The 129592-nt window shown below is 44.5% G+C and overlaps 6 protein-coding genes and 1 long non-coding RNA gene across 21 annotated transcripts; 1 reads left to right on the forward strand and 6 right to left on the reverse strand.

Annotated features, from left to right (window-relative positions):
- Positions 1 to 16090: 16090 nt before the first annotated feature.
- On the forward strand, positions 16091 to 33107 carry TMEM14A (transmembrane protein 14A). 14 transcript variants are annotated; one of them, XM_069562843.1, is made up of 7 exons: positions 22058 to 22103; positions 22476 to 22576; positions 25863 to 25947; positions 27280 to 27364; positions 29577 to 29678; positions 30939 to 31026; positions 32510 to 33107. In XM_069562843.1, the coding sequence occupies exons 4-7, from the start codon at positions 27295 to 27297 to the stop codon at positions 32547 to 32549; spliced, it is 300 nt and encodes a 99-aa protein (XP_069418944.1). In that variant the 5' UTR covers positions 22058 to 22103; positions 22476 to 22576; positions 25863 to 25947; positions 27280 to 27294; the 3' UTR covers positions 32550 to 33107. The 14 variants fall into 14 exon arrangements, with proteins under 14 accessions (XP_069418942.1, XP_069418940.1, XP_069418932.1 ...); XM_069562840.1 differs by having other exon boundaries at positions 22088 to 22215; XM_069562842.1 differs by having other exon boundaries at positions 22094 to 22211.
- LOC138425228 (uncharacterized) lies at positions 16907 to 23212 on the reverse strand. The gene is made up of 3 exons (XR_011251131.1): positions 22957 to 23212; positions 20858 to 20926; positions 16907 to 17503 (listed from the first exon to the last, which is right to left on the reverse strand). It is a non-coding gene; the product is annotated as an uncharacterized lncRNA (long non-coding RNA).
- An 8455-nt stretch (positions 33108 to 41562) lies between the features above and the next one.
- Positions 41563 to 55525, reverse strand: LOC138425229 (glutathione S-transferase A2). The gene is made up of 7 exons (XM_069562846.1): positions 55134 to 55525; positions 49508 to 49622; positions 47221 to 47272; positions 46086 to 46218; positions 43562 to 43703; positions 42476 to 42607; positions 41563 to 41934 (listed from the first exon to the last, which is right to left on the reverse strand). Exons 2-7 carry the CDS (start codon positions 49592 to 49594, stop codon positions 41809 to 41811), a joined length of 672 nt encoding a protein of 223 aa, XP_069418947.1. The 5' UTR covers positions 49595 to 49622; positions 55134 to 55525; the 3' UTR covers positions 41563 to 41808.
- A 1838-nt stretch (positions 55526 to 57363) lies between these two features.
- Positions 57364 to 59147, reverse strand: LOC138425230 (heterogeneous nuclear ribonucleoprotein A1). Its single transcript, XM_069562848.1, has one exon. The coding sequence runs from the start codon at positions 59063 to 59065 to the stop codon at positions 58103 to 58105; it is 963 nt and encodes a 320-aa protein (XP_069418949.1). The 5' UTR covers positions 59066 to 59147; the 3' UTR covers positions 57364 to 58102.
- Positions 59148 to 68781: 9634 nt separating this feature from the next.
- Positions 68782 to 79138, reverse strand: LOC138425231 (glutathione S-transferase A1-like). Of its 2 annotated transcripts, XM_069562850.1 has the most exons (6): positions 79040 to 79138; positions 74086 to 74137; positions 73168 to 73300; positions 71394 to 71535; positions 70004 to 70135; positions 68782 to 68938 (listed from the first exon to the last, which is right to left on the reverse strand). In XM_069562850.1, the coding sequence occupies exons 1-6, from the start codon at positions 79124 to 79126 to the stop codon at positions 68816 to 68818; spliced, it is 669 nt and encodes a 222-aa protein (XP_069418951.1). In that variant the 5' UTR covers positions 79127 to 79138; the 3' UTR covers positions 68782 to 68815. The 2 variants fall into 2 exon arrangements, with proteins under 2 accessions (XP_069418951.1, XP_069418950.1); XM_069562849.1 differs by lacking the exons at positions 68782 to 68938; positions 79040 to 79138 and having other exon boundaries at positions 69411 to 70135; positions 74033 to 74224.
- A 10004-nt stretch (positions 79139 to 89142) lies between these two features.
- LOC138425232 (glutathione S-transferase A1) lies at positions 89143 to 104167 on the reverse strand. The gene is made up of 7 exons (XM_069562851.1): positions 103803 to 104167; positions 97024 to 97136; positions 94530 to 94581; positions 93628 to 93760; positions 91535 to 91676; positions 90179 to 90310; positions 89143 to 89356 (listed from the first exon to the last, which is right to left on the reverse strand). Exons 2-7 carry the CDS (start codon positions 97108 to 97110, stop codon positions 89234 to 89236), a joined length of 669 nt encoding a protein of 222 aa, XP_069418952.1. The 5' UTR covers positions 97111 to 97136; positions 103803 to 104167; the 3' UTR covers positions 89143 to 89233.
- Positions 104168 to 106204: 2037 nt separating this feature from the next.
- LOC138425487 (glutathione S-transferase A1-like) lies at positions 106205 to 128474 on the reverse strand. Its single transcript, XM_069563435.1, has 7 exons — positions 128220 to 128474; positions 121445 to 121558; positions 114520 to 114571; positions 113562 to 113694; positions 110680 to 110821; positions 108136 to 108267; positions 106205 to 107517 (listed from the first exon to the last, which is right to left on the reverse strand). Exons 2-7 carry the CDS (start codon positions 121529 to 121531, stop codon positions 107395 to 107397), a joined length of 669 nt encoding a protein of 222 aa, XP_069419536.1. The 5' UTR covers positions 121532 to 121558; positions 128220 to 128474; the 3' UTR covers positions 106205 to 107394.
- Between the last annotated feature and the right edge of the window lie 1118 nt (positions 128475 to 129592).

Genomic DNA, 129592 nt, shown 5'->3' on the forward strand with positions numbered 1-129592 from the left:
CATGTTGGACTCACCAGCTAAATTCTATTGCTGGCAATGGTCAGATCAGCCTAGGATTAAAGAGACAGAAATACAAGAGCCTGCTATTCAAGTACTTGGGGGTTTCTAGCATTTGGACTGTAAATAGATCCAATAATTTATATGCAGACAGATGAATGGGCAACAGAGCTCTGTAGAGCTCTTTAGCTTGTTTGGGTAGTAACTAGGCTGTAAACACATGCAACTAAAGAAAGTCCTTTGTCAATTTGTATTTTTCTTTTAATATTAGAACAAGTAACACAGTTTAAGAAAGTTCATTGAAATCTGTGCAGTCCAAATCGTTTCTAGGGACACAGCAACTTCAGTTTTTGAAATACTTGTCTGATTTAAATAGTCAACAAGAAAAATTATTTTTCATAAACAGGCTAGAACTGTTCTGTATACCTCACACTCCCAGGAAGAGAAGAGAGAGAACTGACTGATGGTCATCAGAAATTTGTTCTTTGGAAACATGAGTATTTCTGTGTTGTTCATAAATAAATAACTGATTTGTACACTCGGTCATTCATCCACTCACTTTGTTCATTCACTGGACGTCAGGTAAGTCCCTTCTCGTGCTAGGCCTAGGTGAGTAAAATGAAATTAGATAGATTCCAGTTCTATGTAAGATGGGGTAGGTAGCCGTGTGTCTCCCACTGAATGCAGCTGTAAAACCTGGACAGAATATATGGAGCAAGTATTCACCATGAAAAGTAAACAGTATTAGGTTGACTAGAGAAAAGACCCAATTTTGAACTACCACTGAATGGGTGGTGAACCTGACACTTTTTTTCCCACTGATATGCCCTGGCCTGGTCTCAAGGCAGCCTCAGACCTGGAGGGGAGCCTTGGCAAGGATGCGAAAGGAAGGCTCCAGAAGACGCCATATAAATTCTGACATGAGGAATGGCAAAGGGTTTCCTGACATTCAGAGAGAACAGAGAAAATCCCCCACTTTTCTTTTTCCTTCCTTTGCTTTTCCTTAATCTCTCACATGATCCAGCCTGCAACAGCCCACAGGCGCCTAAAAACTCTGAGGGAAAGGAATCCTCCTCTCTGGGAGAAGTGGCCCAAGCGAATAGCACATTACTTTTTTTTTCTGTCTTCTGGTCCTTACAATGATGGATCTGATTCTGTTTTTGAAGTTCGAACGCTCATAGCTCTCACGCCTCACCATACCCTCTTCCCTTTCTGCCCCACATCTGGGCGAAACTGCTAGAAAGCTCAGATACGCCTTTGTAACTAGCAGGCAATTCACACTATGGAGCTCCAGCTCCCAAGAACTCACCCCAGCATCAAACCCCAGCATCACAAACACCAAGCCAGTCTCCTCACCTGGTTCTTAAGCCATTTTCAGGCCAGACTGAGAGCTCTCCCTGCTCTCTCCAGAATGTATTAGCCCTTTTCATGCCTCCTAGTTGCATCTAGCTGCATGTGTGGTATCATTTATCTTAATATCCAAAACAAAAAAATTGGCGGTGGGGTTCTCACTTGCCCTGAGTGACCCTAACAGCTCCAGACATGGGTGCAGTTATGGGAGACACACAGCAGACGAGGGTCAAAAAGGGATGCTCCAGGGAATCAGAGAGCGCCAGGGAGATCTCAGAAGATCTCAGAGAGGAGGCAGATGAAGCGCTGCTCAAGTTAAGACTGGACTTACTCTCTAGCTGTGTATGTGTGAATCTGACCCTGAAGAGTCAGTGAGGGACTGAGAAACCTACCAGGGGTGAGATCACCGCCCATGGTCAGATTGGCCACTAGGTGGCGCACACAGTGAATCAGAAGAGCGCGGCAAAGGCTTTGAAAACAGAACCAATACTGAAAACATCATCTACAGCAAGTCAGACCTTGCAGACTGAAATCAGCTAAGTTGATTGCCTGCTAAAACAGAAAGGGTAACATTTTACAGGATTCAAACAAGGCTCAGAGTCTTATAATATCATTTCCAAATGTCCAGGATACCATTATTCAAATTATTCAGCATATCAAGAACCAGGAAAATCTTAACTCAAAAAATATACACAATTGTCAAACTTCATAAACTGTATACAAAAAGTCAGATTTGCTGTATGTCAAAAAAATTTAATTATTACAATGTAAAAAATTTTAATAATGTCATTTGTCTACAAGAAGCTCACAATCTAGGGTTGGAAATAGAATAAAAAATGGATAATAACATAACCTTTACCACCTATGATTTTTTTTTTTTGTTTCTGTTCAGTCACTAAGTCGTGTCTGACTCTTTGCAACCCCATGAATTGCAGCACGCTGGGCTTCCCTGTTCTTCACTATTTTGCTCAAATTCATGTCCATTGAGTTGGTGCTGCCATCCAACCATCTCATTCTCTGTCACCCCGTTCTTCTCCTGCCCTCAATCTTTCCCAACATCAGGGTCTTTTCCAATGAGTCGGCTCTTCACATCAGGTGGCCACAGTATTGGTGCTTCAGCTTCAGCACCAGTCCTTCCAGTGAATATTCAGGGTTGATGTCAGGACAGATAATGTGGATGCACAGGACACCTAACTCAATCTGGAGGGAAGTGCATTCGGAGATTAGGATCACCTTCCTAGAAGCACAGATGCTTAAGTCTTAAAGAATAAGTAGGCCCCCCCCCCAAAAAAAAGAATAAGTAGGCAAAGAGAAGGTAGGTAAAGAAGCAGAAGGTATTCACACCTAAGTAAGGGGCTTCAGGAGCAAAGATATAAGGTCTAGTGGGATGAGGCGCTATAAAAGTTTTGTTTTGTTGAGGTTCTAGCTGCCAAGTGGGATGCCCAGAATCCAGCCATGGAAGTCTTTACCATATACTGCACTTAACCTGATAAATCATCATATCTAGAATCTGATCTTAATTCTGTCAACGTTAACACAATGATCATAATGAAATCATGGCATCCCTCTGCATCTTAGCTTTTTGTGGGAAAACACTATAGGTGTGTGACTGATATCGGTGTGGTCCTCTGTTTCCCAGCTTCTTTTGCAATTGGGTTGGCTGCAGGATCCATTCTGCTTGAAGGATCTGAGCGGAAGTGATTCATGAAATACTCAGGCCTTGGATGTCTAAAGTAGCCAGGTGCCTTTCCTGAATTCTCTTCCCCTTTCCCATGGACTTTTCAGGCCATGTGTTGAGGGGACATGAAACAAGATAGAAGGAACCTGTGTCACTCAATCATCACTTGGAGGAGAATGCCTGATCAGAAACATCCATAAAGGAGTTTACACAAGGGACCAATCAACTTTTCTTCTGTTAAGCCACTGAGATTTCATAGTTTATTAATGCATTATAGTCTAGCCTATCTGACTGATACAGTTTCTCCATTTCTTTATCAAGAGCAAGACAGCCACCCCCTACAGTCTTTTCCAGCTCCATAAATCCAACTTAATCTAGACAAGGCTCTCCTCCAGTTATCTGGCTTCTTCCTGGTGCTCTGCCTAAATTTCTTGGGATCAGTCCTACCTATACTCTTGCTTTCCAGGATAATTCTGCATCTTCCCTTGGAGAAAGGAGATGTTGCCAGAGACACCAGGACTGCATAGGCTCTCAGAGTTCACCTCGTTTACCTTTCTACTGCATGACTCATCTCGTCAACACCCCTGCTATGTGGTGGTCCAGGGCCTGCTTGAAAATCTCTAGTAACTGGAAACTCATGACCCTGACTATACAAAAGCTCTTCCTCCCTAAACATTCTAAATAAGAAACACAATGCCTATAATTTATAATCCCCATGGACTGTGCTTAAATCCCCCTATTTTATTTTTCAAATATTCCATTCAAATGAATGAGTTATAATTCCGTTTGGGACATCTGAGCCTTTTCCTGTCCTCTTCTCATCATGACAACACTTCTTTTTTTCTTTATACAAAGAACTATTTATTTGGTGAGGTTGTATGGCCTGTGTGTGACAGTCCAGAAATGATTCTTATATCCATCAACTCCCTTATCCCCATGGGTAAAGAGCTTTCTTTGAAAGAAGCTTGTCCATAATGTCAAGGACAAGATCTGATAAGCAATAGTTGTCTTGCAGTTCACATCCTTGGAAATTTCAAGTTTCTCTATATGTCCTGGGGTTTCTCTGAAACCACAAACATCCTTTAAAAGTCAACACACCTAAACGACAAAGAGAAGGGAAATATCTTCATCTAGATGGAAAGTTTTTAACATGAAAGCTTTTTGCAGTGAGGGACTCAGCATTCTTTGATGCAATGTGTTTAGTGGATAATGCTAAACAGTCCTTGAGTAACATCAAGCTTAATCCATGAAAAAATATTAAACTGGACTGCATCAAAATTAAACTTTTGCTCTGTATGGAAAAACTCTATCAGAAGTATGAAAAGACAAATTCCACATGGGAGAAAACATTTGCAAACCACAAATGTGACAAAGGACTAGTATCCAGAATATATAGAGAACTCTCAAACTCAAAAGTAAAAAAATGTCATTCAACTAGAAAATGGGCAGAGACATGAATAGACATTTCTTCACCAAATGGTGGCAAATAAGCACATGAAGTTCAGTTCAGTTGCTCAGTTGTGTCTGACTCTTTGTGACCCCACGGACTGCAACACACCAGGCCTCCTTGTCCATTACCAACTCCTGGAGTTTACTCAACCTTATGTCCATCAAGTTAGTGATGGCATCCAACCATCTCATCCTCTGTCGTCCCCTTCTCCTCCTGCCTTCAATCTTTCCCAGCATCAGGGTCTTTTCCAGTGAGTCAGCTCTGCACATCAGGTGGCCAAAGTATTGGAGTTTTAGCTTCAGCATCAGTCCTTTCAATGAATATTCAGGACTGATTTCCTTTAGGATGGACTGGTTGGATCTCCTGGCAGTCCAAGGGACTCTCGAGAGTCTTCTCCAACACCACAGTTCAAAAGCATCAATTCTTTGGCGCTCAGCTTTCTTTATAGTCCAACTCTCACATCCATTCATGAATACTGGAAAAACCATAGCCTTGATAGATGGACCTTTGTTGGCAAAGTAATGTCTCTGCTTTTTAATATGCTGTCTAGGTTGGTCATAACTTTTCTTCCAAGGAGAAAGCATCTTTTAATTTCATGGCTGCAGTCACCATCTGCAGCGATTTTGGAGCTCCAAAAAATAAAGGCTGCACTTTTTCCACTGTTTCTCTATTTATTTGGAAACACCTGGAGTAACAGGCAAATTTGGCCTTGGAGTACAGAATGAAGCAGGGCAAAGGCTAATAGAATTTTGCCAAGAGAATGCACTGGTCATAACAAACACCCTCTTCCAACAACACAAGAGAAGACTCTACACATGGACATCACCAGATGGTCAACACCGAAATCAGATTGATTATATTCTTTGCAGCCAAAGATGGAGAAGCTGTATACAGTTAGCAAAAACAAGACCAGGAGCTGACTGTGGCTCAGATCATGAACTCTTTATTGCCAAACTCAGACTTAAATCAAAGAAAGTAGGGAAAACCACTAGACCATTCAGGTATGAGCTAAATCAAATCCCTAATGATTATACAGTGGAAGTGAGAAATGGATTTATGGGACTAGATCTGATAGAGTGCCTGATGAACTATGGATGGAGGTTCATGACATTGTACAGGAGACAGGGAGCAAGACCATCCCCAAGAAAAAGAAATGCAAAAAAGCAAAATGGTTGAGGAGGCCTTACAAATAGCTGTGAAAAGAAGAGAAGCGAACGGGAGAAAAGGGAAGCACGTGAAAGGCAAAATAAAAGGTGTTTACTTAGCCATTAGGAAAATGCAAGTTAAAACCACAATGTGCTATCAATACACTAAAACAGAAGAGACTGACAACACCAAATGCTGGTGAGGATGCAGAGAAACTGAATCACTCACACATTGCTGTGTGTGATTTTTTGCATTTTTACGAATGCAAAAACAGTACAGCCCCTCTGGAAAATAGTTCCGCATTTTCTTTCAAAACTAAACATGCACTAACCATACAACTCAACAGTTCTACTGCTGGACATTTATCCCAGAGAAATGACAATGTATGTTTACACAAAAATACGTACATCAATGTTTATAGGAGTTTATTCCTAATAGTCAAAATCTGGTAACACTCCAGATGGTAAAACAAATTGTGGTACAAACTAAATATTGACACCTGCAACAGCCTGGATGAATCTCCAGAGAATTATGCTGCATGAAAAAAGCTAGTTCTCAAAGATTACACATTGCATGATTACACTTACATTGTTAAGATGACCAATTATTGAAATGGACAATAGATTAGTGGTTGCCAAGAGGTTAAGGATGGGGTTGGATGTCAGGCATGAGTGAAACTGCAGCTTGCCCTCCGTCTCCTATTGCTGATGACCCTTCAGCTCTACCATCTTCCACCTCCCCTTCTTCCGCCAGTCAGTAACTCTTCTTGCCTGTTCACTTGATGCCAGTCCCTGTGTGCCTCCTGTACTTTTCAAGGTGCTGTACTGTGAGATTAAAATTCTTTTACTTTAAAAAGCCAAAAAAAAAAAAAAAAAAAAGGATGGGGCTGGAGTGGGCAGGGAGGTAGGTGTGGTTATAAAAGCCCAACAAGAGGGAAGGATCTTGGTGATGATGGAAATGTTCCAGATCTTGCATATATCAACGTCAATAATGTGGCTGTGATATTGTATTACCATTTTTGAAGGTGTTACCATGCAGGGGTAGACAGTATACGGAATCTCTCTGTATTAGTTCTTACAATCATCTGTAAACCTATATATAAAAAGATTAACAAAACCACTCCCCATGCCTGGGTTGCAGTCCATACCTGGTAAATTACAATACTGAGAGATGGGAGCCAGGCATCAGTAGTTTTTAAAGCTGGCCAGGTGATTCCAGTGGGCAGCAAATTTGGGGACCACTGAATTGAGCATTTCAGAAGCCTCTAAGGAGATAATCTAAGAAGAATGAGAAAAAACAAACAGTTTTCTTAAAGTTCTGTTAGAGGCATCTTTGCAAAAGGGAATGGTGGAAGCATCCTATTACATTTTGGGCACAGCCCCAGACAATTTGAGGGAGAAGCCCTGACTGTTTCTTATTCATCTCGTAGGCTCCTAGCACTGAGTTTTCCCTAACTGAAAACTCCAGCCTCCACACCAGCATTATTAACCACTTTACTAATTGTATTAACTGACAAAAAAAATTTCATAAATAGTTCAGTTTCTTCCTATCCATCTTTATCCCAATGATCTTTATTAAATCCAGCCTGAGAAGTGAGTTATATAAATGCTGATAGAAGTTCCAGGGCCTCTCCAGGTGTGTGGTTGTTTTAAAATTAACTATCCATCCACACCTGGTTGGAATTTCAGAAACTAATATTCACTTCCCTTTTTTCCATGACATTTATTAGAGATGCTGCTTAAACTTGCTCTAATAATTGGTATGAAGTATAAGACGAAAGGAGAGGAAGAGGCTGAAACTTTCCTTTCTGTACGTTTGAACCCAATTTCACCTTTACAGTGAGTCCTACTACACTGATGAGTGGATTTTCAGAATGTTTCTCCATTGCATGTTTCCAAATGTTATCATGCCCTCTTTTTCGACCGAAGTCTTCTCTTGGGACTTTTTCTTTTAAATTAAAAACACTGTTTAAAATGCATGATCAGAGCAACATTAAAGTAATGAGAAAAGGCAGCCTTATCGGATAAGATAATCTGCTTTTCCTCAGATGCCGTTTTTATTGCATTAAGGGTTGCTTGCTCAGAGATCTGAAGAAGAAACACAAATTAACTCTGTACATCAAGTCCTCTTTCTCACATCTGTTTGATTTTTACACTACTAGTACAGAATTGGCTCCATGGAGACCCACAGAATAGGAAAAATGAGCTATCTTTAATATTTGTTTTTTTTATTCCAAGAAATCTTTAGGGAAAGATGAAGTTAGACAGAGATGCTAGTGAATGAATGTAAATCCATTTTACCATTCTTTTACTGCTAAGCAGGACAGGTCAGGAGTCATCTCCTCTGAAACAGAGGCACTTGTGGATTTAAGCATACACAGATGCAAAGCATTCAACTCCAGTTAAGAACAACCAATGGAAACAAAGCAATGCGCAAGGTTACCTCTCACCCCATAATGGAAATTTCCCTTCAGCAACACCTGGAGGCTGCAGTCAAGACGATTTAAATAAAAGACTCAGAGGCAGGAAACCCATCAGCCCAGCTCTTTATGAACACTGCTTGTTGCTGCACCAATTTACTCTGCCTCTAATTCACTATTCTCTACTCCCAACCTCCTTTGGGTCTCACCAGGCATGGAGCCCTTCCCATCCAGCCCCCCTGCAAGGGCCTTTGCTCAGGCCATTCCTGCTGCCTGCAATGAGGACCCCCCTGACTCCTTGCTGCTGGCTCCCTCTCAGACTTCAGGTTTCAATTATAATATCCTTTCCCACTCCCCTCACTCCAGAGTCAGCCTCTAACTCTGAATCCTATTCTCAGACTCCTATTCCAGGGCTTGACATCTGTTGCGGGGCATCCCACAGGTCTGCAAGCCTTGTAGTTGTCCAGCCTCGAGACCAAAGAAACAGCCTGGAGACAGCGACAGAGACAGGGGTGGATTATTGGACAAGGGAATCCTACAAAGGGTCCTGGAGCGACAACTCAACACAACCAGTGGACAGGACACGGCAACAGCCTTTGCTACTCAGGGGAGGAGGAGGCTACCATTTACAGGGAGAATTGATGTCTGTTGCCAGGGACTAATTAAGCCCTATAATTAAGAGGACTGAGTATTTATGTGAGTGAAGTGGGGGCTGGTGGAGCAGGGGATGTACAAAGAGCAAGAGAACAGCCATCCGAAATGGCCTGACCATATAACATCTAACAGATAATTATTTGTGAAATTAATAAATGTTTTCTCTGAAAACTTAATAAATGCTTCCTCCAGCTAGAAGAGTAGATACCCTAACATTCCTTAGGACAATTTCAGTGACTAATAAAAACTGACTACGTTTTTCTTTTGGCCTCACCGTGTGGCTTGTGGGATCTTAGTTCGCCGACCAGAGATAGAACCCCTGACCCTTGCTTTGGGAGCACAGAGTCTTAACCACTGAACCTCCAGGAAAGTCCTGACTACAGTTTTGATTAAACATGCACAAGCATATGGTATCTAAATACAGAGACTACAGTGATCAGCTCAAGCCATTCGGGATCTGAGACTACTTTCTGATGATGATATGTAGGCTACTCATTTAAGCATTCAGTGATCTGCGAGCCAGACCTGGCCACTCTTGTTTCACAGCTGTTTTCCTCCTCCACTCACTTCCATGCATCTATTCTCTGTCCCAGTCACCCATCAGAGACATCTCTACTGCCTTATGTGTCATAAGGACCACTGAAAGTAGATTTTAAAGTCTTGGAGAGCAAGGACCACTCTTTTAATAGTAATAGCAAACACTATTGAGTATTTCCTCTGTACCAGTCAAAATGTTATGTGCTTTCCTGTATTAATAAAATATGCAGTGGAGCCATGATCGGAGCCCACGCATGACGACTGCAGAGCCGGTATACACACTCTTCTTTAACCTGGATCGACACTTCTCAGCTGTCAGCATGAGCTCTGGCAAGCTGCCTCAGTTTCCTCTTCTGTAGAATGGGGATGACTCCGTATCTATCTTAGACGGTTACTGAGAGGATTAAATGCTTAGAAGGTGGCCGACCCACTAGACTCATTAAATGTTAGTTGTTATCATTATTGTTTACAATTATTCCAGGAAACCTCTCAGTCCTGGTCTTAGCACGGAAAGTCCCCTGTTCTAGGCAAAAGTTCAAAATGAGGCTAGAAGGCAGGCGTAGGTAAAAGAGTCAGAGGTACCTTGCTCATTCTCCACCGCCTGCCTCTTTCAGAGCCCACCTTAAAATTTCCCCTTATATCCTGGAACTGACCCTTCCCCTCCCCACAATATTTCAAGAACCTGTACTCCTTAGTCTACAGGTCGTAGTGCAGAAAGCATTACTTTTTTTGTACATTCTTTTACACAGACCACCGATCTGTTTTTCTGAGCAAATTGTTTGGTGTCAGACCGTTCGTCAGTCTGTCAAAGTTTAAAAAGTCCCGGCTACCTGAGCGAAACGACTCGCATCTAGTGCCCCCTGCATGCTTTCGTAGGTAAGGCACCCAAACAAGAAACTCGACTCATTGACCGTGAACTTGCGCTTCAGTTCAGTTCAGTCGCTCAGTCGCGTCCGACTCTTTGCGACCCCATGAATCGCAGCACGCCAGGCCTCCCTGTCCATCACCAATTCCCGGAGTTCACTCAAACTCATGTCCATTGAGTCAGTGATGGCATCCAGCCATCTCATCCTCTGTCGTCCCCTTCTCCTCCTGCCCCCAATCCCTCCCAGCATCAGGGTCTTTTCCAGTGAGTCAACTCTTCGCATGAGGTGGCCAAAGTACTGGATCTTCAGCTTTAGCATCATTCCTTCCAAAGAAATCCCAGGGCTGATCTCCTTCAGAATGGACTGGTTGGATCTCCTTGCGGTCCAAGGGATTCTCAAGAGTCTTCTCCAACACCACAGTTCAAAAGCATCAATACTTTGGCGCTCAGCCTTCTTCACAGTCCAACTCTCACATCCATACATGACCACAGGAAAAACCATAGCCTTGACTAGACGGACCTTAGTCGGCAAAGTAATGTCTCTGCTTTTGAATATGCTATCTAGGTTGGTCATCAAGTTCTAAATAGAAATCGGTAAAAAATATAAATCCTAAAACTTCTATAATAAATAAATAGAAATAAAATAGAAATAAATAAAATAGAAATCCTAAATAAATAAATAGAAATCCTAAATAAATAAAATAGAAATCCTAAAATTGAAGTTAAGATTCCCGTTTTATCTTTTCTAGAATTCAATGCCCTGAAATTCATCTGTTTACTTTGTCTATGCAAAAAAAAAAAAAAAAAAGAGTCTGGCTTAATTGTACTTTTCTCTTTTACCTTTGCTTTCCTTGAATTCGACTGTAGCTGTTTTGACTTGGGGATTTATTTGTACTGGTTTTTGTCTTACTCTTGGCTCGCTTTCACTTCCGTGAAGCCTGAGGCTAACGCCCGGTTGAGGCGTCGGCTGGCAGAGGCGACCCCCGCCGGCTTCACCGGCCTCGGGAACCCTCCGACGCGCTCTGAGAACCTTCGGACCCGCCGCGAGAACCCTCTGACGCGTATTGACCACTCAGATTTCTCAGATTCCGAACTTCCCCGGATTTATAGAGGCGCCGTTGGAGCCAATGGGACGCCAGCGCACGACTGAGTGTCGGATGAGCTCGACCAATGACCATGCGAGTTGGGCGATATGGGCCCGCCCACCTCGGCCGTATAAGCGGTCTGCTGGTCGCTCACGACCAAAGGAGATGGTCCCGACTATGGTCTGGCCTGTGACCGGTGCCCACGAGCGGGCTCCGCGGCGTCCTCGCCGGGGAGGGTACAGCTGGATCTGCCATGGGGGTCAGAAGCAGGTCAGGGCGAGCAGCCTGTGGAGACGATGCGCCCAGCCGAGAACAGGCACGGGGCCTCCAGAGAACCTTCCAAGAGCGAGCAGGTTGCGGGTAGGGGCTGGGAAACTCGAGAGTCCCTGGGTGGCCTTGGGCATCGTCCCCATGCCGCCTGGCCTAGAGGGTAGGAGGCCGGGAGTGAAGTGTGCACTCGGACTGGGGCTGAGCCAAGTCCCGCCGTGCCCCAGCCAAGACCTCCATCCCCCCGCACGTTCTCCCCTCCAGCTGGGAACGGACTCACCTTGTGACCGCAGTCTCTGCCCCAGGAAGCCCATGTTTCCTGATAGCGACATCTGAGCACAGAGGAAGACAGGGATAGACGGTAGCACTTTGATAAGAGGGTGTCTTCCAGTTGTGACCGCCGGCCCGGCCAGGTTGCCCTTTCTTTCCCCTCCCAGCCTGGAGGGGCTGCGATCTTGAGTTTTGTTAGGGCCTCGGTGGAGTTGAGATCTCAGTAAGGAGGTGGTGTAGCTGTCTTTCCAGAATGAAATCTTTCATCCTCAGGGTGAGTGAGAATGGACTTTTGCTGCGGATTGTGGCTTTATTTGTAATCCTTCCAGTGAAAACTTTGGGAGATCCAGCCTTTCCTTAGCTCGTGGATTTCTAGTAAGACATTCAAAGCTCATGACTTCCTTATAAGACTTCTTGTGGCCATGTGTCTCACCCGACCTTTTCAGAAAATTGTTCATTGGTGACATAAACTTGGACACCCAGCCTGTGTATTAACTGTCATGTTTTGTATCAGGAGAATGCTAGTTTTAACTTTTTTTTTTTTTTAATAACACTGAGTATTGTGACCATGTTTTCTAAGAGGTCAGATAACGAAAATGAGAACGATTATACTACCAACGCAAAAAAGGCTAAACAACTGTTATGTTAACTTCCCTGGTGGCTCAGACGGTAAAGCGCCTGCCTATAATGCAGGAGCTGCTGCTGCTAAGTCGCTTCAGTCATGTCCGACTCTGTGCCACCCCATAGACGGCAGCCCACCAGGCTCCCCCGTCCCTGGAATTCTCCAGGCAAGAACACTGGAGTGGGTTGCCATTTCCTTCTCCAAGGCATGAAAGTGAAAGTGAAGTTGCTCAGTCATGTCGGACTCTTAGCAACCGCATGGACTGTAGCCCACCAGGCTCCTCCATCCATGGGATTTTCCGGGCAAGAGTACTGGAGTGGGGTATCAGTCGAGAAGATCTCCTGGAGAAGGAATTGGCAACCCACTCCAGTATTCTTGCCTGGAAAATCCCGTGGAGAAGCCTGGTAGGCTACAGTCCATGGGGTTGCTAAGAGTCAGACACAACTGAGCAAATAGACTTTCACTCTTACGTTAACAGCAAATGGAAGGACACGTACAGTTGGATCGAAAGGGGTGGATGGTGGTAAATAATCCACACAGAGCATCCTGTACAGTGTGTGAGAAAGACTTTGGGATTGGGCGTAGTGGAGAAGGGGATATGAAAGCACATTTGGAGATTGAATCTGGCAAGTTCAGAATGGGAGAGGTGAGTGCTTCCAAACAAACCAAAAAGTGTTGTCTTTTGGGAAAATGAAATCAGCCTTCACTTAAAAGTATCAACAGCAGCTGCTGAATTAGGGTGGGTGTCCTACCTGAACAGACATGCCTTGTCCTTTGGGTGTGCTTTGATTACTTTATGAAACTGAGTACAGTCACTTTTCCTGATTCAGGGGCAGTGACCAAAATATCCTGTGGTTATGTGATGAATTTACAGATGTCAGCAGCTGGGCTGTCACAACAAGCCTGTGGAAACAGTGGGTGGACGTTTTTGAAGAAATGAATTCCTACAAATCTAAAAACTTGTCGTTGCTAATAAGTAAAATTCCAAGTATTCCATGTTCAAACATTTGTGTTGAGTGGATATTTAGCTTAATGTCATCACATTGGACTGAGCCTCAGTGTCATGTGAGTGTGAGAACAGAGCTGCAGGTCAGAGAGAATTTGACTCTTGATCGTGTTTATCCAGTTTTACCACTGCATCAAAGAGAAGGATATCCTGAAGGCTGCAAGAAACTCAGAAAACTATTATTGGAAAAGATGACAGAAAGAATGAAAGTATTCTACCGTATCTTGGGACAGAAAGAAATATGTCATCTTTTAAATATGGGAAATACCTGTTTAATCTTATTCATATTTTCCTTTTAAAGTTTTACTTTATGTCTCTTATTTATATATTTGTATTAAAAATATCCACAGTGTGTCTACTTTAGAGATAAATGATACACATGTATTGAGATGCTTGTTCAAATTTTGTTTTACTGATGAGCAGAGAGAGGCCTAAATGATCTGGAAGAAGAAAAGAATCAAGGACCTGACACAGGCTTTGTCATTTGTTTAAAAATCAACAAGTCCCTTATGATGTTGGTTTCTATGAATCAGTCTCCCAAAGCCAGGATGCCCCTGGAAGAAAGGATACAAACTGAGTTTCTGCACATTTGAAAATGAGGACCAGGCTCAGGATCACAGGGCACTGACTGATGTGCAGAGGTCCTTGGAGGTCCTGCCTGAGCAGCCCATCTGCAAGTCAGTCGGGCTCTCAGCCTTGCCCTTCTTTCTTTCACATCCACCAAATACAACTTAGGAAACCCTGCATTACTGGGGACTGGGAGTTCTGCAAATCCAAAGGGGCCTGAGGATAGATATCAGGAATTGGAGAATCTGGATGGGAAAAGGAAGTTTCTGTGTCCACCAACCTCTAACTGAAACTTAACATTTGTTTCCATTAGGAAAATAGGCAGCAAACCAAGAAGTACTGGTACCTGTGACTGTGTCATCCCCAGGAATCACAGATATTCACATGTTACAGATACCTCAAAGTATTGTTATATGCACCACTACTTGGAAGTTACAGTAATTATTATACCCACTCCTAGATCCCGTGATTTAATAATGAAGCACATCTTTAGCACAGATTTAAATATTTCCTACTTTAATAACTTTCCTTCTCTGGATAACTTTATTTCAATAAAACTGGCTTCCCTGGCAATCCTGTGTATTTTATCTTGTACGTTTCTCCAGGAGTAGTGGCGCATTGGAAGTTAAGACTCCGCTGTGGATAATGAGCAGACAGCTTTACAAAAAAGGTAGAGGTGAATAGATTTTGCGGCACCCTCACCTTGGGCTCTAACTTTCCCATTAGATGGATTAGGTGGCAGTTGGTGGCATGTAAGCTAAGAGGACAGTGGCCCCTTTACCTAAGAACCTTCCTGTTCCTACATGTTGTTCATGTTGGTCTTTTTTTAGATGAAAATACTTTGAGTAGGAATATCCTGCTTTCAGCCTCTTAAGAGCACAGTGACAGGGCTGGAAGGGATCTCAGCATCATAAATCCAGGCTCTGGGGTTCAGGGGTAACTTATTTACTTGAGGAGGGGGATCATATTAGTGAAAGATATTGAGGCATCCCAAGATAGTTTTTGGTTTTATTTTGGATAGAGAAAGTGTCCTGGAAGTCTTGGGAGAGAGAAAAAGGGAAGGAGGGAGGAAGGAAAAGAGAGACACACACGTGGGCATGCACAAGCAAGGGAGAACACACGTACATGGGTGCCAGCATGCACTGGGCTAAGGATGGCATAGAAGGGGATGAGAAGAGCTGGAAGGACTCGGCACCGAACTCCAGGATACCACTTTCTCCATCCACCTTCCAGCACCTGCCATCAACACTCCTATGAATCTCCCAGAATCCTGTTAACTCCCCCGGCCCACCTTAGACTTCTCAGAAGTTAGATGCAGTCACACTGCTTCCTTGAAACACTTTTAAACACAAGGAGTAGATTCAGCAAACAAATTTCAAAGGTTTAATTTATATTCTTAGTTTCTTTTTTTTTTTAATTAAAAAATTCTATTATTTCCAACCCCACGGCACCCTAGAGCTGCTTGATGAACCCTAGATGACGCTTTCCTGGTGGCTTAGATGGTCAAGAATCTGCCTGCAATGCAGGTGACCTGGGTTCGATCCCTGGGTTGGGAAGATCCCCTGGAGACGGGAATGGCGACCCACTCCAGTATTCTAGCCTGGAGAATTCCATGGACAGAGGCGCCTGGCGGGCTACAGTCCATGGGGACATGGCAGAGTGATAGCCTAGATGACCGCCGTCTTCAAATCTGAAAAGCTATTATATAAGGAAGAGGGTTGGAGCTACTGGCAGTGGCCTGGAAGGCAAAACTGGAGTGAGATGAGAAGTTGTAGCCTGGAGGCAGGATTCACAGGTTTATCCCTGGGATTAGACACGATTTAGTGCCTTTCAGTTCTGGCAGTCTGTACCTGGTCCCTTCAGGTACTTAAGCCCGGCAAATCCTGGGTTTTACCAGGATGCTGGTCTCCGCACCACATCTAGATAACGTCGTAGATGGTAGGATGTAATGAAGGGTGCTTGGGCTTTGAAACCAAACTCGCGCTCTAACCTTTGCATCCCACTTAGGAGTTGAGTCTGTGGAAAACTCCTTCGCCTCTCCGAACCTTAGCTCCCTCCGCTGAAAATGGGGTCTATCTGCTGGAGAGGCCCACAAACGCTCCTTAAGTGAAGGAACCTCTACGCTGGTTAAAAATCTTTTGCCAGCTGGAATCCCCGTTACACCCAGATTCACGCCCAGTCTCGCTCAGTCCGGCAGGGGGCAGCAGACTCCAGTCCCAGGATCAGGGCCAGGACCGAAAGCCGTGCCGCCGGAGCGAGTGGCCGGGTCCCGAGCGAGTGACCGGGTCCCGGGCGAGTGACCAGGTGTGGCCGCCGCCTGAGATGCTACAGCGCCGGCACTGCAGGTGGTACAGCCAAGTAACAACCTCCGCTGCACCGGGAGGGCACCGACCCGGTAGGATCGAGCTGCGGAAGAGGGAATGCTGCGCATGCGCTTGCGGGGGCGGGGCCCGGTGCTTCCCGGAACCAGCAGCCCCGCCCACTGCTGAGAGGTGAGCTCTCGGAGTGGGAAGGCGCTGGCGGCAAGGTTAGCTTCTTGGTTCCAGGTACGAAGTTTTCCCGTAGATGGCTCCCACCTTTTTTTTTCAGCCGCGGGGAGAGCTTGGGGCTGCAGGTGAGCTGTACATCTGGCTGTACCTCGAGATCTTTCTGCCCGTAATGTTCATGCAAAAATGCAGAAATTGGCAGATAACGATGCCGAGAAACTTGGGAAGATTTTGCAGGGGATGGAGTCTCTTCTTCCGGGGATCGCTTCTCTCCTTTTTCTGGGAAGTCCCCGAATTTCTTCCTTCCGAGGTCCTGAATCTCCTACCTGTCCTCCCTCCTTTCTCGGAGCTAGGGAGAGATGGAGAAAGAGGTGGGGCCCTTGGATCATCGCAGAAATGCTTGGTAAGGTTTCAAACCTTCCCAGCACCACCCAGACTTCACTCGAAAATGTCTTTCAAGCCCCAAGAGTTCAAAGGTGTTAGGTAAAAGACGACCAGGACACCAAAAGAGTGTAACAGGCTTTAATGGCGAAGCGCTCCCGGGCGGGGTTCCCGGACCGAACCGGGCAGGTCGAGGAAGTCCGCGCGCCCCGACCGTGTTAGAACTTTGTTTATATATGCACGTTGCGAGGGATGGCCGGTGGGGCGGCTTTAGCCTGCGAAGTGTGCTGTTATTGGTCCCCGGGATCCGTTAGGGCGTAGGGACTTCCCCCCGCCGGCGGGGGAGAGGAGGGGCGGCTCATCATGGCAACCCGGGAAGTGTGCTGTCATTGGTCCCCGGGATCTGGGAGGATCCTTCCGTTAGGGACCTTCTCGCTGGTGGGTGGGAGGGAGAGGAGGGGTGGCCCATCATGGCCCCGGGGGTCGACCTTACATTCTGACCCTTTTGATAGGATAAGGGGCGCCGTTATCGTTTCTGGCTACTTCCTGCTGAACTGGGGCGTCGTTGGGGCTGAGGGTCGTGGCTGGATCCCGGTGACCTTTAGGGGGCCTCAGGGTCTCTGGACTGGAGTTTGGAGTATGCGGCCACCATCAACATCTGTCCAGTAGCCATCTGGGTCAGGTCCCTGACCCTCCGGAGGATGATCTGAGAAACACAAGGTCCTATCAACAGGATGAGGAGCAAGGCTGTGAGGGGTCTGAGAAGTGGGAGAAGCCATTTTGCCCAAGGTGACTTCCACCATCCGGAAAAGTCGGAACCGCCCAACTTGGCCTAAGTCTGATGCTTTCTCTCAGCTCTCGGACCTTGTTCTGAACTATCCCCGAGGCATTAATGAAAAGAAAACAACAGTCTTCCCCTAGGAACTGGCAGGTCCCCCCTTTTCAGCCCTTAGCAGGTCTAGGGCCCTTCGATTTTGGAGAGCCACTGCTGCCAGAGAGGTTATCTGGGTCTGTAATGCCATCAGGGAGTCTGCCACCTTGTCCAGGTCTCGATTGAGGTCTGTGGACTGCTTACAGCAAAAGTGCGTGGCTGATCCCAATCCTCCTGCCCCCAGTCCTAAGGCTGCGAATAAACCTCCTCCGAGGAGCAGGGGAGCTGCAGCTAATGCCCTCCCTTGGCGGTGGGTTGGTCGGATCTAGTCTTCCACCACCTGTGGTGTCAGAATGATCAGATAGGGCATAAGGAAGACCGGGGTGCAAGGCTGAGTCCAGTTGGGCGGGTTTGGGGATAGGGGGCCTCGTCTTGAGCCATCACAGGCCACTGTGGTTAATGAGGTGTCGTTGGCCAGAATGCAAGAGGCATTGGCTGGTAGATACAGTACCTCAGTGGTCAAGGGCCCCATTGGCCAGGTTACTTTTGTGGCATTTCGAGTGAGATTTTAGGCCTCTACCCATTTGCTGGGAATCGGTTGGGCAAGGAACGGTCGGGGTCTCAAGGGAGGACAGAGCCAACATGAGAGGTTTGGTGAGGTTTCAGTCAGGGTCTGATAGGTGTCATTGATGCTGGTGAAAATTTGAGATGAAGAATCCAGGGGTTTGAGCGCCTGATGAACCTGGTCTAGGAGTTGTTGGGCTCATGGTGTGGACCAGAGGCTTCAGTTGCCAACTTTATGAGGTCCTGTTGGACCTTATGTTGGGTTTGTTTTCGCCTCTGAACTTGGGCCCCCTTCCCGTCTGTCATTCCATAGTGAGTTAGCATGGTAAAACAGAGATCTTTGCCTCCAGCTTTATGGCAGTTAGAGGCTGAATTGATTTGGCTGTCCCAGGGCTCTTGGCCATCCAATACCATTTACCTCCATGAGAGCATGGCTGGGCAGGTGGAGCATAACAGTCTGGGTGGACATAAGTGTAGGCTGTGAACCCAGTTTTTTGTGGTCTCGTTTGGTGTAGCCCCGGGGGCAGGGCGTAGGTTGTCCCATCCATGTTATCATGGCCAGGAGGAATAGTGACAAGAGCATGTTTAGCTATGATATTAGGAGGAGAGTGATAAAGGAGAAAAAATCAATTTGAGCTTTTGTGAAAAGGAGGAAGGTCTCCTGTAAGTGCAGATCAGAAATTGCCTGGGTGAAAGAGTCATGGTCAATAATTGGGGTAGCCAGCCAGAGGTCTTGTAGTAGGGTCAAGATAAAGTCCTCAAGGCAGGCTAGAGACACATGGCCAGGTCAGGCCATTCTAAAGGAATAGCACCCCAGGAGTAGTGAACAGATGATAAGGTAAGTAAGGGCCAGTGAAAGTCGGAGAGTGGGCGGCCAGTCCTGGGGGGAGCTGTGACAGCCAGTCCAATGGCGAAGAGTATAGCCAAAGTTGTGATTGGCAACAGCCACAGCGGATGAAGCCAGTCAAGCATTGGATGGGGCGTGTCACTCACTGGCAGGAGGCAGGGGTGTCTTAGTAAAGGTGAATTGCTGGAGCCAAGAGTTGCTAAGGTCTGACAGGAATTTGGAAACCAGGAGGTCGGCCAGGTGGTGTGGTGAGAATATAGTTAGGGGTTGATCTAGAATTAGTTTTTGTTTTTTTTTGCATTTGCGTATAGAGAAGCTGCTGCCGCCAGGGCGCGTAGGCAGGGGAACCATCCCCGGGCGGTGGGGTCTAACTATTTGGAGATAAATGCCACTGGCAGCATTTCAGGGCCTGCAGGCTGTATGAGGGCTCCAAAGGTTATGACCCCTTTTTCATCAGTATACAGGTGATAGGGGAGATTGGGATTGGGCAGAAGAGCGGGGAAGAGGACAGCAAAGCTGAGCAGAGGTTGTAGAAAGCCTTTTTGACCTCTGTTTCTGAAGAGAGCGGTCGAATGGGGGTGTCTTTTGCGGCTGTGTAGAGGGGTTTAGCCAGTGAAGCATAGTTGGGGACCCAGTGCCAGAAGAATCCTGTTAACCCCAAAAAGGACAAGATTTGTTCTCCAGTGGAAGGGGGCAGAGGTCTCAGAGAAGGCTGAGTCTGTCAGTAGTTAGAGCCTTGGTTGTCGGGGTAATCTTTAGACCTAGGTAAGTCACAGAGGTCTGGGTGAGTTGGGCCTTTTGTTGAGATGCTTGGTATCTTTTAGAGTTAAGGAAGTTAAGGAGAATAGTGGTATGTGTCTGAGAGAGAGCTTGTGAGGGGCTGCAGAGCAGAAGGTCATCCACATACTGTAAGAGGACACTAGGGGCCAGAGGGCATGTAGCCAGATCCCAGGCCAGAGCCTGGCCAAAAAATGGGGGCTGTCTCTAAACCCATGGGGGAGGACTGTCCATGTTAGCTGGGAGGACTGTCGGGTTTCTGGGTCGGTCCATGTGAAAGCAAAGAGGAATTGGCAGTCTGGGTGTGAGGGAATAGTGAAAAAGGCATCTTTGAGGTCTATGACAGTAAAGTGTGTCGTACTGCTAGGGATGTTAGAAAGTAAGGTATAGGGATTGGGGACAATCGGATGAGCAGGGATTATGGCCTCGTTTATCAGTCGAAGGTCCTGGACCAGTCAGTAGCCACCAGCAACTTTCCGTACTGGGAGAATGGGAGTATTGCAGGGCGAGGCCGTGGGGACCAGCAGGCCGTGGCCTAAGAGACGGTCTATGATTGGCTTCAGACCGCATAGGTGAGTCTGAGAGATGGGGAATTGAGGGCGGCTTGGGAAGTGGGAAGGATCACGTAGTGTGATCAGGATGGGGGTGTGATGGGTTGCTACCAGAGGGATTTCAGTGTCCCAGGTGGTAGGGTCGACAATTGGAGCCTCAGGGGAGCAGAGGAGAAGTAGGGGCAAGGTGAGAGATTGGGAAAGTGAGAGAGGTAGGTGAATGGTGGCCCTAAGCTTAGCTAAAATGTCTCGCCCCAGCAGGGGAGTGGGGCATGAAGGGATTATCAGAAAAGAGTGTGCGAACAGGAAGTGGTCAAGCTGACAGGACTGTGGCCCAGTCTACAAGGGTCGTGAAAATGTGCCATCTATACCCACCACCGAGACCTGGGAAGGATGCAAGGTGTCCCCGAAGGAGGGAAGGACCGAGTAAGCAGCCCCCGTATCCATCAAGAAATTGATAGACTTACCCGCCGCTTGAAGCATTACCCTGGGCTCGGCTTGGGTCATGGGGGTCCCCGAGTCTGGGCACCGTCAATCTTCACCAAAGGAGAGAAGTTCCAAGGTGAGGTGCGGGGAGGAAATGTCCTTTTGGAAGCTCAGACCTTGGCCCGGTATGGCTGGGGCCTGAGTCGCCCAGGAACAATCATTCGCCCGGTGTCCCGGCTATTTGTAGCGAGGGCAGGGCTTTGTCGGGAGCCAGGGGTTTGGGCATTGGCGGGCCCAGTGGCCCTCATGATTGCATTTGAAGCAGGCTCCTGGCGGTGGCTTCTGGGAACCCACCTTCTGTCCCGTGGCCGGCCGCAAGGCTGCTACCAGTGCCTGGGTGTGTCTCTCAAGGAGGTTAGCCTGGAGTTCGGCCTTTTGTTTAAGCCTTGCCTTGCAGCTGGCTTCGGTGGCTTCTTCCTGGGCCATTTTTACCAGGTCTCGGAGCGGGGTCTGAGGCCCATCCTCAACCTTGGAGAGTTTTTTTCTGATGTCTGAAGCTGATTGGGATATAAAATGGTTGGCTAGGGTAGTAACCCCCGCCGGAGAATCTGGGGCAATCCGGGTATAGGTGGTGAGAGCCTCTGTCAGCCTGTTAAGAAAGGCTGCTGGGTTTTCATCGGGCCCTGGGTCACTTCATCTAGTTTAAGTAGGCTTACTACCTTAAGGGAGGTGGTCTCCATTCCCTCCAGTAGGCATTCTATCATGTATTGAATGATGGCCTTCCCTCTTTGTCCCTCTTGATAGTCCCAGTCTGGGTCTACGTCTGGAATAGCAGCTGCTCCGGGTGGCCGGGCTGGGTCTGCTGGGTTGGCTACATGTCTCCGGTCTGCTACCGCTCTTGCTGCGGCCCAAATGGCCTTTCTTTTCTCTGGGGTAGTAGTGGACCCCTGGATGACAAACACGTCTTGCCAGGTGAGGGCGTAAGACCGAGAGAGCTGTGTGAAGTTTTTGATGTAGTTAGAGGGGTTGGCCGAGTAGGAGCCTAGCCGTTGTTAAATATGGGCAAGATGTTGGAGTAAAAAGGGCACGTGGACATGGGTGAGACCCTCTGGGCCGGCCACCTGGGGGAAAGGAAGCAGGGGAGCTGGTGGCAGATGGGGAGCAGTCTGGGACCTTGTGTGTGAGCTGACTGGTGAGTCAGAAAGGGGGGGGGGCATGGAGGAAGGGGCGGATATTAAGGTGGAGCCAGGGGAGTGGCGAGAGGCGTAGTCACAGGAGAGCTGGGCTGTGAGGACAGTCGGGGGGAGGAGGCGATGAGGGGGAAGGGGTGGATGGAGAGACAGAGTCAGGGGAGCTGTGGGAGGCATAGTCACAGGAGAGCTGGATATGGAGGGAGTGGGTGAGGGCGATAGAGGGGAGGTTGGTGTGGGGGAGGTCGGTGAAGCCGGGCATGAAGGGAGGGGTGGATATAGAGGTGGCTTTGTCACAGGAGGGCTGGGCTGTGAGGGTGGTGGAGGAGGGGAGGACACGGGAGAAGTTGGCAAGGGCGATAGGAGAATTTCAGAAGGGGAACAGTGGGTATATAGGGTGGGACGGGAGTGCAACAGCCAGAAAGCCCGTACGTAGGTTACCTCAGACCATTTTCCTGTCTTCTGGCAGTAATTATCTAAGTCACGGAGGATGTTTAAATCGAAAGTTCTGGTTGGCGGCCATTGTGAGCCGTTATCTAAAGAATATTGGGGCCATGCCTCAGAACAAAGGTAGGTTAAGCGTTGGGAACGAATTTCTCCGGAGATGTGTAGAGTTCTGAGGTTGGCAAGTAAACATTCTAGTGGTGTAGACCAGGGCCGGTCAGGCTTGGAGGGAGCTGCCCCCCTGGCGACTGTAAATCAAAGGTCCTGGACCAGTCGTTAACAGGGCTGGGAGTGGTCTGGTCAGGTGTCCCCGAACAGGCCGTCAACCCAGCGAGGAGAAGGCCACTCAGCCAAGATGGATGTCTCCAAATTGACAGGCGCCCAGGAAGCAAGCCTGGCTTGCGGAGGAGGGGTCCAGACGTGGCCTCGATTTACCGGAACCGGGACACCCTAGGCATAATTGCCATGGAAGCAAAAACCCCCAGAGCCCGACCGATGGAACTTACCCTGTATCCTGCCAGACGGTTGAATGGTCCCGGAGGGGTGACGGGGTGACCTGGTCCAGTGCAGGCCAGACCCGAGGGGGCTGCAAATCCCACTCGTCGCGGGATGGGCCCTCATCTCGGGCCCCACGTTGGGCGCCAAATGTTAGGTAAAAGACGACCAGGACACGAAAAGAGTATCTAACAGGCTTTAATGGGGAAGCGCTCCCGGGTGGGGTTCCCGGACCGGAACGGGGCAGGTCCAGGAAGTCCGTGCGCCCAGACCGTGTTAGAAGTTTGTTTATATATGAAAGTTGCGACGGATGGCCAGTGGGGCGGCTTTAGCCGACGAAGTGTGCTGTTATTTGTCCCCCGAGATCTGGGAGGCTCCCTCCGTTAGCGGGTAGGGACTTCCCCCCGCCGGCGGGGTAGAGGAGGGGCGGCTCATCATGGCAACCGGGGAAGTGTGCTGTCATTGATCCCCAGGATCTGGGAGGATCCTTCCATTAGGGACCTTCTCGCCGGTGGGAGGGAGAGGAGGGGTGGCCCTTCATGGCCCCCGGGGTCCGACCTTATAAAAGGTAGGTAATTATTGATACTCAGCATATGGAAATGCTTTTTATGTAATAGCTTAGGGAAATCTCTTAGTGGGTTCTCCAAATTTCGGAGGGCTAGGGACAAGGCAGGGCCCTGTCACCTAGTTTTGTGCGCTGTGCAGTAAGTCGTTTTGCTGCATTGCACCCAAGATGCTTTCTGGCCTTTCCAAGGGCTGGGCATTGCATTTGCGATGGGAGCACGTGATGCAACGCGCACACCATCTTCATTCCCGTCCCCGCCTTGTTAACGCAGCCTCTGGCTTTCCTCTGTGATTCTGAGCAAATCAAACGGTCCTGCATGGGAAAAGGAGCGACAAGGCGAATTGCCTTTTGTTGGGATTTTCGCTGTAAACCCTTACAACAGTTGAGAATAGATTTCTTTTGCCTCCTTAGAACGACACTCGGCTCCCTAAGGCTATGAAGGGCTTTTTCCTGGCAATAGAGCTATACTGAGGGTAGGTCGGTTTCAGAGTATCTTAAGGCAGAAGTTATTCCTGAGTTTAGTCCTCAAGGACCTTGACTGGTGCAGAGGAGAGAGCTCAAGGGAAGTGACTCTACATCAGGGCCCCAAGAGAGGATCAGAGGAAAAACTGGGGGGCTCAGAGGAGGGAAAGGAACCAGCCTTCCACAGCAGGTGATTGACTTAAGGAAAAAATTAGGGTCCTAAGTTACCACCTGATGATGAGTAATCTCTCTCATAACTTCACCTCTGTATGTAAGGATGTTTCCTGACTGTGTGTTGGTCATCTTAGACTGAATATGTTGCTTCCCTGTCTCAGGAAACAGCATCAAGGCTCTCCTCCCCACTAGTGGTCCAAGCCAGAGACTCATCCCGTCCCTGTTCCCCCCACCCCCACTCCCCCACTCCGGGCTTGTTGACTCAACCCCCTGACCTGTTCACCTCACTCCACTCTTATTTCTCCAGGCCAGACCACCATCATCTCTTGCTTGGCTTACTGCATCAGCCTCCCAGCCCATCTTTACCAGACTCCCTTTACAGGGCTTCCAGGAGTAGTCTGGCCCTTACACAGCAGCGCCCGCTCTTTTCACACCCCTTGCACCTCTCTCCATTTTAAAACCATGCCATGCTGTCTCACGCCACTAGGGTTTGGTAGGTGTCTCCCTTCTGCCTAGCACACACCCTTCCTTGCCAGACTGCTCCCTTGCTTTACCGCCTCAAGGCCCCAGCTGGGTCCCTGCTTCCTCACAGAATGAAGCTTAGGCTGCCAGCCTGGGAGGGTGGAGCTCCTGGTTATAGGGCCTGTGCCTCTCCTCTGAGGGCTCCCTCAGGCAGCTGCGGCCTTCCCGGTGCTGCGCTGAAAGTCTTGGAAGACCAGGGCCGTGTCCATCAGTGGGGCTTTCCATCTCTTCCTGCTTCCTGCACATAGAAGACACCCAAGAGATAGTCGTTGATGTAATTGAGTATACATGCAAGTTATATCGGTAATATTATGGTTTGAGTCTATGAATGCCTGCATCATAAATCACCCTGCCTCAGTTGATTTCTCATTGTGCTGATGTAGTATTGCCCTTGTTCACATCAAGCTTAAAAATGGGTGTAAGAGCGAAAGGGAGGAATCATCATTTGAGCAGCTAATATTTGTTGGGTGTTCAGTGTGTGCCAGGCATGGGTTCTGAGTGCCTTACAGCATTAACTCATTTCATCACCACAGCAACTCTGTGAGGTAGGTATTTTTATTATCCCTGCTTTACAGATGGAGAAACTGAGATACAGAGAGATTAAGGAAGGTGCCTAACATTATACATTGGTGAAGCCAAGCATACACTGTGGAATGTGATGGGCTCCTTGAGAAAGACAGGAAGTAGGACTGGATGTGAGGTGCTCACAGGGCTGAGGGTGATAGGTCTCCAGGTGGAAGCCAGTGCAGGGTGGGCTAAGCTACGAAGCCAAGAAGTGCTTAACCCAGAATTCAGAACTTTCAGGAACTTCAGTCTCACTTGCACGTTCACTCTTTTGGCACCTAACTTAGTTTTTGGAAGTACTGCTGATTAGGAATGAAACTTCTCTGAGTCTGCTATCTTGGTTCTGCTGTGTGACCTCGGGGCTGCTGCTTGCCTTTTCTGTTCTTTAGTCACCTCATCTGCAAAGTGGGTAATGATAGTACTTACCTCCTAGGGTTGTGGTGATAATTAAATGAGCTGGTACATATAAGGCCTTGCAGTGGTGCCTGGCACGTGGTAACTGCTCAGGAACGACATCCTCATTATGATTTAACCGTGGTTTTGGAACACAGGTCCTTCTTCTATATTCAGCCCCACTGGACCACTTCTTGGGCGTCAACAACCATCCTGTTTTAATTCTTCATCCCACAGACATTGAGAATCTTCCATCGTTGCCTCCTTTTCAGCGCCATCCCCTCCTGTGCCTTGGGCTCCCAACCCCAGACCCTTCCTCACAGTAAGTGCTAGCTTACTCTACTTTTCCATTCTTCTGGGCGAGTTTGTTACCAGTTGCTACAGAGAATTAAAGACCAGGTTAACCTAAATGGCAAACAGTGAGAAAATTGTGAAAATACAAAAAATTCTCATATACCATTCCTGGTGTATACAAAGATAATTAATTTTCCCAGGGAGAAAATAGAGATGTAAAAAGTGTGCAGTCACCGCCAGGAATCTTAGAATTTAAAAAAAAAAAAAAACACCCAACAAACTAGAGCTTATCTCATCTATTCGCCTCATTTTGGGGGAGTTGGCCTTTTAGGGATGGGGCATGGTCCAGGGTCCAGCAGCCACTAGTGACCAGAGGCCATGTGTCCAGCCTGTAGCCAGCACTCTCCTACGTCTTGGAGAATTCCAGGCAGGATTTCCGTGGAGTTTCTTCGAACTTTTCACCCGTGGGTGTTTCAGCTGCTTCTGTGAGGCCTGCAGGATCTCACGGTCACTCAGTTAACTTCCTGCCAGGGCTGCATTGCGTTGCATCCTTCAGTGGTTTCCCGTGGACCAAGCGTGGGTGTCTCTGCCACCACAGGAGAGCTGTCTCACAACAAAGCAAAGAGCACGTTGAAAGGGAATCAGTCAACAAGCACACGTCCTTGTTACCCCTTTCCTGTTCTTAGATGTGAAGAGGAGCGGGTACAAAAAGAAAAGAATTACAAGATAGGGTTAAGGTCAAGGAAGTTAGAAGAGCAGACGCTCCAGACCAGGTGGACTGTGCAGGTGGGAGTGGTTAAGGAGGTTAGGGGTGTGGCTGAGAAGGGGCGTGGTTAAGGAGACTGGGGGTGTGGTTGAGAAGGGGCGTGGTTAAGGAGGTTAGGGGTGTGGCTGAGAAGGGACAAAGTTAAGGAAGTTAGGGGTGTGGCTGAGAAAGAAAGTAGGTTCAGAGGGAGATGGTTCCTAGAGAATGTAGGTCCGGGAGAAGCGGGCAAGTTCCAGGCACGGGAATGCAAAGTGAACATGGCAGGGTGACTGCCCCCCTAGGAGACCAGGCTAACCAGAGCATAAGTCTTGCTGGGGAGGTGGAAAGGCGTCCCCAACTGAGAGGACAGCAAGTCTTGGCAGACGGGAAAGGAAAATCAGCCTCAGGTGTCTCCCTGAGTGATCTTGAGAGTGATGAGGGTTGGGGGGGACGGCGGCTGAGTGCCCTTGGGAGAGGGGGAAAATCTAGCTGCGCTTTTCTTAGTGAACAGAAATTAATTTATATAATTCTGTGGAATGCACATCATTTTTATATACATTTGCTCCCCCAGACTCTTTTTATCTTGTAAAATATGTCCCTTCCCCCTTGCTTTAGACTTGAACCTTGCCAATGGACCTGATTGGTTTTGGTTATGCAGCCCTGGTGACATTCGGAAGCATTTTGGGATATAAGCGGAGAGGTGAGGCCAAACCAGATTTTTCATCAAAAGGACCTGGTGGGAGGTTGTGCTGCGATCATCTGAGGAGTCTATAAATAGGACATGAAGTCCTCAGGTGGCTGAGGACCAGCATGTGGTGGGAGGATTCCGGGAAGTAGGGGGGTTCCCTGCAGCTGGGTGAACAGAGCCTGGGTGTCTGGGTCCCCTTCATCTGTTAATATCAGTTGCATAATTAATTGACTTAACCTCCTCAGGGCTACTCACTTATTATCAGATGAGTTTGTTTTTTTGTTACATACTCATAGTGTCAGAAGGGCTTCCCTTGTGGCTCAGGCTGGTAAAGAATCTGCCTGTAATGTGGGAGACCTGGGTTTGATCCCTGGGTTGAGAAGATATCCTGGAGAAGGGAACAGCTACCACTCCACTTTTGTGGCCTGGAGAATTCTATGGACATATAGTCCATGGGGTCGCGAAAGTGTCAAAATGAATTATGTTGATGTTGTGTGTTGCAACAGAAAATTTGTTCAGTACTTAGATATAATATCTGAAGTGGTCTCTTCATCTCTGTCCCAAGATGGAGAAAACACGAAGTTGATAAAAGACTTTCATGGAGAAAAAATGAAAGGCCAAGTTTTCTATTTTAGTTTGTTTTAAGGTAAATGCATTTATATAGTCACAGTGCCCCACAATTCACTTTCTTATTTTTTTAGAAATTCATAAAATGAAGTTATATTTTGAAGACTGTTTTATTAGTGACATTGGAGGACTTGAATTTCAGGTCTATATGGTTTTGAAAGTTACTTCTTTTAGTGATTTTTTGCTGCTGCTGGTGCTGCTAAGTCGCTTCAGTCATGTCTGACTCTGTGCGACCCTATAGATGGCAGCCCACCAGGCTCCCCCGTCCCTGGGATTCTCCAGGCAAGAATACTGGAGTGGGATGCCATTTCCTTCTCCAGTGCATGAAAGTGAAAGTGAAGTTGCTCAGTCGTGTCCTACTCCTAGCGACCTCATGGACTGCAGCCCACCAGGCCCCTCTGTCCATGGGATTTTCCAGACAAGAGTACTGAAGTGGGTTGCTAGTGACGTGATTTTTTCTCTGAGGTGTAGGAAAAAGAGAGAGCGTGCGTGCGTGCGTGTGTGCGTGTGTGTGTGTGTGTTGGTGTTGCTGGAGGGTGTGGCAGGAGAGGGTTACTTTAGTTATAAGACAGCTGCTTCCACTTGTTGCCTGAAGAATTAAGCTGGAACCTAGTGCACGTGGCTTCGGTTTCTGGATGGGTGTGTGTGTGTGTGTGTGTGTGTGTGCATTGCTGTAATGGTTCTTAACCCTGCTGCAATCTGAATTTTCTGTAGATGTTTTAAAAAACAGAGATGCCTTGTAACTGAATCACTTTGCTGTACATCAGTAACTAACACAACACTGAATCAATTATACTTCAATAAAAATAAATGATACATTTAAATCCCTCTCCTCAAAAAAAAAAACCTCAGAGGTGCCTTGACCCTAGAGATTCCAATCTGATAGATTCTAAATAGAGTGAGTGCCTTGAAGTGGGGACTATGTGTGTTGGTCACAGTATCACTGATGTGTACCCTCTTGCTCCCTACCCTGGGCAGAGGAAGTCCTCTCTGTCTGTCCGGGTGCCCGGGGCAACGCTGGGCGGGTACTGGCTGGGGAAGGGGATGGGTTGGCAGCTGGTTAGCTGAATCAGTGACCAAGTTTTTCCTGTTACTCATTGTGGTCCTGATCCACCCCTGAATCCTGATGTATTGAGGCTGGAAGCTTTGTTAATTACTCAGGACAGAACCACTGCTTGGTTTGCATAGGACCCCCTCTACCTCCATGAGTTGAAAACATCATTTATCTTATTTTTATCATCACAACCTGAGAGTGAAATAATAGAGGCAAAGAGAATAGGGGGAATAAAAGAGGGGCATAAAGAAGTTAGATAATTGTCTAAGATCATGCAGTTGCATTGGAAGTACTACTCCAAGGCAGGCTTTAACTCCACACCCATCCCTCCCATTGCTGTGTACTTGGGGTTCTGCATGAAACAGTCATTTCTTAGAAACTGTCCATGGATAGCTGATACATGATTTGGCCTTGTCCAGTTACAGTGCCCAAGAAGAAACACATTTTTTTCCACTTGTTGCATATATCACACATTAAGTGATAAAGGCATGTCTTCATTTGTGGATTTTCTATCTGAACCCTTACTTTTTTTTTCCCCTCCAGGTGGTGTTCTGTCTCTGATTGCTGGTCTTTTCATTGGATTTTTCGCTGCCTATGGAGCTTACCGTGTCTCCAATGACAAGCGAGATGTAAAGCTGTCACTGTGTAAGGCGTTTTTTCCCTGGTTATGCAGAATCAAAGCTTGGGGGTAGCTTTTTAATACCCAGCCCAGGTGTCCTAGAAAATACTGGTGAGTTGGCAGGTGGCAAAATGCTTGTATGGAGATCCCCCGATCAAAAGTAATGATGTTGCTGCCAGGCCTCAGAAGAATATTTCTGTAAAGTTTGTTACTAGGAAGAGAAAATAAAATTAGAAAAAATAAAATTAGAAAAAATGAGGAATTATGTCTGAATTTTCTGCTAACCCTTCTAAATGCATGTTAGCATAGTTTTTTATTACTGTGAAAATATCTAAAAAGAGACCGTCTTGGATTGTTTTATTGAATTTACAAACTGCTTTTAGATCCCACTTTGCCTTAAGATTGAACCTAGGAAAGCAAGGCTGGGGCTTCCCTGACTGTCCAACGATTAAGACTTTGCCTTCTAATGCAGGGAGTGTAGGTCTGAACTTGTGGTCAGGGCACTAGATCCCACATGCTGCAACTAAGACCTGGCACAGCCAAGTAAATAAATATTTAAAAAAATGATACACATATATTGGGCATTTTATTCATATGCACTTAAACAGTTAATATATCTTATTGCCAGTCATGTTGATTTGTGTATCAGCAAGTGATTTTGCCTTTAAAGTTGTTCTTAAATTGTGATATCAATGGCCTGGTCTCTTACATAATCTCTTATCATAGTGGTTCAGCTCCTAAAAAGCTGGTATGGTGCTTCTGTATTTGTATTATTATTAGACTGTTGTTATATATTTTGTCTCCAAGCTTTCATTTTTTTGAAAATGGAATGCTACAAAATAAAGCCAGCCTTTTCCTGCTATTATTTTATTAATCAGTCTTACTTTAAAGATTCACTTTAGAAACTGATTCTTTTCCTTCCATTTATTGGATGTCTCCTGTGAGTCTAGGCATACTGCCTAGTATTCCTGAGGAAACTTGGAAAAGATACAGTCCTGGCCTTCCCAGGAGTGTTCTATAAATAGAAATTTAACTTAGAAAAACACTTTTTCTTTTCAAGATATTTCAGTAATGGATTTTAACATGCTTATTTACTCATAAACCTTTTTGGTTAGCTAATTTATAAAGTATTTTGACAGAACACTTTATCTTTTCAAGAACATAGCAACTCAGTACCAACACATAATCATTGTTATATTAAAAAGCTGAAATCAAATCCATCTGTTTCACAAGCAAGCACTGATAACATGTTTGAGGCCCTGGTTCATGCACTGGTCTGTTTTTAGTTACAGCTTTCTTCCTGACCACCATGATGGGGGTGAGATTTAAGAGGTCCAAGAAAATCATGCCAGCTGGACTGGTTGCAGGTTTAAGGTAAGAAAAACCTATTTTGATCTATTCTTTCCTCTGCTGTCATTTTGAAGTGCTGAATTTTGGGCAAAAGTCAGTTTTAACTTGAAAGGTCAAAGTAATTTTATTACAGTTAGCATGACTATAAAACCTTAAAACATCATCCATTCAATCAATTGCTGACATTTATGTGCCTGGGAATGTTTTTTATCAAATATACTTAGTGTTGCTATAGTATCTGATCACATGTACACAATTACACCTTTTTCAGAATAAAGAATTAAAATCCGCCTCATTTTTTCTCATGATTTACCTGTCTGAGGCAGTAAGTGTATTCATTTAAATCTGATATCTCTCTTAGAGAGTTTGGCAGTAACAGTCTCTCACAGTTATTTTGAGTTTTTAAGGGAGAAAACTTAATATTTTTAAAAAAGATAAATAGGGAGCTTCACATTTCTCTTAATCTCAGTAATTCTTTCCATGAGATTAAGCACATTCCCAAGTAAAAATTTGTGCATAACATTTTAAATTCTTCTTGGAAGCTGCCTTTATATATTGAAAGCTGTCAATGTGTTCATTTTCTTTGATGTAGGTTTTCACTTTTGGCAATTTATGCTAAAAAAATAATGAGATATATACAAAGACTTATGTCTATTACAACTCTGTGTCTAGTTGAAGATATGATGAGCTGAAAAATTAGAAGCAGCTTGAAAATTCACCAGTAAAGAAATGGTTCAATAATTGTTTTTCCACTTAGTGGATTATTGAGCAAGCATTGCATCTCATGTTTTCAAAAACCATTTAGTGATTGTTTGAAAATATTAATGACGAAATAGGAGATAAAAACAGAATAAACATCCAAATATAGTGTGATCTCAATTTTTTGAAAGTTTGTGTATAGAAAAACAAGATAGGAAGGAAATACTTCAAATACTTCATGTTAGTAATGGAATGAGAAATTTTCTGCTTTCTACTTTTCAATAGAATTTTCTAGCGTGACTGGATATAATGTTTATGATTTGGGAACAAAAGTGTGATTATACAGGCCTGATTTCTAATGAGAGTCCTGTTCTAATGATGATACTTGGTAGTGGAAAGTCAAAGTAGGGTTTATAGGTTAAAAAGACACAACTTCAAGCTTGGAAAGTAGCTGAGATTGTAATAATAACACAAAATTTCCCCTTGATGAGTTTTTCAAGCTCCTTGCCTTTACTATCTATTGAAAATTTTGTTTCCTAACCTTTCTCTTATGAAAGTTCAGCCCAGATTTTCAGAACATTAAGTTCTGATTTTTCTCCTTCACTTAGTGAACATTTTTTAAGTGGCCAGTTCAGTCACATCTGGGAAGTTCAAGTACAGGGATCCTGAGAGCATCTCTGGCCCAGGGAGTAGCAGCAGAGCCGAACCCTGGAAGCCAGGGTCCAGTACCACACAGGTTAAGTGGGCACGTGAGCCTTCTCTCACCTCCTGAGTCACCTCCCCTTGCCTGTCTTTTGTTTTAATCCAGCCTGTTGATGATCCTGAGACTTCAGTTACTGCTGCTTTGAGAATCCAGAGAAAATGAAAACTGAATCTGAGTCTTTCTGCTCTAACGGCCAGAAGCCTACTGTTTGTACCGAAAAGATAAATTTCAGTATGGAATGTTCAATGTGGTCTTATTTTATGTTGGAAACTACCCAAGAAACACTGTCGCCTCTAATATGCACACTAGTTTGAAGGATTTTTTTTTTTTTTAATAAATAGTTTAACTGTGTTCTAATTGTTAGATTCTGATTTCATTAAAGATATTTTAATGAAATTGTGATGTACATCATAAATTGTGATGTACTCTTTGATTTTCTATGTCATGTTTTATAGATGGTGGTTCCAAATACTCATGTCTGGAGTAAGTTTAAACTGTAAACTATAACTTATCAGATGATGGAATGCCCTAAGTGGGCTTCATAGAATGCTCTTGTATCTATTTGTCATTTGTGTTATATTTGATTTTTTCCCCATTTTAATTGTATTTCTGCCAGTGGTTTTTTTCCTTTAATAAACTTCATCTCCAGCACACTCTGTACAAATAGAATGTATTCAGTATTCAAATAAAAGACCTGTTTTAAGCCTGTTTCTCTCATTTTAAAGTCTTCTCTAATTTTAAAGTCTTCTCTATATCGTCATCATCTTTAATAGTATTTTTTAAGGATTCTATTCTATTCCCTTTATAATAGCAGAAAATAAAAGTTTAAATGTTTACAATTTGGAATAATAAAAAATATTAAGAAAATATACTGATACATGGCTCCCTGGTTGTCATTCCTTAATATTTTATGTTAAATAGTGTTAAACCACTGAGGGCATCAGATCACCCTCATTCTATACCGTGAAGATCAACTACAATTAATTAACTACCATTCTCAAAACCAACAGCAAGAAACATCTCTATTTCCAGGGAATCCTGCCATTTTCAGAAGACAAGACAGATGCAAAGATGAAAAAAAAATCTGTCTTCCCCTTATTCACTTACAAAATATTTTCAATATTATTGCATGTTATAGAAACTCATTGTAGACAAATCAGAAAATATGGATAAGCTAAAAACATTTGTCCTGCTTACCGGCCTTTTTTCTCAGATTGAGCAGGTGTTTAATAGATGTGCGTTTTCCCTGTGGCTATGTCTTAATGAGTAGAAACACGGCATTCGCAAGGTAGAAATTGGGCGCTTAATTACGTTTAAAAAGAATCCTGTGTGAGAGTGGAGTGTGTGTAAGGGCGTCTCTTCTTTTTTCCCCTCTTCTCTTTGTTTTCACAAAATAAGTTCTCTTTCACACTACTATATATAAGATAGGTAACCAACAAATACTTACTGTATAGCACAGGGGACTATATTCAGTATTTTGTAATAACCTGTGATGGAAAATAATCTAAAAAAAGATGATAACTGAATAACTTTGCTGTATACCTGAAACTAACACAACATTGTAAATTAACTGTATTTTAGTAAGTTTTTTAAGAAAAACAACCCCAAATAAGTTATCTCTGGGTCTGCTCATGATGCCCAGTATTAAGGTTTTCTCTCCACCTCCTCTTCTTCTGTGTCCCCAAACTTTCTCATTTCAGACAGTTGGTGGTGGGGATCCCCCTCTTTCTCTCTCACATATTTTCACCAGCAAAAGAAAAAAAAGGGCGGGGGGGGTGGGGAGGAGCTGACATAATCACCTTGGTGCTCTTCTACAAGCCTTTGTTTGATTCTTGGGAAGCCCAGAGACAGTAAGTGATTTTCCTAAAGTCCCTAAGCTAAAGGGTGGGAAGGACCAGAGCTGGGATCTCTTCTCTCCAAGCCCACCACCTTCTGGATACTCATGTCTTAGCAAATGTTTAATTTGTATTTAACTACTTTTGATAGGAAGAAGCCATGTTCCAAAATTAATAACAAATACAAGAATACAGATAGGGGTAACCAAAATAAACCAAAGCTTCTCCCAAAGCATTTTCCCCTAAATTTAAAGATTACTTGTGACTTTTATGAAGTGTGACTTGCAGGAAAAAAAAAAAAAAGCATATGTCCCTGATTTCAATTTCTCCTAAAATTTCTCATGTCAGGAACTGCAGGCTAATTTTTTGCTGTCTGGTTTGGCAAGCCTCCAGAAGGTCCCAGAGTGGAGCCCAGTCTAAAATTCCAATGGGGCCATTCTTGTTACCTTGTTAGGTCTTGCGGGCAGCTGGGGAAGAGGGGAGAGGGCAGCTTGAACCCCGTCAGGCCCAGGGGTGCAGTCTGGGTGGGGCCATGAAACATCCTGGGATGCATCGGAAGTCCAAATAGATACCGTCAAAAGAGTTTTCTGGTATATTAAGATTGTCTTTCTCCAGATTACACAGAAAAGTTTTCCCAGCAGAACTTTGTTTTAAAAAAATGATGTGTTTTTCTCAATTTTTCAATGTGCTTACAGGCTTACTATGTGAGGGCTTACTATCTGCAGGGGCTCCAAAGATAAAGTGCAGCTGTTCTGGCAAAGTTGTATATGCTAGAGCATGATGATTCAACTTCTGAAAATTTGCTATGACTCACATCGTAAGGGAAATTTGGGCACAGAAGGTGAATATTGACTAGGAACTTTCTTCTAATCCTGGCCGGCTCAGATGGTGCCAGCACTGAAAATAAAAACCATGAGGAAATCAGAAGACCCAGGAAGAGCATCACATAGCTCAGATTTGGCCCTTCCCCGATTTGAAAAAATTAGATCATTCGAAGAAGAAATGACAAGTTAAATGCTATTTTTTATATTAAGCAGTATTTTTTTTACTGTTCCTTAACATTAGGAAACAGTTGCCTGTTTCTTAACATTCTTGAGACACAGTTAAACACAGTACTTGGCTGATAAGAATGAGAAAAGCATTGTGTCCCTCTTTTCCTTCCCTCCCTCCCTTCCTTCCTTTGTTAAAATCACTGTTTGCACCACCTTGGATAAGCTCAGTATCAACAACCAGTTACCACAGACTTTGGACACTTATTTAAAAACACTGAGTCATTCATTCACAGCTCAACATTTAAAGAATCAGTGATAAAAAGTGCTTTTTGTTTGGATATCATATAAAGAGTTTTGTACAACTGCTCCCTAAGTAAGTTCTTAATGACCCCCTGAGATCAAAGTCATTTTCTTATGCTGTTATTTATTTATTTCTTTTTGTCGCATTGCAGCATGTGGGATCTTAGTTCCCAACAGAGATTGAACCCATGTCCTCTCCACTGGAAGCACAAAAGCGTGGAATCTCAACCACTGGATTGCCAGGGAATTCTCGGCCCCCATCCTTTGAATACATTTACAATTCATTTATTTTACAAGTTTTACAAATTATGCCAGCATACTTATCCATGAAACTCCAGAAAGCTAACGAGTCTAGTTGAGTTGGCAAATCCACACTCTGACCGGTTTTCAGTTTTCTCTTCATCCTTTCTTTTGGTGCAGAAGCAGATGAGTTTTTTCTTCTTCAGTTCAAGCTATGCTTTCAAATAGCTACAGTGTGAAATTATACCTCCCAAAATACTGTATCATCTGGCAAAAGCTTATGGAAGAAAGCCAGACATTGGATTCTCACTTCATTTAGAATAAGATCCAAATTCCTTGACAGGACTGAAGGAGCGTGTCATCTGCCATCTGTCGCCCCTTCTCATTCTACAAGTGGCTCAGATGGTAAAGAATCTCCCTGCAATGCAAGATACCCGGGTTCAGTCCCTGGGTCGGGAAGACCCTCTGGAGAAGGGTATGGCTAAACTCACTCCAGTATTCTTGCCTGGGGAATTCAATGGATAAAGGAGTCTGGCGGGCTACAGCCCACAGGGTCGCAAAGAGGTGGACATGACAGAGCAACTAACTCTCTTTCTCATGCCGGAAGCCACCCACTACCCTCCAGGCATGCCTCCTTTGGCTTGGGGTGCCAGACACTGCTTTCCACTCCAGGGCTTTGAAAATTCTGGTGTGTCCATCTGGAACTATCTTGCCCAACTCCTTGCATGTCTGCTTCTTTCTTACATTGTGTCTCAGTTTAAATGTCACTTCCCCAGAGAGGCCTTCCCTCATCACCCACCTAAAGTAGAGCTCTCCGGCCTTCCCTGGTGGTCCAGTGGCTGAGATGCCACGTTCCCAGGGTAGGGGGTCTGGGCTCGATTCCTGGTCAGGGAACTAGATCCCACACGCCACAACTAAGACCCAGCACAGCCAAATAAAATAAATACATAATAACAACAAAAAAATAAAAGTAGAGCTCTCATTGGGCAAAGGGTACAAACTTTCAGTTATAGGATAAAGAAGTTCTGAGGATCTGATGTATAATGGTGACCCTAGTTGGTAACATGTGTGTAAGTTGCTCAGTTGTGTCTGACTCTCTGCAGCCCCATGGACTGTAGCCCGCCAGGTTTCTCTGTCCATGAAATTCTCCAGGCAAGAATGCTGGAGTGGGTTGCCATTTTCTTCTCCATGGTAACATTATATTGTATTTTTTTAAAAGTAAATATGTAAGGTGATGAAGGATGTGTTAATTTGATGGGGGCAACCATTTCATGATGTATATCAAACATTTAAAAAATATTGTACAATTTTATTTGTCAATTATACTTTGTTAGAGCAGGAAAAGATAAAGCAGAACTCTGCCCTCTCGTCCCCCTGCAACTCGTCTCTGGGACAGACCCTGTTTGATTTGCTTCACATCCCTATCATGCCGCTCCTGGGTCTCATCCAGGTTGCCCTGCCACACACGGCATTTCTGCCCAACGTCAGACACTGGAACCTTTTCAGAGCCTTAGTCACAAGCCTGAGCTCCAGATGGGGGAGGGCTGTCACTGATAACGTGTTATTTATTTTGTGAAAATTCTGACCTTTTGAAATGAAGCAGGATTGGGTGGGATGAGTGTGACAGCATGTTGGCAAGGAAGGCGTGTGAATCACAAAACTAAGATGAGCGGTATGGACAACATGAACGCTAGAGTGATGGAGGGCGGGGGTCTGGCAGAAGGTTACTGATAGAAGAGGAGACGGGGCTTGGATTTGCAGTAAAGAAATCAGAGGATAGATATCAGGCAAGACTTTTGAACTATTAGAACTAATATGGTGATTAGTTCATTCAGTAAGAAACCTAAGCTCAAGACTTTGGAGAGACATCAAGTCAATGCAAAGACTACTTGAGTTTTGGAAGTGACAGCAGAGAGGGAAGGAAATACCAAAGGGAAAACCAGCCAGGGATGAAAGAGGACTTTTTGGATTTGTTTTGGAGTGCTTGTTGTTGTTGTTGGTTTTGAGGGGCGGAGATATAGATGGCTAAGGGGAGCAGGACAGGAGACCAAAGCCTGACTGTAATTAGACGACAACTTCCCAGAAGAGAGAGGCAGCCTGCGGGGGGGAGAGAGGAATTGTCCAGAATGACCATCACAGGATAGGTTTGTGGGGTTTTACTTGCCTCCTTTAGTCTTAGCATCATATTTGGGGGGTTAATTGCCTTATAATAAATTGCACATAATTTAAGTGTACAGTTGGATACGTGCGTGTGTTAGTCACTCAGTCGAGTCCGACTCTTTGTGACTCATGGACTGTAGCCTGCCAGGCTCTTCTGTCTATGAAATTCTCCAGGCAAGAATACTGCAGTGTGTTGCCATTCCCTTCTCCCAGGCGTCTTCCTGACCCAGGGATCCAACCCTGGTCTCCTGCCTTGCAGGCAGATTCTGTACCATCTGAGCTACCAGGGAAGTCCAAGTGTTGACAGGTATATACCCATGAAAGAATCATAGTCAGTATGGTGAACATTGTATGTCCTAGGCCCTTGGACTCGCTTCCCCCTGCTCCTCCCCTACTATGTGTTACTTTCCTGTCAAGATAGACTAGTTTGCATTTTCCAGAATTGTATATAAATAGAATCATACAAGTGTTGGGTTTTTTTTGGTGTAGTTTCTTCCACTCAGTGTATCATTTTGAAATCCGACCATGTTGTTGTGTGTATTCATTCTTGTTTATTGCAAAGTAGTTGCGTTAGCTTTCTGTGGCCGTTGTAACAGATGACCACACACTGGGTGGCTTTAAACAACAGAAATTTATTCCCTCTGGAGGCCTGAAATCAAGGTGGGGGCAAGGCTGGTTCCTTTTGGAAGCTCTGAGGAAGAATCCGTTCCATGACGCTCTTCTAGCTCCTGTTGCTGCCAGTAGTTCTTGGGGTTCTCGGCTTGTGGAAGGATCACTCTGATCTGTATCACAGAAACGGAGGATGGAAAAGGACATGGAATAGACGGACTGATGGAAGAAGGTGAAGAGATGAGGGCATGAGAAAATTGTCAAGGGGAAAAGAGGAGAACGCTCCAACTTAGCCTTCCATCAGCAGTTTTAGTTTCTCTTGGGAGCAGTTTATGTGGATTCACGACTGTTTAAAATTTTTATTTATTTATTTTAATTGGAGGATAATTACAATATTGTGATGGTTTTTGCTGTACATCAACATGAATCGGCCACAGGTATACATGTGTTCCCCCCCTCATCCTGAACCCCCCTCCCACCTCCCTCCCCACCCTACCCTTCTGGGTTGTCCCAGAGCACAGGCTTCAGAAAAAGCAATTTTTCTGTTCCAGCAAGCAGATTGCTCTCACCTGAAGAGGCCCCACCTACTCTAAGCAGTGAGTTCGGCGGATGCCATGGCCGAACACTAGGTGGCGCACTTGCACTCCCTGGGGTCTGGCATCCTAGGGCTTTAGGAAGCTCTGTGGCTGTGACACCCGCTTCTGCTGTTCTTGGGTGACTTCCCACAATTAGAAATAAAACTGAGCCTAACCCTCCCTTTCTGTCCTAGATCTCAGACAGAGATCTTTCCTAGATCTCTATGATTCCACTCATCTGCCTTTTGCGGCGCAAACCTTCTCAAAAGGGCTGTCAGTGGCTGCCATCTCTATATCAAACTTCCGATGAGAACCTGCCCCCACACCCCACACCCCACCGTCAGACGTCTGTCTCAGCACCCCGCTGCCGTCTTCAGTTTCCAGCTGTGTGATGCCACACTTCCCTGCCTCACAGATGCCTCCTCCTCAGACTCCTTGGCTGGCCCTGCCACTTCGAGGCCGTCTCCTCAATCTATCACTGTCCTTGGAACCATTACTTGTGATGCCAGATCATAGGTATTGCTGTTTCCGTCTTGGTCTCTGGACTGCTTACTCTGGGCGAAGTTAGGGGATCCATCATGAGGACACTCAAGCAGCCCCATGAAGAGGTGGACAAGGAGGTATTTTCCAGCAGCTGTGATAGTGAACCATGTTGGCAGTGGAGCCCCCATCCCCAGTCAAGCTTTCAGATGAGTGCAGACCCTGCTGAGGGCTTGACTACAGCCTCCTGGGAGATCCCAATCCAGAACAACCCAACTAAGTTGCTCCCAGATCCCTGACCCTCATAAACTGTCTCGGGTAATAACTGGTCAGCTGGACTTCACTAAACTTTGGGGTGATTTGTCATGTAGCAGGAGATAATAGATACACTCATGCCTACCTCTCTGACCTCATCTTTCATAGTTTCTCACCATGCCTCCCACCATGCTTGCCTGCCTGCTGTGCCTGAAGTCCACCAAAGTTGTTCCTGACCAAGGCCCTGGTCCCTCTTGTTCAGATCCTGTTACCCTGGGTCTTCTCATACTGGCTTTTTCTGGTCAGTAAGGTCTTAGTCTCCTCTGACCACTCCTTTAGAGTTAACTATTGCCCCATCACCATCCACATTGCTCTTTTATTTTCCTTATATAATAGCATTCATTGTTAAGCATAATTAACTTTTAAATTTGATTTATTATTCATTATCTGAGCAGGAAAATGCTCTTATGTATCATCACATCTTCTGTGCCTTGAAAAATGAAAGAAACAAAATAGGTGCTCAGTAAACATTCACTAAATAAAACAATGAATAAAAGCTTTTAAATATGGTTTATTGGAACCATAATCCTTAAGAAGATTTTATCAATTTCTGAGTCAAAGTCTAAATTTTTTTAAATGAGGTATGTTTGTCTGGCCTGTTGCCTTAGAATGTTGCAACTATGTTGAAAGCTTCAAAGGACAACATATTCAAACATAGCTGTAGAGTGCAGAGGGGAGATGAACAAAGATTGTGGGGATCACAGTCAACACGGATTAACCTTGTGCTGACACACGGCTGCCATGTCCAAGCAGCTCTGGTTGGAAGAATGTTTCTGATACGGATTTGTTCTTCCAGAAGATTTTGGAAAATTGACAAGTTGCTATATACAATGGGCTTCCCTGATGGCTCAGATGGTAAAGAACCTCCTGCAATGCAGAAGATCAGGGTTTGATCACCTGGTCGGTAAGATCCCCTGGAGAAGGAAATGGCAACTCACTCCAGTATTCTTGCCTGGAGAATCCCATGGACAGAGCCTGGTGGGCTACAGTCCATGTGGTTGCAAAGAGTTGGACACGACTGAGCTATAACACAACACTATATATAATAGCTCACACCTTGATCCAATCCCCCCAGGACATTCAGAGTAATATCTACTTACATTTATATAAATATAAATATGTATTAAAATATATATTTAAAATATGTTTGTAAATACATACGTATGTAGCGTATCTCCATGAAAATGCTGGATGATGTAGGGATCAAAGACCAAATGCAAATAACTTTGTAATAGATCTCTATGTGTTTATGTCACAAATTACCCAGGAATGATACTCAACAGGCATGATTTTGGATTAGAATTGCCCATTTCATTGTTTCTCTTACTAATGTAACCTCCTTGGTTACAGGGACTATATCTGGTTTGCTTATCCTTAGTTATCATGCTCCTGGAATACTGAATGTTCCCTATTAAATATAAAATAAAGATTCCATAACTGAATAGGAAAAGGGGTTGAAAATGTGAAGGAATGAGATTGTCTGAAAAAAAGAGAAAAGTTTTAGGTTATGGGTCAGAAGAGCAGCAAAGTGCAAAAAGAAAAGATTATTTTTGTGACACCAAGCACGTCAGATGAATATTTCTGCTTAACTTGCTTTGACAGTGATAGCTGGTATTTGCATAACTTTTTTGAACAGATCAAACAGTCCATGGTACTTTTTCTCCCTTTATTTACGTTTAGGTCTGAAACACATTCTAGGAGGAGATCATGATTTTATACGTGATCAAAACAAAATAGATTGTTTTGCAAATAAATCTGCATTCTAATGAAATCATCAACTATACTTTGAAAAAGTTTATTAGTTCCACAATAGCCAAGATCTACATTTAGGTAAAGCACTTCATTGTTGGAGAACTTCAGAAGAGTGATCCTGCATGTCATGGGCAGCCCTGCCTGCTTTATTTAATCCTGAAAATCCTCTTTGCTTCTTCCAAATTTTTCTCATCCATGGGAGGCTTCCTCTGGCTGCCAGGCTGCAGAAACTTCTTCACGGCCGGGAGATTGCTGACTCTGGCTTTCAGGCCCTGCAACACACAAGAGCACAGCTCAGAGTGCCGCTAAAGACCACCCCGTCACTGACACAAGCCTGGGACCCCAAGACCCTCCTAGACAAGGGCCAGCCAAGGCCCCTCCATCAGCACCAGGAGGAGGCTGGACACAGACGCCCACTAAGACAGGAAGATGACAGTCCAATAGCGTTTTCCCCAGAGATGTCTTAGTGTAAGACTCCGTTCAACTTCCTGAACTTCCTGATTGTCAGTCCTGTGGGTTCACCCTCGAGTGCGGTATGAGGAAAAGAAATGTGTCAGATAGCAAGACAGGAAAATGAAAATATACGGAAATTGGGCTGGAAGTGAAGACAGAAAATATGGATGGTAATCCGTGAGGCAAGTCAGAACCAATCTGCTCTCGGAGGGGGAGAGAGACCAGCATGTGAGAGAAGGAACAGGAGCTGAGGGGAGGAAACGACTCAGCGCGGACCCTAGCATCCCAGTCCCAGGGTCCAGAGAGCAAAAGCCAAGGTGGGGGGTGTGGCTGGCCCCCCAGGGCCGTGGGAGAGCTCACCTTCAGCAGAGGGAAGTTGGCCAAAAGGCTAGGGTCCAGCTCTTCCACATAGTAGAGAAGTTCAACCAGGTGGATGTCAGCCTTGCTCAGCTTGTTGCCCACAAGATAGTCTTGTCCGTGGCTCTTCAGCACCTGGCGAATGGAGGGGTCAGATCAGGGACGCAGGTCCTGGCAGGCTGGACCCCTGCTCCTCCCCTGCCCCTCACCCAGCCCCACTTCCATCTCTGTCCCTCGCTAGGCGGGTGGGAACCTCAGACCTTCTGCTCCCTCTGACACATAAGCAACAAATTAATACTTGTGAAGTTAATGAAAGAATGATTTAAATTGTATAAAGATGACAGTGTTGGTTTAAGCTTTTGTTTTACATATAAGCCTCCTGTATCTTACATTTTTTTTTCAGTTTGTGATTTCTGTTTAGCATGATTTAAGGTAGTCTAATCATGAAATGTTCTTTTACATTTCAAGAGAAACATTACTACTGAGATGTATACTAGGTGTAATGATGGAACATTAATTTCTTGGTTTTGTATGACTTTCTTTAAGAGTCTGAGAGCCATGTCCCCAAAATTTGTAGATTATTTTCTCCTGAATAACTTTTCCTCTATCTTTTCGTCTCTACCCCACCACCCCCATATCTCATCCACCCCCAAAAGACTATTGCATTCTGCTGACAGGCAGCTGGTCTCATGTCTCCCTACACATGGTATCAAAGTACTTTCTGATGTATTGCTGACATCATGCTTCTCTTGGATCAAGGCCCCTGCACCGTGTTCTGAGGATCTATCTTCTCCAGGCTCCGGTGTGGCTCTCAGAGCTTCTGAAGCCCAAGTTCTAAGTATGTGAAATTCCATTGAATAGAGAATTCCAGATTGGCTCTGAGTAAACAGAAATTTGGCTGAAATATTATAATTTGGGTAAAACTGGTGCAATCTCCCTCATAGTTGACTTCTATAAAGTGCCCTGAGAATCAGACTACTACATTAGTATTCAGGCTCACAGAGGTGAAGGTCAATACCCTATCAATGCCAAGCACTTTTTCCTTTGTCCTTTGATCTCAGTGCCAAAAATACTGAACAGTCCACTCACTTTTTCAAATGCAGGGAGATAACGGTTTGTTGTACTCTGTTTGATCTGAGCTATTTTGGCATCTTTTTGATCAGGTGGGCACAGTGGCAAAAGCAGGATCATTTCACCCAAATCTGCCACACCCTCTGAGTACATATCAATCCTGAAAAGACAAAATGACCAAATTGTCAGATAGCTCCTGCCTTAGGTTTTACAGTTTAGAAAGGCTAAGAGTGGGACATCAAGAAATGGCAAAGTAATTCACCTCCATTGCGTGCATTTTTCTATGCCAGTCATACCGTTATGATTTTTTAAATTAATTTTAACATTTCATTCCAGAACAAATCATCTAGATAGATATATATGTCTAATATTTTTGTTATACACATGGCCAAATATAAGAAGAACATATCAGTGACCCATCCAGAGTCACAAGAATGAGAGAAAAAGGTGGAAGCAAGGCAGGTAACCACGAGACCACACCTGGGTTTGCCATCTCTGCTGTGGTGTGGCCTGTCCACTGTTAGTGTGACACATCAGTACCACCTCGGTCGTATCGAGAGAGAATCCTGGCACCGCCACCCCTGTCACATCCGTTTCCCTTTCTTGTCCTGTTATAACACGAGGCTCATCTGACTGCCCAATACCAGCGCTTCTTCCGGCTACACTGCCCAATACCAGCGCTTCTTCCGGCTACATTGCCCAATACCAGCACTTCTTCCAGCTACACTGCCCAATAACAGCGCTTCTTCCGGTTACTTCCCGTAGAATATGGTTCCACAGTGCTCTCCATACGCTGCCGCTGGACTCAGGCTTGTTTGCGTTTCTCAAGACTCTACCCAGAATATCCCCTGCAACACTGCATTTCTTCTTTCTGTGCCCACAGTGCATAGTCCAGGTAATTTTGTTGTTTTTCTGCCAAAGATGACTTCCCACAAGAGTCCTTAACTAAAAAGCTTTGTTGAAATATAATTCGCATACCAGAATGTCACCCTTTTCACGTGTAAAACTGTGCAAGTGGTACAGTCTCAGGATTCTGTACCATCATCATTCTCTAATTCTAAAATATTAATGTTTTCATCACTCCCAAAGGAGATGCTGAGTTGTGTTTGTTTTTTTTTTTTTTCAGGCGTTCAACATTCCTTCCTTTCTCCAGCTTTGGCAGTCGCTAAACTGCTTTTGGTTTTATGACCAGGAATGTCCTGAATGTGCCAGACAAACAGAATCCTACAATATGCCTTGTTTGGGTCTGGTTTCTTTCTGTAAGAGCATGTTTTCAAGTTCCATCCATGTTGTAGCATGGATCAGGACTTCATTTCTTTTCATGGTCACATATGTTCCATTGTATGGATGTGCCTGCCTGTGTTCATCCATTCACCAGTTAACGGACATTTGTGCTGTTTTTGCTCTTTGAACGTTATGAACAACAGCACTATGAACTTTTGTGTGCAAGTTTTAGTGTGGTTGTATTTTTAGTTCTCGAGTATACTCCTAGTAGAGGATTGCTGAGTTGTATGGTAACTCTATGTATAGTTTTTTGAGTAACTGCCACATTTCATGATTCAATCATATAGTCCCATCACAACACAGAGGAGCCCCCCCCTGCAAAATATGGCTGCAATGAATAAGTCAGGCTGCTACATGTGAAGAGTTAGTTGCTCAGTTGTGCCTGACTTTGCAACCCCATGGACTGTAGCCCACCAGGCTTCTCTGTCCACGGGATTTTCCAGGCAAGGATACTGGAGTGGGCTGCCATTTCCTTCTCCAGGGGATCTTCCTGACCCAGGGATCGAACCCAGGTCTCCTGCACTGCAGGCATTCTTTACTGACAGAGCTATGAGGGAAGCCCCTGGCTGCTATTGACATATTCAAATGTTCCAGACAACATTTGGGCTCAATATCTGCTAACCTTTGTCAAGCGACCAGTTCATATAAAAGACTGATAAATCAGGTTCCTGGTCATCATTCTCATAATTTCTGGAACTTAAAAATCAGCTCCTCTAGAGCCTTCCCTTCTAAGGCTTTATCCTCTAGACACTCAGATGCTTTGTCCCTTGTCCCTAACTGCTGGGGGGTGTTAAGCTCAAAAGGGCCTGAGCTTCTTCTTCTTCCATCCGTGTTTGGAGACCTCCGTCATCGTTCTATATCCATGGTCCATATCTTACATAAATATGTTAAAATGAATTTATTTAATTTATTTATATGACTGTGCTGGGTCTTAGTTGTGGCATGTGGGAACTTCAAGTTGCAGCCTGTGGAATCCAGCTTCCTGACCAGGGATCGAACCTGAGTCCCCAGCATTGGGAATGCAGAGTCTTAGCCACTGGACCACCAGGAAAGTCCTACCTAAATTCCTGGCTCCACTCCAAGTTTACTCTTCCCTCACCCTCACAGGTCTCTAGTACTGGACCTCAGTTACACCATGAAGGTCTATACTGCTGTTGGTCATGATCTCTGCGAGCACATCCTGCTCACTCAGGGAAGCCCCTAAATTGTTCCTATTAATCACAGATGAAAGAACAGAAAGAAAAAAAAAATACCATACAGGGCTCTCTCCTTCATGTCTTTCCCGTAGAGGTTGTATTTGGTGGCAACGTAGTTGAGAATGGCTCTGGTCTGCACCAGCTTTATCCCATCAATTTCAACCATTGGCACTTGCTGGAACATCAAACTCCCATCTTTGGAAAGAAAAAAAGAAGTAGAGTGAGATGTTGGAGGAACCATGCTGTTTAATTAAATTGAAATTTTTTATGAATCAAACTTTTTGTTGAAATGGCTGAAGACATAAAAGGAAACAAAATTTTTACTTGGTAGAATATCAGTAGGAACAGCATTTTGCTTTTAGCTTCCTGTAGTCCTTCTTATCAATTTGTCTCTTACTTTTCAATCTGTCATTTCACTTTTAATTTCCCATCCAGATCATGGGATGTGTCTTTATTTTATGTATTTGACTTGCCTTCATGGATTTTTTAGGAACAATATAGGAGAGGTTCTACTAGCCAGTTGCCAAGTCAAATGAGATATTTCTAAAGTAAGCCTCCTGCGGTTGATGGCATTAAGGACAGTTCTAAGAGAAACTCCTACATACGGTGTTTTGTAATGCTCACCAAATCCCACCCCCAGACAGTGCCCGGGGCAGCTATCTTTTTCCAGCTCCATTGCTGCTGGTCCTTGTGCTTTATCTCCCTCCTCACATGCTCACCTGGACTTCCAACTATTTCAACACCAGCTGGTTATTTGAGTCGGCAATATTGCTACAATATGACCTTTTCAAATCCATTAATGAAAAGGACTCATGGCAATGGCTGGGCCTCTTTCTCTTCTCTTCTCTTCTCTTCTCTCGGATGCATGTGTGTTTCCTGACTTTGGGTGGCAGGGCTGTGTGGCATCCTGAACTGGTGTGGTCACTCACGGTTCAGAAAGGCAGAGAGAGCACAGAGAGGGCATTCATGGGGCACCGGGGCTGACTCCTTTAGCAAATACTCGCGTTCCAGCCCTTCTAAGTCCTGGGTGAGCTGCAAGACCTCCTTGAGGAGCCCCAACCCTTACCTTTAACCATGTTTCTCCCACTCCCCTGATGCACACCCACCATGCACACACATGGCATTGCTAGTGATCTAACCTCAACCGAAGACTTCCACTAGATACTCCTATCAGAGGAATTTAGTTCTTGGTCGTACCATTTTTTAACTTATCCAGGTCTTCTGGTTGTTCTATAAATTTCTCTTCAAACTGAAAAACAGAAACAGCCAATGAGTCTTTGTTATTTCATTCCATAGCGTTCATCGCTGAACGCGCCAATGAGTCTTTGTTATTTCATTCCATAGCGTTCATCGCTGAACGCGCCAATGAGTCTTTGTTATTTCATTCCATAGCGTTCATCGCTGAACGCGCCAATGAGTCTTTGTTATTTCATTCCATAGCGTTCATTGCTGAACTTGAATGTCCCCTGTCTGGTGCTATGTAGAAGATAAGATTTCCAAGTTTGACAGTGGACAATGATTATGGCTTCTTGGAAATTCAGATTAGAGCCACCAAGATAAAAGTGTGGCTTGTGGCACATAACTGCTTATTCTGCAGGTTCGGGTCCCCTCCACACTGTCTCTATCTCTGTCAATCGTTAGACATGATTTGGGAGGAGGATGTCACTGGAGAGAACGGATAGCAAGTTCTAGTTATGGAGTTTTAATATCTCTGGAAAGCCTTTCTCTTCCTATAAGGTCAGGACAGGGTATTGCGTGTCCCCCAGCATGGAGTATCCATGGGGTCAGTGACCCCCAAGATGTCACCAGGGGCCTCTGCTGTATATTACCTCCTTCCATTCAAGTTTATATTTTAAAAGGGGTCTTGATGGTGAGGGACTTCCCTTGTGGCTCAGACAGTAAAGAATCCACCTGCAATGCAGGAGACCTGGGTTCAATCCCTGGGTCGGGAAAAGCCTCTGGAGAAGGGATTGGCAACCCACCCCAGTATTCTTGCCTGGAGAATTCCATGGACAGAGGAGCCTGGCGGGCTACAGTCCATGCGATTGCAAAGAGTCGGATATGACTGAGTGACTTTCATGTGTAGATTCTTGATGGTGAAGAGTTTGGGAACAGGGAGTTTCTAACTTGCTAAACAGTTTACTGTGGATCTGCATGAACTCACAGGGTCAGTCTGTGCAGTCTGCATCTCCCCCCGTCAGGCTGGGCTGGACAAGAGGAGGCCTGGCTGCTCTCAGTGTCTCAGCGCCTCCTGTGCTGAACTCATCCCACCCAGGAACTCTGAACACATCCTTGAACCCCAGGGCTGGACCGCAGGGAAAACTGTTGGTTGTTGATTATTAGAAATTAAACAAACTGGAATGGCACCGTTTGAATTTTTTGTGTGTACTTGTTTCTTCACATACTTGAGAATGGATCAAGCATGAAGCAATCAAGTGTTATCTGAGGCTTAGGTAAACATGCTGTTAGGAAGCTAAGGGAGTACACTAGAGCTTCCCTTTGCAGAACCCCACCTCACCTGCAGCCCTCCTTTACTGCTCTCCTCTAAGGGACCGAATCTCCAGAGTGTGTCCCCGACTCCCTCCCCGGGGAACCCTCACAGAGTTGCTGGGTCCCTCTGACCTGGGCTGAGAAGTGTTTTTCTCAGTGACACCTCTAGAGGGCAGCACTCAACAGAGTCCCACAGAAACCTACAAATTTGCTGCTGGGAATATGGCATTGTAACTCTAAAATGTTTGGGTGTCCTTCTAGGTGCTCCCACCCCCTTTTAATCACCCACACACTGTCTGCATCCTCACTAGGGTGTAAGCTGCCCAGGGGCAGGGATTGTATCTGTCTCATTTGTCCCTGTATCCATTCAGTTCAGTTCAGTTGCTCGGTTGGGTCCGACTCTGCAACCCCATTGACTGCAGCACACTAGGCCTCCCTGCATCGCCAGGTCCCGGAGTTTACTCAAACTCATGTCCATTGAGTCGGTATCCATTAACCAGCTTCATTGTATGTCATCTATATGCTTATCCCCCGCCCCCTTGTAAGAATTTGAAACAAATCCCAGATATCCATATTTTCATTTAAATACTTCAGTGCGTATTTCCAAAATATAAAAATATAAAAACTATTAAAAGTAACACGGTACATTACAATACCTAACACATTAACAATAGTTACTGAATATATCTATTGATATTTAATGTTCACATTTCAAATTGTTGTATAACTGTCATATATAATATTTTACAATTTTAAAAATCAAATTCCAACTTAGGACCACACGATGTGATTAGTTTCTTAAATTTATTCTAATTGTTTATTCTGTTTGAGAGGAAGAAAATTTAATAATCCATAAGAACAAATCTGTTTATCTCTTAATAGCTGACAAATTTTCTTTAATGAAAAACAACAGGTCATTTAGAAAGTCTCCTAGCTTACGTGAGAAAAATTGTTTGATACTGTCAATTTATGTCCGACTGGAGATGAAACCTACCTCCACTCCGGCTGCAGCCAGGAGCCACCGAATGCACTCCATTCTGCCACGTCCATTGAAGTAGTGTAGCTTGGGCTTCCCCGCCATGATAGCAGTCCCCTGCTTTCTCTAAACACTGATGAATGAATGAATGAATAAGTGAATGAATGAACAAAGATAAAACCTCAGAAGCCAAATGCATTTTATGATATATGGCTGAACAGCACCAACAGTGCTGAGGAAGTGTCGACCTCCTTCATGGCAGAGTTGGAAGAGTCCCTGGAATGTCTTCCTTGGTCCATATTCTCACTCCTTTAAACCAATCATGGAAAATTGTACCAAGCCATTCTCCAGTCTCCACGGGGTAAAATCTGATTGTCTTGGCAGGCTAAGAAGTAAGTCTGTGGTAAGGATGATGGGTGGGTATTAGAGAGGGAAAGGACTAGAGAACTAGTATATATGTATTTTTAATTAATGCATTTATTTGACTGTAACAGGTCTTCTCTGTACCAGGCAGGATCTTCTTTTCAGTTGCACCATGTGGGATCTTTAGCTGTGGCAAGGAAACTCCTTAGTTGTGGCATGTGGAATCTAGTTCTGTGACCGGGATTGAACCTAGTCATTGGAGAGCATGAAGTCTTAGCCACTGGATCACTAGGGAAGTCCTGAGCACTAGTATTTACTGAAAACCTCCTAATGGTCCTGCTCCAATGTTAACCCCTTTGGATGTTTAATCCTCACAACAATCCCGTGAAATAGTGTTTGTGGTTTTTTTAGTTAATAAAACCAAAGCTCAGAGCTTAAGTGACGTGTTCACAATCATAATCCAGTTAGTGATGGGTGTGGATATCCACACCTAGGATTAAAATGAGGACAAGGCGGGAACCTACACAGATGCAGGCCCTGGGACCCTGGGAGGGAGGGGCCTTGGAGCCAGAGGGCTTCAAAGAGAGTGAGGAGGAGGAGGTGGAGACAGAGGCCACAGTTCAAGCTCCTTGGCTGTTACACAGCATTAGTTCAAAAGCTGAAATTAGGACTCAGATTTGCTTAATGGTTGCTCAACAATCTTAATTCTTTCTACAGGCTTGGGATGCTAAGTCCGTCCTTTTTCTTGCAATTTTAGATTCTACCTCTCTGCGTACATCTTCTATCTAGAACAAGGGGTGTTGCTGCATGAACTTTACAGTCTGGGATGGATCTGACATTTGTTCAATGTTTGTCACGCAGTGGGCATTGTCACAAGTTTATCTTCATTTAACCCTCCCCAAATCACCTGCTGTGACGTTTGTCATTGCTCTCACTTTGCAGTTGAGAATATTGAACTTTCTAGGGTAACTTGCCCAAAGTAGGTGGCAGACTTGGGATTCAAAGCTACTTCTATATGAACCCAAAGCTTGGTTTCATTTTTCCATATTAGTGTTTTTCCAAATGTGTATGACAATCCTTCAGTGGACTATGAAATCCACCAATTTTTAAAGTAGAAGAAAATACGAAATATCAAAGTCCCTTCTGTGTTCAAGAGGTAACCATCATTCCATGAAATTTTAGTTTTGCTGCGTGTATGGGTAAAGGAAAGCACATGTGCACAGTTATCTGGTCATTGCAATGGTAAGAGATACTTTGGTTGGGTCCACTCAATGAAGTTTAAAAGCCCTTAGTCTACAGCAGCCTGCCTGAAGAGTGGACACAGCAGGGGACCAGAGAATCAAACTCAAAGGCTCTGGACAGAACTGGTTCTGTTATGACTGTGAATGGAAACATACAGGACTCATTAAAAGCAGGAGTCCCAAAGCCAGGATGTATGGACAAACAGCTGCATTTTCTATGCAAATCCCAATGTTTAGAAAGCACTAAGATTCTCTTGCAAAATTTTGTTGTTATGGAGCTTGGGACAAAAATATACTTCTCTTTACCTAATAATCATCTCCTGAAAATATACACGACTGGAATTTTAGATGCCAAATGTTTTCAATATCCACATTTTTGATGTGAGATGAACGGTCTAACCTTTGGAAAATCAAGGATCTCTTGGAAACCTATTTATCCCATCTGTCTGGAAGTTGAGATTGTGTATATTGTACTTTTCTTATCATGGGGAACAGAGGAGCTGTGATTCAGCAGAATTCTGAGAAGGTGTCGCTGTGAGGTGGAAGTCACAGATCACCCTCACACTAAGCTCCTTCTCACACTAAGCTCCCTTATCCAATAACCAAGGATCAGGTTACAAAGGGAAATGAATTTTAAAATTACATAATATTTATCGTATCTTTCTTATAATATCTTTCTTCATCTTTTGACGGCTGGGGCAAATGTGATATAAACCTCCTGGTCCCCAGAAAATGAGAACTAGAGAGATTCAGTGACTTGCCATCCGTCACACACATGTGTTCCCAACTCACACTCAATATCTAGCAAGTGCGTCCACCTCTAGGACAACTCCAGGAAATAGCTTCTAGTAGCCTATTATCAGGAGGAGGAAACTTGAATTCAAAGAGCTGAAGCTACTTTCCTAGCTCACTCGTTTTGTGAACACTAGGGTCCTTTGAAGGCATCTTCTGACTTCTGATCTGGGCTCCCACCCCAACCAGGTAACACTTAGGCCCTCTCTCTGTTGATCTCTGAGACCCTCAATATTAGTTTGTTACCCATTCAGAATCAGTTAGTCAATTAACAATTAAATGGGAGAGAGGGAAACATTAAATTCATGAGTTCCTTTTCTGTTAGCTAATTCCTAGGGGCTTGATATGAGCAAGCACAAGCTGGAATCAGGATTGCCGGGAGAATTATCAATAACCTCAGATATGCAGATGACACCACGCTTATGGCAGAAAGTGAAAAACTAAAGAGCCTCGATGAAAGTGAAAGAGGAGAGTGAAAAAGTTGGCTTAAAACTCAACATTCAGAAAAATAAGATCATGGCATCTGGCCCCATCACTTCAGGGCAAACAGACGGAAAAACAATGGAAACAGTGAGAGACCTTTTTCAGGGGGGCTCCAAAATCACTGCAGATGGTGACTGCAGCCATGAAATTAAAAGATGCTTGCTCCTTGGAAGAAAAGCTATGACCAACCTAGACAGCATATTAAAAAGCAGAAACATTACTTTGCCAACAAAGGTCCGTCAAAGCTATGGTTTTTCCAGTAATCATGTATGGATGTGAGAGTTGGATCATATTTAAAGTTGAGTGCCGAAGAATTGATGCTTTTGAACGGTGGTGTTGGAGAAGACTCTTGATATTCATTTGGACAAATAGAAGGTCAAACCAGTCAATCCTAAAGGAAATCAGTCCTGAATATTCACTAGAAGGACTGATGTTGAAGCTGAAACTCCAATATTTTGGCCACCAGATATGAAGAACTGACTCATTGGAAAAGACCCTGATGCTGGGAAAGATTGAAGGCAGGAGAAGGGGACGACAGAGAATGAGATGGTTGGATGGCATCACTGACTGGATGGACATGAATTTGAGCAAACTCCAGGAGTTGGTGACGGACAAGGAAGTCTGGCGTGCTGCAGTCCATGGGGTCACAAAGAGTCGGACATGACTGAGCGACTGAACTGAACTGAACTGATATGAGGAAAAATGCATAAAAACATACCTTACTTTAACTGAAACCCTAAAAACTTACTACGAGTAAATTGAGCACTAGTATAACTATATTTGACCTTCACAAGGAGGTAGGCTTATATTCCCTGAAAGGAATGTGTGTGTGTGTGTGTGTGCTTAGCTGCTCAGTCGTGTCCGACTCTTTGTGACCCCATGGACTGCAGCCTACCAGGCCCCTCTGAGCATGCAATTCTCCAGGTAAGAAAACTAGAGTGGGTTGCCATTCCCTCCTCCAGGGGATCTTCCCAATCCAGGGATCAAATCCATGTATCTTGCATTTCCTGCATTGGCAGATGGATTCTTTACCACTGCGCCACCTGTGAAACCCAAAAGGAGTGTATCCTGGGATAATCCAGTGTGAACTAAAGGAGTTGTATCTGGGAGCTGGTGGGGAGCAGGGCCCTGATGACAGCGTTTCTTAGCAGAAAGAAGGAAGGCTTAGAGGCAAAGCCTAACTGCTTTCCTTATGAGGTACATACACTCAGGGGGGTTGTTTAATCTCTTTACCTCAGCATTCTCTTTTAAAATATAGTTATATCTACTAGTGAAGGCTGATGAGAAAATTTAAGTATGAAAAATTCATAATAGGGACCAGGAAATTTCCCTCCTGCTCCCAGTTCCTGGGAGATGGGCGAGTCTCCGAGCACACTGGGCAACGTGTGTTTATTTACCTCTTGACTCAAAGGTCTTGTAGGCATAAGAATTTATACATATTTAGTTTTTTTTTAACTAAGTTATGCTGGTTCTCTTTTTATTTGGTTTGTGTGAAATATTAGTGATGATCACTGATTAGTTACCCTGGATTGCATGAAGTTTTTGGCAAAGATTCAGGGAGATACATCTCAGCGTATTTCCCTCTGGCAGCCCCAAGATTGTAGCTGGCCCCTGGTTGAAGCATGCACCCCCGCCTTGCCTTGCCCCTCAGGCCTGGCCCTGCCCCGCTCACTCCCTGTTCTGGACTCCCTGGAATTTTTCCTGCCCCATCCCTCACCCCCTTTGCCACAGCAGGAGCTCAGGGTCTCACTCTCAACACCTGATGGAAAAAGATCCCTACTCTTCAACCTCTGGTTCCTTACCTGAATATGCAGACCCTTCACTGATCTTTTTTCAACACCTTATTTCTGGTTGATGTGTACCCGTATTTCCTCCTCTTAACAAGTTTCCTTCAAACCTTCTAAGGCCTTTGTTTTTCCCCCAATATTATTACTCACAAATAGTGCATTAACACCTGCATTCCTATTCGAACGACTGGTGCCTTCTGAAAGTGAAAGTGTTAGTCGCTCAGTTGTGTCCGACTTTTTGCGACCCCATGGACAGAGGAGCCTGGCAGGCTACAGTCTACAGGATTCTCCAGACAAGAATACTGGAGTGGGTTGCCATTTCCTTCTCCAGGGTATCTTCCCAACCCAGGGAATGAACCCAGGTCTCCTGTATTGCAAGCAGATTCTTTACCATCTGAACCACTGGAGAAGCTCTGTACCTTCTAGCCACGTGAATGTCTGTGCTTTTTAAAAGCTAGTTTCTGCTCCCATATTATTTAATTTTCCATCCAGACAGCTTTTGGAGGTTTGCCAAGAGTTGTTGAAACCCAGAGAGAGAGGGGGACTTGCCAGCTGGCTAATTACAGCACAGAGCTTCTGTTGACATTCAGACTTATTCCTATAATAATATATCTTAATTTTTAGTCTTCACAGCCCACATAGTTTTACAACGTCACAGTTTGCACCTGTTGTGTGTTGACTCCGTCTATGGAGAAACTTGCTTCAGCAAAAACATCTACTCTCTCGTTCACACTAGTCATATTCTCCGACTGTCTAAAATGCTATCATTCTTTTTTCTCTTCACATCATGAATTTTTCTCAGATCTAAGTTCTCGCGCTTAATGTTTTACGTTCTTTATTTTTACATTTCTGTAAAGCTGTATCCAACAAAAGTAGACTAAACAACTTAAAATGTCCCTTAAACCACGATGTGAGTACAAAACAGAGTTTTTCTTGTGCCAAGGGCACACTATACTGACATATAAAATCAGTACTTACCTTAGGACTGTCTGTCTCCCACTTGGCTCAGCCCCTTAATGCCAGCTCCACACGTGTTTATAAGCTGCTGTTACAGTCGACTAACTCCGCCTCTTTCAAGAGGGCAAGAGCTCAGTTAGGGAAAAGGCTCTCCTACCGTGTTCAGAGCTGCAGATTCCATGCTAGATTTAAAAAAAAAAAATGATGAGTCATTCCCTTATCATGATGCAACTAGTTAATATGTTCCTTTCAGGGTTGGCAATTAAAGATTAAACACAAAATTTCAAGTTGTTGGACCCACTCTGCCAGAGGGTGAAGTTTTGAAGGATGACTTTTTCTTCAGCTTTTTTAACCATGAGAAACAAATTGAGATATAGTTAATTACAATGTTGTATTGGTTTCAGGTGTACAGCAAAGTGATTTAATTTTATGTGTATATATAGCCTTTTCCAGATTCTTTCTGCTTATCAGTTATTGCAAAATACTGAGTATACTTCCCTGTGCCAATACACCCTTGTCGCTTTCTCTTTTACATACAGTAGTGTGTATACGTTACTCCCTAATTCCTAGTTTATCTCTCCCCCACCTTTCCCCTTTGGTAACCATAAGTTTGTTTTTTAGGTCTGTGGATCTATTTCTGTTTTGTAAATAAGTTCAATTTTTTTTTTTTGCATTTCACATGTAAGAGATATCATATGATATGGTATTTGTCTGACTTACTTCACTTAATATGATAATATCTAGGGACATCCATGTTGCTGCAAATGGCATCATTCCATTCTTTTTTTATGGCTGAATATTATTCCATTATATATCTACCCGTCTTCTTTATCCATTCATCTGAAGATGGATATTTAGGTTTCTTCCTTGTCTTGGCTACTGTAAATAGTGCTGACATGAACATGGCACATACCTTTTTGAATTCGAGTTTTCTCTGGCTATATGCCCAGAGGTGGGATTGCAAGATCATATGGTAAGTCTATTTTTAGTTTTTTTAAGGAACCTCCCTACTGTTCTCTATAATGGTTGCACCAATTGACATTCCCACCAACAGTGTAAAAGACTTACTTATTTTCCACATCCTCTCCAGTCTTTATTTTTTACAAACTTTTTAATGATGGCCATTCTGACTGGAGTGAGGTGATGCCTCACTGGAGTTCTGATTTGAATTTCCCTAACAGCTAGTGATTTTGAGCATCTTTTCATGTACCTTTTGGCCATCCGTTTGTTGAATTATGCTTCTTTGAAAAAACTTAATGTAAGGTTTTCGTGAATCGAATGCAAGGACTAGGGCAGATGATAAACCTCTACTGTGGGGACACCAGGGAGCTGGTGTCATTAAAGGGCATGGGCGCCTCTGAAATACTTTTTTTATATTAGGTTGTGGATAAACTACAGGACACTCAAATTTAGGCACACAATAAATAATTTTTCAGAAAAGTATGCTCTAAACACTGTATGAAATATATGAAAAAATTACTTACTGTATAACAGAAATTCACATTTAACAGGTATCCTGTATTTTATTTTAGCTACTAAATCTGAGGGAGGAAACAGACTTAACAGGCTCCATCTTTCAAGCAGGACTCCATCTTGGGCTGGACTGTGGACTTTGAGCTATATGCCCAGTATCTATGGAAACGACATACCAACTGGAAAACCAGATGCCAGGATGGAAGAGCCCCAGGGCTCATACCTAGACTCTCCATCACCTAAAAAAATACCCTAATTAGCTGTGTAACTGAGTAGAATCATAAATTCTATTATGCTTATTGGGGTATGACCACTGGCCTATTGATAATTGTCCACTGTTAACTAACTTAAGGCACATGAATCCCAGGTTAACTTTGATTGTATCTTTCTTTTCCTTTGTTCAGACTAGTTTCAGGGAATTTGGGGGGAGGGGGTGGGTTTGGGCACGTACACTTGGGGAACAAAATGTTTTCACAAAAACTGGTCAGGGTCCTTGGCCAAGAGGAGACTCTGCCTTGGGCCCACTGGTGTAAAAAAACCGCACTCCACTGTCTGCATTGTCCTGAGTGAGTTTGTTTCCCGGAACGCATGGCTACAACAAATCTGGCAAAGCAAATTTTATACTTTTTCCTCCCTGCCTCACTCAGATCAGCTTCCCTTCTCTGTGGACCTTTGTTCACGCTATTTGCTCTGTTCAGAAAAATACTTTAGAGCTATCTTGAGCTCCTACTCTACTTCCCCTATAATGTCTCTTCTTACATTACCTTGACACTATATATTTTTTTTTGAGGGTATTAAATCTTTTATTGATTACACATGATAATGGATGATACACAAGCTTCATTCCCATCTATAACTTTATCTGGTACCATAATTCAATTTAGATATATTGCATAGGATGTGCCAACAATCATTAATAACCAAAAAAAAATAAAAAAACCTCCATGACTTTGCATGGGTGACCCTTTTAATGGTGAACTCCAGGTCACAACACAGTAACTGTCAGATCAGCTACACCAAGGTTCTGAAGACAGCAGCTTCTCCACCAGGCAGGTTTGTAAATAAATTTCAAATGAACCCGGCATCACCCTGAAGGAATTCTAACTTCACACTGTTGGGGTAGTTTACCAAAATGGCTTCAGAGTAGACTAACTTTACACAGCACATTAAAAAAAAAAAAAAAAAGACATTTATTCAGCGTCATGATCAGACTATTACATTTAGCAATCAACAGCATGGGTGCAAAAAAAAAAAATCTACATTAAAACCCTTTGTTGGAATGCTTTACACTTTCCACAGAACAGAAACTAAAATAACCTGTTATACAATTAGTCACAAGTACAGCCCTCGAGTTTTTTGCCCATACACATGAGTATTGTCTAAAACATGTCTTCTTTGTAGCAGCTAGGCCCTGCCACCACTGTGCTTGGCTGAGTTCACAAATCTGTTGTAACCTGTAGCTTCCGTGTCACTTCTCTGGCTCTCCTCTCCTGCTAAGCTTTGTTTCCTGGCAGCAATTAAAACCTTCTACCACTGCCATAGCTACTGCTGCTGCTGGAGCCACCATAGCCACCTTGGTTTCGTGGTTTGGCAAAGTATTGGCCTCCACCACCATAGGGGCCAGAACTTCTTCCTCCAAAGTTTCCTCCTTTCATGGGTCCAAAATTTGAAGATTGATTGTTGTAATTGCCAAAATCATTGTAGCTTCCGCCACCTCCAAAATTGCTTCCGTCATTACCAAATCCATTATATCCATCCCCACTGCCACCATATCCGCCACCACCGCGGCTGCCACCAAAGCCACCTCGACCACTGAAGTTTCCTCCACGACCAAAGTTGTCATTCCCACCAAAACCACCTCCACGACCGCCACCAAAGTTTCCAGAACCACTTCGACCTCTCTGGCTGGATGAAGCACTAGCCATCTCTTGCTTAGACAGGGCTTTTCTCACTTCACAGTTGTGGCCATTCACAGTGTGGTATTTCTGAATGACAATCTTGTCTACGGAGTCATGGTCATCAAAGGTTACAAAAGCAAAGCCTCTCTTTTTGCCACTGCCTCGGTCAGTCATGATTTCAATTACTTCAATTTTCCCATACTGTTCAAAATAATCTCTCAGGTGATGTTCTTCAGTGTCTTCTTTAATGCCACCAACAAAAATCTTTTTCACAGTTAAGTGGGCACCAGGTCTTTGAGAATCTTCTCTTGAGACGGCCCTCTTTGGTTCCACAACTCTTCCGTCCACCTTGTGTGGCCTTGCATTCATGGCCGCATCCACCTCCTCCACCGTGGCGTATGTGACAAACCCGAAGCCTCTGGATCGCTTGGTGTTTGGATCCCTCATTACCACACAGTCTGTGAGCGTTCCCCATTGCTCAAAATGGCTCCTCAGACTCTCATCGGTTGTTTCAAAGCTCAATCCTCCGATGAAGAGCTTCCGCAGCTGTTCGGGCTCTTTGGGAGACTCTGATTTAGACATGACGGCAGTGGAGGCGGGGAAGACTTCAACGATGCTTTCTCGGCGGCGTCCACGGGCAGAAAGGAGTAACCTCACGAACGTATCTCTATATGTTTTAATATTAAATTAAATTAGGACTCCCCCTAGAGCCTCCAGAGAAAATGCGGCCCAGTCTTTGCCTTGACTTTGGACTTCTGGCCTCCAAAAGTGTGAGAGAATTCATCCTGTTGTTTAAAGCCCCCAGTTGTAGTAAGCTGACACAGCAACCACAAAGAACCAACCTGGTCCTGCTTACTCACCTATCGGATTCAGTTCAGTTCAGTTTAGTTCAGTCGCTCAGTTGTGTCCGACTCTTTGCTACCCCATGAATCGCAGTACGTCAGGCCTCCCTGTCCATCACCAACTCCTGGAGTTCACTCAGACTCACGTCCATCGAGTCAGTGATGCCATCCAGCCATCTCATCCTCTGTCGTCCCCTTCTCCTCCTGCCCCCAATCCCTCCCAGCATCAAAATCTTTTCCAATAAGTCAACTCTTCGCATGAGGTGGCCAAAGTACTGGAGTTTCAGCTTTAGCATCATTCCCTCCAAAGAAATCCCTGGGCTGATCTCCTTCAGAATGGACTGGTTGGATCTCCTTGCAGTCCAAGGGACTCTCAAGAGTTTTTTCCAACACCACAGTTCAAACGCATCAATTCTTCAGCAGTCAGTTTTCTTCACAGTCCAACTTTCACATCCATATATGACTACTGGAAAAACCATAGCCTTGACAAGATGGACCTTAGTCGGCAAAGTAATGTCTCTGCTTTTGAATATGCTATCTAGGTTGGTCATAACTTTTCTTCCAAGGAGTAAGCGTCTTCTAATTTCATGGCTGCAATCACCATCTGCAGCGATTTTGGAGCCCCCAAAATAAAGTCTGACACTGTTTCCATTGTTTCCCCATCTATTTCCCATGAAGTGATGGGACCGGATGCCATGATCTTAATTTTCTAAATGTTGAGCTTTAAGCCAACTTTTTCACTCTCCTCTTTCACTTTCATCAAGAGGCTTTTTAGTTCCTCTTCACTTTCTGCCATAAGGGTGGTGTCATCTGCATATCTGAGGTGATTGATATTTCTCCCAGCAATCTTGACTCCAGCTTGTGCTTCTTCCAGTCCAGCGTTTCTCATGATGTACTCTGCATAGAAGTTAAATAAGCAGGGGGAAAATATACAGCCTTGACGTACTCCTTTTCCTATTTGGAACCAGTCTGTTGTTCCATGTCCAGTTCTAACTGCTGCTTCCTGACCTGTATACAGATTTCTCAAGAGGCAGGTCAGGTGGTCTGGTATTCCCATCTCTTTCAGAATTTTCCACAGTTTATTGTGATCCACACAGTCAAAGGCTTTGGCATAGTCAATAAAGCAGAAATAGATGTTCTTCTGGAAGTCTCTTGCTTTTTCCATGATCCAGCGGATGTTGGCAATTTGATCTCTGGTTCCTCTGCCTTTTCTAAAACCAGCTTGAACATCAGGAAGTTCATGGTTTACGTATTGCTGTGCAGCAAATCCTACACAGCTCATGACTGCATCCATCCCACAATTAGTAAATTGCTCTTTAAAAGGAAGAATTCTTTTTCTCAATATAATTACACTGTTCAATCACACTAAAATTTTATAATTTATATAATTTACAATTATAGCTCCTTAATTTCATTGAATGTTCAACGTTCTAATTTTCCCCATGTCTCATAAAGATTTTTTGGTACTTGGTTTCTTTGTAATAGGGCCCAAGCAACGCTGTCATTAGAGTGATATGAATACATATGTCTTGAAGACTTGGATGAATGAATAGAGCTGTCAGGGAGATGAGAGTGGGTGGGGAATTCCCACAGCCCATGAAAGAGGAAACATAACAGGCTCTATCTTGAAAGCAGGACTCCATCTTGGGCCGGACTGTGGACATTGAGCTTTATGCTGGTTTCAGTATCTATGGAAACGACATACCAACTAGAAAACCAGGCCCCTGAAAGGCAGAGCCCCAGGGCTCTCCATGGCCTAAAAGAATACCCTGATTATCTGTGCAACCAAATAGAATCATACATTCTATTATGGTTATTAGGGTATGACCACAGGTCTATTGATAATTGTCCACTGTTAACTACCTAGGCTTAAGGCATATGATCACGGGTTAACTTTGATTGTATCTTTCTTTTTTCTTCATTTAGACTAGTTTCAGGGAACCTTATAAGCATAATAGAATGTATGATTCTATTCGGTTACACAGATAACTAGTGTATTCTTTTAGGCCATCAAGAGTCTAGATACGAACCCTGGGGCTCTTCCATGGTGGGGGTGGGGTCCTGGTTTTCCAGTTGGTATGCCGTTTCCATAGATACTGGGCATATAGCTCAAAGTTCTACAGTCTGGCCCAAGATGGAGTCCTGCTTTCAAGATAGAGCCTGTCCTGTCTGTTTCCTCCTTCAACGTCATATATATTCATTCATATCAAATTCACACATGTCATCTGTGTCATAGAGGTCAGCTCTGGGGGACCCCATCAAATGGGAGTGAGGCCCTTATGCAGGGCCCCACAGAGCCTCGTGCAGCAGAGCTGTGATGACCAGACAGCCACAGCAGGGTCCCCTGAGCACAGAGCTGGGGTCCCTTGGGTTCTTATTATTACCCCACCTCCCAGAAAACTGGAGAGCCCACAGTAGACAAGATAGTTATTCAAAAATGGGTAAGAAAAGACATTTTTATTATTAGATGAAAAATGCCTCCCAAAGAAATACAGAAAATGTCTTTCTGCCATGATCCCAGAAAGGTAGCTCTTTCCTATGAAAACCTAAGACTGTCAGATATAAACTGTTTCACTTTTCTCTTTGTTGGGCTATGTGACAGATGTTATAGGATGATCCTTGGAAAATATGAAGGGAATATATAATGTTTCCTGTTCTTATTTATCTTGTAATTCCAAACTGCTGTAGCCACGTGTTCTGGGAAACAAACTCACTCAGAAGGACGATAAAGGTAGTGAAGTGCAGTTTATTACACCGGCAGGCCCAAGGCACAGTCTCCTCTTAGCCAAGGACCCCGACCAGTTTTTGTGAAAACCTTATATACCCTAAGTGTACACGTTCAAACCCACCTCCCCAAATTCTCTGAAACTAGTCTGAACAAAGGAAAAGAAAAATACAATCAAAGTTAACCCAGGATTCATATACCTTAAGCCTAGGTAGTTAACTGTGGACAATTATCAATAGGCCAGTGGTCATACCCCAATAAGCATAATAGAATTTATGATTCTATTTGGTTACACAGATAATTAGTGTATTCTTTTAGGTGATGGAGAGTCTAGATACGAGCCCTGGGGCTCTTCCATTGGGGGTGGGGTCGAGGGGCGGGTCTGGTTTCCCAGTTGATATGTCATTTCCATAAATACTGAGCATATAGCTCAAAGTCCATAGTCCGGCCAAAGATGGAGTCCTGCTTGAAAGATGGAGCCTGTTCTGTCTGTTTCCTCCTTCATTCCCCCCTCTTGATGCTCTTAACTCATAGTATGAGCATCACTCATAAGGATATATTGCTCCCTGGCTCTCCAACCACCAGTCTGGGAGAATGACACCAACCTTTGGGTTACAAAGGTCATAATACATTGTAAAATGCAAGGTCCACAGAACAGAACTATCAAGGCAACTATAACAATGGTAAATTAATTTTCCACCAATCACCCTTCACCCAAGATAGTACCGAAGTCCAGAAAGGAATGTTTTCATTTGAGATTGTTTCTACCTGTTTTTTTCATGACATCTAAAGCAGCTGATACATTGTCAGATAAATCAGGAATATATACATAACATTCAACCTTGAGCTGTGAGCATGTCCCTCCTTGAGCTGTGAGCATGTCCAAAACCATTTTAATTTGAATTACCACTTCTGTTACTTTTATGAAACTGGTGTTTACATAATATGTAATCCCATGACCCAAGTCTATTGAGTGTAGGTCTGGCTTACATCAAGAGAGCAGAGAGAGATTTTCTGTGTCCCAGAAAAGAAAAGAGTGGTTTAAAGTCTCCTTGGCAGAGCCACCAGGGAAGTCTATCCATCACAGACAGAGGCATAGCCCCACATACACAACAGCTGGAGATATTGTGGTAGTTGGCATATGGATGAGGTCAAGCAGCAGGAGTTGATCATGCGGCTTCATCCTGAAGGGGCTCGTCCGGGATCTTCCTTTCCTTCTTCCTAAGGATGGTCTTAGTCTCTCTCGGGTCTGCAGGGTCCCTCTGTGCAGTCCACTCAGCATTTTCTGGGTCTGCGTGGTATGCTCTCTTCACCCTGGTATGATGGATCCAAGGGGCAATACCTGCAAATTTAACTGCTGTAGGGGTAGTTAGAATAATATAAGGGCTCTTTCACCAAGGGGCTAGCAAATCATGTTTTCAATCTTTCACCCATACTTAGTCACCAAGCGTAAACTTATGAATCTGTTCCCCAAGGGGGAACGGCATCCTTTCTTGTACAAACTTAGTTACCCAATTTATTACCTTACCCAGTTCCATCTGCTGTGAAATCCCATCCCCCCTTACCTGAGGCAAATTTGTTGACACCTGTTTCATTATAGGAGGGGGCCTTCCATATACAATTTCATATGGAGAATAGCCTTGGAACTGTGGGGTCATCCTGAGTCTGAGCAGAGCTGTTGGAAGCAAGTCCACCCAGGAGCAGTCAGTCTCTACAATCCACTTGGAAAGTCTCTTGAAGTGTCCGGTTGGTTCATTCCACCATCCCAGAACTCTGGGCCTATATGCAGTGTGCAGTTTCCATTTGATGTTCAAAGTTTTGCTTACTTGTACTAAATCAGCTACGAAAATCAGGCCATTGTCTGATCGAATGCTGGTAGGAAATCCAAATCTGGGAACTATTTTTCTAAACAGGCACTGGGCTACTTCTGATGCTTTTTCAGTCCAGGTAGGAAAAGCTTCTACCCATCCCGAGAACGTACATACCATGACCAGCAGGTAATGGTAGGGTCGGTGAGGTTTCATTTCAGTGAAGTTCACTTCCAGGTGTTCAAAGGGCAGTGTGCCTTTTAGTTGAAATCCCAGAGATTTCTGTTTCAGAACCTGTGAGCAGGCAGTGCAGTTCTGAGATTCTGTCCTGCATAGGGAAGAGAGGCGGGGAACCAGGAAATATTTTCGAATTAGTTCTTCCAGTTTATCATGGCCTATGTGGGTTGCTTGCTGTGTTTGGCTTATCAGAATGGGTGCCAGCTCCTCCAGTACCAATGATTTGCCACTTGGCAATTCCCACCATCCCTTTTCAGTTCTGATGGCCCCTTCTGCTTTGACTAGTTAGTTTTGGGCTTCAGTGTATTTTGGAGAGTCCAGCATTAGCTCAGGCAGCTCCACCAATATGAGAGCTTTAATAGGGGCTTCACTTGTCACCCCTAAGCCCTCAGCCGCTTGTTTGGCGGTCTTATCTGCCAGTCTGTTTCCCCGAGCCCAAGGGATATCCTCTTTTTGATGTCCTCAGCAACCCTTTCTGGTTCCCAGGCAGCATCTAAAAGGGTCTTAATTTCTTCCTTATTTAATATTTTTTTTCACTAGCTATCAAAAGGCCTCTCTCCTTATACAGAGCCTTGTGTACATGTATTGTGGCAAAAGCATACCCGAGTCTGTGTAAATATTTTTCTTCTTACCTTTTGACAGCTGGAGGGCCTGCCTGGATTAGAGCAGATAGTTCCGCCCATTGAGCGGACCAGTGTGATGGCAGAGAGCTAGCCTCAACAACGGTTTCTTCCGTGACTACCGCATATCCTGACAGTCATTGTCCTTGTTTCACCAGGCTGGTGCCATCGGTGTACAGGACCAAATCTGGGTCCGGGATTGGCTGGTCTCTCAAGTCAGGTCTGCTGGCATATTTCCTTGCAATCATGTGAGGGCCCACCTTCTCCCACAGGAAGGAGAGTGGCCAGATTCAGGGCCTGACAAGGCTCAACAGTAACATGGGGGTTTTCACATAACAGTCCCTGGTATTGAGTAATCTGGGATGTTGACAGCCATTTATGGGGGTCTCCTCGCAGGAGAGTGTTGGCCTCATGTGGGACTTTTATGATCAAATCTTGGCCCAAAGTCAGCTTGGTTGCCTCCCGGACCAATAAGGCAACTGCAGCAACTGTCCGTAAGCATCCCAGCCTCCCAGTGGCAATACTGTCCAGTCATTTCAGGAGATAAGCCACGGGTCTGTCCCATGTCCCCATAGTCTGGGACAACACTCCCATAGCCACCTTGTCCTTTTCAGTCAGGTAAAGAGTAAACAGTTTATATAGGTCTGGCAGGGGCAAGGTGGGTGCTGATGTAATTGTACTGGGTTTGAGTTCTATTACCAGTGGGACTTGTTTTGCAAGCCTGGGAATCAGGGGCGGGTTGTATTCCTCCCAGACCTCAGGGAGGTTGAGTTAACTCTCTCTTTCGACTGTTTAACCCGTCCAGTTTCCCTTCTGGGAGATCGTGCAACCTCCATTCATCTTGAGGGGTTACCGAGAGGAAGAGTAAATAGGTGGTTGATCCCACTCGAAGAGTGGGTCTTTCGTGGGTGGGGGGGGAAGGTCGCTTGTGCCTCCAATTTAGCAAGTCTCTTCCCAACAAAGGTACTGGGCATTCAGGGATGTATAAAAACTCACGAGTCACTTGGTGTCCCCCCATCTGACATTTTTGGGATAGGCTTGAGACACAAAGGCTGCATTTATCACCATCTGAGACCCAGCAGCCTCTGGATCTATTGGCGTATAAAGTCTACAGGCCTCGCACAGTCTTTCATAGAACTCAGAGGGTGATTCGCTTTCCCTTTGAATCACTTTGGAGAGTTTTGCCATACTCTTAGGTTTCCGGGGCCCCCTCTTGAGGCCTTGTAAAATAGCTGCCCAATATCTCTCCAGGTGGCCCCTCCCTTCCTCTGGGTTACAGTCCCAACTGGGCCTGTCATCAGGGGTGGCTAGTTCTGCCCACCGCTGCAGGGTGGCAGTACCCTAGGTGCCATTTCTCTTAACCATTTTCTGACCTCAGTTAGGATCCTGTCTCTCTGCCAGTTTAATATATTTGTAGAGGAAAATAATAATAGGCTACAGCGGGCTGATGGTAGTGCCCACATGCGTCCTGAACCAGAGGCTGTTGTAGCTCTCTGAGGGGCATCTGTAGTGGGGTTCTTTCCCCCTGTTCCTTGGAAGAGCACAGCCTCTGTCTAATTTCTGTGTTTTCTTCCCCCTTCCCATCAGTACTCAGTGAGAGAGGTGGATACAATCTAGGAGGTCCTGCTGAGATGGAATTCTGGGGGCGTTGACTAGAGGTCTCCATTGCTGGGATCGGAGCCTGCCGAAATGGCGGCTCTATGATCTCTGGGAGAGCTGGCGGAAGAGCAGAGGCTGCTGTAGGAACTTCACCTGGCCCTGGATTGGGCATTAAGGCGGCCTCCGGTCCCGGTGGAGCACTGGGAGGCAGGTGCGTCATTGTTAAGTATGAGGGAGGGGTCAGGTCATCCCCATCCAAATCCTGTAGAATTTCCTGTTTATCATCAGTCAATTTTTGTGCCATTAATATTTTCCCCTTTCCCTTCTGGAATACAGAACCTTGTCCAAGTAGGAGGGTCTTGAGCTAACCCTAGTCATGAGTCAATATATGGATTTTGATCTGGGTGTCTTGGCTCTCCTGTGATTACTGTATAGACTGTTTCCACTATTTTTAAGTTCATGGTGTTCTCTGGTGGCCATCCTACTCCCATAGGGGGCCATTCGACCTCACAGAGCATGTGGAGGTAGTTAGGCATCATCTTCATCCCATGCTGCTGCTGCTGCTGCTAACTCACATCAGTCGTGTCCGACTCTGTGCGACCCCATAGACGGCAGCCCACCAGGCTTCCCCATCTCTGGGATTCTCCAGGCAAGAACACTGGAGTGGGTTGCCATTTCCTTCTCCAATGCGTGAAAGTGAAAAGTGAAAGTGAAGTCGCTCAGTCATGTCCGACTCTAGCGACCCCATGGACTGTAGCCTACCAGGCTCCTCCGTCCATGGGATTTTCTAGGCAAAAGTACTGGAGTGGGGTGCCATTGCCTTCTCTGTCTCCACCCCATAGTCTTCTGCAAATCCCTTCTTTAAATGTTTAATCGTGCACTCCAATACAGTTGCCTTAGATTCACTTCCCCCCATCCTGCTTACCTTCTCGGACCTTCTTCTACTTTTCCTTTTTGTTCTGTCTATGAAGTTCTCCGTACCCTATGTACTTCTGATATTTCCAAGCAATGAAATGCTTAAATTGCCATTCCGCCTCCTTCCTAACTGGGGTGAGAAAAGCCTTACCTGCCAGATCACACAGAGAGAAGGGGGATCGGCGTGTCTTCATCTGCCAGTCAGCACGGCTGAACCAGAACACCACATGGTCCAAGACTGTTTCTCCCGTAACTTTTAAAGTCCGTTCTGCCTTGGTGGACTTGATCAGGTGTGGATGAAAACACAGATGGGTTAAATATCCCATGTCCTAGGCCATCTCCAAAAAAGCCAATTCGTACTCACTTATGTATTCCCCTCCTAGCATGACAATTCCGAGGGGGTCAAGAATTTCACAGCAGATGGGACACCTCCTGGGGGAGGGTAGAATACGAGCACACAAGGACCAAGTTTCTTCTCCTAAAAATCCCTTGGTGATTGCTTGGTAATAATTTTCCCCAAGATGGCATGGACACCACCCCCTAAATGATCTTCACAAATTTCCTTCCTAAACCCTAACACGTTTGTCAACCTGTGTACCAAGCAATCGCTGCTTCCTGCCTATTCCAGGCCCTCATGGGTCCGTGCCCCTTCTAGTTCCTCCCAGGAGGGTGATCAGGCCCCCTCTTCCACTCTGCCAGGTGGGTTCCTCCTCACCTGAGCGCTCAGTTCCCTTGCTGCCGTTCACCACCTGCCAAAGCGAAGTAATCGGGCATTGAAAAACTGAATTCTGCCAGAGGGGTGAGGTGCCTTCCCCACTCTAGGAGATTCAAGCCACAAAGCCTCGGGATGGCCTCAAATGAGACCTGTCTCCTCAAAGTGAGGAGTTTCCTGGCCCATGCACCAAATGTAGCCGCATGTTCCGGGAAACAAACTCGCTTAGAAGGACAATGCAGATAGTGAAGTACAGTTTATTACACCAGCGGGCCCAAGGTACAGTCTAGTCTTAGCCAGGGTCCCTGACCAGTTTTTGTGAAAACCTTATATACCATAAGTGTACATGTTCAAACCCACCTCCCCAAATTCTCTGAAACTAGTCTGAACAAAGGAAAAGAAAGATACAATCAAAGTTAACCCGGGATTCATATGCCTTAAACCCGTGATTCGTATGCCTTAAGCCTAGGTAGTTAACGGTGGACAATTATCAATTGGCCTGTGGTCATACCCCAAAAAGCATAATAGAATTTATTATTCTATTTGGTTACACAGATAATTAGTGTATTCCTTTAGGTGATGGAAAGTCTAGATACGAGCCCTGGGGCTCTTCCATTGGGGGCGTAGGGTCTGGTTTTCCAGTTGGTATGTTGTTTCCAAAATACTGGGCATATAGCTTAAAGTCCACAGTCCGGCCCAAGATGGAGTCCTGCTTTCAAGATGGAGCCTGTTTCTGTCTGTTTCCTCCTTCAAAACCATAAAGGTGAGAAGGAGATCATAGTGAAAAAGAACACATTGGAAGTAAATCTGCTCATAGGAGCTTTACTGTTTCATTGTTAGAAAATTTCAGATTTGTCCCGGGCAGGCAGCTTTATTAAAACCTAAAAACCTTCCTAACTTCTATTATTTTCTCGTCCGTGGGAGGCTTCCTCTGGCTGCTGGGCTGCAGAAACTTCTTCATGGCCGGGAGATTGCTGACTCTGGTTTTTAGGGCTTGCTAAAGCTGAAACAGTACTTCGGCCACCTCATGCGAAGAGTTGACTCATTGGAAAAGACTCTGATGCTGAGAGGGATTGGGGGCAGGAGGAGAAGGGGACGACCGAGAATGAGAAGGCTGGATGGCATTACCAACTCGATGGATGTGAGTTTGAGTGAACTCCGGGAGTTGGTGATGGACAGGGAGGCCTGGCGTGCAGCAGTTCATGGGGTTGCAAAGAGTCGGACACAACTGAGCGACTGAACTGAATGCATGAGAACACAGCCCAAAGTGCAGCTAAAGAGCAGCCGTGTCACTGGCGCAGGCCAGAAGGGACTCTGAGACCCTCCTAGACAAGGGCCAGCCGAGGCCCATCCATCAGCACCAGGAGGAGGCCCATGAGACAGGAAGCGGACAGCCCGGAAGTGTTCTCCCCAGAGAGGTCTTAGTGTAACACTCCATTCGGCTTCCCGATCTTCCCACACACCAATCCTGAAGGGTTCACCCTCAAGTGCAGTGTAACAAAGAGGAGTGTGTCAGATATCAGCACAGATTAAGGCTCCAGATGTCAAGACAAGAAGAGCTAGGACACGGAGCTGGAACCGAAGACAGAAAACATGAAAGGTCGTGTGCGAGGTCAGTCGGAGGCAATCTGCCCTCAGAGAGAGAAATGGGGAGAGAGAAATCAACGTGTGAGAGAAGGATCAGGAACTGAGGGGAAGAAGTGAGATGGTGGGAAACCCACTCAGGCAGACTCAGGAAAAGAGGGACACACGTGGGACAGAGGGGAGAGAAGAGGAAATGAGGACAGAGGCTGAAGTGGAAGAGGGGCCAAGAGAGATCCAGCCCTGGGTCTGTCTCCTGGTAAAAGGCAGGGCGTTTTCTGTGGGGCAGAGTCCACCTCCGATGTCCTTGGCTTGACAGATTCTTTCCACTCTCCAGACCAGGGCCTTGGAGTGAACTGAGGAAACCGGGGGGCAGCAAGGTCTGGACAGGGATGGGGACCCTAGCACCCCAGTCCCAGGGTCCAGAGAGCAGATGCCGAGTGGGGGTGTGTCTGGCCCCCAGGGCCGTGGGAGAGCTCACCTTCAGCAGAGGGAAGTTGGCCAAAAGGCTAGGGTCCAGCTCTTCCACATAGTAGAGAAGTTCAACCAAGTGGATGTCAGCCCTGCTCAGCTTGTTGCCCACCAGGTAGTCTTGTCCGTGGCTCTTCAGCACCTGGGGAATGGAGGGGACAGATCAGGGACACAGGTCCTGGCAGGCTGGACCCCTGCCCCTCCCCTGCCCCTCACCCAGCCCCACGTCCCCCTCTGCCCCTCGCTGGGCGGGTGGGAACCTCAGACTTTCTGCTCCCTCCAACTCAGAGACGGGCCAGGCAGGTTCTTGCTGTTCCCTCCTCATCCCCAGTGGAAGGCAGACCACCATTTCCTTTTCCTGTCCCCTCCTCGCTGTGGCTGCCTTACTTCTTCTTCCACGGGGCCAAGGCCTTAGCACCGTCTGCACCGTGTTTTTGTGAACTCCGCAACGTGACCCTTCATCCATCTCTCTCTGTCCTCTCCCTCATCCTTGGGCAGTGTCTCCATCTTCATGACAGCCTTCTACCAGCCTGAGCAAACTCATGCAGACTCTGTATTCCTTCTCATCTGTTCTCCTCTCCTCATTGCCTGGTCTTATAATCTTTTTATTCTTTTTGGTTCATCATTTTAGTTAAGCATGATTTCTTGTAGTTTTGATCATTACTTTGTCAACAAAAGGTCTAGTCAAGGCTATGGTTTTCCCAGTGGTTATGTGTGGATGTGAGAGTTGGACTATAAAGAAATCTGAGCACCAAGGAATTGATGCTTTTCAACTGTGGTGCTGGAGAAGACTCTTGAGAGTCCATTGGACTGCAAGAAGATCCAACCAGTCCCTCCTAAAGGAAATCAGTCCTGAATATTCACTGGAAGGACTGATGCTAAAGCTGAAACTCCAATACTTTGGCCACCTGATGTGAAGAACTGACTCACTGGAAAAGACCCTGATTCTGGGAAAGACTGAGGTGGGAGGAGAAGGGGATGACAGAAGATGAAATGGTTGGATGGCATCCCCAGAATATTTTCTGATGTATTGCTGACATCATGCTCTTCTTGAATCAAGGCCCCTGCACCGTGTTCTGAGGATCCATTTACTCCAGGCTCCAGTGTGGCTCTCAGAGCTTCCATAGCCCATGCTCTAAGTATAACCATGAAATTCATTGAGCAGAGAATTCCAGATTGGGTTTGAGTAAATAGAAATTTGGCTGAAAAATTATAACTTGGGTAAAACTAGTGCAATTCTTCTACACATTCAATTTTTATAAAGTGCCCTGAGACTCAGAGTACTACATTAGTATTTAGAAAGGCTCACAGAGGTGAAGGTTAATGCCCCTGGCCAAGCCAGGCACTATTTTTCTTTGTCCTCTGACCTCACTGCCAAAAATGCTGAAAAGTCCACTTACATTTTCAAATGCAGGGAGATAACGGTTTGTTGTCTTTTCTCGGATTAGGGTCAGCTTGGCGTCTTTTTCAGCAGGTGGGCACAGTGGCAAATGCATGATCATTTCACCCAAATCTGCCACACCCTCTGAATACATATCAATCCTGAAAAGATAAAGTAACCGAATTGTCAAATGTCTCTGCCTTAGATTTCGGAATGGGTAAGAATGAGACCTTGAGAGGTAGCAAAGTAATCCTCCGTTCGTGCATTTTTCTATGCCAGCCATTTACCTTGGTTTCTTACAATTAATTTTAGCATTCCATTTTAGAACAAGCCATCAAGGTAAACATATGTATAATATTTTTGTTGTACACATGACCAAATATAGGGACAGAGCACATCAGTGACCCGTCCATAGTCACAGGCATGAGAGAGTCGGGTGGAATCGGCACAGGTAACCATGGGAGAACACCTGGGTGTGCCATCTCTGCTGTGCCATGGTCTGAGCATGGTTGGTGTGATGTGTTAGTACCACCTCAGTCATGTCCAGACAGAGTCCTGGCACCTCAGTCCCAGTCACATCCCTCTTCCTCTCTCATCCTGTTAGAACACCAGGTCCATTTAGAGTCCCAGTACCAGCACTTCCTCCAGTTATTTCCCATAGAACCTGGTTCCATAACACTCTCCACATACTATTGCCAGACTCTGTTTTTTTTTAATTTCTCAAGACTGTACCTTTCATTCCTTTTCCATGGCTGAATAATATCCCACTGTACGGATGTACCAGCTTCTGTTTTCTCATTCATCAGTTAATGGACATCTTTGTTTCTAATTATTGATTATGAACAACACTGCTATGAACTTCTGAGCATAAATTTTAGTGTGGGATATTTTTAATCCTCTTGAAAGGAATTGCTGAGTCATATGGTAACTCTATGTTTAACTTTTAGAGTAAGTGCAATAGTTCCTTGAGTGCTAAGTCATGTCTGATTCTTTGTGACTCTGTGGATTATAGCCCACCAGGATCCTCTGTCTATGGGATTCTCCAGGCAAGAATACTGGAGGTGGTTGCCTGCCCTCCTCCAGTGGGTCTTCCTGACCCAGGGATCACACCCACATCTCTTATGTCTCCTGTGTTGCAAGCAAGTTCTTTACTGTTAGAGCCACCTGGGAGGTTCCTCACATGATTTTAATTTCAATCGTGTAGTCCCATCACAACTGAGAGAATATCCCTTACCCCCAGGATATAGTTGTACTGAAAAATCTGGCCGACTAAAACTATATCGAAATGCTTGATGTAACCTTACCATATTGAGCTCAACCTCTGCTAACCCTTGTCTAGTGGCCAGTCCATGTAAAGGGCTAATGGGTTCCTGGTCATCATTCTTAGAATTTTTGGAATTCAAGAACCAACTTCTTTAGATCCTTCCCTTTCTAAGCTTTATCTTCTAGACACTCAGATGCTTTGTCCCTTGTCTCTGGCTGTTGGTGGGTGTCCAGTTCAAACAAGCCTGAACCCCTGGAGTCTTGGTTCTACCATCCTCTTCACTTCACAGACCAGCCATGTCACTGTGCTATATCCATGGATGGTGTCCTCTTCCATAGGCGGTTGATTTCACTTCAAGTTTATTTATTCTTCCCTCATACTCATAGGTGTTTGCTGTACTGGACTCAGTGATGCCCCACAAGGCTTATACCATCCTGTTGGTCATGATGCCTTGCCTTGATCTGCTCAGTAGGGAAGGACCTAAATTGTTCCTACTAGTTGTTGATGAAAAAACTAAAAACTACCGTACAGGGCTCTCTCCTTCATGTCTTTCCCGTAGAGGTTGTATTTGGTGGCCATGTAGTTGAGAATGGCTCTGGTCTGCACCAGCTTCATCCCATCAATTTCAACCATTGGCACTTGCTGGAACATCAAACTTCTATCTTTTGAAAGTAAAAAAGAAGGGTGAAATGTTGGATATGTTGCACCCTTTTAAGATGAGCAAATGTTTGCTGAAATAACTGAAGATACAAAGTGAAACACTAAAATGACCTGGTAGGCTTAAGCAGGATGGCATTTGGTTTGCCTTTTACTTTCTATCCTATTATTTCATTTATCCTTTTATTTCCCATTCAGACATATGGGCGATCCCTTGTAAATCTGGGCTGATTTGTCTTCATGTATGTTTTAGAAAGAAGCTGGAAGAGGCTGCAGCAAGTGTGCCAACCAGTTGATGTTTAATGGTCATTCCAGAGAAAATCTCAGAACACATGAGACGTGTTTTGAGAGAGTTTGCCCTTTCTCTGCTCACTGAGTCTACATTATTGCTAGGATGTTACTTTCCCAAACCTGGACTCACAGCAACTTCTGGACCTGTTTCTCCTTTCTTTTCTCAGATGAACACCTTTTCCTGACCTTAGGTGTGAGTGCTGTATGATCCTAACAGATACAGTCACTCACGATGCAGAAAGGCAGAGAGAGCACAGAGAGAGCGTTCACAGGCATTGGGACTGGCTCCTTTAACAAACACTTGAGTTCCGGCCCTTCCTAGTTCCAAGTGAGTTGCAAGACCTTTTCAGGGAGCTCAGCCTTTTACTTTTAACCATATTTCTCCCTCTTTATTAACCCCACTCCCACCATGCACACATATGACATTGGTGGTGTTGAAACCTCACCTTAAGACTTCTACTGGATACTCCCATCAGAGGAATTTAGTTCCTGGGCTTACCATTTTTTAACTTATCCAAGTCTTCTGGTTTTTCTATAAATTTCTCTTCAAACTGAAAAGCAGAAAGAAGCGATAAGTTTTTGTTACTTTATTCCATAGCATTGCTGAACTTGCATGGCCTGTGTCTGGTGCCCACTATGGACACTGTAGGATTTCCAAGTTTGGCCGGTGCACAGAGGACAGTGATCAAGGCCATTTGGAGATTTAGATTAGAGCCACCAAGATAAAAGCGTGGGTTGCAGCAACTAACTGCCTATTTTGCAGGTTAATTCACCTCTACCCTGTCCCCACCTCTGTCAGTGATTAGGTAATGATATGGGGGGAGGGGAATATCACTGGAGGGAAGGGACTGGGAAGTTCTAGTTATGGAGTTTTAATGTACCTGGAAAGCCTTTCTCTCCCTGTGAGATCAGGATAGGATTTTGGGGTGTCCCCGAGTATGGTGTATCCATGGAGCCATTGACCCCCAAGAGGCTGCCACCAGGGTCCTCTGCTGTATATTACCTCCCTCCTTTCAATTTTTTATTTTAAACTTGTGTCTTGATGGTGAAAAGTTTGAGAATTGGGGATTTCTAACTGACTCAGTGGACTAGTTTATTATGGATTGACATGATCCCATAGGGTGAGACCATACAGATAGTGAGTGTGTGGGCAACAATTTATAAAGCACCCAGTTCAAGACAACCCTGAGAGGTGACAGATGGGTAGTCATTGTGAGAAGGGGCTGGCTGGTCAGCTGTTTCTTGTGAAACTGATGGAGATGAATGGGGTTGTGAGGATCAGGCTCTGGGCCCAGAGAACCCAGAATTCCAACGTTCTTTGGTCAGTCGAGCCCCACACCCTCCTCCTTCAGGCTGGGCTGGACAAGAGGAAGCCTGGATGCTCTCATCGTCTGCCCCTTCTTCACCGTCCTGTGCTGAACTCATCCCGCCCAGGGACTCTGAACACATCCTTGAACCCCAAGGCTGAACCGCAGGGAAAAATGTTGGTTGTTGATTTATAGATTTAACAACCTAGAATGGCAGTGTTGGAATTTTCTGTGTACTTGTTGATTTACATACTTGAAAACGGACCAAGCTAAATTGCCCTGCATTCCTGAAGCAATTGAGAAAGTATAATATGAGGCTTAGGTAAACATGTTTTTAGGAAGCTAAGGGAACACACTAGAGGTTCCCTTTGCAGGACGCCATCTCACCTGAAGTCCTCCTTTACTGGTCTCCGCTGCGGCTGCTGCTGCTGCTAAGTCGCTTCAGTCGTGTCCGACTCTGTGTGACCCCATAGACTGCAGCCCACCAGGCTCCCCCGTCCCTAGGATTCTCCAGGCAAGAACACTGGAGTGGGTTGCCATTTCCTTCTCCAATGCGTGAAAGTGAAGTCGCTCAGTCATGTCCGACTCTTAGCGACCCCATGGACTGCAGCCTACCAGGCTCCTCCGTCCATGGGATATTCCAGGCAAGAGTACTGGAGTGGGTTGCCATTGCCTTCTCCGTGGTCTCCACTAAGGGACTAGATCTCTGAATTTTGTCCACGACTCCCTCCCCAGGAAACCCTCACAGAGTTGCTGGCTCCCTCTGACCTGGGCTGAGAAGTGCTTTTCTGAGTGACACCTCTAGAGGGCAGCACTCAACAGAGTCCCAAGGAAACCTATCCGTTTACTACTGAGAATACAGCGTTTTTACACTCAGGTTTTCGGTGTCCTCCTAGGTGCTCCCAGTCCTCTTTTAATCACCCATTTACGTGTCTGCATCCTCACTAGAGCATAAGCGGCCTGAGGGTAGGGACTGTGTCTATCTTGACCATTCCTGTATCTCCAGGACCTGGTACGAAACCTGGCACTTCAGTTCGTCACTCAGTCGTGTCCAGCTCTTTGCAACCCCATGAACCGCAGCACGCCAGGCCTCCCTGTCCATCACCAACTCCTGGAGTTCACCCAGACTTATGTCGATTGAGTCAGTGATGCCATTCAACCATCTCATCCTCTGTCGTCCCCTTCTCCTCCTGCCCTCAATCTTTCCCAGCATCCGGGTCTTTTCTAATGAGTCAGCACTTCGCATCAGGTGGCCAAAGTATTGGAGTTTCAGCTTGAATATCAGTCCTTCCAGTGAACACCCAAGACTGATCTCCTTTAGGATGGACTGGTTGGATCTCCTTGCAGTCCAAGGGACTCTCAAGAGTCTTCTCCAACACCACAGTTCAAAACCATCAATTCTTCGGTGCTCAGCCTTCTTCACAGTCCAACTCTCACATCCATACATGACCACTGGAAAAACCTTAGCCTTGACTAGACGGACCTTTGTTGGCAAAATAATGTCTCTGCTTTTTAATATGCTGTCTAGGTTGGTCATAGCTTTCCTTCCAAGGAGTAAGCATCTTTCAATTTCATGGCTGCAATCACCATCTGCAGTGATTTTGGAGCCCAGAAAAATAAAGTCAGCCACTGTGTCCATTGTTTCCCCATCTATTTGCCATGAAGTGATGGGACCAGATGCCATGATCTTTGTTTTCTGAATGTTGAGCTTTAAGCCAACTTTTTCATTCTCCTCTTTCACTTTCATCAAGATGATCTTTAGTTCCTCTTCACTTTCTGTTGTAAGGGTGGTGTCATCTGCATATCTGAGGTGATTGATATTTCTCCTGGCAATCTTGATTCCAGCTTGTGCTTCTTCCAGCCCAGTGTTTCTCATGATGTACTCTGCATATAAGTTAAATAAGCAGGGTGACAATATACAACCTTGATGTACTCCTTTTCCTATTTGGAACCAGCCTGTTGTCCACTTCTAACTGCTGCTTCCTGACCTGCATACAGATTTCTCAAGAGGCAGGTCGTGATCTGGTATTCCCATCTCTTGAAGAATTTTCCACAGTTTATTGTGATTCATACAGTCAAAGGCTTTGGCATAGTCAATAAGGCAGAAATAGATGTTTTTCTGGAACTCTCTTGCTCTCTCAATGATCCAGCAGATGTTGGGAATTCGATCTCTGGTTCTTCAAGGTGCCCAACAAATTCATTGCCGAGTGAATGCATTAAATCCAACAGGCAGTTTGTTACAATCAGCACTGCTCTATATTTCTGATTTATGTTTTAACTTTAATTACTTTTCTTTTCTAATATGTATATTTTTCCTTTTCCTATGGAAATTTGTGGCATGCACAAAATAAAAGATACAATGATTCTCCTTGTAACCATCAACCAGCTTCAATAATTATCAGCACAACCCAATCGCAAGTCATCCATATACCTACCCCCGGTCCCTGGTAATAATTTGAAACAAATCCCAGATGTTATGCATTTCATCTTTAAATATTTCATGGTATATTACTAGATCATTAAACTTATTTTAAAACTAACCACAATATATTAAAATGACATATTAACAATAATTACTATCAATTGATATTTAATATTCATGTTTCTAATTGTTACATGAATGTAATAAATAATTTCCAGTTCTAAAAATCAAAATTCAGGAAATTTTCTGACAATTCAGTGGTTAAGGCATGGGCTTTCTTTCACTGTTGTGGGCCTGCTTTTGATCTCTGGTCAGAGAATTAAAATCCTGCAAGCCTCACAGCCAAAAACAAATAAACAAACAAATTTATTTATTTATTTATTTTAATTTTATTTTTAAATTATTATTATTTTTTAACTTTAGAATACTGTATTGGTTTTGCCATACATTGACATGAATCTGCCACGGGTGTACATGAGTTCTAAATCCTGAAGCCCCCTCCCACCACCCTCCTCATATCATCTCTCTGGGTCATCCCAGTGCACCAGCCCCAAGCATCCTGTATCCTGTATCAAACATAGACTGGCGATTCGTTTCTTACATGATAGTATATATGTTTCAATGCCATTCTCCCAAATCATCCCACCCTCTCCCTCTCCCACAGAGTCTAAAAGTCTGTTCTATACATCTGTGTCTCTTTTGCTGTCTCGCATACAGGGTCATCATTACCATCTTTCTAAATTCCATATATATGCGTTAGTATACTGTATTGGTGTTTTTCTTTCTGGCTTACTTCACTCTGTATAATCGGCTCCAGTTTCATCCACCTCATTAGAACTGATTCAAATGTATTCTTTTTAATGGCTGAGTGATACTCCATTGTGTATATGTACTACAGCTTTCTTATCCATTCATCTGCTGATGGACATCTAGGTTGCTTCCCTGTCCTGGCTATTATAAACAGTGCTGCGATGAACATTGGGGTACACATGTCTCTTTCAATTCTGGTTTCCTCAGTGTGTATGCCCAGCAGTGGGATTGCTGGGTCATAAGGCAGTTCTATTTGCAGTTTTTTAAGGAATCTCCACACTGTTCTCCATAGTGGCTGTACTAGTTTGCATTCCCACCAACAGTGTAAGATATTTTTATTGTTTATTGTCCTTGAGAAGAAGACATTTCAATAAAAATCTGTTTACCTAATAAATGTTTTTAATGTAAAATTCTTAGCAGATCATTTAATAAGGAAAATTTCCTCTGTGAGAAAATAGTTTGATACAGTCAATTTTCCTGGAGTAGGAAATGGCAACCCCCTCCAGTGTTCTTGCCTGGAATCCCATGGACAGGGGAGCCTGGCAGGCTATGGCCTATAGGATTGCAAAGAATTGGACACGACTGAGAGACTAGGCATGCTTAGTCATTTCAGTTGTGTCCAACTCTCTGCGACCCCATGAACCATGGCCCGCCAAGCTCCTCTGTCCATGGGATTCTCCAAGCAAGAACACTGGAGTGGGTTGACATTTCCTTCTCCAGTGATAAAGTATGAAGTGAGTGAAGTGAAGTTGCTCGGTTGTGTCCAACTCTTTGCAACCTCATGGACTGTAGCCCACCAGGCTCCTCAGTCCATGGGATTTTCCAGGCGAGAGTACTGGAGTGGGTTGCTATTTCCTTCTCCGAGAGACTAGGCATGCATGGTCAGTTTAGATCCAACTGGAGATGAAACCTACCTCCACTCCAGCTGCAGCCAGGAGCCACCGAACGCACTCCATTCTGCCGCGTCCGTTGAGATAATGAAAAATGGGCTTCCCTGCCATGACGGCAGTCTCCTAGTTCCTATAACCCTTAATGAACCAACAAGTGAACCAATGAATGAAGAAATGAACAAAGAATAAAAACATAAAGCTAACGCCATTATGATACATGGCTGAGCAGTACCAACAATGCTGAAGAATTGGCCTTCCTCATGACAATTGGAAGAGTCCCTGGAATGTCTTCCTTAGCCCAAATTCCCACTCCCAATAGCCAGCTGTAGGAAATTCCACCAAACCATTGTCCAGCCTCCACTGGGTAAAATCTGTTTTCTTGGCAGGCTAAGAGGTGAGTCTGGGGTATGGATGCATGGGTTGGTGTCGGGGAGGGGAAGGATTAGAGAACTAGTATTTATTGCAAAATTCCCAGTAGTCCTGCCCCAATGCTGACCACTTTGAATGCATTATATTTTTAATCCTCACAAGAATCCCATGGAATAGTTAGTATCTCCATTTTTCAGTTGATGAAATGGACCTCAGAGCTTAAATAACATTCATGGGAATCCACACCATGGATTAAAACCAGGGCAGGGTGGGAACCCACACATGTGCAGGTCCTGGGAGCCTGGGAAGGAGGGAACTTAGAGCCAGAGGACTTCACAGACAGGAGGAGGAGGAAGGGGAGACAGAGTCCGTGTTCAGCTCCTATCCTAGTATGCTGCATTTGTTCAAAAGCTGAAATTAGGACTCATATTTGCTTTACTGTTGCTCAGAAGATCCTGATTCTTTCCACCTACACAGGATGCCAAATCCTTCCATTTTCTTGGAATTGTACATTCTACCTCTCTCGGTGCGTCTTATGTCTAGAGAAAGGGATGTTACTGCATTAACTGTACAGTCTAGGGTAGAATTGACATTTGTTCTATGTCTGTCATGCACTGCCCATTCTCACAAACTTGTCTTCATTTAACCCTACAAGAATCACCTGCTATGAAGTTTGCCATTGCTCTCATTTTGAAGTTGGGGATACCAAAATTTCTAGGGTAACTTGCACAAAGTTGGTGGCAGACCTGGGATTCAAACCCATTTCTGTATGAACCCAAGTCTTGGCTTCATTTTTCATATTAACATTTTTCAAAATAGGCATGACAATCCTTCAGTGGACTGTGAAATTTTCCAGTTTTTAAGAGAAAGCATCGTTTCGTGAGTTATCAGTTTCAGTTATGTGTTTGTTGCAGGTTCAGGTGGAAGAAAGCACGTGGGCACACTCATTTGAGCATTGCAGTGGTTAGAGGTACTTGGGTCTTGTCAGGTCAGTGAAGTCTGAAAGCCCCTGGTCTACAGCAGCCTGTGTGTGGAGTGGACATGGCAGGGAACCAGAGAATGAAACTCAAAGTTTCCAACAATGGACAGAAATTATTGGGTTGGCCAAAAAGTTCCTTTGGGGTTTCCTGTAAGCTGTTATAGGAAAACTCAAGCAAACATTATGACCAACCCAATTGTTCTCTCATGGAAGTGAATGGAAACATACAGGATTTAGTAAAAGCAGGAATCCCAAAGCCAGAATATAGGAGGAAACAGCTGCACTTTCTATCCAAATCCCAGCTCTGTTTGAAAGCATTAAGATCTTTTTGCAACATTTTGTTGACTGTTCAGGACAAAAATATACTTCTCTTTAGCTGATAAAGTATGAATAACTTGAATTTTAGATAACAAAATGTTTTCAATATGCACATTTTAAAAATTTTATTTAGTTTTGGTTTATTTATTTTTTATTTCAATATTCATATTTTTAATGTAAGAATCAGTGCTCTAACTTTTAGAAAGTAAAAGATCCCTTGGAAACATACTTAACTCATCAGTCTTCAAGTTGGAGACTGTGTATATCATACTTTTCTTATCATGGGGAATGAAGGACCTGTGATTCAGCAGAATTCTGAGAAGGGTGTCCCTGTGAAGTGGAGATCACAGGTCCCCTTACACTAAGCTCCCTTATCCGGTGACCAAGGATCATGTTACAAAGGGAAGTGAAGTTTTAACTTGCATAATATTTTATCTCATCTTTCTTATAAGTAACTTTCTTCACCTTTTGAAGGCTGGGGCAAAAGTGATATAAACTTTCTGGCCCCCAGAAAACGAGAACTAGAGAGGTTCAGTAACTTGCCATTCGTCACACACGTGTGTTCCCAATTCACACTCAATATCTAGCAAGTGTGTCTACCCTCAGGACAACCCCGGAAACGGCTTCTAGTATCTTATTGTCAGGAGGAGGAAACTCGAGTTCAAAGAGCTGAAGCTGCTCTCCTAGCTCACTCGTTTTGTGAGCACTGGGGTCCTTTGAAGACATCTTCTGACTTTTGGTCTGGGGCTCCCCCCCAACCATGTAATGCTTACGCCCCCTCTCTGCTGGTCTCTGAGACCCTCAATATTAGTTTGTTCCCTATTCAGAATCCGTTAGTCAATTAATAGTTAAATAGAAGAGAACGAAACATTAATTCTGTTAGCTGATTCTTAGGGGCTTGATATGAGTTAAAAATGGATAAAAACATAACTTACTTTACCCCAGACCTTAAAAACTTACTGTGAGTATCCTGAGCACTAGTATAACTATATTTGAACTTCATAAGGAGGTAGTCTTATATTCTGTGAAAAAGAATGGGTCTTGGGATAATTCCAGTGTGAACTAAAGGAGCTGTATCTCAGGGAGTAGATGGGAGGGGGCTCCTAATAACAGTGTTTCTTAGCAGAGAGAAAGGAGGCTTAGAGACAAAGCCCAACTCCTTTCCTTAAAAGATAAATAAACCCAGGCGAGTTGTTTAATCTCTGTACCTCAGTGTTCTCTTTTGAAATACAGCTATGTCTACTAGTGAGGGCTGTTGAGGAAATTCAGTTAGATAAGGCATAAAAACTTCATAACAGGGAGCAGCAAATCCAGCTTCCGTCCTGCTCCCAGTTCCTGGGAGATGGGTGAGTGAGCACACTGGGGAGCACGTGAGGCTTCTGTCTGTGTGTCTGTCTATCTGCTATCTCCCTCTTAACTTCCAGCTCTCATGCTATGCTCTGCTGTGCTAAGGCGATTCAGCCCCTATAGCTCTAGTAGGAACAGGATTTTATATATATCCAGATTCTGTCAACTACTTGATATACTGGTTCTCTTTTTATTTGTCTTGTGTGAAAGATCAGTGATGCTCACTGACTAGTTAACCTGGATTACAGGAAGATTTTGGCTAAGGTTCAGCGAGGTCTGGCACAGCCTTTTGAAATCCCAAGACTGAAGTAGATCCCTGGTTCTGCCCCTGAAACATGCACCCCACCTGCCGATCCCCCAGGCCTTTCCCCTCCCACTCACTCCCTGATCTGGACTCTCTGGAATCTTCTGCCCCCCTAGCCAGGCCCTTTGAATGGGTTCCAGCCATGGCAATGGGAAGCCCACCCCTTTCTATAGCAGGAGTGCAGGGGCTCCCACTCAGTACCCTTCTCTCCACCCTCCTGTCCCTTCACTGATCTTTCTTCAGCATCTTCTTTCTGGTTGACCTGTCCATGGATTTCCTTCTCAACAAGTTTCCTTCAAACCTCCTCAACTAACACTCATTGAGCAGCTGGCTGCACTAAGAAATGATGGCTGGTGGGGAACGCAAGAGGAATCTGATGTGGTCCCTGCCCTGGAGGGGTTGAAATCTAGTCTGAAAAACAGGTTTGTTGACAACTGACAGCACACAAAGAGCCCTGCAATGACTTCACTTGAATTGGTTCGACGCCAAGGACTGTGATTCTCTCAGCGAAGCAAGTGAGAACAAGGGCAGAGGCTGCAGGCTGAGAAAGCAGAGGGTGCTGCCCGCCTGCCCCAGTTGGCCCCAGCGTCATAGCATCTCAGCCTCCAAGCCAGTGACTCTCATGGGGTCAAACCTCATCCCCATCGAAACGTTGCTCTCTGTAGCATCTTGCACAGTACTTCTGAAGGAGAAAACAGAACAGGCTCTATCTTGAAAGCAGGACTCCATCTTGGGCCAGACTGTGGACTTTGAGCCCAGTATCTATGAACACGACATACCAACTGGAAAACCAGGCCCCCAGAAGGAAGAGCCCCGGGGCTCTCCATCACCTATATCTGTGTAACCAAATAGCATCATACATTCTATTATGTTTATTGGGGAATGACCACAAGCCTATTGATAATTGTCCACTGTTAACTACCTAGGTTTAAGGCGTATGAATCTCGGGTTGACTATGATTGTATTTTTCTTTTTCCTTTGTTCAGATTAGTTTCAGGGAAATTGGGGAGGTGGGTTTAGACACATACGCTTAGGGTATATAAAGTTTTCACAAATACTGCCCGGGGTCCTTGGCTAAGAGCAGATCTGCCTTGGGCCTGCCAGTGTAATAAACGGCACTCCACTATCTGCATTGTCCTTCTGAGTGAGTCCTTTTCCTGAATGCATGGCTACAACACTTCTTCTCTACCCAGTCTCAGTATCTTCTCTTTTCAGACTTAGGTACCTTATTTCCCCTGTGAATTGCCATGCCCTGAGCAACTCTAGGACCTTCACAGGATCTCACTGAACCTCTCCTGCCTCAGCCTTTTGATTTACCCCCAATAGTAATACTGTTAACAGAGCATTGTTTGCTCTGCATTCTGATTTGAATGACTTGTACCTTCCAGTCAGGTGAATTTCTTTACTCTTGGAAGCTAATTCTCTGCTCCCATATTATCTAGTTTTCACATCCAGACTTCCTGTGTTTAAGAGTCTGAAAAGTCATATGAACCAGTGATTCTTAACTGGGGCTGATTTTGCTCCCCCAGCCCAGAGGACATTTGGCAATGTCTGAGGGCATTGTTGGTTGTTAAAACTAGATGGAAGGGTGCCACATAATTGGGGAGAGACCAGAGGTGTCTCTGATGTTGGGGGTGGTGGGGCTGCCTCCCATGTGCGTCTGATGGTTCATTACTCCTCAGTCTGCACTCTATCCAGCTTTTTCCATCAATCCTGCGGTCTTTTTAAATTTAATATAAAAAATTTTTAATTGGAAGATAATTGCTTCACAATATTGTGTTGATTTTTGCTGTATAATAACTGGAATCAGTCACAATTATATATATATATATATATATATATATATAGTCACCCTGCTTATTTAACTTCTATGCAGAGTACATCATGAGAAACGCTGGACTGGAAGAAACACAAGCTGGAATCAAGATTGCTGGGAGAAATATCAATAACCTCAGATATGCAGATGACACCATCCTTATGGCAGAAAGTGAAGAGGAACTCAAAAGCCTCTTGATGAAAGTGAAAGAGGAGAGTGAAAAAGTTGGCTTAAAGCTCAACATTCAGAAAACTAAGATCATGGCATCCGGTCCCATCACTTCATGGGAAATAGATGGGAAAACAGTGGAAACAGTGTCAGGCTTTATTTTTTGGGGCTCCAAAATCACTGCAGATGGTGACTGCAGCCATGAAATTAAAAGATGCTTACTCCTTGGAAGAAAAGTTATGAGCAACCTGGATAGCATATTCAAAAGCAGAGACATTACTTTGCCGACTAAGGTCTGTCTAGTTAAGGCTATGGTTTTTCCTGTGGTCATGTATGGATGTGAGAGTTGAACTGTGAAGAAGGCTGAGCGCCGAAGAATTGATGCTTTTGAACAGTGGTGTTGGAGAAGACTCTTGAGAGTCCCTTGGACTGCAAGGAGATCCAACCAGTCCATTCTGAAGGAGATCAGCCCTGGGATTTCTTTGGAAGGGATGATGCTAAAACTGAAACTCCAGTCCTTTGGCCACCTCATGTGAAGAGTTGACTCATTGGAAAAGACTCGGATGCTGGGAGGGATTGGGGGCAGGAGGAGAAGGGGACGACAGAGGATGAGATGGCTGGATGGCATCACTGACTCGATGGACGCGAGTCTGAGTGAACTCCGGGAGATGGTGATGGACAGGGAGGTCTGGTGTGCTGCGATTTATGGGGTCGCAAAGAGTCGGACATGACTGAGCGACTGAACTGAACTGATATATATATATATATATATATATATATATATATCTCCTCTCCCTCTTGAGCCTCCCTCCCCACCCCCATCCCACCCCCTTAGGTGGTCACAGAGCGCCAGGCTGGGCTCCCTGTGTAGCAGCTTCCCACTCTTACCCATTTTACATGTGATGGCGTATATATGTCGTCGCTGCTTTCTCAATTCATGCTACAGCCCTGTTATTTTAACAGGCACATTTATTGGATATTTAGTCGGAAACATCTATGATTGATGCAGCTGCCTTGTAAGCTTCCAGGATAAGGTATTTTGTGAAGTGAAGTGAAGTCGCTCAGTCGTCTCCGACTCTTTGTGACCCCTGTAGCCTACTAGGCTCCTCTGTCCACCAGATTTAATTCTGCTGTAGCCACGTTTATCTTCTAGTCTACTTTCCGGACGGTCACGACATGAGGAAGGAACCTCTCCCACAGCCTGTGTTCTTTCTACAAGTACAGAGTGAAAGGGAAAGTGAGAGTATTAATCTTCACTGTGTCATCCATATTGAAGTGACAGTTTCTCTTAAAACTTTTAAACAGACTATCACTGCAAGTATCTGAGAGGCGTCAAGTTTGGAAATTTGAAGAAATATCAATGTATATGTTAACACTGTTGTCAAGTACATTCCTTAAGCTTAATTCAATGTACATTTCTATAGCAAATATTTTTTAATTTATTTTAATTTTTTTAATAGAAAATATTTTTAACTTAAAAAAAAAAGACATTATACAGGACAGGTCCCCGCAACAAAGAATTACCCAGCTTGAAATGTCAGTAGGGCTAAGGTTGATAAACCCTGCTCCAGCCAATTTCTAGGTTTCCCATGAGTTGCTTGAGCTCCACGAGAGACAGAGGGGGACTTGCCATCTGGCTAGTCAAAGCAAAGACTGAGTTAAAATCCAGTTTTCTGGCAGTCACTTAGTCATTCCTCTTATAGTTAAATCTTAATTTTGAGTTTCCAAGTCCACATAGTATTACCACATTGCAAGTCACACCTGCTGTGTGTTGACTGTGTCTACGGAGCAGGCAACTTTAGCATAAACACCTGCTCTCCCCTCTCGTACTGGTCACACTCTCTGATCGTCTAAAAAGCTGCCATACTTTTTCCCCCTCCTATCATTAATTTTTCTCAGATCTAAATTCTCATGCTTAGTTTTCTACGTTCTTCACTTTTACATTTCTGTATCCAACAGCAATTGACTAAACAACTTGAATGTCCCCCAACCACAGCAAGAAGGCACATAGGAGCGTGAAACAGTTTTTCTTGAGCTAAGGAAACATTATACAAACATGCAAAATCAATATTTACCTTACAGAAGTCTGTCTCCCACTTTGCTCAGCACCTCAGTGCCAAGTTCACTGGTGTTTATAAGCTCTTGTTACAGTTGACGGGCTGACTCCTCCTCTCTGGAAGGGGCAGAGTCCTGTTAAGGAAAAGCCACTCCCGTGGTATTCAGGGCCCCTGGTTCTACACTAGATTAAAAAAGAAAAAGGCAAGTTGTCCTCTTATCAGGATACACCTTGTTAATAACCTCTTTTCAAGATCCACAATTAAAGATTAAACACACTATTTCAAGTTGATTGTATCCTCTTGCCAGTCGATGAAGGATGGCCATTGGAGAAAACTTACTTGTCTTGAATTGGCTTTCATGAATTGGAAATGGGCACTAAAGCAGATGATAAAATCTACTGTGGGGACACCAAGGAGCTGTGGTCATGAAGGCTCACATGGACCTCTGCCATACTCTTTATAGGGCACCCAATCAGATATGAACTTCAGACACATAATAAGTAATTTTTTCATGTAAGTACGTCCGAAACATTGTATGACATGGGTTCATGCTTAGTCGTGCCCGACTCTTTGCTACCCTATGGACTGTACCTTTCAGGCTCTTCTGTCCCTGGGGTTTTCAAGGCAAAAATACTGGAGTGGATTGCCATTCCATCCTCCAGGGGATCTTCCTGACCCAGGGATTGAAACTGGATCTCCTGCAGAAAATAACAGGTGAATTCTCTACAATCTGAGCCACGATAGTGGTCTCCAAAAGAAAAAAAATGTCCACGTCTAAATACCTGGAACCTCTGGATGGGACGGAGTTTGGAGAAAGAGTCTTTGTAAATGCAATTAAGGAACCTGAGGTGAGACTATCCTGGATTATATAGATAGGCCCAAACCCAACAACAAGCGTGCTTACAGCAGAAGAGAAAATACACACACACACACACATATGGGTGATGTGAAGATGGAGGCAGAGATGGAAGTGATGTGGCCATGGGTCGTGGAAAGTTCAGTTCAGTTCAGTTGCTCAGTTATGTCTGACTCTTTGCGACCCCGTGAATCGCAGCACGCCAGGGCTCCCTATCCAGAAGAGGCAGGGAAGACTTCTCCCAAGAGTGTCCAGAGGCAATGCAGTACCTTAACTTTGGCTTCAGGCCTCCAAAAGATTGAGAGAATTCATCATGTTGTTTTAAGCCCCCCAATTGTAGAAAACCAACACACAGACCTGTTTACTTCCCCAGAGCACAGGATTACTGTGCAGCAAATCCTACACAGCGTATGACGGCATCCATCCCACGATTATTAAATTTACCTCTAAGAGGTAAGGACTCTTTTTTTAAACATAATCACACTATTCTATCACACTAAAATTTCATAATTTATATCTTTTATAATTAAAGTTCATTCATTTCATTAAATGTTCAGCATTCTAATTTTCCCAATGTCTCATAAAGACTTATGTGCAGTTGGTTTATTTACATTAGGATCAGAGCAAGGTCTGTCCATAGCATTGGAGTAATATGAACATCTTAGTCTTGAAGACGTGGCTGAATGAATAGAGCTGTCAAGCAGATGAGAGTGGGTGGGGACTGTGAGGCATTCCCACAGCCCAGACCCCTGGGCCATGGAGGAGTGTGTGGAGGTACAACCATTCATGGTGGAGCCCTGGGATTACACAGGGCTGGGCCCCCATCAGGAACTCACAGATGCTGAGGGAAGCCAGTGGCCTTCAGGGGGGTTACTGGGCTCTGGGGGAAGCAAAGAGGTGCGTCCAGGTCTCCCCAGAGAGCACAGAGCTCAGTTTGGCCACCGGGGTGGAGCTGGCCTGGGAGGGAACAAAGGTGCCCAGGCAGGGAGCAGGCCACCCCCACACATCTTGTGTGATGGGACTGGCACTCAGGAGGTGAGGAGGGAAGGGAAGAGGGCACCCCGTGGGCAGCGGGAGTCGCTGAGGGAGGTAAAACAGGGTGGTGATTCTCAGTCTTGCATTTTAGAAAAATATTTTGATGTCAGTAGAGAACAGACCACAGGGAGGGAAGGGCTGTCAGGGACCCCGTGTATCTGTCAGCTCTGGCCCCGCCCCTTCACCTGGGGGTTCCGGGGTGAGGGTGAGGCGGGCAGCTCACTCCAGGAAGAAGAGAACCCGAGACTCTGAAGGCCAGGTTTCCTGGGGAGTGTTCACAGAAGGCCCCACATGTGACCAGAGCCAATCCAGGCTCCCTGGCTCCATGAGAGGCCAGGGGAAATGACGTCATATATATTCATTCACATCAAATTCACACACGTCACCTGTGTCATAGAGGTCCGATCTTGGGGACCTTGTCAAATGCAGTGAGGCCCTTGTGCAGAGCCCCACAGAGCCTCTTGCAGCAGAGCTGTGATGACCATCGGCCACAGCAGGGTCCCCTGAGCACAGAGTTTGGGTCCACTGGGTTCTCATTATTTCCCCACCTCCCAGAACACTGGAGGGCCCACAGTAGACAAAAGAGTTGTTCAAAAATGCATAAGCAAAGACATTTTTATTATCAGATGGAAATTATCTCTCAAAGAAGTAAACAAAATGTCTTTCTGTCATGACCCCAGAAAGGTAGCTCTTTCCTGAGAAAACCTGACTGTCAGATATAAACTGTTACATTTTTCTCTTTGATAGGCTATGTGACAGATGTTATAGGATGATCCTTGCAAAATATTAAGGGAATATATAATCTGTTTCTTGTTCTTATTTGTCTTTTAATTCCAAACCTTGAAGGCGAGAAGGAGATCATAGTGAAAAAGAACACATTGGAAGTAAATCTGCTCACAGGAGCTTTATTGTTTCATTGTTAGAAAATTTCAAATTTGTCCCAGACAGCCCCGCCAGCCGCCAGCTTTATTAAAACTTGAAAACCTTCCTGGCTTCTTCTATTTTTTTCTCGTCCGTGGGAGGCTTCCTCTGGCTGCCGGGCTGCAGAAACTTCTTCACCGCCGGGAGATTGCTGACTCTGGCTTTTAGGGCCTGCAATGCATGAGAGCACAGCTCAGAATGCAGCTAAAGAGCAGCCGTGTCACTGGCGCAGGCCAGAAGGGACTCTGAGACCTTCCTAGACAAGGGCCAGCTGAGGCCCATCCATCAGCACCAGGAGGAGGCCCATGAGATAGGAAGGGGACAGCCCAAAAGTGTTCTCCCCAGAGAGGTCTTAGTGTAACACTCCATTCGGCTTCCAGATCTTCCCACACACCAATCCTGAAGGGTTCACCCTCAAGTGCAGTGTAACAAAGAGGAGTGTGTCAGATATCAGCACAGATTAAGGCTCCAGATGTCAAGACAAGAAGAGCTAGGACACGGAGCTGGAACCGAAGACAGAAAACATGAAAGGTCGTGTGTGAGGTCAGTCGGAGGCAATCTGCCCACAGAGAGAGAAACGGGGAGAGAGAAATCAACGTGTGAGAGAAGGATCAGGAACTGAGGGGAAGAAGTGAGATGGTGGGAAACCCACTCAGGCAGACTCAGGAAAAGAGGGACACACGTGGGACAGAGGGGAGAGAAGAGGAAATGAGGACAGAGGCTGAAGTGGAAGAGGGGCCAAGAGAGATCCAGCCCTGGGTCTGTCTCCTGGTAAAAGGCAGGGCGTTTTCTGTGGGGCAGAGTCCACCTCCGATGTCCTTGGCTTGACAGATTCTTTCCACTCTCCAGACCAGGGCCTTGGAGTGAACTGAGGAAACTGGGGGGCAGCCAGGTCTGGACAGGGATGGGGACCCTAGCACCCCAGTCCCAGGGTCCAGAGAGCAGATGCCGAGTGGGGGTGTGTCTGGCCCCCAGGGCCGTGGGAGAGCTCACCTTCAGCAGAGGGAAGTTGGCCAAAAGGCTAGGGTCCAGCTCTTCCACATAGTAGAGAAGTTCAACCAGGTGGATGTCAGCCCTGCTCAGCTTGTTGCCCACCAGGTAGTCTTGTCCGTGGCTCTTCAGCACCTGGGGAATGGAGGGGACAGATCAGGGACACAGGTCCTGGCAGGCTGGACCCCTGCCCCTCCCCTGCCCCTCACCCAGCCCCACGTCCCCCTCTGCCCCTCGCTGGGCGGGTGGGAACCTTAGATCTTCTGCTCCCTCCAACTCAGAGACAGGCAGGTTCTTGCTGTTCCCTCCTCATCCCCAGTGGAAGGCAGACCACCATTTCCTTTTCCTGTTCCCTCCTCGCTGTGGCTGCCTTACTTCTTCTTCCACGGGGCCAAGGCCTTAGCACCGTCTGCACCGTGTTTTTGTGGACTGCACACCCTCAAGTGTGCAGCCCTGAACTCCGCAACGTGACCCTTCATCCATCTCTCTCTGTCCTTCTCTCCCTCATCCTTGGGCAGTGTCTCCATCTTCATGACAGCCTTCTACCACCCTGAGCAAACTCATGCAGACTCTGTATTCCTTCTCATCTCTTTTGCTCTCATTTCCTGGTCTTACAATCTCTTTTTCTGAGGGGGTGGGTGGTTCATGCTTTAAGTTGAGCCTGATTTCAGGTAGTTTTGATCATGAAACGTTCACACAGAAAAAACTAAAATACATACTAGGCATAATGATGGAAAAATACATACTAGGCATAATGATGGAACACTACTTCACTGATTTTATTTCACTTTCTTCAAAAGTCTGAGAGTCATGTCCCAAAATATCTAGATTACTTTTTCCTGAACAATTTTCCCTCTCTTTCTCTCCATCCCACTGCCCCCATATCTATCTAGATACATGTCAATCATCCCCAAAACACTACCACATTCTCCTGACGGGCCGCTGGTCTCATGTCTCCCTACACAGGACACCAGAATATTTTCTGATGTATTGCTGACATCATGCTCTTCTTGAATCAAGGCCCCTGCACCGTGTTCTGAGGATCCATTTACCCCAGGCTCCAGTGTGGCTCTCAGAGCTTCCATAGCCCAAGCTCTAAGTATAACCATGAAATTCATTGAGCAGAGAATTCCAGATTGGGTTTGAGTAAATAGAAATTTGGCTGAAAAATTATAACTTGGGTAAAACTAGTGCAATTCTTCTACACATTCAATTTTTATAAAGTGCCCTGAGACTCAGAGTACTACATTAGTATTTAGAAAGGCTCACAGAGGTGAAGGTTAATGCCCCTGCCAAGCCAGGCGCTATTTTTCTTCGTCCTCTGACCTCATTGCCAAAAATGCTGAAAAGTCCACTTACATTTTCAAATGCAGGGAGATAACGGTTTGTTGTCTTTTCTCGGATTAGGGTCAGCTTGGCGTCTTTTTCAGCAGGTGGGCACAGTGGCAAATGCATGATCATTTCACCCAAATCTGCCACACCCTCTGAATACATATCAATCCTGAAAAGATAAAGTAAGCAAATTGTCAAATGTCTCTGCCTTAGGTTTTGGAATGGGTAAGAATGAGACATTGAGAGGTAGCAAAGTAATTCTCCTCCATTGGGTGCATTTTTCTACACCAGTGATTTAGCTTTGTTTTTTAAAATTAATTTTAGCCTTCTAGAACAAGCCATCAAGGTAAACATATGTGTAATCTTTTTGTTATACACATGACCAAATATAGGGACAGAGCATATCAGTGGCCCATCCATAGTCACAGGCATGAGAGAATCGGGTGGAATCAGTGCAGGTAACCACTGGGACCACACCTGGGTGTGCCATCTCTGCCATGACGTGGTCTGAGCATGGTTGGTGTGATGCATTAGTACCACCTCAGTCATGTCCAGACAGAGTCCTGGCACCTCAGTCCCAGTCACATCCCTCTTCCTCTCTCATCCTGTTAGAACACCAGGTCCATTTAGAATGCCAACACCAGCACTTTCTCCAGTCATTTCCCATAGAACCTGGTTCCATAACTCTCTCCACATACTATTGCGAGACTCTGGTTTTGTTTGAATTTCTCAAGATTGTACCTTTCATCCTTTCTCATGTCCAAATAATATCCTACTGTATGGATGTACCAACTTTTGTTCTTTTATTCATCAGTTAATGGACATTTTTGTCGATTCCAATTATTGATTATGAACAACACTGCTATGAAATTCTGAGTATAAATTTTAGTGTGGGAGTGTTTTTAATCCTCTTGAAAGGAATTGCTGAGTCATATGGTAACTCTATGTTTGACTTTTAGAGTAACTGCAGTAGTTCCTTGAGTGCTAAGTCGCTTCAGATATGACTGACTGACTGTGACTCGGAGGACTATAGCCCACCAGGCTCCTCTGTCCATGGGATTATTTTCCAGGCAAGAATACTAGCATGGGTTCCATGCCCTCCTCCAGGGGATCTTCCTGACCTAGGGATCAAACCCAGGTTTCTTATGTCTCCTGCATTGCTAGCAAGTTCTTTAATGTTAATGCCACCTGGGAAGTTCCTTATAAGATTTTAATTTCAATCATGTAGTCCCCGGAGAAGGCAATGGCACCCCACTCCAGTACTCTTGCCTTGAAAATCCCATGGACGGAGGAGCCTAATAGGCTGCAGTCCATGGGGTCGCAAAGAGTTGGACACAACTGAGCGACATCACTTTCACTTTTCAGTTTCATTCATTGGAGAAGGAAATGGCAACCCACTCCAGTGTTCTTGCCTGGAGAATCCCAGGGACGGGGGAGCCTGGTGGGCTGCTGTCTATAGGGTCGCACAGAGTTGGACACAACTGAACCAACGCAGCAGCAGCAGCAGCATGTAGTCCCATCACAACAGAGAGAATACCCCTCACCCCCAGGATATAGTTGTACTGAAAAATCTAGCTGACTAAAACTATGTTGAAATGCTTGATGTAACCTTACCATATTGAGCTCAACCTCTGCTAATCCTTGTCTAGTGGCCAGTCCATGTAAAGGGTTAATAAATTAAGTTCCTGGTCATCATTCTTAGAATTTTTGGAATTCAAGAACCAACTCCTTTAGATCCTGCCCTTTCTAAGCTTTATCTTCTAGACACTCAGATGCTTTGTCCCTTGTCTCTGGCTGTTGGTGGGTGTCCAGTTCAAACAAGCCTGAACCCCTGGAGTCTTGGTTCTACCACCCTCTGCTTCACAGACCATCCATGTTTGGAAGCCATGTCACTGTGCTATATCTGTGGATGGTGTCCTCTTCCATAGGCAGTTGATTTCACTCCACGTTTATTTATTCTTCCCTCATACTCATAGGTCTTTGCGGTACTGGACTCAGTGATGCCCCACAAGGCTTATACCATCCTGTTGGTCATGATGCCTTGCCTTGATCCTGCTCAGTCTGGGAAGGACCTAAGTTGTTACTATTAGTTGTGATGATAAAACTAAAAACTACCGTACAGGGCTCTCTCCTTCATGTCTTTCCCGTAGAGGTTGTATTTGGTGGCAATGTAGTTGAGAATGGCTCTGGTCTGCACCAGCTTCATCCCATCAATTTCAACCATTGGCACTTGCTGGAACATCAAACTCCCATCTTTTGAAAGAAAAAAAGAAGGGTGAAATGTTTAATATGTTGCACCCTTTTAAGATGAACAAATGTTTGCTGAAATAACTGAAGATACAAAGTGAAACACTAAAATGACCTGGTAGGCTTAAGCTGGATGGCATTTTGTTTGCCTTTTACTTTCTATCCTATCGTTTCATTTATCTTTTTATTTCCCATTCAGACATATGGGCGATCCCTTGTAAATCTGTGCTAATTTGTCTTCATGTATGTTTTAGAAAGAAGCTGGAAGAGGCTGCAACAAGTATGCCAACCAGAGGCCATTTAATGGAAGTTCCAGAGAAAGTCTCAGAACACATAAGACATGTTTTGAGAGAGTTTGCCCTTTCTCTGCTCACCGAGTCTACATTATTGCTAGGATCTTACTTTGCCAAACCTGGACTCACAGCAACTTCTGGGCCCGTTTCTCCCCTCTTTTCTCAGATCTTCACCTTTTCCTAACCTTAGGTGGGAGCACTGTGTGGTCACTCACCATGCAGAAAGGCAGAGAAGCACAGAGAGAGCATTCACAGGCACTGGGGCTGGCTCCTTTAACAAACACTTGAGTTCCAGCCCTTCCTAGTTCCGAGTGAGTTGCAAGACATTTTCAGGGAGACCTACCTCTTACCTTTAACCATATTTCTCCTGCCCTACTAACTCCACTCCCACCACACACACACAGCACGTTGGTGTTGTTGAAAGCTCAACTTAAGATTTCTACTGGATACTCCCATCAGAGGAATTTAGTTCCTGGGCTTACCATTTTTTAACTTATCCAAGTCTTCTGGTTTTTCTATAAATTTCTCTTCAAACTGAAAAGCAGAAAGAATTGATAAGTTTTTGTTACTTTATTCCATAGCATTGCTGAACTTGCATGGCCTGTGTCTGGTGCCCACTGTGGACACTGTAGGATTTCCAAGTTTGGCAGGTGCACAGAGGACAGTGATCAAGGCCATTTGGAGATTTAGATTAGAGCCACCAAGATAAAAGCATGGGTTGCAGCAAGTAACTGCCTATTTTGCAGGTTAATTCACCTCTCCCCTGTCCCCACCTCTCTCAGTGATTAGGTAATGATATGGGGGGAGGGGAATATCACTGGAGGGAAGGGACTGGGAAGTTCTAGTTATGGAGTTTTAATGTACCTGGAAAGCCTTTCTCTCCCTGTGAGATCAGGATAGGATTTTGGGGTGTCCCCTAGCATGGGGTATCCATGGGGCCATTGACTCCCTTAGAGGCTGCCACTGGGGTCCTCTACTATATATTACCTCCCTCCATTCAACTTTTTATTGTAAACAAGGGTCTTGATTGTGAAAATTGAGAATTGGGGATTTCTAACTGACTCAGTGGACTAGTTTATTATGGATTGACATGATCCCATAGGGTGAGACCATACAGATAGTGAGTGTGTGGGCAACAATTTATAAAGCACCCAGTTCAAGACAACCCTGAGAGGTGACAGATGGGTAGTCATTGTGAGAAGGGGCTGGCTGGTCAGCTGTTTCTTGTGAAACTGATGGAGATGAATGGGGTTGTGAGGATCAGGCTCTGGGCCCAGAGAACCCAGAATTCCAACGTTCTTTGGTCAGTCGAGCCCCACACCCTCCTCCTTCAGGCTGGGCTGGACAAGAGGAAGCCTGGATGCTCTCATCGTCTGCCCCTTCTTCACCGTCCTGTGCTGAACTCATCCCGCCCAGGGACTCTGAACACATCCTTGAACCCCAAGGCTGAACCGCAGGGAAAAATGTTGGTTGTTGATTTATAGAAATGAAACCACCTGGAATGGCAGTGTTGGAATTTTCTGTGTACTTGTTTCTTTACAAACTTGAAAACGGACCAAGCTAAATTGCCCTGCATTCCTGAAGCAATTGAGAAAGTATAATCTGAGGCTTAGGTAAACATGTTTCAGGAAGCTAAGGGAGCACACTAGAGGTTCCCTTTGCAGGACGCCACCTCACCTGAAGTCCTCCTTTACTGGTCTCCGCTGAGGGACCAGATCTCTGAATTTTGCCCATGACTCCCTCCCCAGGAAACCCTCACAGAGTTGCTGGCTCCCTCTGACCTGGGCTGAGAAGTGCTTTTCTGAGTGACACCTCTAGAGGGCAGCACTCAGCAGAGTTGCACAGAAGCCTATCCATTTACTACTGAGACTATGGAGTTTTTACACTGAAGTCTTCGGTATCCTCCCAGGTGCTCCCACTCCTCTTCTAATCACCCGCATACATGTGAGCATCCTCGCTAGAGTGCAAGTGAGGGTAGGGACTGTGTCGGTCTTGACGATTCATGTATGTCTAGGACCTGGCACGAAACCTGGCACTTCAAGGTGCCCAACAAATTCATTGCTGAGGGAACGCATTAAATCCAACAGGCAGTTTGCTACAATCTGCATTGCTCTATATTTCTGGCTTATGTTTTAACTTTAATTACATTTATCTTCTAATATGTATATTTTTGTCTTTTATTATGGAAATTCGTGGCATGCACAAAATAAAAAATACAATGATGCTCCTTGTAAATTTCCACCAGCTTCAGTAATTATCGGCTCAACCCAATCCCAAGACATCCATATGCCTACCCCCCTGTCCCTGGTAATAATTTGAAACAAATCCCAGATATTATATATTTCATCTTTAAATACTTCATGGTATATTACTAGTTCACTAAACTTATTTTAAAACTGACCACAATACATTAAAATGCCTGACATAGTAACAATAATTATTAATATAAATTGACATTTAATATTCATATTTCTAATTGTTGCATGAATGTAATAAATATTTTACAGTTTTAAAAATCAAAATTCAGGAAATTTTCTGACAGTTCAGTGGTTAAGAGATGGGCTTTCACTGTTGTGGGCCTGCTTTTGATCTCTGGTCAGAGAATTAAAATCCTGCAAGCCTCGCAGCCAAAAACAAATAAAAACACAAATTTATTTTCTATTGTTTTCTATTGTCCTTGAGAAGAAGAAATATCAATGAAAATCTCTTAATCTAATACCTAATAAATGTTTTTAAAGCAAAATTCTTAGCAGATCATTTAATAAGGAAAATCTCCTCTGTGAGAAAAGTAGTTTGATATGGTCAGTTTCCCTGGAGTAGGAAATGGAAACCCACTCCAGTATTCTTGTCTGAAGAATCTCAGGGACAGAGGAGCCTGGCAGGCTCTGGCCTATGGGAGCGAAACGAGTTGGACACGACTGAGTGACTGACTAGGCACCCACGGTCAATTTCGATCCAACTGGAGATGAAACCTACCTCCACTCCAGCCGCAGCCAGGAGCCACCGAATGCACTCCATTCTGCCGCGTCCATTGAAATAGTGAAGAATGGGCTTCCCTGCCATGGTGCAGTCTCTTGATTCCTGTAGCCCTTAATGAACCAACAAATGCATCAATGAATTAACAAAGAATAAAAGCATAGAAGCTAACGCCTTTATGATACATGGCTGAACAGCACCAGCTATGCTGAAAAGTCGGCCTCCCTCAGGGCAATTGGAAGAGTCCCTGGAACGTCTTGCTTAGCCCAAATTCCCACTCTCAACAGCCACCTGTGGGAAATTCCACCAAACCATTGTCCAGTCTATGCTGGGTAAAATCTGATTTTTTTGGCAGGCTAAGAGGTGAGTCTGTGATATGGATGCATGGGTCGGTGTCAGGGAGGAAAAAGATTAGAGAACTAGTATTTATTGCAAAACTCCTAATATTCCTGCCCCAATGCTACCTGTCTCCTGAGAAATCTGTATGCAGGTCAGGAAGCAACAGTTAGAACTGGACATGGAAAAACAGACTGGTTCCAAATCGTCAAGCCTGCATATTGTCACCCTGCTTATTTAACTTATATAAACAGTACATCATGTGAAATCCCAGGCTGGATGAAGCACAAGCTGGTATCAGATTGCCGGGAAAAATATCAGTAACCTCACCTATGCAGATGACACCACCCTTATGGCTGAAAGCCAAAAAGAACTAAAGATCCTCTTGATGAAAGTGAAAGAGGAGAGTGAAAAAGTTGGCTTAAAGCTCAATATTCAGAAAACTAATATCATGGAATCCAGTCCCATCACTTCATGGCCAATAGGTGGGGAAACAATGGAAAGTGAAAGACTTTATTTTTGGGTCTCCAAAATCACTGCAGATGGTGATTGCAGCCATGAAATAAAAAGATGCTTGCTCCTTGGAAGAAAAGCTATGACCAACCTAAACAGCATGTTAAAAAGCAGAGACATTACTTTACCAACAAAAGTCCATCTAGTCAAGGCTGGTTTTTCCAGTGGTCATATATGGATGTGAGAGTTGGACCATAAAGAAAACTGAGCACTGAAGAATTGATACTTTTGAACTGTGATGTTGGAAAAGACTCTTGAGAGTCCCTTGGACAGCAAGGATGTCCAACAAGTCCATCCTAAAGGAAATCAGTCCTGAATATTCATTGGAAGGACTGATGCTGAAGCTGAAGCTCCAATACTTTGGCCACCTGATGCGAAGAACCGACTCATTGGGAAAGACTCTGATACTGGGAAAGATTGCAAGCGGGAGGAGAAGGGGATGACCCAGGATGGGATGGCTGGATGGCATCACCAACGCGATGAACATGAGTTTGAGTAGGGTCTGGGATTTGGTGATGGACAAGGAATCCTGGTGTACTGCAGTCCATGGGGTCACAAAGAGTCGAACACAACTGAGCGACTGAACTGAACTGAATGCTGACCGCTTTGAATACATTATATCTTTAATCCTCACAAGAATCCCATGAAATAATTATCTCCATTCTTCAGTTAATGAAATGGACCTCAGAGCTTAAATAACATTCATGGAAATCCACACCCAGGATTAAAACCAGGGCAGGGCAGGAACCCACGCATATGTAGGCCCTGGGAGCCTGGGAAGGGGGGGCCTTGGAGCCAGAGGACTTCACAGACAGGAGGAGGAGGAGAAGGAGGAGGAGGAGGAGACAGAGTCCATGTTCAGCTCATTGGCTATAATGCTGCACTTGTTCAAAAGCTGAAATTAGAGCTCAGTTTGCTTAAGTTTGCTTAACCGTTGTTCGAAAGATCCCGATTCTTTCCACAGATACAGGATGCCAAATACTTCCATTTTCTTGGAACTGCATATTTTATCTCTATTCGTACATTTTGTATCTAGAGAAAGGGATGTTACTACATTAACTGTACAGTCTAGGTGGAACTGACATTTGTCCTATGTCTGTCATGCACTGCGCATTCTCACAAATTTGTCTTCATTTAACCCTACAAGAGTCACCTGCTATGAAGTTGCCATTGCTCTCATTTTGAAGTTGGGGATACTGAGATTTCTAGGGTAACTTGCACAAAGTAGGTGGCAAACTTGGGATTCAAACCCATTTCTATATGAACCCAAGTCTTGGCTTCATTTTTCATAATGACATTTTTCAAAATAGGCATGACAATCTTTCAGCGGACTGTGAAATTTTCCAGTTTTTAAAATAAAGCATTGTTTCATGAGTTTTTCGTTTCAGCTATGCGTGCATTGTATGTTCAGGTAGAAGAAAGCACGTGGGCACACGCATTTGGTCATGGCATTGGTAAGAGATACTTGGCTCTTTTCAGGTCAGTGAAGTTTGAAAGCCCCTAGACTTCAGCAGCCTGTGTGTGGAGTGGACATAGCAGGGAACCAGAGAATGAAACTCAAAGGCTCCAACAATGGACAGAAATTGTTGGGTTGGCCAAAAAGTTCTTTTGGGTTTTTCTGTAAGATGTTACAGGAAAACTCAAACATTGTGACCAAACCAATTGTTCTCTCATGGGAGTGAATAGAAACATACAGGACTTACTATAAGTAGGAACCCAAAGCCAGAACATAGGAAGAAACAGCTGCGTTTTCTATCCACATCCCAGCTCTGTTTAGGAAACATTAAAATCTTGCAACTTTTTGTTGAGGAGTTCGGGACAAAAATATACTTCTCTTTAGCAGATAAAGTATGCAAACTTGAATTTTAAATAACAAAATGTTTTCAAAATCCACATTTTAAAAAATTTATTTAGTTTTGGTTTACTTTTTTATTTACATATCCACATTATTAATGTGAGATCAATGGTCTAAGCTTTGCAAAATAAAGGATCCCTTAGAAACATAATTAACTTGTCCATCTTGAAGTTGGAGATTGTATATATTGTACTTATCGTGGACAACGGAGGAGCTGTGATTCAGCAGAATTCTGAGAAAGGTGTCGCTGTGAAGTGGAGGTCACAGATCCTCCTCACACTAAGCTCCCTTATCCAGTGACCAAGGATCACATTACTAAGGGAAATGAAGTTTTAACTTATACAATACTTCATCATATCTTTCTTATAAGTAGCTTTCTTCACCTTTTGAAGCCTGGGGCAAACGTGATATAAACTTCCTGGCTCCCAGAAAACGAGAACTAGAGAGATTCAGTGACTTGCCATCAGTCACACACGTGTGTTCCCGATTCACACTCACTGTCTAGCAAGTGTGTCCACCCTCAGGACAACCCCGGAAACAGCTTCTAGTATTATATTGTCGGGAAGAGGAAATTGAAATTCAAAGAGCTATGTGAGGACTGGAGTCCTTTGAAGGGATATTCTGAATTCTGGTCTGGGGCTCCCCCCACAACCAGGTAATGCTTATGTTCCCCTCTGCTGCTCTCTGAGACCCTCGATATTAGTTTGTTCCCCATTCAGAATCCTTTGGCCAAGTAACAGTTCAATGGGAGAGAAGGCAACGTTAATTCTGTTAGCTGATTCTTAGGGGCTTGATATAAGGAAAAATGGATAAAAACATAACTTACTTTACCCCAGACCTTAGAGACTTACTGTGAGTATCCTGAGCACTAGTATAACTATATTTGACCTTCATAAGGACGTGGGCTTATATTCTCTGAAAAGGAATGTGTCTTGGGATAATTCCAGTGTGAACTAAAGGAGTTGTATCTCACGGAGTAGGTGGGAGGGGGCTCCTAATGACAGTGTTTTTTAGCAGAGAGAAAGTCTCAGAAACAAAGCCCAACTCCTTTCCTTAAAAGATAAATAAACCCAGGCGAGTTGTTTAATCTCTGTACCTCAGTGTTCTCTTTTGAAATACAGCCATGTCTACTAGTGAGGGCTGTTGAGGAAATTCAGTTAGATAAGGCATAAAAACTTCATAACAGGGAGCAGCAAATCCAGCTTCCGTCCTGCTCCCAGTTCCTGGGAGACGGGTGAGTGAGCACACTGGGGAGCACGTGAGGCTTCTGTCTGTGTGTCTGTCTATCTGCTATCTCCCTCTTAACTTCCAGCTCTCATGCTATGCTCTGCTGTGCTAAGGCGATTCAGCCCCTATAGCTCTAGTAGGAACAGGATTTTATATATATCCAGATTCTGTCAACTACTTGATATACTGGTTCTCTTTTTATTTGTCTTGTGTGAAGTATCAGTGATGCTCACTGACTAGTTTACCTGGATTACAGGAAGTTTTTGGCTAAGGTTCAGCAAAATCTGGCACAGTCTTTTGAAACCCTAAGACTGAAGTGGATCCCTGGTTCTGCCCCTGAAACATGCACCCCACCTGCCGATCCCCCAGGCCTTTCCCCTCCCACTCACTCCCTGATCTGGACTCTGGAATCTTCTGCCCCCCTACCCAGGCCCTTTGAATGGGTTCCAGCCATGGCAATGGGAAGCCCACCCCTTTCTATAGCAGGAGTGCAGGGGCTCCCACTCAGTACCCTTCTCTCCACCCTCCTGTCCCTTCACTGATCTTTCTTCAGCATCTTCTTTCTGGTTGACCTGTCCATGGATTTCCTTCTCAACAAGTTTCCTTCAAACCTCCTCAACTAACACTCATTGAGCAGTTGCCTGCACTAAGAAATGATGGCTGGTGGGGAACGCAAGAGGAATCTGATGTGGTCCCTGCCATGGATGGGGTTGAAATCTAGTCTGAAAAACAGGTTTGTTGACAACTGACAGCACACAAAGAGCCCTGCAATGATTTCACTTGAATTGGTTCCACGCCAAGGACCGTGATTCTCTCAGCGAAGCAAGTGAGAACAAGGGCAGAGGCTGCAGGCTGAGAAAGCAGAGGGTGCTGCCCGCCTGCCCCGGTTGGCCCCAGCGTCATAGCATCTCAGCCTCCAAGCCACTGACTCTCATGGGGTCAAACCTCATCCCCATCGAAACGTTGCTCTCTGTAGCATCTTGCACAGTACTTCTTCTCATCCCAGTCTCAGCATCTTCTCTTTTCAGACTTAGGTACCTTATTTCCCCTGTGAATTGCCATGCCCTGGACAACTCTAGGACCTTCACCGGATCTCACTGAACCTCTCCTGCCTCAGGCTTTTGCTTTACCCCAATAGCAATACTGGTAACAGAGCATGGTTCACTCCTGCATTCTGATTCGAATGACTTGTACCTTCCAGTCAGGTGAATTTCTTTACTTTTGAAAGTTAATTCTCTGCTCCTGTATTACCTAGTTTTCACACCCAGACTTCCTGTGTTTAGGAGTCTGAAAAGTCATATGAACCAGTGATTCTTAACTGGGGCTGATTTTGCTCCCCCAGCCCAGAGGACGTTTGGCAACGCCTGAGGACACTGTTGGTTATTAAAACTAGGTGGAAGGGTGCCACATAATTGGGGAGAGACCAGAGGTGTCTCTGATGTTGGGGGTGGTGGGGCTGCCTCCCCTGTGCGTCTGATGGTTCATTACTCCTCAGTCTGCACTCTATCCAGCTTTTTCCATCAATCCTGTGGTCTTTTTAAATTTAATATAAAAAATTTTTTAGTTGGAAGATAATTGCTTCACAATATTATGTTGGTTTCTGCTGTACAACAACTGGAATCAGTCACAATTATATATATATAATATATATATATATCCCCTCCCTCGTGAGCCTCCCTCCCCACTCCCATCCCGCCCCCCTTATGTGGTCACAGAGCGCCAGGCTGGGCTCCCTATGTAGCAGCTTCCCACTGTTGCCCATTTTACACGTGATGGCGTATATATGTCATCGCTGCTTTCTCAATTCACCCTACAGCCCTTTTATCTTAACAGGCACATTTATTGGGTATTTAGTTGGAGACATCTATGATTGATGCAGCTGACTACTAAACTATGCAATCTTCCAGGACAAGCTATTTTGTAAAATACAGTGATTCTGCTGTCGCCACGTTTATCTTCTAGTCTACTTTCCAGGCGGTCACGGCATGAGGAAGGAACCTCCCCCACAGCCTGTGCTCTTTCTACAAGTACAGAGTGAAAGGGGAAGTGACATTATTAATCTCCATTGTGTCATCCATATTGATGAAGTGACAGTTTCTCTTAAAACTTTTAAACTATCACTGCAAGTATCTAAGAGGCGTCAACTTTGCAAATTTTAAGAAATATCAATGTATATGTCAACACTGTTGTTAAGTACATTCCTTAAGCCTAATTCAATGCACATTTCTATAGCAAATATTTTTAACTAAAACAACAACACCAAAAAGAGAATATACAGGACAGGTCCCCACAGTAAAAAATTACCCAGCTTGAAATGTCAATAGGGCCAAGGTTGATAAACCCTGTTCTAGCCAATTTCTAGGTTTCCTATGAATTGCTTGAGCTCCAATACAGACAGAGGGGGACTTGCCAGCTGGCTAGTCACAGCAAAGACTGAGTTAAAATCCAGTGTTGCTGGCAGTCACTTAGTCATTCCTCTTATAGTTAAATCTTAATTTTGAGTTTCCAAGTCCACATAGTATTACCGCATTGCAAGTCACACCTGCTGTGTGTTGACTGTGTCTACGGAGCAGGCAGCTTTAGCATAAACACCTGCTCTCCCCTCTCGTACTGGTCACACTCTGTGATTGTCTAAAATTCTGCCATCCTCTTTTCCCCTCCTATCATTAATTTTTCTCAGATCTAAATTCTCATGCTTAGTTTTCTACGTTCTTCACTTTTACATTTCTGTATCCAACAGCAATTGACTAAACAACTTAAATGTCCCCTAACCACAGCAAGCTTGAGCATGAAACAGTTTTTCTTGTGCTAAGGAAACATTATACAGACATGCAGAATCAGCACTTACCTTACGAAAGTCTGTCTCCCACTTTGCTCAGCACCTCAGTGCCAAGTTCACTGGTGTTTATAAGCTCTTGTTACAGTTGACGGGCTGACTCCTCCTCTCTGGAAGGGGCAGAGTCCTGTTAAGGAAAAGCCACTCCCGTGATATTCAGGGCCCCTGGTTCTACACTAGATTAAAAAAGAAAAAGGCAAGTTGTCCTCTTATCAGGATACACCCTGTTAATAACTTATTTTCAAGATCAGCTATTAAAGATTAAACACACTATTTCAAGTTGATTGTATCCTCTTGCCAGTCAATGAAGGATGGCCTTTGGAGAAAACTAACTTGTCTTGAATTGGCTTTCATGAATTGGAAATGGGCACTAAAGCAGATGATAAAATCTACTGTGGGGACACCAAGGGGCTGTGGTCATGAAGGCTCACATGGACCTCTGCCATACTCTTCACCCTGAGTGGCAGATAAATATAGGGCACCCAATTAGATATGAACTTCAGACACTTAATAAGTAATTTTTTCCTATAAGTACGTCCGAAACATTGTATGACACGGGCTCATGCTTAGTCGTGTCCAACTCTTTGCTACTCTATGGACTGTACCTTCCAGGCTCTTCTGTCCCTGGGGTTTTCAAGGCAAAAATACTGGAGAGGGTTGCAATTCCATCCTCCAGGGGATCTTCCTGACCCAGGGATTGAAACTGAATCTCCTGTAGAGAGTTACAGGTGAATTCTCTACAATCTGAGCCACGATGATGGTCTCCAAAAGAAAAAAATGTCCATGTCTAAATACCTGAAACCTCTGGATGGGACAGAATTTGGAGAAAGAGTCTTTGTATATGCAATTAAGGAACCTGAGGTGAGACTATCCTGAATTATATAGATCGGCCCAAACCCAACAACAAGCGTGCTTACAGCAAAAGAGAAAATACACAGACACACACATATGGGTGATGTGAAGATGGAGGCAGAGATGGAAGTGATGTGGCCATGGGTCATGGAAAGGAAGGATGCAAAAAGCCACCAGAAGCTGGAAGAGGCAGCGAAGACTTCTCCCAAGAGTGTCCAGAGGCAATGCAGTATCTTAACTTTGGCTTCAGGCCTTCAAAAGTGTGAGAGAATTCATCATGTTATTTTAAGCCCCCAATTGTAGTAGCAATTGTAGCAACTGTAGAAAACCAACACACAGACCTGTTTACTTCCCCAGAGCACAGGATTACTGTGCAGCAAATCCTACACAACTAATGACGGCATCCATCCTACTATAATTTATATCTTTTATACTTAAAGTTCATTCATTTGATTAAATGTTCAGCATTCTAATTTTCCCAGTGTCTCATACAGACTTATGTGCAGTTGGTTTATTTGCATTAGGATCAGAGCAAGGTCTGTCCATAGCATTGGAGTGATATGAACATCTTGGTCTTGAAGACGTGGCTGAATGAATAGAGCTGTCAGGCAGATGAGAGTGGGCGGGGACTGTGAGGCATTCCCACAGCCCAGACCCCTGGGCCATGGAGGTGTGTGTGGAGGTACAACCATTCATGGTGGAGCCCTGGGATTACACAGGGCTGGGCCCCCATCAGGAACTCACAGATGCTGAGGGAAGCCAGTGGCCTTCAGGAGGTTTACTGGGCTCTGGGGGAAGCAAAGAGGTGCGTCCAGGTCTCCCCAGGGAGCACAGAGCTCAGTTTGGCCACCGGGGTGGAGCTGGCCTGGGAGGGAACAAAGGTGCCCAGGCAGGGAGCAGGCCACCCCCACACGTCTTGTGTGATGGGACTGGCACTCAGGAGGTGAGGAGGGAAGGGAGGAGGGCACCCCGTGGGCAGCAGGAGTCGCTGAGGGAGGTAAAACAGGGTGGTGATTATCAGGTTTGCTTTTTAGAAAAATATTTTGATAATTTTTGATCAGTGGAGAACAGACCAGAGCAGGGGGAAGGGCAGTCGGGGACCCCCATGTGTCTGTCTCTCTGGCCCCACCCCTTCACCTGGGGGTTCCGGGGTGAGGGTGAGGCGGGCAGCTCACTCCAGCAAGAAGAGAATCCGATACTCTGAAGGCCAGGTTTCCTGGGGAGTGTTCACAGCAGGCCCCACATGTGACTGAAGCCACAATCACTCCCATTCCAGGCTCCCTGGCTCCTTCAGAGGCCAGGGGAAATGACGTATATATATTCATTCGTATCAAATTCACACACGTCACCTGTGTCATAGAGATCTGATCTGGGGGAACCTGTCAAATGGGGGTGAGGCCCCTGTGCAGGGCCCCACAGAGCCTCTTGCAGCAGAGCTGTGATGACCAGGCAGCCACAGCAGGGTCCCCTGAGCACAGTTTGGGTCCACTCGGTTCTCATTATTTCCCAGCCTCCCCGAACACTGGAGAGCCCACAGTAGAAAAAAAAATAGCTGATCAAAATGCATAAAAAAAGATATTTTTATTATCAGAAGGAAAATGTCTCTCAAAGAAATTTTTAAAAAATGTCTTTTTGCCATTGAAAGTGATAAAAGAAATGTTTACATATTGAGATATACGGAAGTCATTCTGACTTATACATGAGTCGACTTGAATTTTATGCCAACTGAAATACCCGTTTGTGGCCTTATACATGAGTCGACTTGAATTTTATGCCAACTGAAATACCCGTTTGTGGCCAACCAAACATACATTCTATATCTGCTTTAGTTATTAGAGACAAGAGCACTTTGACCAGAAGGAAAGATAGTCCATGGTAAAAATAAAGATTAAGGGACTTAGTTGGTGGTCCAGTTGTTAGGACTCCATGCTTGCAATGCAGGGGGTTTTATCCCTGGTTTTATGCCTGGTCAAGGAAGTAAGATCCTGTATCCTGCAAGCAGATGTGGGGCAGGGGTGAGGGGTGCGGAGTGGGAAGATTAAATGCCTTCCTTCCTGGGACTCCAATGCTGGTCCTCCTTCCATGATAAGAGTCCCGTGCCAGGTGCCAAGGCCATGCTGACTGTACATGTGCTGATCTGTGTGGTGTTTTTCTTTCAATCTTGAAGAAATGTATCCCTGACTCATTTAATGTTCTTTGTTCTGACAAAGATATACGAAACTGTGCTGGAAGCCATATATGTCCAGAGCAAGCTGCTCAGAGTAATCTGGGAAGGTATCTTTCTGGCTAGTCCTCAGTTTGCTTAAGTAAAACTCTTGCCTGTTCTTATTATTGTTTATTAATTGTCTTCATTGACACCAGAAAAATAACTCTTTCCTGTGGAAACCTAAGAATGTCAGATTATGAATTTCTACACTTGATTCTTTGATAAGCTATGTGACAGATGTTATACGATAATTCCTACAAAAAAAATCAAGGGGATGACACAATCTATATTTCCCTTTTGTATTTAATTTTTAATTCCAAAAAAGCAATGTGCTAGGAAGAGATGGAAAATCTGATTTTATATTCGATTCTAAAGAAAAAGAGTAACTAAATCTGCTCATTGGAGCTTTATTCTTTAATGGCTACTAAAACTTTGGAATAGTTTATTAGTCTCACAACACCCAGGGTCTACACTTAGATAAAAACTTCATTGCCAGGAATTTCATAAGTTTGGTCCTCAATGTCCTGGGTGGCCCCACTGGCTTTATTAAAACTTGAAAATCTTTCTGGCTAGTTCAAGGCTTTTCTCGCCCCCCGGAGGCTTCCTCTGGCTGCCGGGCTGCAGAAACTTCTTCACGGCCGGGAGATTGCTGACTCTGGTTTTCAGGCCCTGCAACGCACAAGAGCACAGCTCAGAGTGCAGCTAAAGACCACCCCGCCACTGACACAAGCCAGCAGGGACTCAGAGACCCTCCTAGACAAGGGCCAGCTGAGGCCCCTCCATCAGCACCAGGAGAAGGCTGGACATGGACACCCAGTGAGCCAGGAAGATGACGGCCCAATGGCGTTTTCCCCAGAGATGTCTTAGCGCAAGGCTCCATTCAGCGTCCCAATCTTCCTACTTATCAGTCCTGCAGGTTCACCCTCGAGTGCAGTGTGAGGAAGAGAAAAGTGTCAGATATCAGCACAGAGTAAGGCTCCAGGTATCAAGACAAGAAGAGATAGGAGATGGGGCTGGAAGTAAAGACAGAAAACATGAAAGGTAATCTGTGAGGTCAGTCAGAACCAATCTGTCCTCAGAGAGAGAGACTGGTAGAGAGAAATTAAGGTGTGAGAGAAGGAACAGGAACTGAGGGGAAGAAATGATACGGTGGGGACCCTAGCATTGCAGTCCCAGTGTTCAGAGAACAGATTCTGAGGTGGGGGGTGTGGGCACATCCCCACCCCTACCCCTCCACCGCCACCCCAGCCCCCCTCCCTCCCAGTCCAGGGCCGTAGGAGAGCTCACCTTCAGCAGAGGGAAGTTGGCCAAAAGGCTGGGGTCCAGTTCTTCCACATAATAGAGCAATTCAACCAGGTGGATGTCAGCCTTGCTCAGCTTGTTGCCCACAAGATAGTCTTGTCCGTGGCTCTTTAGCACCTGGCGAATGGAGGGGTCAGATCAGGAATGCAGGTTCAGACAGCCTGGGCCCTGCTCCTCCCCTGCCCACCACCCAGCCCCATTTCCCCCTCTGCCCCTCACTGGGCGGGTGGGGACCCCAGACCTTCTGCCCCCACCAACTCAGTGAGATGGGCCAGTTGAGTCCCTGCTGTTCCCTCCTCAACCCCAGTGGAAGCCAGACTATAATTTCCTTTTCCTGTTCCCTCCTTGCTGTGGCTGCCTTACTTCTTCCACTGGGCCAAGGGCTTAGCATCGTCTGCACAGTGTTGCTGTTGACCCCACATCCTGAAGCGTACAGCCCTGAACTCCACAACATGACCCTTCATCCATCTCTCTCTTGCCTCTTTCTCTTCTCTTTCTCTCTCTCTGTCCCTCTCATCTTGCTCCCTTGGGCAGTGACTCCAACTTTCTTAACAACCTTCTTCAACCCTGAGCAAACTATTTCAATCTATATTTCTCTTCTTTCCTGCTTCCTGATTTCCCGGTCTCTCTCTGGGGCCTGAAATAAACCTGGGTCAACTTGAAGTCCCTTCTCCCTTACTCCTGACTTGCACTGTTACAATTCACACTCTACAATGTCTGGGGGTGAACTTCACTGATGATTTAACTCACTCTGTTATATAGCCAAAATCACGTGTTTGATTGACAGAGGAGAAATGTAGAGATAATCACACACGATTATGGAAACCAAAGCTTAATTCTGGTATCCACATGGTAGGTTCATATGAGTTCACTTTATACATTTTAAACTTTTCTGCATGTATGAAATGTTTCATAATAATATGTTAGGGAAATATCTTATATTTATTAAAATATTCTAGCAATATGAAAATCATAATGTATAAAGAGAAAAATGCATACAGCACCACTAACTAACGTAATAACATTTTGGCAAATACACTTTCAGATTATATATACATACAGAAGCACAGAGAGTTTCCCAGGTGGCTCAGTGGTAAAGAATCTGCCTGCAATGCAGGAGACCGGGATTTGATCCCTGGGTCGGGAAGATCTCCTGGAGAAGGAAATAGCAACCCACCCCAGTATTCTTGCCTGGGAAATCCCATGGACAGCGGAGCCTAGTGGTCCACAGTCCATGAGGGCACAAAGAGTTGGATATGACTGAGCAACTAAAAAAGAAAACAAAGCAAAAAATAGAAAATCATGGACGAATGGATAATCATTTGGAAAAGAAAATAATAACATCAAAACATATTTTGTAGAATATAATTTTACTTATGCTATCACGGGGCCCTTTGTTTTCAAAGTACCCTCTGTCCGTCAGTGCTCATGCTCAGTTTTGTCCAACTCTTTGTGACCTCACGGACTGTAGCCTGCCAGGCTCCTCTGTATATGGTGTTTTCCAGGCAAGAATACTGGAGTGCATTGCCGTTTCCTCCTCTAGGAGAATCTTTTCGACCCATAAATCAAAGTACAGATGAACTCAAACTGCAATCATCAAAGAGCTTATCATCTTGTGAATGTTGCATAAACTCTTAGCACCTCAAGGGCTGGGAGGGTGTGCTTTCTGATTACTATTAAATTCTTTGCTCCTTGAATATGGCCAGATAAGCAAGCAATGAATTAACATTTGCTAAATAAATGACAGAATGATCCTATGCTCTGTGTTAATCTTTATATATGTATGTAACCCTCCTGAATCTCTTAAAATCATTTTTTTCTAGGTTAATCATTTTTGTTTAGCGTGATTTTAGGTAATTTTGATCTTGAAATGCTATTCTCTTCAAGAAGAAACATTAATTAAGATATATACTAGGCATAATGATAGAACATTATTTCCTTGGCTTTGCATAACCTCCTTCAAAAGTCTGAGAGCCATACCCCCAAAATTCGTGATTATTTTCTCCTGAAAATCTTTTCCTCTGACTTGTCCTCCCCAATACTGCCCCCATCTCTGTTTAGAAATATCTCATCCATCCCAGAAACACTTCCACATTCTCCTGGCAGGCACCTGCTCTCATGTCTCCCTAGACATGGTACCAGAATATTTTCTGATGTATTGCTGACACCGTGCTCTTCTTGGATCAAAGCCCCTACACTCTGTTCTGCAGGATCCATCTACCCCAGGCTCCCGTATAGCTCTCAGAACTTCCACAGCCCAAGCTCCAAGTAAAACCATGAAATTCCATTGAACAGAGAATTTCAAATTGGGTCTGAGTCAATAGAAATTATGCTGACAAATGATAATGTGTGTAAAACTTGTACAATTCTCTCTCAGAGTCAATTTTTAGAAAATGCCCTGAGAATCAGGATACTGCATTAGTATTCAGGAAGATTCACAGAAGTGAAGGTCGATTCCCCAGCAACACCAGGCACTATCTTCCTTTGTCCTCGCATCTCAATGTCAAAACCACTAAACAGTCCACTTACTTTTTCAAATGCAGGGAGATAACGGTTTGTTGTCCTTTCTCGGATCAGGGTCAACTTGGCATTCTTTTGATCAGGTGGGCACAGTGGCAAAAGCATGATCATTTCACTCAAGTCTGCAACACCCTCTGTGTACATATCAATTCTGAAAGACAAAATGGCCAAATTGCCAAATGTCTCCTGCCTTAGATTTTCTAGTTTAAGAATAGATAAGAATGGGGCATCAAAAGATGATAAAGTAATTCTCCACTGGGTACAATTTTCTAAGCCAGTCATGGAGTTACGATTTTTATTTTAACATTTCATTCTAAAACAAGCCATCAAGGTAGACATAGCGAATATTTTGGTTATACGCATGATCAAATATAGGGACAAAGCACACTGGGGACCCATTCATAGAGGCATGAGAGAAACGGGTAAATCCCTGCAGGTAACCTCTGAGACCATACCCGGGTTTGCCCTCTCTGCTGTGACGTAGCTATGCACAATTAGTGTGACGCATTAGCACCACCTCAGTCACGTCTAGAGAGAGTCCTGGCACAGTGGTCCCAGGCATGTCCCTCTAGCTCTCCCTTTCTCATCCTGTTACACCACTAGGTCCATTTAGATGCCCAGTATCAGTAGTTCCTCTGGTTATTTCTGATAGAAATGATTCCACAACCTCCTCCATATATGATTGCCCAACTCTGGCCTCATTTGCATTTCTCCAGACGCCACCCAAAATATCCATTGAAATAGTACAATTCTTCATACAGTTTCTACAATGAAAATTCCAAATGATTGTTTGTTTTTGTTTTTGTTCCAAAAGAATTTCCTACAAGAGTTGTTCTTTGTTTGGTAATAAAAGCTTTATTGAAATACATTCACATAGCATTACTTTCATCCTTTAAATGGTACTATTCAATACTTTTTAGTACATTCTGAAATCATCACCATGTTCTAATTCCAGAACTTTTTTTTATCGTTTTATCCAAAAGGAAATCCAGTACCCTTGACAGTCACTCCCCATTTCCTCAGATTTATAGCCTTAGGCAACCACTCAACTATTATTTCTATTTCTATGGATTTGAATGTCAGGACATTTCATATATTTGGAATCACACAATATGTAGCCTTTTGTGTCTGGTGTCTTTCATTTAGTATTTTTCAAAGTTCATCCATGTTGTCACATACATCAGTTTTTTACTCCTGCGTACGTGCTAAGTCACTTCAGTCGTCTCCGACTCTTTGCAACCCTGTGGACTGGAGCCCACCAGGCTCCTCTGTCCATGGGATTTTCCAGGCAAGAATACTGGAGTGGGTTACCGTGGCCTACTCCACTTTACTCCTGTTCATGACTAAAATATTGCATGACAGGGATGTATCATTCTTTGTTCATCCATTCATTAGTTCTTGGATATTTTGTTGGTTTCCACTTTTAGAATATTATGAACGCTGGGCACTTTTGTGTTCAAGTTCGAGTGTGGATGTGTTTTGTTTCCTGTTTTTTTTCGCTATGAAGTTTATTGTGGGTAACTTATAAACAGGCAGGAAAGACAGTGCAAACAATGGTCCACAGACAATTACAGCTGCACTTTGTTCTGCCAAAAGGGATCTAGGGGAATTTAAAGGGGTCAAAACTGAAAGTAGAATCTGACTACCAAGTGAGAAGCAAGTCTACACTGAAGGAACTGGTGGTTTTTCCTCCCCTGGGGGTCTCATGACCATTAACCTTCTGTGTCAACAAAATACATTCTTCCAGTTTTCTTATCAGATGAAGGCAAGGGTAAAAACTGATGGGGAACTCATCCAGCTGGGGCACATTCTTTGCTGGGAGGCTAAAGTGCAGTGTGCAGAAAGATGAGGGTGTAGTGTTGGTGACCTGAAGATGGGGGAGAGGGGGCCAAACGGAATCAGTGCGGTCCAGCCACACATCCTCACAAATAATCCCGTGGAGCCGAAGACTAGGTTTCAGATAAAATAGTAAAGAGCAGGACGTGAATGAAAGTGTCTGAAGTCACGAGCTGTTTAGTGATGAATCTGCGATGGGAGTGCTGGCCATTCCACCCCAGCACTTGTGCTCTTGACCACAGAGCTGTGCTCTCATGTTGCTGCCTACTGGCAGGCATCATGCTGAACTTGAATTGCGAAACGTGAATGTGTCTTTGAGTCTCTTGGGTGTATACCCAGAAGTGGAATTGCTGAGTCATATGGTAACTCTTTAACTTTTTGAGTAACTACCAACAGTTCCTTACATGATTTTAGTATCAGTCAGGTTGTCCCATTGCAACAGAGAGGATTCCCCCCAGTTTTGCTTGTATTGAATAAATCTGGCTGCTTCAGACTTATATTAAAATGTTCCAGATGACTCTGGTGTCTTGAGTTATCCCCTTTGTTATCCACTGTTATCCCCCAAGTTATCCACTTTGTTATCCCCTGTCAAGTGACCAGTCCATAAAGAGGACTGATAAATTAAGCTCCTGGTTATCATTCTAACGTTTCTGGAACTTAAGAATCAATTCCTTTAGATCTTCTTCTTCTCAGGCTTTATCCTCTAGACACTCAGACATTTTGTCCCTTGACTCTAGCTGTTGGTGGGCGTCTAGTGTGAGCCTCTGGAGTCGAGGTTCCACCTTCCTCCCAGCTTAATAATTTACCCGTGTTTGGAATCCTTCGTCACTGTGCTGTACCCATGGACCACAACTTCTTACGTAAGCTCTTGATTCCACTCCAAGTCTACTCTTCTCTCCTCTTCACAGGTCCTTGCTGTACTAGAGCTCAGTTACACCATTAAGGTCTATAGCTGCTGTTGGTCATGATCCCCATGAACACATCCTAATCGCTCAGGGAAACACCTAGGATTGTTCCTACTTATCACTCATGAAAGAACGGAAAAAATACCGTACAAGGCTCTCTCCTTCATGTCTCTCCCATAGAGATTGTATTTGGTGGCAATGTAGTTGAGAATGGCTCTGGTCTGCACCAGCTTCATCCCATCAATTTCAACCATTGGCACTTGCTGGAACACTAAACTCCCATCTTTTGAAAGGAGAAAAGAAGAGAGAAATATTGGATGAATTATACCCTTTTAGGATGAAAAAAAATGTTGACGTAACTGAAGATATAAATAGAAATACTAAAATGACCTGGTATAATTAAGCAGCGTGGCATTTTGTTTTTGGCTTCCCATAGTCCTCTTCCTGCTCAGTCTTTTATTTTTTTAACCCATTATTTCATTTATCTTTTTACTTGCCATTCAGATACATGGGTGATTCCTTCTAATTCTGAGTCTATTTGTCTTTAGGGATGTTTTAGAAAGAAGTTGGAAGAGGCTGCAATAGGGCTGCCACCTGGTTGCCAATTTGAATGAGAAGTTCTAAATAAGTCTCACATCATATAAGGCAGATTTTGAGATTTCTATGTGCAGGTCCCTTTTCCTGCTCACTGAGTCTGCAATTTTGCTAGACTTGTCAAACTTGCCAGAAAAAAGGATTCATGGCAATTTCTGGGCCTCGTTTTCCCCTCTTCTCTCTGATGCATGTGTTTTCCTGACCTTTGGTGGGAGGGCTGTATGGCATCCTGAACTGATATGGTCACTCATGGCGCAGAAAAGCAGAGAGAGACCAGCAAGGGCATTCACAGGGCACTGGGGCTAGTTCCTTTAGCAAATACTAGAGTTCCAGCCCTTCCTAGTCCCAAGTGAGCTGCAAGACCTTCTCAAGGAGCCCCACCCTTACCTTTAACCACATTTCTTCCTCTCCCCTGGCCCCATTCCTACCTTGCACACACAAGGCCTTGCTGGTATTCAAACCTCAACTTATGGCTGCTACTAGATCCTCCCATTAGAAGAATTCAGTTTCTTACCATGTCTTAACTTATCCAAATCTTCTGAACTTTCTATAAGTTTCTCTTCAAACTGGAAAACAGAAACAGTCAATGAGTTTTTATTTCATTCTATAGCATTACTTAACTTGCATGGCCTCTGTCTGCTGCCCACTATGGAGACTGTAGGATTTCCAAGTTCGGCAGGGTGCACAGAGGACAGTGATCAAGGCCATTTGGAGATTTAGATTAGAGACACCAAGATAAAAGTGTGGGTTGCAGCAAGCAACTGCTTATTATGCAGGTTAATTCACCTCTACCCTGTCCCCACCTCTGTCAGTGATTAGGTAATAATTTGAGGGGAGGGGAAAGTCACTGGAGGGAAGGGACTGGGAAATTCTTCTAGTTATGGAGTTTTAACTAGTCTCTGGAAAGCCTTTCTCTCTCTGTGAAATCAGGACAGAAATTTGGGGTGTCCGCCCGCATGGGGTTTTCATGGGGTCACTGACTCCCAAGATGCTGCCACCAGGGACCTCTACTGTGTCTTACCTCCCTCCATTCAATGTTTTATTTTAGAAAAGGGTCTTGATGATGAAAAGTTTGAGAATTGGGAGGTTTCTAACTGGGGCTTCCTTGGTAGCTCAGACAGTAAAGAATTTGCCTGTGATGCAGGAGGCCTGGGTTCGATCCCTGGGTCAGAAAGACTCCCTGGAGAAGGAAACAGTAACCCACTGCAGTATTCTTGCCTGGAGAATTCCATGGACAGAGGAGCCTGGTGGGGTACAGTCCATGGGGTTGCAAAGAGTCGGACACAACTGAATGACTAACACTTTCACTTTTACTTTCAACTGACTCAGTGGAACAGTTTATTGTGGATCTACATGATTCCACAGGGTTAGACCACACAGATAGGGAGGTTTGTGGGCAACAGTTCGCAAAGTGCCCAGTTCAAGACAACATGAGGGGTGGTGGGTGGTCACTGTGGGAAGGTGTCAGAGGAAGGATGGGACTTGGTGGTGGGCTGTTGCTTATGAGGCTGAGGGAGATGAATGGAGTTGTGAGGATCAGCCTCCAGGCCCAGAGAACCCAGAAGTCCTGACCAGTGGCCTCTGGTCAGCCTTGCCCCACACCCTCCTCCTTTGGGCTGGGCTGGACAAGAAGAGGCCTGGATGCTCTCAGTGTCTCCTCCTCTTCACTTCCTGTGCTGAACTCATCCTTCCCATGGACTCTGAACACATCCTTGAACCCCAAGGTTGGACCATAGCAAAAACTATTGGTTGTTGATTTATAGAAAATAAACAACCTAGAATGGTTCAGTTTGTTTTTCTGTGTATTTGTTTCTTCACACACTTGAGAACAGACCAAGCTAATGTCCAGCAATCAAGAAAGTATCATCTGAGGCTCCTTTGTAATCTGAGGCTAATACTTGGCTACTTGATGCAAAGAACTGACTTATTGGAAAAGACCCTCATGCTGGGAAAGATTGAAGGCAGGAGGAGAAGGGGATGACAGAAGATGAGATGGTTGGATGGCATCACTGACTGGATGGACATGAATTGGAGTAAGCTCTGGGAGTTGGTGATGGATGGACAGGAAAGCCTGGAGTGCTGCAGTCCATGGGGTCACAAAGAGTCAGACACGACTGAGTGACTGAACTCAACTGAATCTGAGGCTCAGGTAAATATGTTAGGAGGCTAAGGGAGCACACTAGAGGTTCCTTTAAGGGATCATATCTCCAGAGTTTCTCCATGATTCTGAGGTAGGTGATTGATGGGCCTCTGGGCTGGGCTGCTGGTGTTTGTTAAGTGGAATAAAGCTGATGCCTTGTTTTCACTCAAACACCAAGGACAGAGCCCTTGTCCTTGAAGCTGAGCTCTGCTGGAATAAAGAGATAAAGTGGCCACTCCTGAGGTCAAGGAAGACTTCCCTGTTTGCACATCCACAGGAAATCTCCTTGGGGTCAAAAATGGAGGGGGTGCCTTTCCATAATGAGTATGGACATGTACCCACAGGCATCTGCAGTGGGATTAATCTTAGCCAAAAGGTGCGTGCATCCCAGGGAAGGTCCTAGGACCAGACAGATATGAAAAAAGAAACAAGCTAATTGGCCAAAGGTAAACAAAGATCTGGAAGGACTGTCTTATGTAAGTGATTTAATTCGCTTCTTTATTACACTTCTCCTGATTAGAGAGGACACCTATACATTTTCTTTCTAGGTGTGTATTTCTGCCTTGCTTCTGTCTTAAATAAACTGCTTCCCCATGTGCTCTCCTATATGCTGTGCTCCCATAAACCTTGCACCTGTTTTTACGGTTTTCGCCTCCTTGAAACATTCTTGCTTTCAAAAGGAGAAAAGAGCCGGGGCTACTTTGCTTTTAGCCTCTAGCCCCTGGTGGTCTAGTGATAAGTATTCCTGGTTGAGTTCCTGGGCAGGGAACTAAGATCTCTCTTCAGTATGGCAGTCTCTCCGAGATCATTTGGTGAGAAACCCGGGAATTCAAGGTGAACTGCTGCTGCTGCTGCTGCTGCTAAGTCGCTTCAGTCGTGTCTGACTCTGTGCGACCCCATAGACGGCAGCCCACCAGGCTCCCCCGTCCCTGGGATTCTCCAGGCAAGAACACTGGAGTGGGTTGCAAGGTGAACTGCAGATCTTGCTAAAACTATTGGCTGGAGACTCCTGACTTTCACTCTGTCTTCCACGATGCTGAAATTTTCTTTCCCGCCTTAGCTGCACAGCAAGGTTTCTTTTTTACCTAATTCTTTAAAATCCTCTTGGGTAAAGACTACCTGAAGTCTTGCGGCTGCCAAGCCCATACTTGACCGCTGTAGCACTTTCCACTTTAGCCAACTCCAGTTCCTCCAGGAGTCCCCTTCATTCCAGGCCTTGGCAGCCCATAGGCTGGGACAGACTACTTATTGAGCAGGCCAGTTCCAATCAGCCTACATCCTGGGCAGTATCTGCCATCTCTAAAGCTTAAGGGAAAGCCTGCAACCACTATGTGCTGGTCCACATGTCCTCTCCGGGTATGAAAGGAGGACACCTTGCTTAAGGTGCCAAGGACAACTGGAGACTGCTGGTTAAAAATCAGTGGGGGCTAGGGGTTGCCCCAAACCGTCAAGGAATAAGGTCAAAGTAAATTCAGGGGATGCTCTGAATCCCCTTCAGGTGTCTCCTAAATGTATAGAGGATGGTGCATTACGTAGCTAGAAGCTGTCTCTGTTCTGGGTTGCAGGTTATTCAATATAGGAGGATCCCTTTCTAAGCCAGAAGAAACACCTCTGGAGTGTATCCTTAAGAACTAGCAAGTTTTTACTGAAACAGTGCCTGGCCTTTATGTAAATTGGAGGATGAGGAAAATGGCCTGAAAATGAATCTCTTACAGTTCAATTTTTATCGCCACAGGATGAGATAACGGATTGTTTCCTTATGTTCAAGTTTTCAAAGCCTTTTATCATAATTCTGCTCTATGTGGCTACTGTAATGAGAAAAAACTCTCCTAACACTCTAAACGATCTCCTTCTAACTTCTTCCAACTCTCGCGGGGTGGGGGGTGGGGGGGTGGGTGGGGGAACGACCAAGCTTCTCCCACCCCTACATGTTCCCTTACTTTTCCAGATCTTTCTGAGCAAACTAAGACCCCTACGTCCTCAGAAGAATAAACCTTTCTGGAACAACATTTTTCAGCCAGTCTGCCCCTATTATTAAGACCAATTTGACACTATTTGGCCTATATTTTAGCTATGAAACTATGACTACAAAAAAAAAAAAAAAGGAAAGATGATTTTTCTTGACAGTATGACCACAAAATTTGTTAAAACAAGACTTTTTTTTTAATTGCAAAACTAGCTGTTATGTGCAATTAGAAAAAGCTAACTTGCAGAAATTTTTTTTTTTTTTCAAAATTCTGACCCTGAGAGAATAAAAATATGCCTAGGAAAAAGCTATATCAACTCTTACCATGTCCTTGAGATACAAACACAGCCCACTTTGCCTGAGACTTTGGCCTTGGGTTAAGTAGAACTTCAAGCCAAGGGGGAAAAAAAGGAGGCAAAGAGACATTTTAAATCTCAAGCAGAAAACTATGGGATCTCTGTCTGTCTGGATTTATGTATGTCAGGTAAATGAAAAAAAGACTGTCTCCTGATATATACAGAAATCTCAAACTATTTTGAAAACCTGTAGAAGAGAGAAATCCAGCTGGGCAAATCTGATAGCAGGCCTTTGGCATGGCTTTCTTGGCCTTGAGAGCCTTTGGGGAATTTATTCTGAGATTCTTTCTGAGGAGTTACACCCAGAGTCAGCATTAAATACCTTACATAGTCAAGGGACCAAACATTTTATTTTTTTAAATCTATTACTATTATTTTCAATGGTTATCTTTAATTTTAAAATTTATTCATTTAACTTTTGGTTGTGCTAGATCTTCATTGCTGCACATGGGCTTTCTTTAATTGCAGCAAGTGGGGACTACTTCTTGTGGGGTTATGCAGGCTTTTCATTGCAGGGTCTTCTCACGTTGTGGAGCACAGGCTCTAAGGTGCACGGGCTTTAGTAGTTGAGGCACACAGGCTCAGCAGTTGTGGTGCACAAGCTTAGTTGCTCCATGACATATGAGAACTTCCCAGACCAGGGATTGAACCTGTGTCCTCTGCATTAGCAGCAGATTCTTATTCCACCAGGGAAGCCCTGGCTATCTTTACTTTTAATATTTATTTTTATTCATTTGTGTGTTTGGCTGTGCCAGGTCTTATTTGCAGCATGTGGGATCTTTAGTTGCAACACTGGACCACCAGGGAAGTCACCAAATTTATCTTAAAAACGAATTCATCTTGGCAGTGTTTGGTAAAAATGAGGGTAATTTTAGAAAAAAATCCTTTCACTAAATATGAAATCCTTAAGTCATGTCTGACTGTTTGTGACACTGTGGACCATAGCATCAGGGTCTTTTCCAATGAATGCCAGGTGGCGCTAGTGGTAAAGAACCCACCTGCCAATGCAAGAGACAGAAGAGATGCTGGTTCGATCCCTGGGTCAGGAAGATCCCCTGGAGGAGGGCCTGGCAACCCATTCCAGTATTCTTGCCTGGAGAATCCCTTGAACAGAGGAGCCTGGTGGGCATAGTCCATAGGGTTTCAAAGAGTCGTACATGACTGAAACGACTTAGCATCCATGCCTGGCCTCTAGAGGTATCACTGAGGAAAACTCTTGTTCAGCTCTGTGAGACCCCATGGGCTGCAGCACACCAGGCTTCTCTGTCCTTCACTGTATCCCGGAGTTTGCTCAGTCTCATGCCCACTGAGTCGATGATGCCCTCCAGCCATCTCATCGTCTGTCGCCCACTTCTCCCCCCGCTGTGGCAGGCGGTTTGTTTACCACTAGCACCATCAACAGTCCTGCATTTGCTCCTGGGAATGTGGTGTTCTAACACTATAAAATGTCTGGGGGTGCTCGTGAATGCTCCCATCTCTCTCTTAATCACCCGCTTACTTGTTTGCATCCTCACTAGAGTGCAAGCTGCCTGAGGGCAAGGACTGCATCTGTCTCATTCGTTTCTGTATCCCCAGAACTTAGTACAGAGCCTGGCACAAAAGTGAAAGCGCAAGTGACTCAGTCATGTCTGACTCTTTGTGACCCCATGGACTATACATTAGTCCACGGAATTCTCCAGGCCAGAATACTGGAGTGGGTAGCTGTTCCCTTCTCCAGAGGATCCTCCCAACCCAGGGATCGAACCCAGGCCTCCCACACTGCAGGCAGATTCTTTACCAGCTGAGCCACCAGGAAAGCCCAAGAATACTGGAGTGGGTAGCCTATCCCTTCTCCAGCAGATCTTCCCGAACCAGGAATCAACCTGGGGTTTCCTGCATTGCAGGCAGATTCTTTACCAGCTGAGCTACCAGGGAAGCCCTAAAGTGCTCCCACCCAAAATTATTGCTGAGTGAATATATTAAATCTTATCAAGTGGTTTGTTACAGTTGGCTCATTCCCATATTTGTGATTATATTTTAACCTTAATTTCATTTATTTTTCTATTTTCTATTACATACAGTTTTCTATTCTATTTATTTCTATTTCTATTTTCTATTCTATTTCTATTTATTTCTATTTCTATTCTATTTCTATTTATTCTATTTCTATTTTCTATTCTGGGCTTCCTTGATGGCTCAGAGGTTAAAGCGTCTTCCTGGAATTCGGGAGACCTGGGTTCGATCCCTGGGTCGGGAAGATCCCCTGGAGAAGGAAATGGCAACCCAGTCCAGTACCCTTGCCTGGAGAATCCCATGGAGGGAGGAGACTGGTAGGCTACAGTCCATGGGGTCGCAAATTCTATTCTATTTCTATTTCTTTTATATTACATACAGTTTTTCTTTTATTGTGGGAATTTCTAGCATGTACAAAAATTTTTAAAAATACAGTGTCTCTCATATCCTTCAACAGCATCAATAATTATCAACTCAAGCCAGTCCTGTGTCATCTATATGCCCATCCATATTCCCCTTTATGTAAAAATGGAGCAGATTCTAGGTATCATATCATGTATACTTCATGCATATTTCTAAACCAAAAGAACTATTTTGAACATAAACATAATAATAAACCTAAAAATTACACCTAAAATACTAACAATAATTCTTTAATAACATATTCAATCAGCAATCAAGTTTCTACTTGAACTGTGTCATAAATAATATTTACGGTTTGTTAAAATGAAATCCAAGTAAGTTTCACACAGTTGGACTAGTTGATGTGTCTTTTGTTTCCTTTCAAATAAAAAAAAATATTTCTATGCTCTTCCATGGGCAGGATTATTTACATTTTCATTTGATCAGATCAGTCCATTTCTTTCTTAATCTGCAGCTATTTTTATGCAATGCAAAATCATACTCAGATCCTTTGATGCGGAGGTCTGGCTCATGTGAGAAAGTGCTTTGATAGTCAACAGCGATCCAAGTTAAGAGGGCCTACCTCCACGCCAGCTGCAGCCAGGAGCCACCGGATGGCCTCCATCCTGCCTCGGGCATCGAAATAGTGAAGCTTGGGCTTCCCAGCCATGATAGCAGTTCCTCACTTCCCGTGAACCTGGATGAATCAGACCACAGAGGCAAACTGTGCTTTACAACGTCCAGTCCATTTGAACAGAAGGGGTAGCGTCTGCCTTTTTCATGGCGGCATTGGAACAGTCCCGTGTGGTTCTTCCTTGGTCTAAATTCTCACCTATCAACGGGTGTCATTGTGAAGTTGCACCAAACCAAGTCTCAGATTGCATCTGTCCTCTCTCAGAGGACTTAAATAGAGCAGGGGGCTTAATCTTGCTCAGCTGTCACCTGGGGCTGGTGAGGGGACTTGAAACCAGGAAACTTCACTGACAGAGAGGAGCAGGGAGCCGGGCAGCTCCTTGACTGGCAGGTGGTCTTGTTCAAAAGCATTAACTGTGTCTGAATCCCGCCCTGACGGTCCCTAAACCTTCTAAATTCTCTCCCCAGAAGACAAAACTCTTTCCTTTTTTCTTATTGGAATTCTATATGTTCTTCACTGCTGGATGAATTTTATTTCACGATCTAGAGAAAGAGATGCCAGTGCCCTACCTTTATAGTACACGGAAAGGAACTAGCATACGTTTAGTGTCTATCACATAGTAGGCATTTCCTCACTTTTATCCTCATTCCACCTTCACAAAAATTACTTGAGGTACATTCTGACTGAAGTAAGCGGTGAGCCCATTCGATTGTACCTTGTTTTTAAAACTGTTTTAAAAAGTTGGGACATATTTGCTTTACAATGTTGCGTTGGTTTCTGCTGTACAACATCTTGAGTCAGCTATATGCATACACGTCTATCCTCTCTCTTGAGCTTCCCTCCCACCCCTCTAGGTCGTCCCAGACACCAGGCGGACTTCCCTGTGCTACGACAGCATCCCACTAGCTGTCTATTTCACACAAGCTAGTGTAGGTGTGCCAGTGCTTCTCTCGAAACTTGGCCCACCACCCCTTCCCCTCCTGTGTCCACAGGTCTGTCTCTACACCTGTGTCTCTATTCCTACCCTGCAAATAGGTTCACTGGTACCGTTTTTCTAGATTCCATATATATTCATTAACATAGATTTGTTTTTCTCCTAACTTACTTCACTCTGTATGAAAGACTACAAATGACCCAATTCCATTCCTTTTTATGGCTGAGTAATATCCCGTTGTATATATATGTACCACATGGTCTTTATCCATTCATTCCTCAATGAATGTTTCAGTTCAGTTCAGTTCGTCACTCAGTCGTGTCCGACTCTTTACGACCCCATGAACCACAGCACGCCAGGCCTCCCTGTCCATCACCAACTCCCGGAGTTTACCCAAACCCGTGCCCATAGAGTCGGTGATGCCATCCAACCATCTCATCCTCTGTCGTCCCCTTCTCCTCCTGCCCTCAGTCTTTCCCAGCATCAGGGTCTTTTCCAATGAGTCAGCTCTTCACATCAGGTGGCCAAAGTATTAGAGTTTCAGCCTCAACAGGAAGTTCAGTCCTTCCAATGAACACCCAGAACTGATCTCCTTTAGGATGGACTGGTTGGATCTCCTTGCAGTCCAAGGGACTCTCAAGAGTATTCTCCAACACCACAGTTCAAAAGCATCAATTCTTCGGTGCTCAGCTTTCTTTATAGTCCAGCTCTCATATCCATACATGACCACTGGAAAAACCATAGCCTTGACTAGATGGACCTTTGTTGGCAAAGTAATGTCTCTGCTTTTTAATATGCTGTCTAGGTTGGTCATAACTTTCCTTCCAAGGAGTAAGCATGGCTTCAATCACCATCTGCAGTGATTTGGGAGCCCAGAAAAATAAAGTCAGCCACTGTTTCCACTGTTTCCCCATCTATTTTCCATGAAGTGATGGGACCAGATGCCATGATCTTAGTTTTCTGAATGTTGAGCTTTAAGCCAACTTTTTCACTCTCCTCTTTCACTTTTATCCAGAGTTTAGGTTGCTTCCAAGCCCTGCCTATTGTAAATAGTGCTGCAGTGAACATGGTGATTTTAATTTTAGTTTTTTAAGGAAACTCCATTCTGTTCTCTATAGTGGTTGTATGAAGGCACTTTTATTTGACATCAGTGTCTTGGGATTTTGTTATACCAGTGTGTGCCAGTGATGGATTGTGGCCCACTGCGAATTGTGAAATTAACACAGCAGGTTCTGAGTAGTGTCTTTCAACTGCTATATAATAGTAAATATGAGGGTGTATCATATACAATTATAGAAAGCACTTTTTGCTAAAACTTTCATTTGAATTACAAAACCATGTACAACTCCCCTTGTCCTTGTTCTTGAAATAAAATGCTGACTCAAGAGTTAACCACTGGGAAATGTGAAGATGTGAGAACAAAGAATAGCTGTTGGGCTGGGGAACTGGTAACAGTTTAGGCTATAAATCTGCTACATAACAGAATCACCCAACTCACAGCTCCCTGAAAGATATAGATAAAAGCCTGACACATATTCCTAAATTGGTTTTACAAGAAGCAGGTCTCCTCCAGATGAAAATTGCTGACCACAGGAACATAGACCCTAGACTGGTTGAAACCAGAAGATTGACGATGCTTGAAACTTCACCTTGATGCCAATCAATCTGAGAATTATCCATGAGCTGATCACATCCTGCTCCCTGAACACTATAAATCTCCTCACTACCCCATCCAGGGTGGGTCACAATCTTGAGGGCATTAGCAATAAAAGCTACTTTTTTCTACTTCCTCCAAAACTCTGTCTCTGCATTGGCACCAGTGAACAGAGGCTGAGTTTTGGCAACAGATAAATTTGTCGTGTGAGTGTCTGTAACAGCAAAGCCAAACCTGCCTTCACACTGGGTCTATTCCTTTAGCTCTAACCTTTGTGCTCTGTAGCCTTTGCTTAGTCATGCTGGCTCTGCACTTCTTGTAAAAGAATGCTACCTATAGCCTGAAATACATAGGATAGCCCATTTTCAAAGTCTTTTCCTTCGTATAAAGATAAAAGTCTTTTCCTCCATATAAGGATAAAACAATTGCAAAACAAAGAATAACATTTGCCTTGTTGGAGGTTTATAGAAACATTATGATCAGACCTATGTGGATGGTTGGAAGAACAAAGAATTCACATCCTGTGTCATTATGAGTCTGGCTGGCAACAAGAAATTTGCAATCACCTGCCACGCCACCCTCCCCTTTTAGTATAAGCTTGAATTCTAACACAGGTTAGATGGTTCTTTGGGACTCTAGTCCACCATCTTTTCAGTCTGCTGGCTCTCCCAATAAAATCCCAGGCCTTGCCTCAACACCTCATTTCTCTATTTAATGAGAATGGATGGCTGTGTGGTGAGCAGTATGAACCGGGACTCAGTAATGTGTCAGTATGTGATTGTGTGGTCTTTGTTGTAAAATGTAAGAGACACTTGTGACCGGGACCAGCCAAAGAAGTCTGGTAGATGTTGCTCTAGTCTAAGCTGTCTGCGCTAGTGACATTTGGGGTTGGATCCTTCTTTATTGTCCTGTCATCAGAGGATAGTTACTTAACATCATCCCCAGGAGCTGCCAGTAGCATAGTGCTCCTGTCCCCAACATGGCTGGGTGAGTTCAGCAGTGGTCTTGGGAAAGTTTTATCAGTGATGACAGTACAGAAACACAGGAGTCATTTAAAAGCAAGGATTTGATTGCTTAGACTTAGGGAGGGACAATTTCAGTCCCATTTTTAGTCAACAGACCTCTGGCCCCCCCAAAAATTTTTTTTTTAAATTGTTGTGAGATTTTGTGGTTGTTGAATCTTTAGCAGAGAAGTCCTTGCACAATAGTTATGTTTCAAAAAAGGCGTGTGAAACTGGTACCCTGTAACTTACAAGGCCCATAAGGTAGAAACAAAATGATACGCCAAGAATACCAGCTTACTTAGCAGAGTAACTACAGATATGGAGGCAACTTGATGACAGCCTCTCCAGCTGAGCACTGCCCACTCACACTGACGGACTAGGATGACTGACAGTCTTTAGAAGTCACATGCTGAAAATATGCCATGCTTGCACAGAGAACTCTTAAAACTTGCATTGAAACTTACACTTACTGTACACTAACCATTTCTGAGCACTCCCCCTGCCCACTTGCTTCTTACTCCTAAGATAAATATGCCACTCAAAAAGGATCAGGAAGACAGATCTTAGCACTGCTTCCTGTCTCCTTGCTTAGCTGCCCTACTATAAAGCCTTTATTGTTGCTGTTGCAAAAGACCATTGCCCCAGTATTTGGTCTTTCTCTTGGGACAAGGAGCTCACTTGCTTGGTTACAAAACTTGAGTTTTCTGTCAAAATAGTTTAAACATTCCAGAAGCCCTTTATTTGTTTGTGCATCTATTTTCTTCATGGACACCTTGTTTTTGGCTGACACATGATGTATTTCTTCTTTTTAACAAATTTCCTTCAAGCTTCCTCCCCTAAGGCCCCTTCTGCAGTTTCAGGTATCAAGAGAGAATGGCTGGTGGGAAACAAGATAGGAGCCTGATGTGGAACCTGCTTTTAAAGGGTTTAAATTTAGTCAGAAGAACAGGTGTGTCGACAACCTACCATGCACAAAGAGCCCAATGGTGACTTCATTTTAATTGGTTCTGAGCCAAGGATCATGATTCTAGAAATCAAGCAAGTCAGAGCAAGGGGAGTGAAGCCTGAGAAAGCACAGGCTGCTGTGCCCTGCCTGGGTTGGCTCCACCTTCACAGGAGCATCATCCAGGCTGTGACTTTTCCACCCCTTCCTACCCTACATCAGGGGTGCTCCTCATTTTTGTCTAAAACCTATTCACAGACATTACAAGTGCTTGTTCTTCATTTCTATTTCCAAATCTTCTCCCTTGGGCTTATTTCATTTTTTTTTTTTTCCCCTGTGAATTCTCTTTTGCCCTGGAAGCTCCAACCTCACTGTGATTTTGCAGGGTCTTTGAGATTCTGAGGCTTCTGTGTATGAGACATTTGTTTTATTCTTTTTAAGTTGGCATTTCTGCTGACTCCCATTATGTTGCATCCTACCTACTGGGGGCCTTCCTTGGTGGCTCAGATGGTAAAGCATCTGCCTACAATGTGGGAGACCCGTGTTCGATCCCTGGGTCAGAAAAATCCACTGGGGAAGGAAATGGCAACCCACTCCAGTACTCTTGCCTGGAAAAGTTCATGGGCAGAAGAGCCTGGCAGGCTACAGTCCACGGGGTTACAAAGAGTCAGACATGGCTGAGCCATTTCACTTGCACCTACTGACTTCACGTACATTTTAGAAACCAGCTCTGTGCTCCACTGATGTACCTAGCTCTTCCCTCAAGACTTCTCGAGTTATAGAGCTAGAAGTCAGCTAGCCACTCCTCCAAGTGTGTAATTGATACACTGTACCCCAGAGAGAGCATGTGTTGGCCAACTATGGAGTTAGTGATGGAGTCTGGATTAGATCTTAGTCCTCCTGACAGACAGACTAGTTTCTTCCTATTGTATCTATTTTGTTATTGAATTTTCACAGCCTGCAGAAATTTCAGTTTCTGTGCCCCCACTAACCTGTGAGCTGTCAGGAAGTAGTGACATCATCATAGTTTTTAACACAAGACATTGCTCAAAATTCAACAAACCTTCTGTGTAACATGGCATGATTAGACAGCCCAAGAACCACACATGTGTTCTTTAGCATTTCCCTTAGAGGACTTGCAATTTTGCAATTCAGTAGTTTAGAACAATTAAATAATAAACTTGGATCATGATCATAAAGTAATCAATCCTGCTTACAAAACCCAACATTGTGCTGTTTAAACACGACTATCAAAACACTAGAACTCTCCCACAAACTAAAAACCTAATGACTGTGCAAAAAAATTGGGCAAGTGCTTTGGCAGGGCAGCCCAGGAGAATATTTAAGTTGGCAAGTAGACAGAATTTGCAAATTATCTGTTGGGCTGGAAACAGGGCAGTTCAAGAGAAGGGCATTATTTTCTTGAATTGCCTGAGAAATAAATCCACACGCACTTGCCTTACTATCCAAATAGCCCTATGTGTTTAGATTCACTTGCAATTTTGGATCTTTTCTTCGTAAGAAACTGTGCCCAGGCTTTGGTCCCTATTATTGAACACGAAGAAGGAGGTGGAGGTGGAGGAGAAGAAGGGAAAGCAGCAAGCTACTCTGTGCTCAGTCATAAACTAACTCATACAAGCAACAAGCTCACGGTGGGCAAATCAGCTTTGGAGGTGCAAATTCAGATTCTGACCCACCGCCATTGATGACTGACTTCCCAACAGGAGCTGCCAGTTCAAGTGACAAGCAACCAATCACATATATTTTCTCCTCATTGCTCGAGTGGGATTCCCCAAATGTGTGACTCTGCCAAATTCCAGTCCAGCAAAATTGTGTGATTTCCATATGAATCACACTGATACATCATCTAGTCCAGAGAAGGCAACTCTAACATAAGCTCACAGATCCCTCCCAGCACTGATGTGTTTGCATTTTCAAACTGCTCTTAGTAACACTCTTATTTTCCCCAAATCATCAAATTCTCTGCCCTCACTTTCTAAATTCTTGATTATTATTTTCCTCTAAAGACATGTCCTTGAGGAACTAATAAACAACACTTGAATCATCTCCTGAGCACACCAAGAAAAGGCAATAACGCCAAGTACCCACATAAAATAACAAATTGAACAATATTTTCCTCCTGAAACAGACATGAGAAACTATATGAACATGATAAGGTCAGTACCAACCTAATAAAAGTCCTGCTGCCTCTCCGCTCAGTTCCTCGATGCCAATCCTTGGGTGTATGCTAGATGCTTTAATAATTAAACAACCAGCCCCCGCTTTGGTGGGGTGGGTGGGTCCAATAGGGAACAGCCCCACACAGTTGACCAGGCTGGCAGAACATTCCGTACATGCCACAAAGAAAATGATAAATCAACAATGTTCCATTTCAAGGTGATCCATAAATGCACACACAGAGATTCTAGATTTATTTGGCTGTCCAGCAGACCAGTGGGGACCATGCTTTTATGAAATGGGATGCCAGGCTTATGGCAGATGGAAGAATCTTGAAGGGAGAAGGAGAGTGTACATAAGAGGGTGATGGCAGAAATGAGGATATGGTCGAGAGAATAGGGAGAGAGCAATCTAAAGTGGTAAAAAGAACTACATGAGGAATGGTATTGCAACCTCAATTGTGTACACCCCCAAATAACCTTCCCAGTTTGCCCTCGCTCTGGGTGGGAGGGCTCCCTGCATCACCTGGGTCATTTTCAGACCGTTCTTTTCTTGACGGCACCTTGGCTTTTCTCTCCAGCCCCAGGGTCTTTGCATATACTGTTTCTTCTGCTTGGAACACCCAATTCCCGTGTGTCCTCTAACATATTAATTTTTTTGTTTGTTTGTTTTTGAAGTTTTTCTAAACATCCCACTATAGTTGATTTACAATGTCATATTAGTTTCAGGTGTACAGCATAGTGGTTCTATATTTGTATAGGTTATACCCTGTTTAAAGTAATTATTATCATATCATAATTTCAACCTTATGTGTTTAATATCTGCTTTCCCCCTGTGAACTGTGAACTCCTTGAGGACAAGACTGCCAAAGGCTTAACTACAGTGCCTGGCACATGAAAGGGACTTCATCAATATACATAAAATACATCTTTTTCTTTTTGTGGGCTTGCCTCGCAGCTTCTGGAATTTTAGTTCTCTGAACAGGGATTAAACCTGGGCCCTTAGCAATGAGAGCATGGAATCCTAACCACTGGAGCACCAGGGAATTCCCATAATTTATATTTTCCTAATGGAAAAATTCTAACATATATAAATGTAGAAAAGAGTTATAAGGAGCTTTGACATACCCATCACCTTGCTTTAACAATTGTTAGCAATAGTTGGATGCAAACTGCAGGTTTCATTTTTGTCTAATCAATACATGATTTAATATGTATCTTTTGAGCTTTGGAGAAATTACTTACATTACAGAAAAATTGCAAAAGTGGTACAGAGTTTCCAAATACCCTTTACCCAGTCTCCTCTGACGTTAAATCTCACATGACCACATGACTGTTTATGGTGCAGCCCAGGGAGTGCAGCAGGGCCATGCCCATACCAGGAG

The sequence above is a fragment of the Ovis canadensis genome, chromosome 20 (assembly GCF_042477335.2).
Source record: "Ovis canadensis isolate MfBH-ARS-UI-01 breed Bighorn chromosome 20, ARS-UI_OviCan_v2, whole genome shotgun sequence".
NCBI lineage: Eukaryota > Metazoa > Chordata > Mammalia > Artiodactyla > Bovidae > Ovis > Ovis canadensis.

Excerpts from the sequence above, each read along its gene's own strand:
- TMEM14A (XM_069562841.1), top strand. The coding sequence starts at position 27,295 with ATGGACCTGATTGGTTTTGGTTATGCAGCCCTGGTGACATTCGGAAGC. Across the intron at positions 27,365-29,576 it reads TTTGGGATATAAGCGGAGAG|GTGGTGTTCTGTCTCTGATT; the intron begins GTGAGGCCAAAC and ends TTTCCCCTCCAG. Across the intron at positions 31,027-32,509 it reads GGACTGGTTGCAGGTTTAAG|CCTGTTGATGATCCTGAGAC; the intron begins GTAAGAAAAACC and ends GTTTTAATCCAG.
- LOC138425229 (XM_069562846.1), bottom strand. The coding sequence starts at position 49,594 with ATGGCGGGGAAGCCCAAGCTACACTACTTCAATGGACGTGGCAGAATG. Across the intron at positions 42,608-43,561 it reads ATCTCCCTGCATTTGAAAAA|GTGCTGAAGAGCCACGGACA; the intron begins GTGAGTGGACTG and ends TCCATTCGCCAG. Across the intron at positions 41,935-42,475 it reads CCAACTTCCCTCTGCTGAAG|GGCCTGAAAGCCAGAGTCAG; the intron begins GTGAGCTCTCCC and ends TGTGTGTTGCAG.
- LOC138425230 (XM_069562848.1), bottom strand. The coding sequence starts at position 59,065 with ATGTCTAAATCAGAGTCTCCCAAAGAGCCCGAACAGCTGCGGAAGCTC.
- LOC138425231 (XM_069562849.1), bottom strand. The coding sequence starts at position 73,289 with ATGTTCCAGCAAGTGCCAATGGTTGAAATTGATGGGATGAAGCTGGTG. Across the intron at positions 71,536-73,167 it reads GACATGAAGGAGAGAGCCCT|GATTGATATGTATTCAGAGG; the intron begins GTACGGTAGTTT and ends TTATCTTTTCAG. Across the intron at positions 70,136-71,393 it reads ATCTCCCTGCATTTGAAAAT|GTGCTGAAGAGCCACGGACA; the intron begins GTAAGTGGACTT and ends TCCATTCCCCAG.
- LOC138425232 (XM_069562851.1), bottom strand. The coding sequence starts at position 97,110 with ATGGCAGGGAAGCCCATTCTTCACTATTTCAATGGACGCGGCAGAATG. Across the intron at positions 91,677-93,627 it reads GACATGAAGGAGAGAGCCCT|GATTGATATGTATTCAGAGG; the intron begins GTACGGTAGTTT and ends TTATCTTTTCAG. Across the intron at positions 90,311-91,534 it reads ATCTCCCTGCATTTGAAAAT|GTGCTGAAGAGCCACGGACA; the intron begins GTAAGTGGACTT and ends TCCATTCCCCAG.
- LOC138425487 (XM_069563435.1), bottom strand. The coding sequence starts at position 121,531 with ATGGCTGGGAAGCCCAAGCTTCACTATTTCGATGCCCGAGGCAGGATG. Across the intron at positions 108,268-110,679 it reads ATCTCCCTGCATTTGAAAAA|GTGCTAAAGAGCCACGGACA; the intron begins GTAAGTGGACTG and ends TCCATTCGCCAG. Across the intron at positions 107,518-108,135 it reads CCAACTTCCCTCTGCTGAAG|GGCCTGAAAACCAGAGTCAG; the intron begins GTGAGCTCTCCT and ends TGTGCGTTGCAG.